Below are 141,723 nucleotides of genomic sequence, written 5' to 3' on the forward strand. Positions count from 1 at the left end.
TCAACGGAAGAAACGAATTTTTTTTTTGGCCAAACGAGTCGAACGTTAACCTGAATAGGAAGTTGCATACTTCGTGAGCTATTTGCATTCACGACTCACGAGCGCAAAATAATTGAAATTTAACTGATATTTAATATTAATTACATAAGAAATCTTTTTTTTTTCGCGCTTGATTTTTTGCTCGCTAACGAACTAGACGTAGTTGCCTAAATAAGAATAGAGGGGAGAAAAGGAAAAAACAGTTTTCGAAAAAAAGATTTTTACAAATATTATATCCTGTTTTTTATACAAAATATGAAGCACCGACAATTTTAGAAGTCACTCGTCTTTGACACTAGACCCTAAAGCAATACATTGTAATACATTGTAACAAACATTAACACTGGTGTCTAAACTATGCGCAAATACTGTGCCTATATCAGCACGTGTGTACACTATATCAATTGCCTATAAAATACGTACGGAAAACTCATTCCCGGCTAAAGTACGTGTTAATTGACATGCCAAATCTATAAAGTTATAAATATCACGGCCTTTCTATTAATACCGTGTCAGGTCACATACCTAACCATTCTCCGGCTACATGGCCAATATGTGTCTATCACAATAACGAAATTATAAAGCACCTATAAGCAGAGAGCGTTTTTAGTACGTGAAGTGGCGTAAGCGAATTGTCCTTTCGACCCTTTGCCGGCCTAAAATATACGTACGGTGAAACTCCGAAAACTAGCCCATGGCCTTTTATATTTTCTCAAAGTCGGCTTTGCCTTCAGGATGGCTTTTTATTTTGGGGAGGGAAGCGCGGGGTTCCTTTATATTTTGGATAGAAATTTGAGTTTCAAAAATATTGCATTGGGGTTCTTAACAACGAGATACTGTGTCTCCAATTTTTTTGGGGCATACAAAAATTAAGTAGTCAATTCTCTAATGTTAAGACATAACGATATGAAACTGAAAACAAGTTTGAAAATTGTCAGAACGTCTTCGGTAAACTAGGTAATACAGATATAAAATAAACAAAATTACAACGTACTATGTCTATATATGGAAAAAGGAATGAAAACAAAGCCATTGGGTTCTGACTTGGTAGCACCAGTGCCCATTTTTTTGCGGTGTCAAGTAAAAGCCTGCAAATTAGCTTTACTTTTAAAAAACGACGTAAAATCTTACCTTAATGCCTACTTGTTCCCTCATTTCTGTTTCAGATTTAATTTGTCGAATACAGCCTTCGACGTTCATCGTTTTTCTGCGTTTTAGATCGATTTTTGACGATTCCTTTATAGAAAGAGAGCCGCGACTGAAGCAGATTAGTTGTGCAGCCGCGTTTTTTGGCGCGAAACTCTGAGCGATCAACGAGAGATTATTGAAACGATACAACCATATTTGGGAACGACCAGGGGAACGACGTTTTTACGGAGAAATTGTTCTTAGGGACGGACCATTATTTTCTTGGAGGGGGGGGGGGGATGAAAAATTTTCCTCTGCAAACTTTTTTTTAGGTTATGTTTTCGAAATTCTTACTATTTTTTGTTATACAAATCGTGTTTGCAAACAATTTATTTTGTCTTTCCAGGGCCTGCAAACAATTTTTTTCAATATTTTTCATCCCCCCCCCCCTCCAAAAAAATAATGGTCCGTCCCTTACGTCAAGGAATCAGACACGAGTATTCAGTATGTACGGGAGCAGTATTAGGCCAAGTAAAAAAAAATAGAAATGTTTCTCGTCCCCTCCCGCCTCATTTTTTGGGGCCCGCATCTCTCTTTTTATAATTTGTTATTGGGAAAGTTGGAAAGAAAAAAACTAGACTATCAGGCGTTACGTTACTTCCGGCAGTTGAAAATTATGTAAGACATGTAGTTTTTGTCTGCGTCGGTTTCAACACGAACTCAGGCCAAATTTTAAAGCCTTGCTACGCTATGTTCGTACTGGATAGGTCAATTACCTTTTAGCATTTATTTTGCAACTTCGCTTCTGAAAAATTTGACGATAGAGGAAGAAACATCGATATTCAAACAAAACAGGTAAGGAATGCAACGAAATAATTAATGAAAAATAAAAAAATCTCGATGATTTGGTAAGTGCAGAATGCAATATGGAACAATTGAAAGTATGATGTTTTATATATGTTCGTGTTTATTTGCTTTATTTTACTTTCGGAAAAACTGTTCACAGGCTACTTGTATTCTTTCCCAGGTGTTCCTTACGCTAATCTTTGCAAACGTAACACGGCACTTTTGTTCGTTTGTAACAAAATACTTTTGTCTTCCTTGAAAATGCGATAACATGAAACTTTTGTTTTTTGTTTGTTTTACGGCGGCATCGACGACATTTGTTTAATTTAATTAAGTTACGGTTTAGACTGCACGAAAGACGATTCTCAAAAACTAAAGAAACAAATCTAATCAAAAAACATATTTTTCGACAGGTTTTTTAAAACGCAGTACAGCTAGGATATTTGTTTCCTGGTTATCAGGTGTTCACGCCGAAAACCCCGGTGCAAGTTTTTGCATACCTAATTACGAAAGCGCTGTGAAAGTCTCAAAATCTAATTTAATTAATTTGCGGTTTTTACTTGGCGCCAAGAAGTCTGCAGGAAGCCTACCGCAAACACGCAATACAAGCGATGTTCATGATAGTTCCAGAAAACAACGTAGACTAATCTGCGCATGCGTTTGGTGTAAATTACGTTGAGTAGTACCACAAGGAGAGCAAAGGTTTTACTGAAACAAATATATACCTTTGAGATCCCCATATGAAAGTAACGTAGATGTGCTCCACGTTTTACTTGGGGGGTATGGTCAGGTGCTCCCACCCCAACCCCCTCCACAGGAATAATTAATTAATTGATATTAATTAATTAATTGACTATTAAAGTTTACACGTTAGCGCACTAGCGGGTTAGCGGACGACAGCCCCAACAAACCATCACAATAGTGCATTCTGCACTAAAAAGCGCCTTCCCGCTCTCTTTTTGATATCCGGACGAGAACCCTTTTTTAGTGCAGAATGCACTATTGTGATGGTTTGTTGGGGCTGTCGTCCGCTAACCCGCTAGTGCGCTAACGTGTAAACTTTAATAGTCAATTAATTAATTAATATCAATTAATTAATTATTCCTGTGGAGGGGGTTGGGGTGGGAGCACCTGACCATACCCCCCAAGTAAAACGTGAAGCACATCTACGTAACTTTTATATGAGGATCTTTAAGGTATATATTTGTTTCAGTAAAACCTTTGCTCTCCATGTGGTACTACTCAACGTAATTTACACCAAACGCATGCGCAGATTAGTCTACGTTGTTTTCTGGAACTAATATGAACATCGCTTGTACTGCGTGTTTGCGGTAGGCTGCAGACTTCTTGGCGCCAAGTAAAAACCGCAAATTAATTAAATTAGATTTTGAGACTTTCACAGCGCTTTCGTAATTAGGTATGCAAAAACTTGCACCGGGATTTTCGGCGTGAACACCTGACAACCAGGAAACAAATATCCTAGCTGTAATGCGTTTTAAAAAACCTGTCGAAAAATATGTTTTTTGATTAGATTTGTTTCTTTAGTTTTTGAGAATCGTCTTTCGTGCAGTCTAAACCGTAACTTAATTAAATTAAACAAATGTCATCGATGCCGCCGTAAAACAAACAAAAAACAAAAGTTTCATGTTATCGCATTTTCAAGGAAGGCAGAATAGTCCGGCAATATGGTGAAATGATTGTGCGATTTTTGTTAAAAGCACCAAATTTGGCACAGTGATAGTATTCGACGAGCTGATCAATTTCAGATATAGGCCCATTCGCAATTCTGTCAGGGGGGACATCTTTTGGACCCAGGGGGTGGGGGTGGGTGGCATTTGAGCTTTATGGCAAAATCTACTGTATCCTTTGAGTAAGAAGCACCAAATTTGGCACAGTGATAGTATTTGATGAGCTGATCGATTTCGGATATAGGCCCATCCGCAATTCTGTCAGGGGGGACATCTTTTGGACCCGGGGGGTGGGGGTGGGCGACATTTGGGCTTTATGGCAAAACTTACTGCATCCTTCGAGTAAGAAGCACCAAATTTGGCACAGTGATAGTATTTGATGAGCTGATCCATTTCAGATAAAGGCCAATCCACAATTCTGTCAGGGGGGACATCTTTTGGACTTAGGGGGTGGGGTGTGCAACATTTGGGCTTTATGGCAAATTTACTGCAGCCTTTGAGTAAGAAGCACCAAATTTTTCACAGTGATAGAATTTGATAAGCTGATCGATTTCAGATATAGTCCCATCCAGAATTCTGACAGGGGGGCACCTTTTGGACCCAGGGGGTGGGGGGTAGCATTGGAGCTTTATGGCAAAATTAACTGCATCCTTTTAGTATGAAGTACCAAATTTCGCACAGTGATAGCACTCGATAAGCTGATCGATTTCAGCTGAGGGCTCATTCGACATTTTTCCAGAGGGAGACACTTTTTGACCCAGGGAGAGGTAGTTGGTAGCATTTGCACTTTATGGTAGAATTACTGAACCCTTTTGGTTAAAAAAAAATGACACTATTATAGTCCATGATGAGTTGATCAATTTCAGTTCTGAGTTTCCTATATCCAGAATTCTTTCAGAGTTGTCCTTTTTGAACCAAGGGGGAGGTGGTGGTTTCCGTTTGAGTTTTTACTCTGTCGGGCCATTTGAGTTCGCACCATTTTTGCCACGATTATAGAATTAGTTGAGATGATCATTATACCTATGGGCCAATCCAAAATGCTTTTTCGGGGTATTTTTTCGGCCTATGGGGATCAATGGTATCCTTTTGAGCTTTATGGTGGAATTGTTGCGCCCTTTGAGTTGACAAATTTGACACAACTATAGTATTTGTTGAGCTTGATTGTTCAATTTCAGCAATGGGCATTTCTGGTATGCTTTCAGGGTTACGTATGTTTTGGTCTGAAAAAAGATTTAAGAAGCTGTCTTTCCTGAAAACCACCCACTCAAATTTGGGTCAAAAAATTACCTTAAACTCTGGCAACTAGTACTGAAAGACTTTACCGAGGCTAGAAATAAAACAGATTTGGTTTGATTGAAAATGATTTTCTGGCCACGTTAGGAGCCAATAAATATTTTGCCCCTTCGGGCCCGCCGCAACATCTGGAAAATTAGAAAAATAGGCATTTTTTCGGGTCACTGTCAAATATTTCGTTCGCATCGAACAGTTGACATTTTTTATATTAATATGTTTATAAACATTCTAGTTTTCTAAGAAAGTAGTAAGTTTTCAATTTCTCTTCAAATGCGAAATCAAGGATATAATGACCATTTCTGATCGGTATCGAATAAAGGTTGAAAAATGACCTTGATTTTGAAGCGAATGATTTCAATTTCGGGACCTAGCCGATAACTCCACTCTACACAGCCGAAAAGTGTAGTCCTTTATCGGCTAAAATATGCAAAATCCCATGTAAGTTTTCAGTATTTCAAAAAATTTGACCGTTTGTATCAGCACATGTGTGAGTAAAAACGACGATATTAGCGGAAATGTCGTTATGCTGCGCAGGTAGTGCCTTTGCGCTTCTTCTGGATGCTGAGGTTTACAGCTGGATAATTCAGGGAAGACTCGTGACGTTTCTTTCCCAAGAGTTGTAAGAGTTTTGTGCAATAATATATAGCAAAGAACTGTTTTCTTACTCTGAAGGCAATGCCATCCACTGATCTGAAGTATATAAATCAGAGATATTTGAGTCCATTGTTCTAATCACGAACTTGTTAAAGTTTTGGTTGTCATGATCACAGTCCGGTGCATACAGAAGAAGACTGGTGTCTGTCTTTTCATGACAACACAAGAAGTTTCGTACATATGTGGATGTTAACATCCACATATGTAAGAAATTGGCTAAGCACGCTGCACTTGTTTTGCCTCTTGCGGTTCTGTGCAGAAAGAAGAACTCTCGAAGGTTTCCTTTAATAACATATGATAACCTTGCATAGCCGGTGTGAGTTTCTCTTTCGTTTGGATGGAGAGGGTCTCCGCACCTGGGATCAGAAACAGGGTAAGAATTCCCCGAAGGGTTGAACCTGATGTGAGACTACAAAGCAAGTGGGGTGAGATTTTTTGAAAGCAGTCTAACAAGATGGTGAGAGCTGATAGCGGAAACAGTGAATATGGGTGTCGTTGTGTTAGCTTGTGTTTTACATTAATTCCTCCATTTCATTTTTTGAAGAAACGTTGAATACCCGTTGAAGAAACGTTAAATACCCCTTTTACATTGCTGAAATAGTCAAGCTCTTGGATTCCTATTTGATTCTTTTAGCATAACGTGCCCAATCATTTCACCAATTTGCTTAAAAATATTCATCCTTCTTCAGGGATCAAATAGTTCACCCTGGCTGGAAAAAAACCGAAATGGCTCATGAGCAAGGCTAATCTTATCAATGTGGTGCTCGTAACCAAAATTTAAATGCACAATCAATTTACCATTAGTTGACAACATACCTACCCCTGTATGCTCTCGGAGTTTCCCATAAACTATTTCAGATGAGCCCATTGATACTGAAATTGGTGATCACATTTAATGCTATAAACGAGCCAAAAATAGTGCTTTGAGCACAAAGCTCAAAACGAGACCGCCCCATCCGCGTGGGTAAAAAAGGCAACCCTGAAAGAAACCCAAATAGATCCAAAGATGAAATCAATCAGCCCGTTAATAACTATAATTCTGCCAAATTTAGTGCTTTAACCAAAATGGTTTAGTTATTTCACCATAAAGCTTACATGTTGCCCGCCCCAACCCCTGGGTTAAAAAGGTGCCCCCTGCCAGAATTTCATAAAGGCCTATAACTGAAATCGATCAGCTCATCGAATGCTATCACTGTACCAAATTTGGTACTTCTTACTCAAAGGATACAGTAAATTTTGCCATAAAGCCCAAATGTTGCCACCCGGTACCCCCATCCCCTGGGTCCAAAAGGTGCCCCCCCTGACAGAATTGCGGATGGGCCTATATCTGAAATTGATCAGCTCATCAAATACTATCACTGTGCCAAATTTGGTGGTTGTTACTCAAAGGATGCAGTAAATTTTGCCATAAAGCCCAAATGTTGCCACCCGGTACCCCCACCCCCTGGGTCCAAAAGGTGCCCCCCCTGACAGAATTGCGGATGGGCCTATATCTGAAATTGATCAACTCATCAAATACTATCACTGTGCCAAATTTGGTGGTTGTTACTCAAAGGATGCAGTACATTTTGCCATAAAGCTTAAATGCCACCCACCCCCACCCCCTGGGTCCAAAAAATGCCCCCCCTGAAAGAATTCCGGATGGGCCTATATCTGAAATTGATCAGCTCATCAAATACTATCACTGTGCCAAATTTGGTGCTTTTAACAAAAATCGCACAATTCACCCAAATTTATGCACCATATTGCCGGACTAAAAGTATTTTGTTACAAACGAACAAAAGTGTCGTGTTACGGTTGCAAAGATTAGCGTAAGGAACACCTGAGAAAGTAGCCTGTGAACAGTTTTTTCCGAAAGTAAAATAAAGCAAATAAACACGAACATATATAAAACATCATACTTTCAATTGTTCCATATTGCATTCTGCACTTACCAAATCATCGATATTTTTTTTTTTTTACTGACCGAGGAGGCCGTTTGCGCTGGGAACGAGATTGCAATTTCAAGGCTCGTCCCAGTCCGAGTTGGCCGTCGGGTCTCGCCTTCGACGCCTTTCGCTTTCATATTATCTCTGGGTGAAAAGAAATGGCGCCGAGGACTGAATTCGCAAAAGATGAGCGTGTGCAAGTGGAACCAATGAGTTCCCCGCCATATAAATGGATTTGTTTTCTGACAATCGAAAGCCTCCGGGGTAAGAAGTTTGTAGGAACTGGATTCAAGATCCATCTCCCTGACCTCAATCTTAGTTCTTACTGCTGTTGTCACCAGCGGCCGCTGCACGTTTGTCGATGGAGCGTACGCGGCTAGGATCACCGTGCAGTTTCCAGGACAGATGCTGATTGAAGCTGGGCCTGACGCCTTGTATGCTCCTCCTGAGTACATCAGTTCAAGCAGTGCAGAGCACGACTACGGTCTTATTCTCCTTCCAGGGTGTTCAGGCGATGGCTTTGGTTGGTCAGCGATTGTTAAAGATGAAGAGCTCGACAACCGTCATGTGATGAATTGTGGATTTCCAGTCGACAAACCTCCAGGAAGCATGTGGATAACAGGAGGAACAATCACAAAGTACACCAACAAGACGCTCTACATGCAAGATACGAGTGGTGGACGGCCAATTGGGAGCCCAGTCTATTCGTGGTATAGTGGATTCTGGACTTCATTTGGCGTTCGTAGCTGTGAGGGCTCTGCCGCACGATTCACCGTCGAGATGATATCTCGTTTTCTACAACGTATCCATGGCCTAAAGTTTAAAACACTAAGGTCTGTGGCATTCCCCGATGTCTACGTTCGCTGTGATGGCAAAGGGATAACTGAATCGGTAGCAGCCGGAAGTGGAATTGTCAACTGCCAGTACAAACCACCCCGGAAATGGGAGACGTTTTACATATACCCCGTGGAAATGAATCCTTCCTTGGCCCTCGAAAATATCTGTAAAGTGGTGATCGAAAGTGCAGCGTGGAAAAATGTATTTGTCCGCTTGGACAGCAAGGGGATGAATCACTTTGATGGCAATGGTGGAGGGGAGGTGAATTGCCAGTTTAATGCATATGCTTGGGAAGTGTTTGTGCTTCGAAAAGAATCGAATGGTGGCTATTCATTCCAAAATGCTCATTTCACTAACTGCTACATCCGCCTAGATGGAAGAGGAGTTCAGTCACAGAAAAATGGTGGTAGTGGCACAGTCAACTGTCAGTATTATGAACCAGGTAGTCCACCAAAGGAATGGGAGACTTTTTACATAGAGGAACATTAAACTAAATATTTGTCGATAAGCAATGTAGATATGACATTCTGTGCCTTGCTGCAAACATTTTATAATCATCTACTTCCTGCATTGAAAACATTTAATCATCTATCTCCTGCATTGATTTAATCTACCGTAAAATTCCGGTTATAAGCCCCCCCCCGGTTATAAGCCCATCTACCTGGAAATGAAAAAATACAGCCGATTATAAGCCCCCCGGATATAAGCCCCCCTCTACCGGATGACAGTACTGAACGGGGTTAAATGTTGCTTTATTATGCGTTTTTAACTCAAAAACGTATTTCGATCAACACCCCCGAGGCTCGTTTCGAAACGTTTTTTTCGTTCTACTTATAAGCCCTCCCGGGTATAAGCCCCTCCGCTTATAAGCCCACCCAAAAACCCTTACGAAGTTGTATAAGCCCAGGGCTTATTCTACGGTATACGTTTTGGTTTAATTTTGCTCTTGTTAAAATTTAGTATTTTCCTTTGTTTTAGCATACCGTAGAATTCCGGTTATAAGCCCTGGGCTTATACAACTTCGTAAGGGTTTTTGGGTGGGCTTATAAGCGGAGGGGCTTATATTCGGGAGGGCTTATAAGCGGAAGGAAAAAAACGTTTCGAAACGTGCCTCGGGAGTGTTGATCGAAATACGATTTAAAGTTAAAAACGCACAAAAAAGCTACATTTAGCCCTGTTCAGTACTGTCATCCGAAAGAGGGGGCTTATATCCGGGGGGGCTTATAACCGGATGTAATTTTTTGCTTCCAGGTAGATGGGCCTATAACTGGGGGGGCTTATAAGCGGGGGGGGCTTATAACCGGAATTTTACGGTATGGTACAGTGGCAGATCTAGGGGAGGGGCCCTTGAGGCCCAGGTCCCAACCTTATTTTCAGGCCAAACCAAGGCCTGTAGGGCTGAGAAAAATTATTTTTAAGAGCGGGCCCCCACCTATTCTTGAAGTCTGGATGATAGGGGCCCCCACCTACCTGAAGGTCTGGATCTGCCACTGTGGTAATACTAGTAATACTAGTGAATACAAAGGCCGGCACACATAAGGGACTAGTCACAGGTACTTATTGCAGGGACTAGTCATGCATATTAGTGTGTGACTAGTCGCAGGGATAAGTCTCCTGTAGTATGAATAGGTATATACTCAAACAGTCGATAGCGTTATTGGCGCGCGCTGATTGGTTACTCAAGCTCTGAATATCCTTTGCTATTCACCTACGAGCAACTAGCGCGCAAAAACTACACTCGTTAATGGAATAAACTAGTTAAAAGTCATCCTTTCGGGGTATATTATCTCACTGTTTAAGTATATACTAAAACAACTATTCACCTCAATCGCTTCGCGGCTCGGTAAATATCCACCACTAGCCACCTCCACTTCGGTAAATAGTTGTTAACTATTTACTTGAAAATAATAGTTGCAGGGACCCTTCCGCTTTGGTTTTTGATTGGATGACTTTTTATGTTGGTAGCAGAGACTAATCGCATAAGCAGTACAAATGAGGGGACATAGGCGTACGGACACCTTCGGACCTGGGGGGCGGAGACCTTATTGCCCGAAAAAAAAATGTCATGGATTAAAACCGAATAAGGAGGCATATAAAATGGACGACAAAAACAGCATTTAAATAGTTGTGTACAACCTTAACTAGCCTGCTTGCTTGAAGTCCTTTGATTAATTCCGTGGCGTTGCCCGAAGATTTCAATGCACTGTATCCTTTTCTTCAGAAATATTTTATTTATTCACTCTAGTTCTGCAGCAAAAATTAAAGTATTTTTGGGGAGCCAATTTACATTGTTTTTCCCCCACTTGAAAGTTAAACAAAAGCGTGTGAGACATTCAGGGATGAATGGTTAAAACATTTCGTTGAAAGTTTTGAGCTAGTCTTGAGAACTTAACATTTGAGTCAAAAGCATTAACTTCATTGCATTGTAACAGCTTTGTTTCAAGGTCTTACACTGGATCCACTGCGCGTAAACGCTCAAACTATGGAAAAGCTGACTGCAACTGAATCAAACTGAGGGGTCATGCAAAATTTGCGAGAAAAATCGAAGATGATTATAGCAATTTGCGAGAGGAAACGAAAGCAGATGAATGAGAAATTTGGACTTTTGAACCACAAAGTTCGGTGTATTTCCAATACTTTTTCTGTTGGTGTGATTCGTTTTGAACGTTATGTTGAGATTTTTCGGCTTATTTTCCTTTTTTCTCTGGGCTTGTTGCCCGCATGCTAAGCATTTTGCCCGAAAAATTTCGGCACTGGGGGGGCAGCAGCCCCCCTCGCCCCCCAGCCTCGTACGCCTATGTGAGGGGACAAGCAAAATTTCATATTTCAGTTTGAATTCATGGGACCAGTCACAGGGACCAAAATTTGGTCACTGCAACTAGATTTTTTTTTAGAAAATTGGTAGTTCACACAAAGAGACTTGGTCCCTGGGACTAGCCACAGGAACTACAGTTAACTCCTGCCTTGCAGACACCTTGCTATTACAGACACCCCGTTAATACAGACAGTAGTTTAAGTCACACCCAATAAGAATGACTGAAAATAACTGTTGCTATTATGGACTTTCACTATTGTGGACATCAAATTGTGATCCGAAGGTGTTGGGCATTTAATAGTGAAATAGTGAGAGTTGACTGTAGTCCCCTCATGTGTAATAAAGGACCTTAAAACAGCAATGAACTGCTACAAAAACAGTGAAAAGCCAATGGTAGCTGAAAATTATACAGCCTACATTTTTTTAAAGATTGGAAAATGCCATCCAACAAATGGTTGCAATTTGCACTTGGTTTAAATTAAACGTCGCATTTTACATATGCCGAATCTAGTATGATTCCCCCTGTCGAGACAGCAATATTAATACCACAGATCACTGTATGACCAATCGTTCAAGGCAGTGTATTGTAGCTTGGTGTGGTATTTCTGTAGAGCAAGAACTAAACTGTATGAACTGAGCTTTATGAAGGTTTAGATTAAGTATTGTTGTATTAATATTAAAGCGATATGCGTAAAGATATACAGTCAACTCTCTCTTAACGCACACCTCTTTAAGGGCCCATTACAGTATCTCGTTGCCAAGCTACGCGGTTGCCACGCAAGTGCAATTTTATTTCCGGTTTTCTCGCATTAGCGGCTAAATTTGAGGTGAGTTTAGTTCCCTTTCGGTTGATTCTGAATCATATTCCTATCACGGAAATTTGTTCTGCAGTAAAAGCAAACTGGGTAAATGGAAATAAAAATCGTTTTTCATACTAAATGATTGCAAAACATATACGAAGCTCGAAGCAAGTATCCGAAACCGCCGAAATATTTTTAACAACAGTGCCGATGCATTAGAAAACATGCGAATGTGCAGCTTTACCGTGTTTTCATCGGTTTACCATTCAGCTCACTGAAGAAATCTGTGAAAGCCACCGGCAAAAATTAAAGCATTGTCACTTGAACTAAACCAGGCTCGTAGAAAAAACAGCGATTCATTTCGTCCGCGAAACGAAGATAAGGTAATTTTTACGCAGTTACCGAATAAATATTTAGGAATGAACTCGATTTATCTGCCGTCATTGCTTGCAGAAACTGCTAAAATGATTAGTACAGCAGTCCTACCACATGACAAATTCACAAAGGTACAAAACTGCGAAAACTAAACTATATAAAACACCTGTATAAAAACATTTCAGCTCACAAACGTTAACTATTTATTCAACCGAACTACGAATTGTAGCCTTCTTGCTCAAAGCATATTAAATACTTTACGCTTATTCGCAAATTACGAACCGAAAATAAAAAAACTCACACTAAACTCTTTTTAATACTTACGACCGACTCTGTTTACATTTGTCATTGCCTGTACATGTTAGTTGAGCGACAGTAAACGTCGTTAAATCTTTACGAAAACAAGCAAGAAGTAAAGCTTGCCGTGTCGAAAAATTATAGTTTTTGAAGCGTACGTGAGCGGGTCACGTGAGCGTGGGGAAAGCCAACTTAGTGCGGCAATGTCAATTACGATGATTTCAACCAATCAGTCACCGTAAAATTTTACTTCCGGTACGGACGAAAATGCGTACTTTTCTCGGAACGAAAAAAGCGTACCTTCTGTTTTTTGCAGTAAATCGAAAGAAAATACAATTTTCTTGAAACGTAAGCATGCGTTTTCGGAAAATCAAAACAATGTAAAAGTTGTGTTCAAAAAGGTGGTCAACAGAACACATTTTCCGTCCTTATTTTTCAAGTTTTTGTGCTTACGAAAAACGCATGCTTGCATTTTTTAAGATCAGCGTACGGATTGAAATAATACTAAAAACTATGAATAAAACCGTAAGTTTCTTGCGAAAAACTCAGTTTTTTGTTCTGGGTCACGTGACATTGGACGTGCCCCGATGACGTCATCAACTGGCTTGCACTCGCATTTTAAAACTACAGTCTAAATTTGGTTAAATGAAATCAAAGATATATCAAGTTACAGTCAATTGAATTTTCTCTAGCAACGGCCCCAAAAGATACTGTAATGGGCCCTTAAGACGGACACTAAGTGCTGGTCCCGTTCTTGCCGTTTTTCAGTCGTTTTACTGTAGCTAAACTCCCTATAAGACGGACACCTCTCTAAGATGGACAATTGAAGCCAGTCCCGACGGTGTCCGGTTTTGAGAGAGTTGACTGTACAATCTGCAAGAGTTCCAAACTCGAGGACTAAAGCATAAACTTATAAAAAAATCATGCTTTATAATAACCCTAATCAGACTAAAACAGCTGCAAAGCGATATCTTTAAGAGCGGAATGCAGTGTAAACCTATATGATGTAGGGTGATACCCGTACTAAAGCGTAATTATTTCTTTAGTGCCAGCACACCTTCGGTTTCTTCCGCATTCAAAAGCTTGTTTCATGTTAAAGAGGTCACCAAGAGTACTTTAAGTAATGTATTATTTAGACTATAATCTGTTTACTGGTTTGAGTTCCTTTTCCACCAAGACGTCATTAACCAAAATCCGGACGGTATGAAAGTTACAGCAAGGAATTAAAAACAATGGCCACACCCATCGGGTTCAAGCGTTAGCCTTGACTCTTACTTTGAAGGAAGTATCAGCTAGAGTCGATGGGAAGCCACAGCTAAAACCATTGTTAACTGCTAATTCTCTATCTTGGCTGCCAATGACCTATAAAGATCTTCGATCACAAAATTGGCACAATGCACAACCAAAAGAGGATGAAGTACTCTTGGCACAAGGTAACACAATCTTCATGCAAGTAGCTTGCAAGTGTTCCATTCTCAAGAAGTTAAGTATAAACTTAGTAATCAAGCAATATTTAGCTGTACAACAACTTATTTCAGAATTAAACAGCTAAAACGCGATACCCCTGGAGGTGGAATATATCCATAATCACAGGAAAATACTGATAGTATAGCGTTATAGTTTTATCAGGGAGTTTAAACAAGGGAACGGGTACGCCGCTAAACAAAAGAATTGATGGGTAGAACAATAGCTCTGTGCTTGCCCCCTCCCCCCCCCCCCCCCGCGGAGGTGTACTCAAAAGATTTTATCCGCCCAGAGATCCATGACAGCAAAAGTAACCTCGATAGAAAATGGTATACCTTTCATATATCTAAAGAAGAAAAACTGCATCTCATTTTTACTTTTTTTACTTGAATAAATAAAAGGTTCTTTTAAATTACTAAATGGCAGCTTTCCCCGAGTCCTTTCGTGTACTCCAACTTTAGAAATCCATGCCCTGTTATAAACCTATATCCTGAAAAATGTACCCCTTTCGGGCGGAGCCTACCCGTATAGTACGCTACTGGAGTACCCCTTCCGGAGTGTGCGTGCGTTATAAATCGGGTTCATTGATTTGCCGTCCCCTGCAAAACAACAACGTGAAAGAAAAAAAACTAAATTCTCCATTACGTGAGAACATTCAAGCGCTTGTTTCAGTACGTCTAAGAGGTCGTCCAAGAGCAATTTTAAAAATGTATTCTAAGCCCTTCAAGGGCATGTGAGTTGCAGCAAGGAATGGCCACGCCCATTCTTTCAGGCCCTAATCGGCTTCGACTGTCAGACTAAGAAAAACATCCATTTTGCAACATGCGTACATGATTTCAGTATTAAAGCAAATCACTTCTCCTATCATGTGTTTTAACTTCCGGTGATTTAGAGAAGTCACGGCCGGGATTTCAACTGTTTTTTCGGCAAACTAGATTAGTTTAAATATGTTCCTTTATTAACAAGAATTTTCTGCAAGTTAGATTTTCCATGAGCGTCATAAAACAACAAAGACACTAAACATAAATCAATTTTTTTTATTACATATTACCGTAAGAATAATTCCGGTATTCAGTTCCTCTCTCAGATCCCGTCAGACAACCACTGAAGAAGTGTTCAAAACCACTAAGACATAGGTGACATAACATCCTGTTTTTGCTAAAACGGATCATTTTTTTTTTACTTCCTCAGTCTTAACCCATAAAAACGGGTCATTTAGTCTTCACATCACTGGTTTTGAAAACTCTTGCTCGAGATGATTGTGCCACAGGTATCCCAATCTCCTTGGGAGCCGTGAGTGAACATTGTATGGCATTGCGTAACAACCTAAATTTAAGAATTTGTTTGAGAATGTAAACGATCAATTCAAAATATGGAAAAGAAATTAAATAAAAACGACTTACTTAAGCTTCTGTGTTTTGGTGCAGTTTTAAAGCTACTCCAGCGAGTTTTAGTTTTACAGTTTTTCTCTCCAACTATCCTTCCTCAAGTTTTTTTTGTTTATTTGTTCATTTGCTTTCATTATGTTAACCGGCTCAAAGTCCTTTCTCAAAAGAAGCCCAAAGGGTATGTGACGGTTGCAGCAAGGAATGTAAAGATGATCACACGCTCCCAACGTCCTCTGGTGTTTTAGCTGCGACCATAAACTTTTTAAAGCGATATATTATCTGTTATTAAATAATATTAAAAATATTCAATCTGCAAAATTACTACAAACTTCTACAACGCGCTTAAACACTCCTGTTATCATCTTTTTTGTCTTTCGGTGGCCCGTAATCATAAGCCTATGTGAAATTTGTTGCAGCTTTTAGTGTGCTTTTTTGACTTTCGTCTAACAGGAATTAACTTGAATCGTAGACTGGTTTAAAGTCTTATATAAGTTCATTTTATATAAGAATCTTCCTGTAAGTTCCATTTCCAGGATTTCCATGAAGCGTCGGAAACCAGTGAAGCTTTATTCATCAAATTTTAGTTAGACATTTCATCATAGGTTAACGGGCGTTTAAGCGCCATTCAGGTATTCAGTTCCTTTTTGATCCGGCCAGACGACCACTGAGGAAGTGTCTCAAAACAACTTAGACAAAGATAACATTACATCCCGTTTTTGTTCCAATGGTATCATTTTCTGCTACTTCCCGTGTCTTAACCCATAAAAGCAATCAGAGCTTTTAGTTTTCACATCATTAGATCGTCGGTTGACTCGCGATCTCGTCCTTAACCGACACGGCTCAACATGAAACTCTGCACACTGGTTGTCGTAACTCTTGCAGTCATCCTAACATTGGATGTGCTTGGCACATGCGAAGGATGGTGGGGTAGTTCTCGAAGCTCCAGCTCAAAGAGTAGTTCTGGGAGTTCCAGTTCCACCAAAACTGACCGGTAAGATGAACTATTGTTCTTTGCTTCCGTCCTCGTGTTAGCTAAATGATGTTCTTTAGTTAGTGTTCTCACTGCAAAAAGGTCTCTCTCGTGTGTGGAATTTATGTTTCCCTTGAGTATATTTCACTAAGGTTACGCTCAAATTGCCCCACATTTATTTGTTTAGGTAGTCTGCAAATTCGCCAGTTGAATTAAACAATGACTCCATTACAACGTAGCGGCAATTTCACTATTATTATTCCTTTTTTCAGAGGAAAAACAGTCAAGGTTGAAGGAACGACAGTACAGGTTGGAAAAGTCGGTGGTATTCGTGACAGAGATGAAACCGGCCACAGAACAGGTATTAAACAGGTTTTGTGCTTTGTCAGCCTTTCTGCCCGGGCCTTTCTGCTATACGGCTGGCGATTTCAGGAGGTTCTTTAGTGCGAGCCAAGCGCGAGAACCTCGCACGATTCCCTTGCGATGACTTATTGCTAACATCTCATTTGTTTTCTATCATATTCAAGGTTTTGGCACACTCGTTAAAAAGATGATAACGCAACCAAAGAAGACAATAGCGGCAGGAATGGAATTTGTCAAGAGTTATCAAAAGATGCGGAAGGAAAACAAAAAAGGAGGCAATCTTCCGGCGCACGTGGAGGCTAACCGAGAAGCTACTAAAAAGTCCGACGCCGAAACTGCAGCAGCCTTCAGCGCCGCGAGAGAACAGATGAAGAGATTCCGCGTTAAATCGAATCCAGATGGCAGTTTGCAAGTTGGAGACACAAGGACGAAAGAAGAGACAAAAGCAACAATGGACGCAAATAAAAGAGGGCGAGAAAATGCTTTGAAAGGATAAAATCACTCAGAATACCGGCTGTTTCGAAACTTTATTGGCTTGTTGAATTTATCGTAGTTTGTTTTTTGTACGTATTTTTAATTAATTATGCAAAATAATGGCTTTTTTCTGTATACTGTAAGGTTTAACACAGTACAAATGTGACTTGTTTCATAAAATTGTTTTTGTAGCAGCAAAATTTATTTGATCGAAATAAAAAGTTGTAATGACATCATCTTTAGTACCTGTTTATGTGAGCAGTACTATAGGTAAATTTAGTCCAGTCCCCTCCCCTCTCAAATGCAGTTTCCCTGCTATTAAACAACTTCTGTTTGCGCTTTATGAACGATCTTCTCAAAGTATAGAGTAATAGTTCAGAGTAAACAATCAACCAACATTATATTTGGGTTTATTTAATTTCCTCGAATTAGAGCGGTTTTCACTTGAGTGTCGAACAAAATTCCCATTTGCTTTGGTTTTGCATTACTACGCTCAGTAATTGGTTAAAAAAAGCACCGTGGCGTGCCTTTTCCAACCAATCGTGGCTTGCTCGCACACGTTTAACCGCGCTTCGTGCTGGATAGATGTCTGCTTCGAGTTTTGATTGGTTCGCTGGATTGTCTGTGTCCTTTGTGACTGGCCAGAGCTATAACTTTGGTTTTGGTCTTAGGACCCTCAATTGAAAATCGCTGTAACAGCCCTAACTGAAACTGAATTGGTCTTGCATTTTATATTGTTACATGTATGTTCAGCGAGTTTGAATGTTCACAATTTTACCGTTCCGTATTCCTTTTTCGATCCGAAATTTTAAGACACTTATTTCCACCTATAGACAAGTCAACCTTCGTTAAGATACAATATTCTTAAAATAATTTAAAAAGCGGGTAAAAAAGCGAGAAGAAAACTTCAGTAGAAAAGATATTTTCATCTAAAATTGATTAATATGACAAGAGCTTCAGCTAGCATCCAGCCATTATACATAAAAAGACCAAAGATTCAGCTCCCACAAGAACTCAAAACCGTTTTTTCAGAGTATCTTGCTGAATGCCCATGTTATACACATTTCCTGAAGTTCGTCATGAGGCCATATTTTAAGGTTTGGATAAAAATGACATCTCAGATAAAATAATAACACCACAATTGCATTTTATATTAAGAATAAATAAGCAGTCACTTTCTCAGTAGTTCTTTAGTTTTTTCTCCTAAGAGTTTATCTGTGTCACTACAGAACTGGTCTGTCAGCCGTTGAACCTTTAAAAAGGGGAGAATAACTCAACTCTTAACAACTTGAACACTTACAGACTTTTTAATCTTGAAAATGATGTTCGTTATTACTAATTTTTTTCTTAATATATAAGAAACCCACAAAATATCAAAATCTTGGAGGCTCGTTTAGACATTCGCTGTAAGGGGACAACTTGGAGAGAGTTCAGACTAAAATTTCCAGCCTGGTTTCACAAACCAAGCTGAAAATTTCAGCCCGGGCAAACAGGCTAAAAAAGACTTCATTTAGTCACATTCACATTTCAGCCTGGGCTGAAAAGGGAGCTTGGTGCGGATGCACCGTGATGGTGTTTCTAACGAAACAAAATGGTGACCAGTAATCGGCTCCTTTTTTAAATCAATTAATTACAAGTCTTAGAGGAGTGACTTATTTCTTACAAGTCCTACTGAAATTTCCAATTATTTTTGCTGAAGTCTTGAGAAGTGCGTTACTTACAAAAACCAAAATATATCCAATACGTGCTGTGCAAACTTTCTACCTTTTGTCATGCTTTGTGACACCTCCTCCCGCCCCAGAAAAGAAGAGGGCCTGATTGCAGGTTGACAAAAGAGGAGAGATTGTGCGTGAAACGATTTACCAACAAAACTAAACTGAAAGCGATTGCGATATTGGCGACCCAAGCGGTTTTGCAGCGGGCCCAGGATATCCCCGTCGTTTTGGGCCGAAAGGGACCCATAAACAACGACATTGACGAAAGGGTAAATTCTTAAGCGGCGCTACGTCCTCTTATTGAGTACGCGGAAAACTTCGCCTAATCGCAGGTTATGCTGTTGAAAGTTTTAAAACGGTTAGCAAACAGAAAACCCAAAACGGAAGAGGTGATAATTATGAGTTTTGTTTGGTTTTGTGTTAGAGCTGGTGAAATAATTCTAACATTTAATTTTGATCACACATTGCTAGAATTTTCCGTTGGCACATGTTGTGCCGAAGGTATCCCAAGCTCCTGAGGAGCCGTGAACATTACACAGTATGACATTGAGCAAAAACCTAAATAGTAGGTTAGAAATCATACAGTGCAGGCCTGATAGACTGCAAAAGTTGTATATGTGTTGTGAGGGATTTGCGTGGACGGAGAGGTTTTCGGCCATGGGAAGTGGTGGTCTTCGAGGACCCTCGAGTGAGTGTGCCCCCTTGAGTTGGACCAGAAGCAGGAGCCAAGCATGTATCTCAATTGCAAACACTAAATTGGCTGAGCTATACGCTTTTAAAAATAATGTCCTTCCCTAATATTGTAAAAACACTGATCACTCCTCGTCGCACACAATAAACATGCTCAGCACACACCGGAAAATGTTCATTATGACCCGAAAGCTTATTCCCGAACAACATTTTAGACATTTTACATGCCGCTTAACTTTCCACAAAATGAACCTTACTTCTTTAATTTTTATTTTATTCTGCTCGATAGCGAAACGTTATTCAAAACGCGGATTCCTTCAAGTACGGCAGTAGTATGTTCCAACGATTTCTTTGCTTTGAGCAGACAATATTTCCTTTTCTTTCGAATCCCGAACATATACCGGTAGCTTTATTTTCCGAATGATCTTCCATTGTGTACAAAATCCAAGGAGAAAAGTTTGCTTCAATTCGAACCAAAATATCCTCCATTTTAACGCGTTGGTTTCATAAACATTGAGGCAAATGATGGGCAATCTTCGTGCAAGCTTCATCGTGATAGAGGCTATTGACAAAGGCAACAGGTAGCAACTTGCTGTGGAGCTTTTGTCTTGAGCAGGTCCAACGGGGCTGGGTGGACTGTGGCCTGTTTGCCAACTGGCCGCTGGAACAACATTTCAGATGTCTCTTTCGAACAAGGAAAAATGCGCGAGCATTTAGTTAAGTGTTTAGAAAGAGGTATCTTTGAACCGACCTTTCCCGAGAAACACCACGATTTAGCAAAAGACAAAACTGTGGTTCTGTTCATGTTTCATGCTTTCAAGACCAGAATGTTAAGACGATATGATTCAATGTGTATGGTGCGACTTATGGTTCCACTTATAACTTGCGAAGGACTCGAGACTGCCCCAGAGAGCGGGTGGCTCTGTCGCGTATGCAGACCACCAGACAATAAACACGTTACTGAGGTTGTCAAATAGGAATAGCACGAAGATCGTTAGTTTCTTATTGCTACTATTGCTGATTGCAATTGTTTTTGTCTCGTAAAATAAGAATAGAACGAATTTCGCGATTTTCTAAGACTTTAAGTTACCGTTAGTTTATAATAGTTGATTGCAATTACAACGAATTTCGCGATTTTCTAAGACTAGCTTCTGATTAGTCTTATTTAGAAGTTGTTTCATATCAACGTTGTTTCGATTTAAAAGAACAAGAAAGGAATTTTTGAAATATCAATTTTAGAGCGATTTCAAAAGCCGCAACTCAAACAAGTTTAACAATTTCATTGCCAACAGGATCCGTTGTTAGACGCTGTATTTAGTCAGGTCTCATTATCGTTAAGCTTGTCAATAAATTATAGTCAATATTTGTAATAATTTAAAGGCTTGCCTTCGGAAAGCAAAATTGCATCGCTACTATATGAAATTATTATATTAACTACAATAATAAACATGGCTGAATGTTAACGAGATATGCATTTGTCTTCATCCTGTTAGTTACGAGTTTTGTGTTGTAAATTAAAGGAACGTTGAAAAAAAGCTTGCAAATGGAAAAATTTACCGAGTGTAAAGGAAACAAAGCTTAAAATAACAATTGTTCAGGGGGGTCCATGCGGATTTGGATCAGGGGGGACCAAATCTGCTGTGACACGGGGTCCACCAGGCTAAGTTTGAAATAAATGCAGTGGGTAAATACGGCATATCAAACACGTGTTACCGAACAGATTTGTACGACTTCTTGCAAGCTTAGGGGGTTGCAGGCAGCAAAGACGTGTCTTAGACCTTGGCACAGCACTGTAATAAAGCACTTCGCCTAGCCGTTGCCGGCTCACAACGGAACTAAATTAGCGAAAACTAACCCTGGGAGCATTATCCATGAACGATATGACCGAATGACATTCTGGGTAGACAGGATTGTTAATTAAGCTGAGAAATTCAATTTATTGATAATTGAGATTTTTTTTTGGTGGGGGGGATCTTAAGAGCATGATTTATGTCACAATTTATATTGTATTGTTTATTCAATCGCAGATGGGGAATAATTTGTTCCGATTTCCCAGTAAACATTTTGGTCGCATCGTTTATGGTTTATGCTTTGCCCGGGTCAACATTTTTTCAATTAGGTGTATCTGTGAAAAGCATAAACCATGAATGATAAGACCGAATGACATTCTGGGTAAACAGCATTGGCAAGCTGAGTGATATTCCGTATGCAAACTGTCGTGCCACAATGTTTATTCTGCCGCAGACGGGGATTATTTTTTCCGACTTCCCAGCAAACATGTATGGGTCACATCGTCCATGGTTTATGGTTTTCACGGGTCAAGGTTTCTTCAATGCAAGTATATACCTACGCAATCACGTACGCACCACAGCTGTGGTTGGGCGGTAATGGTATTTCGGAATTGAGACTAAAAACAAAGAAACAACGGTCTGAACGGTGGCCAAGCACGCGTTTCTAAAAGCAAGGTAAAAGTAATTAAAAAGAGTAAACTCAACCAAAAGTGCTTAAGGATATAGAGGTTCCAAAACCCTGAAAACCCGATCACAGCTTTGGCGTGCCAAAAAGCCTGTAAAACAGGAACGAACGTGATGTTAACTTTATAAAAAACGTAAACACCAAAAGCTTATCAGAAGTTGCGGTAAACATTTTCGGGCTGGGCCAAGGAGGGATAACAAAAATTAACACTTTCGGGCCCGACCAAAGGGATTACACACGCTAAAAACTCAGCACGGTACGGCAAATGTTTGGCACCGTGACCAAACCATTTCGGCACGTAACAAGAAGGTTTTCTCCTGTTAGGCACGGTTCCAGTTTTTATATCGACACCCCCACTTTCCAGCAGTTATCTTTCCGAGAAATGGCAGACACATATATAATCCTGTGAATTTTCATCGTGCTTTCAGTGCAAAACGGGAATTTTATCGGCAAGGAACGAGTTGTCGACAATTCAATAAATTCAACAGTGTTCAAGGGCAAAACAAATCGAAGAGGATAGAAAAATAAATTGCTCCAACCTCGTTCCCAGGGTCTCTCTCTCCCCGCCCCCCCAGGGCGGGGAGAGAGAGACCCTGGGAACGAGGTTGGATGATGGTGGACGTTGCTTTCACACGGCAATTTTTTTTTTTGAGGGCGTGGGCTTTCTCTCTTTTTTTCCTCGGTGGCATTCTCATCTCTCAGAAAATCTCATTTTTAAGTCGTGAATGCAATGAACGACTTATTGCTGTTTGCTGGGTGGTGTAAAACTTCCTTGGTAACCTGGCAATTTTATATTAAGTTTAAATTAAGTTCAAAATGGCGGATGAACGTGGACAAGGGCTGGTTTCCCGAGTTGAAATGCGAACTTGTGGATGTACATCAGAAGAATACGAATATTTTTTCCTTTCTGGAAAGAATTTTCCTAGTAAGGCCAGTGCTCGAATCCACATTTACACACAATGCAACGGAAAGGATGGCCAAGGAAGCAAGAAACTTGCACGCCGATCAATAGCTTATTTTGAAAGTCCGTGGATATGAAATTATCTTTCATTGAAATACAATCAAATAGTTTTTAAGTAATAAATCACCCTAAATAAGGCTGTATTTTCCGCTACAAATTAGTCTCACTCAGCAAGATTAAACTGATGCGTTTCGAAACAATTAGAGATATCTATAGTTGGCTTGCTTTGTCTTTCGGTCGATCATTCATTTGCACGTTCGTCAAGTTTTTGTATCTAGTAATATTTTATATTCGTTGTCACACTCTCGTTAACGAAGTTCCCAAGTACATCTATCTCGTGACTTAAACTTAAATCAAAATTTCCTTTGGCATTCGTAGCTCATTAGGTAGCAAGCCTTATGTGAATGATAAATTTGCTCTGCTTTTAAAGGCAAACCTACATTTGTAAACACAGTATTATGCATCAGTCCCTTACAATTTTTTTCTTCATACGCATGGTCTGTCAAAGAAGGGACATATAATATTAGTTCAACTGTGGTAATTGTAGTTCTCCAGGGGTGTATCATTAACTATCATTGCACTCAGGTAATTTTTTGCTTTGTCAACATCCACTGAGTGCTATGGGGTAGACATTCAAAGAAATACTGAGAGAGTACTATTGTTAGCGGCTATTAATTTAAGCGATTTTTTCTGAGCAAGATTTAGCGACTATTTAATATAGGGATTTTCCAAAAACTTCAAAAAATAGTAATATCGTGTAAACCAGCTTTTACTGGCCGGTGATGAACATATGGCTAAGATGAAAATAAATGTTCAGTAAAAGAAAAAAAGTACCGTATCTTGACATTGAATGAACATAAATAATTGCATTGCCTAAAAGAACAAGTTACCAGTATCCATTTTTGTGTTCCATTTGGGTGGGAAGGGGATACCGGGGAGGTACTTGAAATTTGACCAAGACAAATTTTAGCAAGTACTAAATTTAGCGATTTTCGCCCAACTCACTAAAATCGCTAAAATGTAATAGCCACTAATATAACAATAGTAACCTTAACGTTGATTTCTGTACATGTCCTATGCCCCCCCCCCCCCCCCCCAAAAAAAAAAAAAAATAAATGCATGCAGTCATCTCAGCCGAAAAGGAACCTGGTTGCATGCCATGTTGATAAATAACAAATTGCTAACACTTAGATGGTTTGTTGTACGTGTTGTCCTACAGATTTATTTTAACAAGGCACATAGAATTTTGAATTAATTTACAGATTCGCCAAAACAATATCCTGCAATACAGCGCATCACTGAACTTTGCATGGGACTAGGCTGTCAAGAGGTGTGGGCTGGAATGAACATCCTGCAGTAACTTGTATGAAACACATGATCAGAAAAATAATTTTATTTCAAATTTACTCTCATTTAACAAACAGTGAATACTGCTCTCTATAAATTGACTTTTAGCAGACTGTACAGCTTGAAAAATAAAATATTTGGAAGTTATTGTTATTGACTGCTGAAAACAAAGAGTAAAAGATAAACAAGCTTTAAGGTTCAGATCCTTTAATCCAACATGGCCACCAAATCTATGCAGGATGACTGGCAATTTATAGAGATTATTTAAAAACGAATTAATAAGGCTGATTAAAATGCATTGATGATTTTCGTGGCATGTAAAGGGGTAAAGTAAACTTTTTGGTTGCAAGTTAAGGTATCAGAAAAGGAAATAAGCAGCAGTTTTCATTTGTTACATGTATCAGGCCTCTAAATTGATAATAAATTATATATGTTGACTTTACTGTTTCCTGCCAATTTCAATTCTTAGAAGTCACATGTATGAGGCATCTGTGAGTTTCTTTTAATTATTTGCCTTCTGTCACAGTGTCTGCCATTCTTTAACAGAGAAAAATGTATGTCGAATAACACCACTGTCCTGTATAAAATGGCTGAGTTACCTGGTTATTAACTAAAGAACCCTTTAGCAAATATGAAACAGTTTGGTGAAAAAAAAAATTCCCTAGCTTCTTTCCATTACCAGCTTCGCAGCATCTTAAGGTACCTCATATCTTGTTACCACTATACGTGTCTCTCTCAGCATTAATTATTTTAAGCTCTGAAATAATCTTCACTTCTTAGCTGCTTAGCTAGAAGGCCTCGATGGACTACTGGATGGTTTGTTTTCAGTTAGAATATGGGGTTATTTATCACTTACCAGCTAGAATTTTAAACATGACTCAACTATGATGTACGTTTAACAGATTTCATAGACAATTACAAAAATTGCGTTTGTCAGCAGACATTTAAAATTTATTTTGGCTAATTCTGGGCTATCAGTTTATAATATATCACATTCACGACTTTGCTAATAGAGCCTTTGATTTACTTCTTTCGGCGACCTCGCGATCAAAAGAAACAAGGGTTCTTGGGGCGAGAATGCCGCAGTGGCCGCCATTCTGGAGGTAGTCTCGGCACCCTCAAGACATTGGGCACTAGTGACACATTACAATTGGGACCGGAACGTTTACGTGTCGATAGTTGGGAGTGCCCTGCCCAAAATTGTCAGCACGGTGCCAAAAATTTGCCGTGCCGTGCCGTTTTTTTTTTGCGCGTGTAAATGGGGTTTGAAAGATTACTTCATTTATCGTGGAAGCGCAGGTTTCCGCAATTCCTAAACGATACGAGCACGTACTGACTCTGTAAAACCTACACTGCTAATTAACTAAAATCAATAATCACAGCAAATATTCTTTATGTTTTTCATAAATTTGTATTAAACCTTAACAAGTTAACCCACGAGTAAGTCGCCGTGAGGCCTTCCTTGATTAACTTGGCTACATGGATTGGATGTTTAGTAAAATTACCTTAAGGCTAACCTCTTTTATCAGAACAAAATTGTGGGTTCTAGAAAGGAAATAGTTATTCTCGCTGCCAACGTAGCGCTAACCATGCAAAAGAAAAACTATCTGTAAATTAAGAGCAACTTTCCCGTGGGAAGATGCTAAGACTACGTGATTTGTTTGTTTTCCTATCTGTAACTACTAATTCGCTCATATTTCGTAAAATAAAAACTAGTAAAAATCTATGCTAATTAAGACCGAGTATCCAAGTTCATTTCATACAAGAATCTTCCTGGAAGTTCCATTCCCATAAAGCGTCGGAAAAAGTGAAGCCTGATACATCAAATTTAAGTTAGACATTTTAACAAAGGTTACCGGGATAGGTTAACGGGTCGCCATTCAGATATCCAGTTCCTTTAAGCCGGGTTTTAGATCCTGCCAGACGCCCACTGAGGACGCCCACTGTTTTTGCTAACATGAAACGGGATCATTTTCTGCTACTTCCTGGGCCTTAACCCATAAAAGCAGTCAGAGCTTTTAGTTTTCACATCACTGGGTCGTTAGTTGACTCGCGATCACGTCCAGAACCGCCGCGGCTCAACATGAAACTCTGCACACTGGTTGTCGTAACTCTTGCAGTCATCTTAACACTGGATGTGCTTGGGACATGCGAAGGGTGGTGGGGCAGTTCTCGAAGCTCCAGCTCAAAGAGTAGTTCGTCGGGAAGTTCGGGTTCCAGTTCCGAGTATAGTTCCACTCAAACTGACCGGTTAGATGAACTGTTGTTCTTTGCTTTAGCCCTCGTCGGAGTGTTAAATGATGTCGTTAGTTCTTCCACTACAAAGAGGTCTGTCGTGTGTGGAATTTATTTCCTTTGAGTATTTCACTAAGGTTACGCTCAAATTGTCCCACATTTAGTTTTGTAGGTAGTCTGCAAATTCGCCAGTTGAATTGAACAATGACCCCATTACACTAACGTAGCGGCAATTTCACGGATTATTAACAACTCTATTATTCTACCTTTTTTCAGAGGAAAAACAGTCAAGGTTAAAGGCAACACTGTGAATGTTGGAAAAGGCGGTATTCGCGAAAGAGATGAAACCGGCCACAGAACAGGTATTAAACAGGTTTGCGCCTTCTGCTATACGAAGGTCTGAATAGGGTTTAGTGTTATTTGCCCATAATTTTTAGTGTTTGCTGTTAAATGGTCAATTTTTTAATGTTTACTGTTTCCGGAGAAAATGCTGTTAATTGTTTGGAGGGTTTTTCGTGAAAAACTCAGTCTTTTAGCATTGTAAAAATTCTTATCTGCTCTTCGAAAATCGGTAATAAAATCACTCATGAACTTTGAGCCTGTGCTGTGTGTTCTCCTCGGAAATCTTCGGTAGTCTAAGGAAATCTTCGGCAGTCTTCGGAAATCTTCGGTAGTATTCGGAAATCCTCCAAAATGATGGGGAATCGTCGGGAAATGGCCGAAAACTTCTTGATATACTAAACTAAATAATATTGCCAATTTTTGGAGCCCTTTTTATTTGTTTCTGGATAAAATTAACTGTTACAATGAATTTTTTACTGTTGGTTAAAAATGCCTAAAATTTAACCGTTTGATGTAACAGAGCCAAAAAATTAAGTGTTATCGAAGTACCCCCATTCATACCCTCCAATACGGCTGGCGATTTCAAGAGTTTTTCTAGTGCGAGCCAAGCGCAAGAACCTCGCACGATTCCCTTGCGATGGCTTATTTCTAATATCTCATTTGTTTTTCATTAAATTCAAGGTCTTGGCACACTCGCTAAAAAAATGGGAACGCAATCAAAGAAGACAATAGCGGCAGGAAAAGAATTTGTCAAGAGTTATCAAAAGATGCGCAAAGCAAACAAAAAAGGAGGCAATCTTCCGGCGCACGAGGAGGCTAACCGAGAAGCTATTTTCATTGATATGTTTGCGCCGAAATGGCCTCGCGCGCTACATAAATTAGCACCTTTTGCCCTTGGAGGCTCCCGTAATACCCTTGGGTATTGAGCATAGTATTTATACGCCCTTTCGACTTCAGGGCTTTCTCAAATGCGTTCATGCCACGAGAGTTCGGTTTAGGCTACTTTTTTGTTCTGCCTTTCTCGTTTCCGTCGCTGAGCACCTTCCTTTCTTCATGGCTTACGACCCTGTGGATATCCCGTCAAGAGATTTGTCGCCGCTTGCTTGGTTTAGCCGAAAACGTTTTTTCTGTTTGCTTGCGTTAATTCCGCTCCGTCCGCTAGGAATGAGGTAAGCCGGTTTCCTTCGTTATATATGTTGTCATTGTTATCGCTGCTCGTTTTGTTGTTTTACCTCGTGTCAGGCAAGTTTCGGTTTGGCGTGTAGCTGCCGTTAGTCTTGGTGTTAGCCTTGCACATCAGTTTTTACGGCGTGTGTCGCCTATGCTACTAACTATATTATGGCGTGTGGCTTTACCAGTTTGTTTATTTGCCCTGTGTTGCCTTCAAGTTAGTTTGTATGCCGTGTGTCGCCTTCGAGTTTGTTCTTATGGCGTGTGTTGCCTTCAAGTTTGTTTTCACGGCGTGTGTCGCCTTCGAGTTAGTTTTTATGGCGTGTGTTGCCTTCAAGTTAGTTTTTATGGCGTGTGTCGCCTTCGAGTTAGTTTTTATGTCATGTGTCGCCTCCAAGTTTGTTTATGGCGTGTGTCGCCTTCCAGTTAGATTTTATGGCGTGTGTCGCCTTCAAGTTTGTTTATGGCGTGTGTCGCCTTCGAGTTAGTTTTATGGCGTGTGTCGCCTCCAAGTTAATTTTAATGGCGTGTGTCGCCTTCAAGTTTGTTTATGGCGTGTGTCGCCTTCGAGTAAGTTTTATGGCGTGTGTCGCCTTCAAGTTAGTTTTTATGGCGTGTGTCGCCTTCAAGTTTATTTATGGCGTGTGTCGCCTGCGAGTTAGTTTTCATGGCGTGTTCGCCTTCAAGTTTGTTTATGGCGCGTGTCGCCTTCAAGATAGTTTTTTATGGCGTGTGTTGCCTTCAAGATTGTTTCACGGCGTGGGTTGCCTTTAAGTTTGTTTTCAACCATAGCGTTACGCCAAGTTAGTCTGTTGGTGTGTGTCGCCTTCAATTTAGTTTTATGGCGTGAGTCTCCTTCAAGTTACTGTTCATGGGGCGAGTCGCCTGCAATTAAGTCATGGCGTGTGTCGCCTTCATACAGATAATTGCGAAGGCGTGTCGCCTTAGGTCTAGTTTTGGTGGAATGTGCCGCCGTATTACATATAATTTTTATGGCGTGTTTCTCCTTCAAGTTACTTTTCCGTACTTTTCACTACGCATGTGGTTTTCTACTTAGTTCCCATGGCGTCTGTCGCCTTACCAGTTTGTTTTCATGACATTTCCATGGTGTGTACCGCCCTTCATGTTAGATTTAATAGTGTGTTCCGCGCGCTTTTCGAGTTTGTATCATTTATGGCGTGCCTGGCCTTGTTCGGTTCTGCATGGTGTTGTTGGATTGTGCGATTCGGCCGCCCTTGATGTTTGTTTTCGTCCGTATTTTATTTCTCGGAGTGTGTTTCGAAAGTGAAAGAGATCTAGTTGTTTCGTTTTCAATTTTTGTTTTGTATTTTAGAACACTTGTTTGTTTTCTTTTCAGTTTAATTTCTTAGCAATTAACGCTGTTGACGTTGTAATTTATGCAACGTGAAATCATCAAGTTAGACTTATCTTTCGCTTTACTTTTTCGCTACGAGTTGTCACATTCACTCTGTGGAGTTAATTTATAAGAATAGCCGTGCATGGGAATGTGATGGGACTCTGACTTCTTAGAATTTTCCCTGCAGTCTTGTACGACTTTCATTCCTAACTTTTTTAGCAACTCTTTGGCCTTTGTCACTGTAAACGCAAATGTCGTTATTATCAGCAAAGTACAATGGTTGATTTTCAAAGCTTTGCCTCTGCATGTAAAATGCAAATGTTGTTTTTCCCCATCATAGAAAAGTACACTGATAGCCTTAATGCAAAACGTTGTTATCAGTTTGCAGTCATCAGGTGTTTCGGTGTGTGATTCACGTAGACAACCGTGTTTGTTCTTACCTACATCAGAAAGCCGCTTTTGTTTCATTACTGTAATTTTGCCGAGATGTGTCAAGGAAATTTCTATGGGCTACACGTGCAGAGCGGGCTTTTGACATGAGTGCGACTTCTTTGTAGTTCTATAAATTGTATTTTAAGTTGCTCGGTGTGAGTTTTGGTTGGACTTTTGCTACGCGCCTTATACGGTCTATTTTCCTGGTGATGTTCTCTCGCCAGCCTTAGTATAACACGATATTTTCGTCAGGCTGAGGTTACCATTGAAGCGCTCTTGCCTCTAGTGTTCTTGCTGGGTTCTGTAATAGAAATTCACCAAGCCCAGCCCTTTACTCATTGGTAGGTTTGGCCCGGGACAAGGCGGATGCCCAAATCAAGCGTTGCATGACTGCTTTCCGTTAATGTGGCCTTCTCCTGAGGGAGGGTTGCAGTGTCAAGAACTAACCAGAAGCCCTCGCATCCGTCTACTTCGTTAGGCAGGAATTTTTTCCGCTTTGTCAAAACCTACAGCTTTACCTGTTTCGTGCAGCTCAGTCGCCGGTGGGGTCTTAGTGCCAGATCTCGCCCCAGAGAAGGTGAAATTTGTCAGAGGTTTTGATCTGCCAAACAAATGTTTTCCTATACTTTGGCTTCATTATATTATACTGTGTATTTTTAATTTGCACTAGGTATGTATAGAGGTGTTCTGGTTAATACAATCAGGTTTTTTCGCTATCAATTTGGTCGATCTGGGACGGGTCTTCTTAACAATACCCGATACTCTGTCTATGACGGGGTCCCTGGATTGGCCCAGTTGGTGGCTCCCCTTTTCCTTGTTTATTTGTCTTTGCGTTTGTTTGTTTCTCCCTTTTTGTTTATTTCTACATCAAAGCGTTATAAAATCCGTTTTACCTTTAGTCGCAATGTGCTTAAGAATAAGATAGGTCTGCACCCATTTGGTGCAACTGGAAAGGGGAGCCCGCCGACTGGGCCGGTCCTCTCCCATCTATCCAGATGGTAGCCTCAGGAAAGGTCCATGCTTGCGAATCTCCCTTTTTTTACCCCAGGTTACATCCACTATAGCCTCACTATGTGGCTTCTGATTCTTCGTGGCTATACCCACCATTGGGCATTTCTCCGTTACCTAGAATTCCATGTGGACCGATGTTAAGGTGTTCTTTCGTTATGTTTAAGGGTACTTGTAAAAGTCAAGGCTGTACAGTCCTACACCTACTTGTGCTCATCTTTCTAAAAGTAAAGTTATTTAAGCCTTTTCTTGGCGGCCATTGTAGCCTGGCCAGCTTGCGGGAAAGGTATTTAAGTGCCCCCGTTGAAGCATTTTTACCTCGCATGCGCTATCAGTAGTGGTCAGTTCCCATCTGTGGATCAAAAAGCATCCTTTTTTCAGTATTCGGCTTTTGTTTCTTGCCTCCCTCGTTTTGTTCCCAGGAGCATTTGTTTACCCACCTGCGATAACATCAGAGGATGCAACAGGTTAGCGTGTCTGTTCGACTTTTGGCGGACAGAAAGACTTTCACTTTATCGCAGCCAGCTGTATTCACTGTCTTATTCTATCACGGCAATTTATCCGCCCTAAGAGTCGATCTTTGTCTCTGCGCAAACACTGAATTTTGTTGGGTATTTTGCAATTGTTTAATCTGTGTTCATGATACCCGTCGATAGATAAGAAGTTCAGGTTTGCTTCGATCCCAAGAGAGGATTTCTATAGTCCCCAGTGTTACAATTGGTTATTCCTTTGCACTTGCCATCCCTGCCGCTAGGCTATATCTCGGTTGGCCTGTCTTAAATTTTAACGTTGGCGTTTCTTCGATTTGTGGCCCGCTATCTGCCTATCGCTGATTGTCCAGGGCTTCTCTTATTGTTGTTAGGGTGTCCCGTTTAGTTTCTCAATTTTAGACGGTAGAGTTTATTCGGCTTTCGATAGGTCACCCTTAAACTTGCTGATGCATGGTTCATTCTTGGAATGCCAGTATCAAACAACGTCCTTAAAATTCTCGATTTTACTTTTACTTCTCCGCTAATTTTGCTACTACCTGAATATCTCACAACTTTTGACGGAATTCTCGTAATGCGGGAGTGCGTTCTTTCGTGTGACGCTATGCCATTTTTTGCCATTTGACAAAGGGTTACCAATGCACGATTGCTAGCCGTCCTATAGTCACGTGCACGTCAGTGTCATGCAAATGTGAAAACATTAGGATTGTTTCCCCGTTTATATTAAAGCACATTCGTCGCGTTTGAATGTAAACTGTTTATAAATGATATTTTCAGCCGTAAATCCTGGGGGTTTTGCGAAAATGCACTGCGTTTAACAGTTAAGAAAGTATTCCGAAGTAAAGGCGCTTGAACAAAGTATATCTCAGTTTCCAAGCCGCTCACAGTACACGCCTCAGTTCATTTTTAGCAGTACCGGCCGTACGACTTTTTCGTTTCATCTTTTTGTCTTTGGCCATTGGTTAGAATTTCGAACAAGCTATCAGCATGTTGTTAGCTCATCTACAACGACAACAACCATTTTTAAACAAGGCAAGAGGCGCATAGTGATAATGATAGATCAGTTATGGTTAGGTAATATGCTTCATTGAAAAGTTTTGGTGATTTTCACTCATTGCTTTTGTTTTGATCTCAAAGAAACCCCTCCTTTTAAAGTCTTTGATTTTGAAGACATTTATTTTCAAACAATGTAGATAATTTGTTCAATTTAAAGTGCCTCGTTCGTGGGAGGTGAGGCGTTAACAACAAGCGCTTCCATTTGCCTCGTATATTAAAAAGGAAATCACTGATTCGAATTTGCGTGATATATAAATTCCTTTTAACTATTAACACAATAAAGGATGTCAAAACAAAAGAAGTCGCTGTGTGAAGGCAAATAGAACCCGCGCCGCGAACCCAGTCCTCGGTTGATAACGTTGACAAGTATAGATGTTTTACATTTTGTAGCGTTCTATGGTAACGTTGAGTCGAATCTGTGCGTTTTTCAGGAATATTTCAGTGCAACGCGCGATTTGAATGCTTTCAACTTTAGTGGATTGCAATAACACTCTATGAAGTGAAATAAAATCAACATTTACGCCTTACGTCTCTTTCTGTGTTTCGTAATTTAATTACCTGACTCGTCCCCAGTCGTCTCTTATGCGAAAATTGCAAGACGCGAAGGATGATGGGAAGGAGGAAAGGCGAGAGACGACTGGCAGATCCTGTTTTCAAGATGGCGGACGGATTAATGGCGGTGTTGAGATAAAAATAGGCACTATTAATTAGAACGCTTTCGGGCGCTTTAAAACGCCACAAACTGCTCTTCCACGATACATCTAACAATCGGAGATTTAGTATTCGCCCATCACACAACTCGACCCGTACGATTGCCCAACTACAGATCACTACAGTGTAATTAATCTTTCCCGCCGGGGAAATGTAGAAACCTCAATTTAACTAAAACGCTTTCAGTCCGGTTGAAATACCGGTAAGCGTCAACAGACTTGTCTACATTTCTTTTTATGGTGAGAAAGTCAAACTCAAACTGAAAAATATTAATGTCTGACGGTTTCCTGTTGAAAGTGTTATAATTTGGGTCAAGGGGTCACGGCTAAACAATTCAAGTGCCGCCGTCAGATTATTCATTTATAAAGCTCGGACTGATCAAAGACGCACTTCTGGCTCTTTTCATATCCCTACAATCATGTTGCAACATATCGTTTAAAGCTTTATTATTAATTTACTCTGAAAACAAGCTACTCGGTTTTTACATGGAATAAAACACGGGAATAAATGGTCACGGCATTCGCAGCATGATTATGTTCAGTTATGTTGTAATTTTTTAAACTCATGCAGAGAGAATTTTATTGCCTCACAAACGATAACACATTGTAATCCAGAATTATAGGGATCCATACCTTGCAATGATTACAAAATGATACTTGTGATTTTTCCTCTCTTCGAATTCGAATATTCGAATGTTTCCAATGTTTCTGCTGGTATACCATCCAGTAGATGTCAACATAGCGACAATTAGAGCGGTTCAAATCAGCGACAGCGGCAAACGCGTACAAGCCGATAAGCACTAAAAGCTACAACTGTTGAACAAAACTCAGTGATGTTTGAGCCATACAATATATTTCTTCTCGTTAATCAATTGAAGCCGCCTTCTACCGTCCTGAAAACTCCTTGGCCTTTGTTGTGACGGACGCTTGACGCGATCTCAGTGCGATAAAGAAACGCCGTTAAAAGTAGCATTCTAGCCGCCAAATAACTCTGAAATTTCGCCTGGTACGACAATTAGGGACCCTAAATGTATCTAGCCAAAAATATATCCGAAAAACGGCCAGTGCACACTTTTCGACTTTTCAACACACTTTTCGACTCACGATCTGCCAGTCGTCTCCTTCGCTTCTTCTCTTCCTTCCCATGATTCCCTCCGTGTTCAGCAGTCGACTCAAGACGGACTCAAAAGACGACTGGGGACGAGTCAGATTTAATTACGGCTTTTAACAGTAGTACACAAAACCACCCCGGCTTTCTTTGTGATATTTACTGTAATTCCGAGTCATTAGCGGCATTTCATTGGCCTGACTTCCTTCCCTGCGCGATGGGTGCTTCCATTGTATTACACAACTCGTACTCTCTACCTAATGGTTCTTTTCTTAGCTTTTGCCTAAGATTCAACCTTTTCTCGAGAACAGCAATCGAAACTCTGAATGGTCAGGTTGTTACTTTCTCTTCTCATGTTAGTAAACAGCACCTACGGTTTTTAAATTTGATCTGCTTTTTTCGATGCGGGCATCCATTCCGAAGAAAAAAGCATTGATCCTTCTCCCCGCAGTATCTTATTACAGGTCTACCTCTTTAGCCCTCTGTCTGGGCGAACCGTTCAGCGGACACTTTGATCCTCATGCCTTCAACCTAGTGACTTCCTCTGAGTGTAAAGATCGATTATGTAGTGCACTTTCTTGCCTTGCCCACGTCCGTCCCGTCATGCATTTCTCTAGTTTTGTCAAATTGGCCAATCAAGTCATTACTTTTTAATGTTTATTTGAAATTAAGGGCCACGTACTTACAAACTTTTCTGTGCATTTTATTGTCGCAATCCACCCTCGCCGTTATCTCCCGACCATAAATATTTTCCAAGGAGAAGCTGGGCACAGCTTTTGAAAAAAGTTTTGAATGCTTCAATAAAAGACTCCCGCTTCGGAATTGAGCTTCTGAGAATGGGAGGAAAATTGGCAAAATGTGAGCTTTTACTTGGTAAAAGCCCAAAATGTGGGCCTTTACTTGGTATTTTGGTTGATTCGCGGCAGTTTGTGCTTGGGCAAGAAATTATTTTCGCCCCATATCTTAGTATCTCCGCGTGTGCCATAGAGGTGCAGCATAACAATGAAAATTCTTCTACTATTTTCATTGATATGTTTGCGCCGAAATGGCCTCGCGCGCTACATAAATTAGCACCTTTTGCCCTTGGAGGCTCCCGTAATACCCTTGGGTATTGAGCATAGTATTTATACGCCCTCTCGACTTCAGGGCTTTCTCAAATGCGTTCATGCCCCGAGAGTTCGGTTTAGGCTACTTTTTTGTCCCTCCCTCCTCCCCTCAGCGACGGAAACCTCCAGCATGCTGCACTTCTTCGCATGCGTGGAAATTATTTTCGCCCCATATCTTAGTATCTCCGCGTGTGCCATAGAGGTGCAGCATAACAATGAAAATTCTTCTACTACTAAAGTGTCTGACGCCGAAACTGCAGGAGCCTTCAGCGCCCTGAGAGAACAGTTCAAGAGAACCCGAGTTAAACAGAATCCAGATGGCAGCTGGCACGTTGGAGACACAAGAACGAAGGAGGAGACAAAAGCAACAATGGACGCAAATAAAAGAGGGCGAGAAAATGCTTTGAAAGGATAAAATCACTCAAAATACCAGCTGTTTCGAAAATTTATTGGCTTGTTGTAGTTTGGTTTTTGTACGCATCTTTAAATAATTATGCAAAATGATGGCTTTTTTCTATAAACTGTAAGGTTTAACACATATCAAAAGTGACGTTTTTTTTTTCATAAAAATGTTGTTGTAGCAGCAAAATTTATTTGATCGAAATAAACAGTTGTAATGACATCATCTCTAGTATCTGTTTATGCGAGCAGTATTAATTGGTAGTTTTAGTCCAGTCCCCTCCCCTCTTGAATGCAGTTCAACTTCGCGCCATAATTCCCTGCTATTAAACAACTTGTGTTTTCGCTTCAAGCACGATCTTCTCAAAGTATAAAGTAATAGTTCAGAGTAAACAGTCAACCAACATTATATTTTGGTTTATTTAACTTCTTCGAATTAGAGCGGTTTTCACTTGAGTGTCAAACGAAGTTCCCACTTGCTTTGGTTTTGCATTACTACGCTTAGTGATTGGTTAAAAAAGCTCGTGCTTCTTCCAGCCAATCATGGCTCGCTCCCACACGTTTACCCGCGCTTCGTGCCGGATAGATGTACTAGCTTCGCCGGAGTTTTGATTGGTTTACTGGATTGTCTGTGTCCTTTGTGACTGGTCAGAGTTATAACTTTGGTCTTAGTCAAATGCCCGAACTGTAACTGGAATGGTCTTGCATTTCATATTGTATGTTCAGCGAGTTTGGATGTTCACAATTTTACTGTGCATTATTCCTTTTTACGATCCGAAATTTTAAGACACTTATTGCCATTTATAGACAGGTCAATCTTCGTTAAAACACAATATTCTTAAAAATAATTTAAAAAGCGGGCAAAAAACTTGCTGTAGAAGAGATATTTTCATCTAAAATAAATTATTGATTACAAAGAGAAAGGCCAAAAGCTCGTACAAGGAGAATCCCAATCCGTCTTTCAGATTATCTTGCTGAATGTCCCTGTTATACACATTTCCTGAAGTTCATCATGAAGCCATCTTTTTACAGTTGGGATAAAAATGACATCTCAAATAAAATAATTACATGACCATTATATTTTATATTAAAAATTGATAAGCAGTCACTTTCTCAATAGTTCTTTAGTTTTTTCTTCTAAGAGTATATCTGTGTCGTTACAGAACTGGTCTGTGAGCTGGTGAACCTGTAATAAGGGGAGAATTAATGAGAAACCACAAATTTGTGATTGATACAATAGGCCTTATTCGTATTCTCGGTATTGGACTGGATAGTGAATGCGGGTAATCTTTTCAAATGCAAATGACATGAAGCTGTTTTTAATGATATTCCCCCGCATGAGCCTCCATTGCAAGCTACAATGGGCGCCAAAAGTGTTGAGACACTCGGCACTTTTTGAGTACCTTGGACAAATTTTACCCCTCACCCCTTCAATATTACCCCCTCCCCCGAAACAATGTTGGATTTGCTATCAGCAAGACTTGCCTCGTTAGTGTACAACATTGAAAAGGGGGAGGGGGAGCGGTTCAAAAGCGGCAGCAGATTAAATGTGGAAAAACGGGAATTTTAAATTAATATTAATTTCATCGAACTGTCTCAAGAACTTTTGACGCCCATTGTAGTTCCAGTCCAATACCGAGAATACGAATATGGTCTATTAAATGAACTCCTCTAGAAGAGACTGCCCTTCATTAGTGAATGTACCAGTATCCCATGCGGATCTGGCAACCAGCATCCTTTATCAATAGCACTGGTATAAAAGTTTGTTAAAATGTGACTATTTAAACTCAACTACGGAAATGATAAACAGAAAATGTGTTGTTACCATTTTCTCCACCATTTTGGCATTATCTTCTGATTTTCCCTTCTTATTCTTCCTAATATCAGCCATGCCTTTCTGCCTTATTCTTCGCAGGCTTTGTTTGTATTGTTCACATGTCGATTTTGCCGCCTTTATCAAGTTCTCGCGATATTCCTGAGTTACCCTGTGCAAGAAAAGTGAACTTTTTTGGCATGTTCCATTTAGAGTTTAACTTGAGAGAAGGGACGATTAGTAGAAGGGCGACAGGCAATGGACGGACCATTATTTTCTTGGAGAGGGGGGGGGGGAGATGAAAAATTTTCCTCTGCAAACTTTTTTTTTTTAGTTTATGCAACTCTGCAAACATTTTTTTCGAAATTCTTACTATTTTTTGTTATACATATCGTGTTTGCAAACAATTTATTTTGTCTTTCCAGGCCCTGAAAACAATTTTTTTCAATATTTTTCACCCCCCCCCCCTCCAAAAAAATAATGGTCCGTCCCTTAAGTAGTGGGGAAGTGTAGACAGATGGGAGGGCAAAAGGTATTGTAAAAATGGGAAAGGTGTGGCAGGAAAGGGGAAGGCAGTGAAAAAAGGGAGGGCATTGTAGGAAGGGGCTCTTGAATGGGAGGGTTAAAAATCCCATTTCCCAGCCCAAATTTCACCCACATCCCATTTCCTAGCCTATTGTTTTCTCAAATTTTCTAGATCACAGCCCCAGTTCCATTGTTTTTTTGTTTGTGATTCCCAGTCCCAGTGACTCAAACCCCATTTTTCCAGAGAAAATTTGCCCAAATCCCAGTTCCCATTTTAACCCTTCAGGTCCCTCTAGGAAGGAAAGTAAAGTAAGTAAGGAAGTGAGAAAGATGTGGGTGAGTGTAGGGAGAGAGGGTTGAAAGGAGGGTGGAAGGAAAGACATGGGAGGAAAAGTCGGCCTATGAAAGAAGGTAAAAGAGAGTTTGAAAGGGAAGAGGGAGGGAAGAAACAGGAGGTGTGGAGGTTGGAGGAAGACCTGTATCAACAAGTGGTGAAATTATGGAAGAAATTAAAGGAAAGCCAAGGAAGGGGGAAGGGAGGAGGTATGAAAGGTGTGGGGGAAACACATGGAAAGGAACAGTTGCAGAAAGAAGAAAAGGCATGGAAGATGGAGGTAAAAATTTGGAGAAGACCAGGATGTAAGACGATCAGGTAGGGGGCATCAAAGGAATAGTTGGTCCCTGTATAAAGAAGTAAGCTGTAGAGCAAGCCTTACTTTGGAATCGGTATAGATATCACATGACCATCCATGGTTGGTTCAAAGTTGGAGTTCCAGCCTTTAATTGCCTGAGCAGCTTGAGATACCAACTGAAACAAAATGACAAAATGAAAATAATCAATACCGTAAAATTTCGGTTATAAGCCCTGGGCTTATACAACTTCATAAGGGTTTTTGGGTGGGCTTATAAGTAGAGGGGCTTATATCCGTTCTGAAACAGGTCACGGAAATGTTGATGTACTGTCATCCGTCAGAGGGGGGCTTACATGTATATCCGGGGGAGGGGGGGGCTTATAATCGGATGTATTTTTTTGTTTCCAGGTAGATGGGCCTATAACCGGGGAGGGGGGGGGGGGCTTATAAGCAGGGGGGCTTATAACCAAAATTTTACGGTATTAATTATAATGACTATTGTTTACAAGAAAGTAATTTTGTATTTGCTTTGGTTTGCATTTGCTAAGCTCCAGACACAGTACGTATGCTGTCCAGCTAGAAACCCAAAGATATTTGATATGCAAATTTCTACCTGAAAATAAGCCCCCCCCCCCCATATATATAAGTGCTCCACAAACAATACGCCCACCTGAAGAGGGAAGTTTTGCAAATATAAGTTGCCCAGGGCTTATATTCTGTATTTTGCAGTATTTTTGAGGGACCTGCCCCCTCTCCCATTTATGACAAATTAATTGATCTGAAGGACCGATTTGTTTGTCTACCCTCTCCCATTATTGCAACAAAAGAAGGCCCAAATAAACTATGCCCCTCCCACTTTCCTCTCCCCCCCCCAAAAAAAAATATCCATAAAAAACACATTTAATATGGTTCAAATTATTGGGAAGTTTAAGAAATGGAGGGTTTGAGGTTTTTTTTTGATAATGTTTTAATATTGCAAGGAGAAATAATTAGAAGTTGGTCACTAAAGCATTTGAAATGTTGAGAAATAAATATTGATGCACCTCTGGTGAACTACTCATGTCCACAACAAACATGCTGTTATTTAGTTTGATTTGTGCCACTTGACTCAGTGGAAATGCTTCTTTGCCATTCTGTGATTGCACCTTGAGCTTGTCTAATACGTCTGGAAAAGAAAGATTTTCTAGAAATTAACATGTACTCACTTTTATGCAAAGAGAAAGGTAAGCTAGAAAAATCAACACAAAATTCGCAATTTAATTTCTTTCTTTCCTAATTACCTTATTTCTCCTTGTTGCAAAAATTGGTGCACTGGGAAAACAATGTCTGGAGACAAGAGTCTTGCCTTACGAGATGAGAATCTCATCTCAGGAGAGGGTGGAAACTTACTTTTGAGCAAAACTGTGGGATGCTACAGTACTGAAATGGGGCTGAGAGAGGGGGGAGGGAGTGTGAGGGAGGGGGGAGGGGGAGTCAGGAAATACCTGAAGTGACTATGCTGTTTGACTAATGCATTACAAGCACCACCTACTGAGAAGTCTGTATTATTTCACGGAAAGAGAAAAAGACTTTTTTTCTGTCTCACAAAACAAAAGGATACACAGTATACCCAAGACACTCAGCTGGTGGTCTTTATCTTGCTTAAAGAAAGTAAAGTCATATAATAGTACATAAAGGGAAGTTAGACCTTATACTCACTTGGTTGAATTTTGACAGATAGTTTGTCCTTGAACTCAAGCTGGAGGCTGCCTACTGTACTCTGCATGGTAGTTTTTAATTTCTCCAGATCTACCAGCCCATCTGCTAAATCATGGTCAATTGAAACAGTTGGGGATTTAGCCTTTTTCCCTGCAAGAAAAGAACAGGATTAATATTTTTGACAGTGCAACCAGACTGGGATCTGAAAATTGAAAATTTATAAATACAAATTGTCTCAGGCAATTATTTCAGTCCTGGTATGTGATCTACTCTAATCAATGGTGGACCTCGAATGTTGTTGAAATTACCATATTGTTGTATGGGTGAAATGGTTTTGGGTCAATGGGCATTCGCGGTAAACAACTGCAATTCTTGTGATATACATGAAGTAGTATGATGAACAAATATTGCAAGAGTCCCGTGTGATGCCTAAACAGTTCTACAAACTTAAAGGGAACCTCCACTCTTACAACTAGAAATAGTTGACACTAGCTTGCCCCTGCTGTTAATCAGTTTTTCTTTTCTGTACATCCGTTTCTACAGGTAATTCTTTCGCTTGATATCTTAGCTCTTCTGTCTATTTAATTGATTGGAAAATAATTTTCTGTTTAGGATGTTTATGAAGAAAACACTCCCTGATGGCTCATGTTTTGGCTTGTGATTCGCGATCCCTGTGGAAAGAGGACATACTCAAAGCTGTGGTGAGTGATCTCGGCTAGACTCAAGCTAGACTTTAGACAAAGTTCTTTGTCTTAATTTGACATGCCGGGACGAAGGTCGAACTCTCGCGACTCCTTCGCTCACTGAGTGGGCTGCTTTGCAGACTCGAACTCGCTTCACTGTGGCAATAGATCTTAGTGAGGATAAACTTTAGAAAAAGCAAAACATTTAACTATTTGACTTTGAGCCTAACTGCTTTTTTTTATATATTTGGGCTGAGAGCCCAAGCATGAAGAATGACATGAGAATGATCAACTTAAAAGAATGAAAGGATGCCGAAAGAATTTCTCACCTCTGTCAATACAAATGCCTGCCGCGAGTCTTAAATAATTATCTCGAGATCGCTTTTGAATGCCGCATATCATCTAGTAAATCTCCTCCGGAAGTGGACTGATAAAGACTTTTCCCCGTTCAAGCAGTTTGTGCCTGGTAAATCGCGGTATCAGTGCCGGACCAAGGCTTGCTTATCGTAAATCGCGGAAAAATTTGTAGATATATTCGTACGAGTTCCTAAACAAATTTGTCTTTTTGTGAAATGACAGCACCACTAAGGAAGTCCAATATTTCACGTGAAAATGTGGATTTTCTTACTTCTCTGCGAGTTAATTATCGCGATCTCTTTTCAATAATTGCATAGCTTTCAGGCTTCAGACCTTGTGTAATGAATAGGTCTCAAATTATCTTTCCCCTACTCCAAGCTGGAAATCAAATTTTATCAACGTTTGCAATAATTAGTTAAAGTGTTGTTGTCGAGTGCGCACGTGTTTACGCTGATGGGTTGTCATCATCACGCAATCACCACGCAGAGATTCGTTCATCTTGTGTCATCATTGACCAATCACCTTACAGGCATTTATCACACCTGCCGATACCCACTTGCGGGCTTTCAACCTCGTCAGCACTGCACAACTCCCGATACTATTTGCACGCCTACTTTGGTCAAATCGAGATTTTTCCTGTATACTACTAGAAATAGCTGACACTAGGTTGCCCCCGAAGTTTCAACGATGTTTATCGGTTTTTCTTTGCTGTTCATCCTTTTCTACAATTCAGACATTTGATTGGAAATTAATTTTCTATTTTGGATGATTATTAATTATGATACGGTAAATCATTTAATTATAAGAACGCAACAGCATCTTGACATCTTTGTCATGTTTTGCTGTGGTGGGGGATCTCAGCTAGACTCAAGCTAGACTTAAGAAAAAGTCCGTCGTCTTTATTAATTTAACACGCCGGGCCGGTCGACCTATCGCGACTTGCGTGGCTCGTTTTCGCGACTTCGTCGCTTTGAATGGGCCGCTTTGCGGGCTCAAATCGAACTCACTTCACTGTGGTAAAGTCTTGATCTCAGCGAGGATAAACTTTAGAAACAGCAAAACGTTTTAAAATTAAAATTTCGTCCGGAAGTGGACCGATCAAGACTGTTGAAGTTTTCTCCATTCAAGTAGTTTGTGCCTGGTAAATCACGGTCAGTTGGACAAAGGCTTTCTTATCGTAAATCACGCTTCATGACAACGGTAACTTTTTAAAAGGAAAGGATACCGAAAGAATTTCTCACCTTTGACAATGAAACGCTTGACTTTCTAAAAGTCGCTCGCTTCTTGTTTCCGGTTTCGCCTGCCGCGAGTCTTAAACAATTATCTCGAGATCTTTTTTTAAATTTCTTGTAAATCTCGTCCGGAGATAGACTGATCAAGGCTTTTCTCCGTTCAAGTAGTTTGCGCTTGGTAAATCGCGGTTTTGGACTAAGGCATGCTTATCGTAAATCGCAGACAAATTTGAAGATATGGCTTGATATGTTCGTACGTGTTTCTTACTTCTCTGCGAGTTACTTAGTTAATTATCGCAAAGTCTTTTCAACAATTGCATTGCGTTTGGCTTTTAGACATTGTGAAATAAATAGGCCTCGAATAAAACCTCAAATTATCTTTTTCAAAATTCTGCCCAACTGCAATCAACCTTTACAAGCTTCGTTTGTTTACTTGTTGTCATTTGTGCACGTGCTCACGTTTTGGGTTGTCATCATCACCCAGTCATCGTTTACTTGCGTCATCATTGACCAATCACCGTATGTCGGCATTTTACAACTCCCGATACCTACTTGCAGGCTTTCAGCTTGTCAGCATTTTACAACTCCCGAGACTATTTGCGGGCAAAAATTGATCAAATCAAGATTTTTCTTGGTATATACTATATATAGACTCTATATATGCGCGGATTACAATGATGCCTCCTCGGGTTTTGGCCTCTGGGCCAAAACCATGCGGCGCAATAAGTTGATGTTGTTTGAAATAATGCCTAAATGAAAAATTTTACAGGACAAGGGGAAAATAACATTTAATAGTAACAAAAAGTGAAAAAAAAAAGATTTGCTTTTAAATTTTTAAATTTCCTGCACTTGCCATTTTGGATTTTATGACGTATAATGGTTTCACACAATAGATCCTCTGCTTTCTAACAATAGAAGCAACCATTACATGTCAAAAAATCCAAAATGGCAGCATGCGGGAAATTTAACAGCCATGATCTTTTCCGTGCTATTAAATGTTTTTTCTCCCTTGTCCCGAAAAAGTTGGCATTTAGGCATTATTTCAAAACATCAAAAAAAACTTGTTGTAAGAGTGGAGGTTTCCTTTAGGGCATATACTAAAACCCGAAACAACGAAACGAAACCACCGAAACGAAACGACCGAAACCACCGAAACGAGCGAAACGAAACCGCCGAAACAACCGAAACGGCCGAAACGAGCGAAACGAAACGAAATCACCGAAACAAGCAAAACTTCAAGATTTTCGCCACTTAGCGTACTATACACCCCGTTTAGCCTACTATACACTCTGATTAGCCTACTATAAACCCCGGTTAGCCTACTATACACTCCTGTTAGCCTACTACACACTCCGGTTAGCCTACGTTTCACTTAGGTTAGCCTACTATGTACTCCGGTTAGCCTGTTTACGGTTAGCTCTCAATAATTGTAATGGGTTTTGCTTGTTTCGGTGATTTCGTCTCGTTTCGCTCGTTTCGGCCGTTTCGGTTGTTTCGGCGGTTTCGTTTCGGTGGTTTCGGTGGTTTCGCTCGTTTCGGTCGTTTCGTTTCGGTGGTTTCGTTTCGTTGTTTCGGGTTTTAGTACATGCCTTCCTTTAGTGATGATGATGATGATGAAATATTTACTGTGGCAACATTGTGTATGCTGCACCGTAGGCTGCAGGTGGGAGATGAAAAGCAGACAGAAGCATAAAACCCAGCCTTTAACTCCCAAGATCAGCAAAGACACCAACAACTTTCATCTGTTTCCCATTTTAAAACTCCTTACGTAATGTAAGTGTTCTTGTTGCACGTGACATTACGTGCGTGTTTTCAACTAGCCCTTACCTTTCTTTGCAGCATAAAATCGAGCTAAAGTAAGTCTCGCATACGTTGTCCTTGTTGTGCTCACACCAAGTGTCGCTGAAATTCGCGAAAGAACTGAAGAATTCATTGATTTCTAATTAAAATAAGATGAAATTTACTATGAAATTTACGATAACACAGAGACTGAGCCGCAACGATGGTCAGTGGTAAATAACTTTGCAGTTGCGTATTTCATGTATTGTTCCTCTATTGTTCCACCTGGTTCCACCGCTCATGCCACTTTTGGACTTTGTTCAATTCGCCATTTTGAATTTAATTTATAGCAGGACATGCTGGGCGTTGTGTAATACTTTTTCAGCCACTGTAATTTATTTTCTGTCAAATGCGCCGTTCTTAGAATGGCACCGTCTCAGGATGCTATAGAGGATGTGGATCAGGGTCATACTGACCATTCTGAAGCGAAAAAATTGCCTGACAGGCCATCTGGAAAAGCAAAAGAGATTTTGGCTGGAGGCTACACTGAAGGTTTGTTTAGATCTCATTTGGCTCTTGCATAAGTCCCGGGCCATACGCAGATGAGAGTTGACTTTCATTAGAGTTTTCATCAACTCTCATCGACTTTCATCAACTCGGGCGAAACGAAAGAAACTCTCAACCACTCTCATGGAATTTTGTGCACGTTCAAAGTCGACGAGAGTGCATGAGAGTCGATTAGAGTGCATGGGAGTTTGAACTCTCATCAACTTTCGTCCTCGTTTGGCCCGGGCTTAAGTCGTTCTAGAGTCGAAGAGTTTTCCAGCGATTGACAGAACCTTGTCGATTAGAGGTTTAATCAGTGGTTGTAATTTCGTTAAATGACTAGCTTTTTAGGGAATCCCCATGTCTGGCATCCCGCACCGATCAGATGCATTTCATATTTTTAACCTGTATTAAATAATGTACATGTACATGATGCAAATGATAATTTAGCGTCAAACCAACTGCGTTGCTGTCAGTGAGATTGTTAATGTCCTCAGTGGTTCTTAAAGCTCTCAGCTAAGTTTTTACTTTTAGTTGTAAGGACTAGGGTGAGAATTCAACATAAAACAATTTTTTAAAAGTTCATCAACAATAATTATACCAGGCAAAGTATTTTCAATCTCATTTGAGATGTCAAGGTGCCGGCACTGGGAATAAAGCTGTGCTGTTAACAGTTTTTTCATGCATTTGCCACTGTGCATTTTAACATTTATATGGGCAACCCTACAGATCTTTGGTATGGTTTTCCATGGGTTTTGTACTAGAATGGTAGTCTTGGGTACGTAGAGGCCCTGCCAGGGTAAATTCCGACAAGCGACATGGCCCAAAAAGAAGGGACAGCACATGAAATAAAAACTTAAATTCCGACAAAGACAAGTAATTTTCCTTCAATTTTGCTACTGTCAGCGATGCGAAGTTTGATAAAACAGCGACATGGCACATTTTTAAATTTAGGCAAGCAACATGGGAACCCCCCCCCCCTGGCAGGGCCTCTATGTACATCTGCAGGCATTTATATGTGATCAAAGTAGTGAGAGGGAAGTTGTCATAAGTTAGCAAGCCAATGATCTTCTTGTTTGGATTGGATTGGATTTTGAATACCTTGGATATTTTCTATGTGGGATGTACACTGTACATAGAATTGATGCTTTTATTTTATAAGAATATGGAGATGGATTTGTGAAATTTTAAAAATATTTTAAGAATAAACCCGAGGCTGAGATTTTGAAAAGAATATAATTTTGTCTGTTGAAAATTTGTAAATGCAATCCCAGATAACGGGAGGTATCTGGGACTGAGGCCATGGGTTCAATTCCTCTAAGGGACTCAGAATTTTTTTCTTTGTCCCATGCTTGTGTCATTGTTGAAAAATTCATCTTCATCATTTATCATTTATCACAGACAACTCATCTTTTTTCTTAATCTTTGTCAGTAAAAAAGAACAACTGTGTAATCAATTTTGCTATTGGCTTTCTGGACCTGCAAAAACTTTTCAGGTTCTTCAAGAAATGGGCCCCTGGACTCTTTTTTGTTGTCATGTGGTGAAATAGACAAATGTTTGATTATCTGATTGCTTGATACATTTATTTCTTGTGTTATTTTAGGTAAAAGACGTCTAGAGACCTTTAGTGTAACATCGTATGTCATTCTGTCAAGCATAGTTCTGTTTTTCCTGTACAAAAATTTCAAGCTCGATGACATCAAAACAATCATATTTGCTGCTGGTGAGTACGGTTAGACTAGCCTGATTACATATTTACTTGAAAAATTTTTTGGACATTTTATTTTGGATGTTTAAATATTAAAAAATTTTTTTAAGAAAAACGACAATTTTTTTAAGTTTCAAAGACATGTTTCGACAGAGCATCTGTCATCTTCAGTTGAATGGTTTACAAAGCACAGTGAGTTGAATAATAAGTAGAAAAAATGCTAATTAAGACAAGTAGTAACAACAGAACGTGAAAATGTGTGAATTAGAAGGATAATTTTAGATTTACATGGTGTAATTGCTGATTGGGGCAAGGTAGTTCCCTTTGAATATGGATAGCCTCCAGCCTCGTCCCCAGTCGTCCCCGGCGAATTTGGATGTGACGTCACCCGCCAAGCTTGTCGGGAAAGTTCGCCTAGGATGCCTGGCAATAAACGGCAAATCCAATATGGCGGAGCCTGTCCAACGATTGAACTTCAGTCAACTTCTTGAAGAACTTAAAAACGCGTCAGAATTAGGCTGGGATTCCTTCATCCATGTCTGCCAGCAAACTCGTGAAGTAATTGGAGATTTTTTATTTAAGGTAGAAAAATTAAATGTAGATTTTTATGCACAGCAAATTGTACCATCTAAAGAGCTTAAAGAATATGTTCCACTAACTGTAACTGGCGATGGGAGCTGTCTCTATCGATCGATTTCTCTGTTGGTGTCTTGGTGAACGGAGATAGAATAGTGGTCGTTCGTGGAAAGTTGTATGATGAGTATTTTTGCTTCTCGCTAACACAACAACAACAGCGGTGAAAAGATAAAAGGCTCAAAGCTGATATCCATCAGTACTTTCAACTGTGCTTTCGTGTGTGCTTTGTTTGTACCTTTGCCTTAATTTTGCTTTTTTCGAATATTTTTCGCAGTTTTATCCAAGGTAAGTGAAGCTGTAACTATTTATTCGAAGTATCAGTAGCGAAATATGACTAAAGCTACTTATCAGAAAATTAGAAAGCTGTGTAGTGGTTTGTTTTCTGGGAAACAAACGCTGCAATTCGCCTACTGTTGGTGACGATACCGAGTTGTAATGTGTCAACTCAGCTGCTTAACAGATTCAACTTCTCTCTTGTGAACTTCAGACTTGTGAGACTATAACATACCAAATTCCCTTCGGCCACTAAGCATTGACAAGATTATGATTGTAAGGAAACAAAAAACTGTTCCGAATGGACTGGTATCAAAATGTTTAGAATGGCTTCATTTCAGTTTAAAAGTCGTTTGTTACTGTTAGTTAATGTTATATTTATATTGTTGCTATTGTTACTATACAAACATTATCCAGAGTATCTTCTAGATATACAATGTACTCTATTTGGATTCATTAAAGACCTTTAGCCACTTAGCTTGGCACAAATAATCAATCAAAAGGCTTTATTCTTCTCTTATGCTTTAGAAAGATGGGTTGGTACAAGCAGATCAGGTTTCATCAGCTGGCAATGTCATACATTTTCTATGGGCAGACCTCAAATATCAAGAGAATATGAAAACATAATATAACACTTTCCACTGCCTCCAGCTTTCCCTGCCTCCTCCCCAAATCTCCCCACCCTACCAAATGCACTCCCCCAAATTCCAATAACTACTAGTTTTAGTATATATTGCAAGAGTTGAATACATGTAAATACTTTTGTATACTGTACTGTGTTTATGTGTGTGTGTGTGTGTGTCAGTCAAGCTCAGTTTAATATCTCTGCAAGTAGGAGTTAAAAAGGTGGTAGTTTAAGGAATGGGAAAAATAGCCAGTGTACCCATGTGAGGAAAAATACAAATATTTTTGGGCTATCAAAAATGCAGAATGGGGCTCACAAATTAAAAGGAAACTGGTCCAAAAGCCCCAGTAACCAGCTTTTCTGGAGCGGTTCAAACAATATTTAAACATTATATATTTTGATATTTTAATTTATTTGCAAATAAACATATAAACACAGTATATATATATTGTGTTTATGTGTTTCTTTGCAAGTAAATGTCAGAGAGAATAGCAGAAGAATCATACTTTGTTAAACGAGCTATGTCTACAATGATGCAGTATGTACCTTGTCTAAAGGGGAAAGCAGTGCACTTCTGTTTCTTTTTGAACATCTCAGCAGGTAAATTTGTCAAAACTACACGAAAATTGGCAGCAAAATATATAAACTTCAGCTGAAATGCTAACTCTGCAACTGAGGGAAAATGAAATAAATTTCCACACCTTTTGGGCTGACAAGAACTGTTGGCTATTTAGTGGTGCTACACAATGGAAATGTTATCAATTCACACTTGGAATCTGCAATAAGTCATGACTGTTTCATTCATGACGGGGGGAGGATTGTTCGGATTTTCGGATCAATAGATCAAACACGCCACGCCATGTTTTCACTTCGAGGAACAACAACATCCGGGACTTTATTGACGTCAGATCTTATACATATTAATGAGATCATCCTAACACCCCCACTTGATCTCTTCCTATGTATGTTCTAAAATCACATGAACACGGTCATATTGCTAAAATATAAACATACAGCTTACTATCAGTTGACAAATGAGTAAAACTATAACAAAATATAGAACTCTTGTACATTACTTCTATATTAAAACTCAAATGTCTTAAGAACCAAAAATATAACTCTTGAATTTTTGCAACTTAATCTTCGTAACTGGTTTGGTCATGACATCAGCAACCATATCGGCGGTGGGACAATACTTAATGATTACTTTGCCTGCATTCTGCACATTGCGAATAAAATGGTATCGCACATCAATATGTTTGGATCTCTGTCGATTGACTGGATTCATGGACAAGGCAATTGTCCCCTGATTATCCTCAAAGATCAAAACAGGATCATTTACCTCACCAACATCATTCACTATCTGAATGAGATACATGCCCTCCTGAACTGCCGCTGCCAGGGCAATGTACTCAGCTTCACAAGATGAAAGAGCTACTGTTGGCTGCTTTCTCGACTTCCAAGAGATAAGTGGACCAGCTTTATTCAAACTGAAGCAGTACCCACTGATGCTGCGTCTGTCATCTGTAGATGATGCCCAATCAGCATCACTATAGCCTATCAGTGTAAGACCATTGTCACATTTCCTATAGCACAGTTCAAAGTCAAGGGTCCCCTTTAAGTACCGCAGTACATGTTTCACTGCTACCCAGTGTTCCTTTGTGGGATTAGTTAGAAACTGAGACAGTTTAGTAACAACCCAGCATATGTCTGGTCTGGTGCATGTCATAGCATATACCAAGCTACCCACTGCTTCACGGTATCGCTTTGGATCAACAGGGTTTTCACTGCCAAACTCAAACTTCTGCTCAGAAGGTGTAGGTTTTGGTTTACAATCAGACATCTCAAATCTCTCAAGCACCTTACTGATATACCTCTTCTGGTCCATTTTTACAAAGCCATCACCTTGCTCAAAGTGAATACCCAAGAAATATGAAAGTCTACCCAGATCTTTCATATGAAACCTCTTGTTCAACATCTCTTTAGTTTTAGACAATAACACCATGTCGCTTGCTGCTATAATTATGTCATCCACCCAGACAAGCATAGCAACAAGTCCACTTCCAACCTGTTTGGTGTACACACAATTGTCAACAGGGCTTTGTACAAAATCATTCTCTTGCAAGAAACAGTGTAGTACATGGTTCCAATTCCTACCCGACTGCTTCAATCCATACAGAGATTTGTTCAACTTATACACAAGTTTCCCTTCACTCCCTTCACTCCCCGGGGGAACTTCAAAGCCCTCAGCTTGATCCATATAGATCTCACAATCAATAGGGGCATTGAGATATGCCGTCTTCACATCCATCTGATGCAAAATCAAATCGTGTTGTGCTGCCATTTGCATTAGCACACGCACTGATGTGAGATTAGCTGTTGGTGCAAACGTCTCCTGATAATCAACACCTCTCACTTGACTGTAACCCTTAGCAACATACCTTGCTTTGTAAGTTTTAGCACCATTGGAACTTTCTTTGATAGTGTACACCCAACGGCCCCCCACTGAATTTTTGCCCTCTGGCAAAGGAGACAAAGTAAATGTGTTATTCTCAGTTAGAGAATTCATCTCTTCCTTCATTGCTGCCTCCCAGTTACTAGACTCAGGTGATTCCATAGCCTCTTGGTAAGTTTGAGGGAAAGCAGAAAATTTGTAACAGTAATCTACACTCGTCAGTACCTGATCACTATCCTTCATGTTTGTGACATAATCTCTCAGGTAAGCTGGGGGTCTTCTCTCCCTCGTGGAGCGTCTCACACTTTCATCACGAGGCTGTGAAGTAGGACTAGGTTCATTCTCAGCCTTAGGTCCTTCAGCAAGTTCATCCAGACCCTCTCCGGATCTGTCAACATCAGATTCACTACAAGTATCAGGGTTAGTATTGTGTCGTGATGGCATGAAATCATCATCACCCAGTGGAATTTCAGTTTGGGTCTGTCGTTCAACATGTACCCCTCTCCTAGGGAACTTCACCACCCTGTACTTCATAATCTTGCCCGTCTCTGGGATTAACACCAGATAGGCAGGACTCTCTTTATCATACCCAAGGAAAATCCCTTTGGTGCACCTGGGATCCAATTTCTTCTTATTCTGCTTATATGCATAGCATTCAGATCCAAAAACTCTCATGTTTGACAAATTTGGCTTCTTGCCAGTGATAGCAAAGTATGCAGTTTGCTTAAGGCGGTTGTTAAAGCACCGATTGCGAATGTACGCAGCTGCCATTACCGCATAGGGCCAAAACCCTTTGCCCAGATTGGCTTGTAGGAGTAAACACCTTCCCATCTCAAACAAGGTTCTCCAGTGTCGCTCTGCCGTCCCATTTTGGTGGGGAGAATGGGGTGCAGACATTTCATGCTTTATCTTATTTTTCTCCAGCAGAGATTTAAATTCCTGAGAAATAAATTCACCACCATTATCCGATCTAATACATTTGACCTCTCCGTATGGTGCTGTGTCTGCTAAAAACTTCTTTGTTGCAGCTACAGTGTCACTCTTACGTTTCAGAAAATATACAAAAATTGCTCCTGAATAGTCATCTGTAAAAGCTATGGAATATCTGAAACCCTCTCTAGAAGCTGGATCGATAGGTCCAGCCAAATCTGTATGAACTAATTCTAATGGTGCAGTAGCACGAGCATCAGGATTCCTATTCCTACTTTGGGTCATCTTTCCTTCAATACAAACATTACAATCTTGGGGTTTACTAGAACTACTATTACTTATTTTCATACCTTCCACTACACCTTTTAGTTTCAAGATGTCCTCATAATTACAGTGTCCTAGTATTTCATGCCAACCCTTCAGGTCACAAGTATAATTAACAGAGTCAGTGTCATTCTTGTCGAAGGTACTAAGATAGTACAGTCTACAATGCTTCTCGATGTTAAACTTGGTACCATCCTTGTAAACTAATTCAGCAGAGTCAGGATTGAAAGTCACTGAAGCACCTCTTTCAGTCGCAGCTTGCACTGAAAATATGTTCTGCGGGTATGCAGGAATGTATAACGCATTCTTCAGTGTTGCACTGACATACTTTCCAGTGGTATCCATGATGGTTATCTCAACATCCCCTCTCTTGAGTGCCACGTTGTTGGATCGTGTCCCATCTGCTAGCTCGATGTAGTGCTTTTCTGGTGTGAACTTGTCATCAAATTTGCTGAATTTGGACTCGTCATTGATGATGTGAGTGGTCGCACCGCAATCCACCAGTAGGGCATTTGGCTTCCCAGTAGTGTTCCCATTTACATAGGCATTGGTCTCAAATGCAAATGAATGCTCCACTTCCTCATCAGAATCCTCCAAAGTCTCAGAAGCCTGACTGACTTTGTCGGTCTTGTTCTTTCTTTTGCGTCGACATGTTCTGTCACTGTGTGATGAATTATGGCACGTGTTGCACCAGTGCCCCCGTCCGTTCCTGCCTTTGTCTTTATTACCACAGAAGCGAGCAATGTGCCCTGGCTGGCCACATTGAAAACAGGTGATATTCGGCTGGGATTCTTGCTTGTGTTCAGTTTTCATAACTGAGTGATTTCCCGTCGCTATACTCGCTCGCTCTGTGTCTTCGAAGCTTCGTAAGGCCACTTTAAATTCGCCAAATGTTTGTTCTTTCTCGCTCTGAGTAATAACGACAACAAACGGCTTGTATTCTTCTGGTAGGCCTTTCAGTACCATCGCTATGAGAAGGCTATCCGTCACGGTTTCACCGGCATTTTTAAGAGCTGTTGCCGCGGTCTCTGCTCGTATGACATAGTCTGTCACTGTCTCGTGTGCTGACTTCACAAGCGAGGTCAGTTCCGTGTACTACGAGATCACTCTCGGCTTGCCTGTACCAGCGTAGTGTGCTCTTAAAATCTTTAATGCTTTCCTCCCGTCATCCTGTGCATCTCTCATTACAAGGGAAAGGCTTTTGTCGTCTAGAAATTGTATTAACTCCGCGAAAGCTTCTTCATTCTTGGCTGCATTAACGTCCTCAAATTCAGCCGTAGTGATCGTATCCTTCAACTTTTGCAATCGCATGTATCCGAGAAACTTGACTTCCCATTGCTCATATTTCCGTTCATCCCCATCGAAGAGTAGTCTCCCGTACCTTGACCTGGGCCCATAACCTGTTTCGTTCATGACGGGGGGAGGATTGTTCGGATTTTCGGATCAATAGATCAAACACGCCACGCCATGTTTTCACTTCGAGGAACAACAACATCCGGGACTTTATTGACGTCAGATCTTATACATATTAATGAGATCATCCTAACAATGACCAGCTGTAATTTTTATTTAATAAGCTCATTGAATTGACGAAAATGATTAAAGCATACTTGTTATATATAACCTGAACATGGCCTAGGATTTGGATTAACATCTCCTGCTAATGAAATGAGCCAGAGTATACAAGAAAAAGACAGGCTACATCAAGATCAAATAAAGTTTTGGTTTACGAGAGTTAGATTATTTTTTTTCTTTCTCTAAAAAGCTAAATAAAAAATTACAGGTAATCAATGACAAGCTTTAATACATGCATCGGGGGATTAGCCCTCTTCTCTCAAGTAAGCTGAATTGTTTCTTTGTTTTCGCACATAAATTTGTAAACAACAAAGGTCGAAAATCCCGACCCTAGCTCTATAAACATTGAGATCGACGCCTTTCAGGTTTAAATAAAACTAACACAGTTACTAGTACCTGGCGAACGTAATTTGCTTACCACAAAGAACTTCTAGATACATGTAGACCCATGTATCACTACGAGTAGTGAACGAAAACAATGATAACAGAATAATTTTCTTAACTCTATTAAATACGACCAATACCATTCTGCAAGGCAGGAAAAAAACGGCATTACAGTTCGTCTCCGCCATCTAAAATAGTCCACAAATGTTCAAAAGGGATGCAGTTTCCTCATGAACCAGAAATATTTTCTTTTCCTCGCAGAAAAACGTATATTTTCGTCGAGCTATATCTGGGACTTTTTCTCGCTAAACTGGGACTTTTTTGCCATTTTGTGCCAGGCCTCGCGCTATCGCGCTCGGTTCCAGTCCTCCTCCGCTCACTCGCATAGCGCGGTATGGCCTGGGGACGAGGCTGGATAGCCTCCTTTATCTTAAGTTGAAAGCTGGTAGAGGCGTGATCTAAAATATGAAAGCAATCTATTGAACACAAGGAGCGACAGCGTTCAGAATTCTGAAGGTGTTTGAAAATGTGGGAGGCCTTATCACTGGCATGTGCGGGCTGTAATGCCTGTTATGTCGGCGAAACCACCCGACATTTTGCCACACGAGTGCGTGAGCACTTAGCCAGTGATAAGGCCTCCCACATTTTCAAACACCTTCAGAATTCTGAACGCTGTCGCTCCTTGTGTTCAATAGATTGCTTTCATATTTTAGATCACGCCTCTACCAGCTTTCAACTTAAGATAAAGGAGGCTATCCATATTCAAAGGGAACCACCATGCCTCAATCAGCAATTACACCATGTAAATCTAAAATTATCCTTCTAATTCACACATTTTCACGTTCTGTTGTTACTACTTGTCTTAATTAGCATTTTTTCTACTTATTATTCAACTCACTGTGCTTTGTAAACCATTCAACTGAAGATGACAGATGCTCTGTCGAAACATGTCTTTGAAACTTAAAAAAAATTGTCGTTTTTCTTAAAATCTTTACGTGTCTGCTGTTCTCAAAACTATTAAAAAAAAAACTTTGTCTCATTTTGGACAAAAATTTCGGACACTTTGCTGAAACTTTGCCAAAAATAGTATTGTTAGACTGAAAAATTCATTAAAAAATAGCAACATATTAATGTGTGTATTGTCTGAATTTATCTTTTTTCTTAGTTGCTGGTGCAGTAACTGCAGACTTTTGCTCAGGCCTGGTTCACTGGGGAGCCGACACATGGGGATCGGTGGACATCCCTATTTTTGGCAAGGCCTTTATCCGTCCTTTTAGAGAACACCACGTCGACCCCACAGCCATAACAAGACATGACCTGATCGAAACAAACGGAGACAACTGCATGTTAACCCTGCCTGCGTTATCTTACATGGCCTACAGATACTTCACTCTTGACCAAGCTGCAATAGAAGCATCTTACAAAATGGACTGTTATGTGTTTTCTTTGGCAGTCTTTGTCACCCTCACCAACCAAATCCATAAATGGTCTCACACATACTTTGGGTTGCCATTGTGGGTACAAAAGCTTCAGGATTGGCACATAATCTTACCGAGAAAGCATCACCGTATTCATCACGTTTCTCCACATGAGACATACTTTTGTATTACTACTGGTTGGTTGAATTATCCACTGGAAGTGATCAGATTCTGGCCGACTTTAGAGTGGCTGATTGAGAAAACAACAGGGGCTAAACCTAGATCGGACGACCTCAAATGGGCAGGGAAATCCGAGTAGTTCTGATAAGAGTTTAGTATTTATTGCTGCAAAGAAGGCTGCTTCATTTTCTTTCACTGGACACAAGAAATTGACTTACTCTTGTACAAACGAAAACATGCATTTACAAGTGAAGTCCATATACAACTTCATTTCATGTACATGAAAAGTTGAAACAAGTAGCAAGACTCTGTTTCTTTTCCTGCTGAAATTTAATAACAACGGCAAAATTAGGAAAACAATAGTAATATAAATCATGACTCACATGTTCATGCACTAATGATATTTTGTGAATGAAAATTATGTATGCAATTCATAGATCTGAAATTTTAGTGTAGTCTGTAGTTCTGTATTGGGCAGTGTTCTTAAGCATGCTATCTGTCCATTAGAGAATGTAGATCATTGCTTGAGAAACATAACTAGATCTTGAGAAGCACGACCTTGAAATGTGATTGTGACGTTAAAATTAGGTCACAATTTGATAAGAGATCTAAGAACACTTGATTGAACAAGTACAAGTACACATATACATGTAATTGCACAATTAAGTAATCCAGGGTCTACAACATATTTAGATGTTAATATATAAATTTTTTTTCCGGATATTCCTGTATTTGAGATGAACATGTTTTTTGCCTGTTGTAACAACATGCTTATATTTATGTGCAAGGCTAGGTTAAATTTACATGGTACAAATGTTGTGTCAGGACTAGTACTTTGATATGTGCACTGAAGGGTAGTGATGAGTTATTTAATTCTGTTCGGTATGATATGCTGTGCATTAAAAATGACATAAATTATTGTAATGTCTGTGGGGATAAAGAAAAAGGCAAGATTTCCACAGAGCACCATATGTAAATTATGCATACAATTTTGTAAGGATTGTATGGAATATTTGTATGTGATAATTAATGTATAGTTCTCTGTCTGTGGAAATCTTTCCAAGAAAAGTAGCAAAGGGAAATATTGGGAGAGAAATAAACTTTGAAATAATAAATACATGGTTTACATTGTTTTGGATGGACATTATGATGTGTGACATACAATGCCTCATTTTTTTCTCGCTCGCCCGGCGTTTTCGCTCTCCCCCACAAACCGAGAGCTCGCCTTCGTTTCGCCTCATTTTTTTTTCTTGCTCGCCCCGCGTTTTCGCTCTCCCCCACAAACCGAGAGCCTGGAACAGGCTAAAACTCATGTCATTTAGAGTGCTAATTTAAAATATTCAAAAAAAAAATGTTTGTTTAAAATTATTTAAGTACATCAATCCACCCATGTTTAGGGTTTAACTTAGTTAAATTTCTTATTTTGTACATAACTTGAGAAGAAATTTTTGAAAACTGGTTTTTATGTTGCGTGACAACAACGTGACACGATTTTGATGCAACTGCGTTACAGAGCTCCCAAGTGACAGCTGTTTTCCTGTAACTGTTATGTGAAGTTCAATTCAGAAAATCGATTTTAATGGAACCATACTACAAAAAAATTGTACACTATTTTAACTTTATATGAAAGGAATGGAAAAATCCTTGAATTTGCGAAGTTCTTGTGACCACTTGTTTCAGTTCCCCCGATTGGAATATTCTATTCAGCATACACGACGTGCCTTCTAGGACGAGGGAAAACCAAAGCTTGAAGCTCGACATCAAAGGTAAAAGAAAGCAAAGCTTTTTGTATCGTTCTTTATTAACCTATTTAAATGTCGTATTCCTTGTCATTTTCATGAATCTCCGTTACGAACTTCTGTGATTTGCTAATTTCTAGTAAGCAATCCCATAACACCCCCTTGTCAATGAATGAGTCATTTATGTGATCGGCTCATGATCAGAGTCCATGTTAGACAAGATAAGTAAACTCGCTTTCCTCCAATTCGAAGGAAACTTAGTTCTATTTTGAACGAATTTAACTGGCATTCTTAAGACTAGGCGTCTGTTAACATACCGGTATATGTAGTCTGTAGAATGCACAAGAATGTCTTGATGTTTTCGCTCACTAGCCCCACTCTTGTTGATCATTCAGTGACATGTCAGTGGTATACTTCAGGTACCACAGTGGCGCTTTATTATGCATTATTCATGAACGGTATTTTGCCTTTTCAACCTTCAAGCTCAAACTGATACATATAAAAAAATCTAGACATTTTTTATGCCAGAATAGAGTACTCCACATAGTTTACCCGTCACACTCCAAACAACTATCTTCTCCCCTCTCCCTTCCCCCCCCCCAAAAAAAAAAGTGAAGCAAAACAAAAAAAAACTCTCTTGTTTTTGAGATCACCCGACTTTCCAAGATGGTGGTAATGTCAATGTATAAAATATTCCGAATGAAATACATTGTTCTATACGTTTATAACAACCAGTTTGCTTGTTGCTCTTTGCTCTTCTTTTTAAATGCTTGAATTTGATACATGAACTCCAGAATACTTGTATTTTTTTTTAATGTCAATTTTTAATATGTATATATATAAATCTTCTACAATTTTAAGAATAGATGTATTTTATACTTAATGCTGATCGCCAGTTTATACCAGTGATCTAATGATCACTGATTGGCCCTTCAGGATAAATAAAGGTTTTTTATTTTTTATTTTTAAATAACTTATCATTTTCTACTTGCTGACGTGATGGTTAGAAATGGAACCCATACTAATAGCTTAGAGGTTGCTGAGTCAGCAGAAGAGGAAGGATGTGGCAACTTGGTGCCTTGAGGTTGCGTAGCAGTTTACTGCGAGAAATTCTTCCCAAACCATCAATCTTAACAAGGTGACTTGATTGATCTCAGACATTCAGAGGCCGCTGTTCAAGGAATGGATAGTGCCCTAGCTCACTGATAAATAGTTTTCCAGTGAACAAGTGTTGACAAAACAAACTATATCTTGTGGATACAGTGTTATCCATCCTTTGAACAGGCCAGACCTGTTAATAGGCTAGTTTCAAATTACACTCCACTGATCACAAACAAAGGAATTAAGTCGAGGTTCAGGGGAATAATTTAAATCTTCTTTTGTTTTATTCTCCTCAACCTTTACTTCATTCCTGTGTTTAGGATCAGTAGAGTGTTTTTTAATCAAAACTAGCCTATTAGTTATCCACTGTTCAGCCAAGATCTCTTTAGTCGTTTTAAAGGGGGATGATGTGTTTCACTCCTCCCCACAAACACCTGCTTAACCGAGGCCAACATTCCTTTCTGCCACGCAAGACAATCACACTCTTAGTGGGACAAGACCAAAACAATATTGATCACAGCTGTTAGCACTGCGTGCTTCCAACAGCTCCAAGCTTAGGATGTTTTGCTTAAATTCATTCAGATGAAAGCAATTTACTTAACAAATATTAAAAATATGGTTGGATCTGACCTTTAAAATGTTAATAAAAATTTAATTTTTGGCAACTTTTCTGTTGCCTTTCTCAGAATAAAATGACTAAATTATTCTATTCTTTTAGCCATTTTATTTTGAGGAAGGCAACAGAAAGGTTGCTGAAAATTAAATTTTAAAATTTTAAAGGTCAGATTTAACCATATTTTAAATTTTTATTATCACCACTGACCGTGGCCCAAACAGCAATTTACCTAACCTTACCTTCTTTCTTTCTGGAATCAGAACAGCAAAGCTATTGTTTCCCTCCAGTCTCAAAGTAAACAGCCAATCCAGTCCCGAAAGCCACCACCTCAGGCACCTATCTACTGACTCGGCATTACCTACAGAGGCTCAGGTAGTAGTTTGTGGAGGGGGAATTGTTGGATGTTCAGTAGCATACCACCTCGCCAAACTAGGATGGAAAGATGTGTTACTCTTGGAACAAGGAAGGTAAGTGATATTCCATATCATGATTGGGGCAATTTTAGACTACAAGTGGTCTGTGATAGTAGACCACAAGTTCTCTATAACATATATTACAGTCAAAACAGCTGATATGATTAATGAATTCATTAATGAGGAAGAGACTTATGATTACTATACTGTGTAAGACAAGTAGGAATCCATTGTCCTTAGTGCGAGGGTTACCCTTCCCCCAAGCTAATTCTTTTACAGAGCATTTGGATGAAAAGGTTAATTGTGCTGGTCTTTGGTCGATCTGTGGCCTGTAACTGATCTGGACAAATATTGGCTGTCTTGGGGTAGTGCATGTTCTACGTCTTTTTAGGAAATAATAGCCAAAGTGATGAAATTAAAAAATTCAGGTGGGGTGAGGTGTCACTAGGTATTACATGTGATACTGGTTAAAAGCAGGGGGATCTTTTTATAATGTCTCGAAATCACAAACTTGTTATAACTTGTTTTACCAGTTTGACCTGTGGAACAACCTGGCATGCTGCTGGTTTACTGGGAAAGCTCCGTTCTTCCGCAGCTGAAACTAAGCTGTCAAGTTACTCTGTGGAATTATACAGCACTCTGGAGGAGGAGACTGGTTTAGGGACTGGTAAGATAATTAATAGCTGGACCAATGTAGATGGTACAGTTTTTGTTTACCATTGTTGCAATGTGACATCCTTAAAACAAAATTTGGGTCCAGGCAAGTTGTAGGTTTGTTTTGGATGAAATAATTCATGTTCTAAGCATGGCACTCGGAATACAACATTATTACAGTTAGAAAAAATGCACTGTCATAACTGGCTCATTTATTATAGTCAGAATTGAGGACGCTGTGAGCCCTATCATCAGGAGACTCCTTTATGTAAGATATAATTGATAGGTATAGGTATGTCCTGCTGGACTGGGCAAAGTTCTAGAGTATGGGACAGCAGTGTATTTGAGTCTTTCCAGTTTGGCCTAAAGTGGGGTATTGATTTTTTTTGGAATCAATACAAATTAAGGGCTATGGTATTAATTCTGACGTAGGTTATTATTAGCAGCTGATATACTGGTTTTGCTACTCCTTTAATATTTAACTTCTAGGTTTTAAAAGGTGCGGTGGGTTGGTTATTGCACAAAGCAAGGAACGCATGACTTTCTTGAAAAGAAGGGCAGCCATAGGCAGGTATGACTTATAGGTGAAATATAAATATATAAATATTTTACAAATTAATTTGTCTTATATCTGGGTGATAAGTTCATAAGTGACAGAATCCATCAAACACTTTGATAATAACGTTGCACAAATTTTGAAAATATTGAATAAAAAGAGTGATCTATTTATTTAAGTGAGTAATCAGAGAATTTCATTGGAAACTTTCTAGAGTAGTACTTCTACCTACTATGATTTTGTGGCAGCGAAAATTTAAAAAAAAGTTGAAAGATAAGAAAGTTAAGAATTTTAACTGCTGCCATGGGAGAGGGGTATTTACGACCTTTTTTATATCGGGAGGCTATGCCCCAATGCCCAAACCCTTCACCCTTTTATATACCACTTTTGACGGTCAGAAAAGGTGTCTTTTTTGTATATAGATCGCTGTTAGAAAATGGTATCCTGCATCTCTTTTTTTAATTCTTCACTTGAATAACACTTTAAAATACTTACAATAGATGAAATGATGATTGGTGGGTCTGTTTGAGATATTTTTGAAGTCCCTTTTAAATACCTAAATGACAGTTTCCCTTACCCTTTCCTGTACTCCAAATTGTGAAATACCTACCCTTATATGACGCTCAAACCAGGAGTTTTGGGAACAAGGGAATTTGGCCATTTGGGAACATGGGAACAAAAGGAAAATAAAACTGGAAACACGGGAACAAATTAAAGCATAATTTAAGGATCACAGGAACACAAGGAAAATTTTGTTGGAAACAGGGGAACATGCCCCCCCCCCCCCTTCCTTCTCTCTTTTTTATATCTACAGCCTGAAAAAGGTACCCTTTTTGGGTGCAGCCTCCCTGTATAGAGAGTATGCCCCCCCCCCCCGTCCTTCTCTCTTTTTTATACGTACAGCCTGAAAAAAGGTACCCTTTTTGGGTTTAGCCTCCCTGTATAGGGAGTATGCCCCCCCCCCCCGTCCTTCTCTCTTTTTTATACCTACAGCCTGAAAAAAGGTACCCTTTTTGGGTGCAGCCTCCCTGTATAGAGAGTATGCCCCCCCCCCCCCCCGTCCTTCTCTCTTTTTTATACGTACAGCCTGAAAAAAGGTACCCTTTTTGGGTGTAGCCTCCCCGTATAGGGAGTATGCCCCTCCCCCACCCTTCCATCTCTCTTTTTTATACCTACAGCCTGAAAAAAGGTACCCTTTTTGGGTGTAGCCTCCCCATATAGGGGGAACTGCTGTTTAATTTTGTTGTTGCTGCTTCAGAGCCTTCAACATTGATACTGAAATGTTATCAGTCAAAGAAATACAGAAGCTCATCCCACTTGATATGAGAACTGATGACATATTGGTGAGTTGCTGCCATAGAAAATAACTACAATGCATTGCAATGCAGAAACTCATTAGAGTGCTTATTTATTACAGCATCTCTAAGTGCTTTACAATTTTAAAGCCAAGTTACACCTTCTTCAAAAGGTTTTATTTGAATGGTCTTGTACTTGGTTTTGACAGAAAGGGTGATGTTCAGCATAACAGAAGCACTTACAAGTCAGTTTAGGTTGATCCAACCCTAACTTGTGATCCAAGTTGATCTGATCTGCCGTTTTGTAACTGCTTCTGCTCCAAAGCTTTCCTATGAATGGTCACACACTAGGGTTTTATCCACAGACGTAAATGTTAGAACCACCTTGTACAGCATAACAAATACCTAGTACCACATGAAAGTATACTGCTCAACAGCTTTCATCTGAATGGTCACACACTAGGGTTTCATCCACAGACTTGAAAAGTGAGAACTTCGTAGATAATGTACAGAACAACAGTACATCTTGAAAGCAATGCTAAATAACTTTCATGTGAATGGTCACGTAATTGGGTTTGATACAAAGACTTATGAGTTAAAAGGGTTTTATACTGGAAGTAAAGAGTTTTTCAAAATAAGTTGTGTAATAGCAAGATTTGAGTGGCCTTAAAATTAATTTACCGTGGGTTATATCTTAGAGATAAAATTTTAACTTATTTATAGGGTGGCCTTTGGATCCCCAGTGAAGGCGTGGCAACATCCAGTGATGTCTGTCAGTCGCTGGCCAAAGGAGCAACTTTAAATGGTACTGGAAATATTTACACTATTATTCATTTGCATCTACAAGAATTTGTTCATTATCAACCAAAAAGGTCAAGATAAGCATTATCAACATCTATGGTTTTCGTTTTTGTAAATGATCAAGGTATCGATCAATCAAGCGCTTCAAACTGTAGCCACCCTTTTTGAAATCTTTTTGACAAGTTCTTAATTAGTTTGATGAGTTTTTTGGCTTTCAGCTACTGATGCATTGGAAAATAGAAGGCGGGTACCAACTGTTGCATCATTCAACATGAAACGTCAGAGTATGAAAGGGTTTCCAACAGTGTTTCGCACAAGCGTTTATGCCAAGTTCAACTGGCAACAAATATGGTCAATTTTATGCCGACAAAACTTTGGTCAAAGTTAACTTTTTTGAACAGGAAATGTGTTTTAAAGATTTTTGTAAGACTTAAAATCAAATACATTAGTTTTTTTTCATTATTTATGATTTATCAGGTCTTCTGTGTTTGCAAAACTGGTTGAAACGGAACGTTTTTACAGATCCATTATGCAACCAGAAGCTATCAAACTAATACAAAACTTGTCAAAAAGATGTCAAAAAGTTTGTTGGGTGGCTGCGGTTGAGCCGCTAATGACTGTACATATAGCAGGACGGAGCATACTTTAATTTACGATTGTGTTATTCATCAGGTGTTAAAATTTTTGAAAAAGTTGCTGTAGAGTCCATTATCACAGATGGAAAATCTATCACAGCAGTAGAAACAAACAAAGGGAATATCAAGTGTGAGATATTGGTCAACTGTGGTGGTCAGGTAAATGTTCAGAATTACAGTTTCATCAAAAAGGGAAAAACACAAAGTCACCTTCAGGGTTGTAATGATTTTCTAACCCTGATGACTTCGTCTAAGTCAAAAATGTTTTAGTTTTTTTTTCCTTTTAAAGATTTTTTAAGCCTTGTCAATAGTTTTTTTTACCAAAAGTGCACATTATGGACATAACATATACCTGCCAACTCTTATGCCTTAGGCGTGAGTCTCACGCTTGTTAGCTGAAAACTTCGATCTCACACCAACTCACGCTTACGAACCAATTCCTCACGCCTAGTCGAAAAATGTGAGTTATTACAACCATAAATGGTACACTTTCCAAAAATATGTGAACTCAAACGAATGTGAGAAACGAAAACTCCATGTTAACTGAGTTTATGACGATACTTTCCCCGAAATCTCAGAGTTTTGATAAGAAAAGCTTTGAGAGAATGTGGTCGTGTTTAGCAAAACAAGTCTTGGGATTGTGTTCGGGATATGTTCGGAAGGTCTTCGGAATACTTCGGACATCTTCGGGAATCTTCGGAGATGGTCGTGTCATCTCCGGAAATCCTAGCACTCTTAGGATAAAAAACTCACGCCTTTAACCCAGAAAAAGTTGGCAAGTATAATAACAGTTTTACTGTTTTTCATGTTTGTTTAACCATTACAGGCAAACCGGATATGTTTTTTTCATACAACTTTGCAACATGCATCTTTGCAGAATGATGTTTAACATTGATCAGTTTATTTGAGAAGCAATTTCAATTCAAATTTGCTTGAGCAAGTTTACAAGTTCTGTTTGAGTTTTGACAAATTCCCCAGTTTTCATTAATTTGTTTGCATATAAATTGAAATAAAACATTAAGTCTGAGTCAGGGAGGGAAAAAGCATTTGCCTTAAATTGTCAAGTGTTTGTCAAAAAATTATGTTTTGTGAATATTAATTATTTTATACTGTCAATATTAAAGTAAATTTGATATTTTTTTATTTTTGTTTCCTTTGCATGTTTTAGTGGGCATGGGAGATTGGTCAGGTAAGAGAAAAGTTTTAAAATTTATTACATGTATCTGATCAACTGGCTTATAGTGTGATGGCTTGCACAGTAAGCCTCACAACTGTGCATAATGCATACTTTATTTTGATGATCAGTGAATTTTTATAAGGTTAATTTTGTGTCACAATATAGTAATGTTCATTTCTTGCAATAATTCTTTGGAACTCTGGCTGAAGTATTTTGAATGTATTACAATCACTGACAAGATCCCCTTGAAATGAATCTGTATCTGTGACCTCTTTGATAAGAACCGCTCTCTAATCGAGGCTTAGTTGGCTGACTGTATCAAGATTGTGTTATGTCAGAGGCATTTTGTCTTTGGAGCGTCTTGACCGGTTACCCCTCATGCATTTCTTAAAATTCTTTGGCTTTTGAAACCCCCAGTATGGAGTATGGATGTTATCTGGAACTGCGCATAAGTTTTTGGTTCTTTGTGTTAATTTAGGAAGGAGGAATGTCTTGACTTGGATTGGTAAAACCATGGCATGCAAGTGTCCTAACCCGATGAATTTTAATTTGTTCAAAACTGCTAGGCTGTGTACAGCCGTCCGGCTCCGCTCAAAAGGTTTTTTTGAGGGAAGCGGGATGGCTGTACACAGGCTAAAAACTGCAAAATAATATTATTAAGATGCAAGATGACTTCTCTCAATTTTGGTCTTGTTACAGTTTTGACGAGTTTCTCAAATTTTCGCTTAAAATTTTTGGTGCTTTCAACTTAAAACTTTTTCTTCTCTTACCTTCAGAAAAGCGATCCCAAAGTATCCTTTCCTCTTCATTCCACGGAGCACTTTTACATTGTAACGAAGCCAATAGACGGTGTACCCTCCATGCTGCCAGTGATACGAGATCATGACGGGCAGATTTATTTCCGTGAGTGGAGCGGCGGACTGATGAGTGGAGGCTTTGAAAAAGAAGCCATTCCTATCTTCCATGAAGGAATTCCTAAAGGATTTGAATACCAGCTACTCCCAGAAAACTTGGATCACTTTGGTGGGTGTTTACTGATGAAGAAATCACATTATCACATTCATAAAATATATCTTGTTGTATAGTTTAGTGTGCAGCATAGCTCCAGAGCGCTTTTTTGGGGTAATATTATTTTTCACAGTTGCATATATTAAAATTGCATAAAATCTCTCATTTCGTTTCTGCAGACGAGTTATTGAGCAAGATGCACCATCGCTTGCCTTTGATGGAGAAGGCAGAGATTCGTCACATGACCAATGGACCAGAGAGTTTCACTCCCGACTCACGGTACTTGCTGGGGGAGGCGCCTGAGGTAGGTTTTTTTTAATTTTCAAGCCTGTTAGACTGTTGATAGTTTCCCTTCTTGTGGACAAAAATTAAAAACTGCAAGTTTCATGAGAAAGATGTAAGTTTCTGTTATGACGAGCGCGGGTCAAAGTAAAAATCTGGGTCCCCAATAAAGGGAATCGAACCCATGACCTTATGCATACCGGTCGGACGCTCTAGCCACTGAACTTCAGGGAGACTCGTGGGGAACTATGCCATATACAGCTAATTCGAGAAAGGTTTTCGAAAAAAAAAAACACGAAATTCAAAGTGCACGCGACAAGGCCGAACCATAGTATGGCTACAGGTGGAGAGGTACTGCACGTTCTGAATACTAATTAGATAGCGACATGACGAACGCGAATTTGCACGTTTTCTTTCTCTTCAGACAAATGGAAATGAGGTTTCTTTTAGCTCCCTAGTGTGAGAAGAATTTTTTTCAAAACTCAGAGACGTGGGACAGTAAAAGTAAAGCTACAGAAAAAGGACTCCTGTGAGGAAAAAAACATTCTTCACGTGCAAAAGTACAAACTTGTACACCAATATGCAAAATTCAAGTGAATACCCAGCCCACCTTTCGATCTTGTCGTATGGACTTTTGTACTTTTTTCCGACAACTTTTCTCGAAATTAGCTGAATTCACGGTTCATATGTGACCCGCGTTCAGTATGCCGCTGGAAATCCTGAGATAGAGAAATAAAGATTGGACTTGTGGGCTCAGCCCCGCGAGGCTGGGTAAATGAAATGAAAACTTGACACAAATCATCATTTTTTTCAAGGTGCGTAATTTCTATGTAGCCGCTGGCTTCAATTCTGGCGGTATCGCCAATGCAGGAGGCGCCGGGATGGCCCTTGCAGAATGGATCACAGCTGGGGAGCCTACAATGGACCTCTCGTCTGTGGACATACGTCGCTTTGCCCCTCATCACAACAACAAACGTTACTTACAAGAGTGCGTGAAAGAGACCCTCAGCTGGCATTACCTGTTGCGGTTCCCATACTCAGAGAGAAACCGTGCGCGCGGGCTCAGGTGCTCGCCGTTATTCTCCGATCTGAATGCCGCCGGTGCATCATGGGGTGATAAGATGGGATGGGAAGTTGCTAAGTGGTTTTCACTTCCGGGAGAAGGTATTGTTGAAGTTTTTTTAAGTTACGGTCACTGTAGTCATAGTAAAGAGATGTCTCCCTTTGCGCACTCATTTCTCACGCTAAAGAAACGCCTGAGTTTTTTAATTTCGGCCAAAAAAATTTCATACTGATGTCGTAGCTCAAGAGAGATCTGCGAGGTCTCTGGTTGCTAAATTAAAAAAAAAAAATTTAACGACCAGACGTTGTTGATACGCTTTAGTCAAGTTGTCTTTGAGACACAGTCTTCATCATCAACTATTCTGTGTTTGGGGCATCTTTTCCAGTAGCTTTTTTGAGCAATTTTTTGTGTTCTACCTTTTTTCTTTAAGTGCTGAAATGTAAAATTTGATACGCGTAGTGACTCGGATTGGTTCCTACGTGCGCGCGAAAATTTAAATCTAAGCAGTAACTAATCAAATTCACACAATGGATATCTGTAGTTTTACGTCAACAGTATGCAATGTTTCGGGGTTTAATCACGGGCGACTCATGGGAATGAATCACTAAGAGAGACATTTTTACTCAGGTTGCATTTAACGCTCTTTGTTCTGTGTTGTGTATGTACATGTTAATTCTGAGTTATATTGAAATGCTATTTTTTTTAATATTTAACAAGACCACCCCCGTGAGAACGGTTTTGGCAAACCCAGCTGGCTAAGAAGTACAGAGGTGGAATACAAAGCGTGTACTGAGGGGGTAGCTGTGGTAGACTTGACCTCTCTTGGGTTATTTGAAATTGAGGTATGACACATACATTGGAGCAAAGCTGTTTCATTTTTTGTCCTGAATATGATGTGACATTTCCAAGATATGTAGCGAAACTGTCATGCTGCCATATTCACTCCCAGCGGTTAAACGCAAAAATCCAACGCCACTTCCGGTTTTCAACGTCGCGAACTTTGTAAGAGTTTGAATCCAGAGTGTGCAAATCTTTTGTGAGAAAACAATATGAGTGACTGTCTTAACTTTTGGCTTGAAAGCGAAGGGTGTCAAAAATAAGCGACAGCTTTGGCGGAAACTACGCGCACAGTGTGTTTTACCGCCGTATGTCAGCAGGGTGACTAACTGACAATAATCTCAAATCTTTGACATAATTTGTTGAAATTAAGATTCTGTCAACGGCTATTCGAGATTGCATGTATCGAACTGTTCTTCACGTCTGGTATATTAATCAGTGATATTTTGTCAAAATTCGCCAAAATTCTCAAAACTATGACTAACATTGCAGTTTATATTTGCTTGCTTTTCGAACTTCAAGACGAAAGTTTGAAGTGCGGTACAGTGCATATTATTGTAACCTTTTTTGTCTTTCCATAGTCCACTAAAGATGGAGAGGTTGAGAAGTTTCTTCAGTACTTGTGTTCTAATGATGTTGCCACTCCCGTGGGATGCTCTGCGCGTACTTTGGTACTGAACAAACGCGGTGGAGTAGAGTTGAGCTGTACCGTGATAAGAAATACACAAAACAGGTATTATTGGAGAACAACTTGTCAAGTCATCAGGTTTAGCTGTTAACAAACTGACAATGTATTTTCTTTTATTTTGTGTCTAACAGGTTTACAATCTTGCTAGATGATTCAGAGCGCGTAACCGTGGCTCAGTCACTGATTTCACGCAACATCCCATCAGACTCCACGGTCACATTCCGTAACATCCAATCAGGATACGTTATTTTGGGTGTACTGGGCCCGAATTCGCGCAAGTTGCTTCAACCTCTGACCCAGACCTCCTTGGATGATAGTCAATTCCCGGTGAACACAGCAAAGGTAAAATACATTTGTTCATGATTTCACCAAAATACGAGAACATTCGAGTTATGTTTTTTGTGGTACATCTGGTGCATTTTGAAAGGAACGCAAACACGCAAAGACTAGAAGCTTTAGCAATGTTTTTTTGCACAACGGGTCAGTCAGTCAGTCAGTCAGTCAGCTAGACAGTCAGTCAATCAGTCAGCTAGACAGTCAGTCAGTCAGTCAGTCAGTCAGTCAGTCAGTCAGCCAGTCATTCAGCTAGACAGTCAGTCAGTCAGTCAGTCAGTCGTATCTTTTGCGAACGCGCTCGGTCTTCGAACGAGAGCGAGAGGTCTGGAGCCAATGTCAAAACTGTGAGTGAGACTGGGGAGAGACGCTAAACTGTAAGAATAATTACGTTATTTGCAGAACATTGACTTGGGCTATGCTATGGGCGTCATGACCTTCAGAACCAGTTGTTTTGGTGACCAGGAAAACGACTGGAAGCTTTTGGTTCCCTCTGAGGTAAGCCCCTGCACCGAATAGACAATTTAATACGCGCATTAGATTTGAACGTGTAATTATGTTAAAAATAACTTCTGGTTTTGGAGTAGTGCCTGATTCTCGGTTTGTTTGTTATTCATTATCCAACTTCACTTTACTAAGAGAAGGGTTGTTTTCAAGACTTCTCTTAATTAATTTCTCTTCGCCTGAGGAAGCGTTGCGAACCTTCTCTTCATATCACTTTTATCAAATTCCTTGTGTAAGATGGAATTTCTCTCGTTGTAAGAAAACAATTTCTGAACTTTGCCCCATGCCCTTTTCGCCATACAGTTTGCAGTTTGTTTGTACCGTGATCTGATGAGGGCCGGAAGAGGTCTGCATGTCAGGAACGCGGGTCGGTCAGCGGTTGATTGTTTACGGATTGAGAGAGCCATTCCTCAGATGGGAAGTGAGCTGACGCCATTTGTAACTCCATGGGAGGCAGGAATTAAGGATAGAGTTCAACTGAATAAGGTATCGTGCAAACATTACTAATCAGTAGCCGTTGTCAGGCATTATGAAACTTATGGGGCGAGTTAAACGGTACGATTATGCCTATGATTATCGCACGCGACACGCTTACGCCATGACGGACTACAACACGATTCGAGTCGTGTAAATCAACCTACCAAATCCTTACGACAGACGCGCGCCTGTGTAAATGGTCCTAAGTCAGTCGTAGGCCTGTCGTAAACTTGTCTTAGGCGAGAAAGTCGAACCGTGTAAATCGGCCCTAAGATATAGACGTTTTTCGTGGCGGCAATGACGTGACAATCTGGATGGACTGGATCTGATAGTTAAAAATTTTACAGTCGGCCTTGGCGACTTCGTCGAATCATTAGTCAGTTTAGTTGTAATTTCTATATACTCAAGCAAATCCCAATTGGTCTTCACGTCACCGTCGCCTCGGAAACGTCTGTAAATTAAGCACGCTAATTGTTGGACAGTTAAAGAGGATTCAATTCTGTGAGTCAAAAGTTCGTTCTAGGTACAAGCAAACTTTGAATTTATATCATTCACATCTGTGTCACGCAACGATACTTTTCAAAGAGCGTCAAAGTGCGCGCGAGTAATCTGTAGCCGCTAAAAGTGGACAAAATAGGTGAAACTCTACAGCTACAAAAAGTAGCACATTGTGCACAGCCAGTTGAGCTGTATCGTCTTTTTAATCCTGGTCATTGTGGCATCATGTAGCTATCATTTCTTCCGAAAGAAATGTCAACCTGTTAGTTAACTCATGCAGAGTGAGAGAAAGTCGGATCGGGTTGAATGAAGCCAGAAAACGACGGAACGCCAGAAATAAACGTACAAACGGCGAATGTCCCATAACTTGACTTGTAACTTCTTTTTTAGGGCCACTGCACTATGATCTTTGCGGCATAAGGGCGTTTTGCACTTTCGTCTCACCTCTGATTTATTATTATCTTTGTTATCACACCCTCAACCTAACCAACACCCCCTCCTCCTCCTCATCGTCATCATTATCGTTACCTCTTCCTCATCGCCATCGTCATCATCATCATCATTATGATTGTTACCGTACCCTTTCTAATTGCTTTAGAGTTCTGCAAAACCACAATAATCCGCTTTTCTCATTTCGCTCAACAAACCGTTCCCTTTTTCTCACCGTTTTTTTCTCAGAATTGTGATTTTATCGGAAAACAAGCTCTTCTTGATGGCCAAGACCAACAACAAAAGAAACGTCTTGTGCAAATTACTCTTCAAGAACACGACGACAACAACTACCCGTGGGGAGGGGAGCCGATCCTTAGAAATGGCTCGTTAGCGGGATCAACGACAAGTGCGTGTCACAGCTTCAAACTCGGACGGCCTGTGTGTCTAGGATACTTAGAGGGGGTGGGAGAGGACTCTGTCGTTCAAGATGGACAGTTCGAGATTGACATAGCCGGGAGTTTGTTTCCTGTTTCGGTTTCTTTGCATAAGTAAAATTAACACCTTAAAGTTAGTTTCTATCGAAGATAGATCCGAATTTCATAACTTAAGTAGTTTAGTATTTTAATTCCATTTTTTACATAGTAATGGTCTTAGTTAGGAATTTCCCAAGGTAGGAGTTAGTGTATTTTTATATTGTTAATTACAAAAGGGTTTGGGTATTTGTGGATGGGGCTTTTAACTGTAAATATGCTGCACAGAAATTATAATTATTTTGAATGAAATATATCTCTCTGGCAAAAATAAATAAATAAAAAATAAAAACCGTATCCTCTAAGGCAATGTAAGAAAAAGTAAGAATAAATTAGGAAATCGTTTGAATTAATGGAATTTATAATTTTTTTTTAATAATGACATGTTTTTATTGAAATCAACAATTACAAACATTAACAATATTAACATAAAAACAAAACATACAAATAGTTACATCATCAACGAGGACGAAAAATAATAATAATAAAAAAATACACGGTAACATAGAAAGTAGAAATACAAATTACAATAACTCTGTTTTTATGACTTATTTAATTCAATGTGCAAGCAATTCCAAATAAATATTATCTTTTTTAGTAATTCTCAAATAAAATGTTCTTCAAAGAAGGAGCCATACGCAACTTTGTAACGTGTTTTTACGCCGTTTTTTCAAATAAACAGCTAATAAATAGTTTGACACAGCCGTGTTTTCTGTTTCTTTTTGTTTTCGTCATTTCCACATTTAGCTCGGCAGAAGCTTATCGCCCTAATTTCCTCTGTTCGTTTCTCACCTGATGCTCGCGCGTATCGGAAGCCCACGCGTGGGAACAAAACCATATAAAGAAGTTAATTTTCATTGGTTGGAAATAATCGGAAGCATGGAACAGAGATGTATGCTTCTAGGGTGAAAAGCTTCTTGCTCGGAAACTGATCATAATCTTATTTCCCCTTGTACATGACAAGAGAATCGAGATATTGATCAGATTGATCAAAAAGTGGGAGGTTCTTTTGATTTATAATCCATGCTGGTGGGAAACTCTTAAGAGAATTAATGGTGAGAAACACTTGAGAGAATTCATGTTAACGTGGCTTTTACTTTTACTTATGTGGATGTAACGCTACTGTGTGATAAAATGAAAGCTATTAATCGATATTAAACAGCGATACCATGTTGTATTGTTTATTATGCTGTGCGAGGTACATCTAACGTTTAAGTCTATGGATGAAACCCTAGTGTGCGACCAGTCAAATGAAAGCTATTATGCAGTACTTCCATGTGGGTAATGTTTGTTATGCTGTTCAAGGTGGTCCACATGAGCAGCACTTTCATGTCGTATTGTTTAGTATAGTTTTTTTTTCACGCGAATGTGAATTAACTATCAAGCAGTTTGTTCATATAGTGCTCTTTTTATGCTGTACAAGGTGGTTCTAACTTTTAAGACTGTCAGTGTGGATAGTGTGTGGCTATTCAAATTAAAGCTATTGAGCAGTACTTTCATGTGGTGTTGTTTATTGTGCTGTACAAGGTGGTTCTAACTTTTATGTCTGTGGATAGTACCCTAGTGTGTGACCATTCAAATTAAAGCTACTGAGCAATACTTTCATGTGATTTTTAAAGGTACAAGGTGTTTGAAACCCTGGTGTGTGACTTTTCGTCTGAAACCGGCTAATTTGAGCAGTACTTTCAAGTGATATTACAGATACTGTTTGCTTTCAAAATTACAAAACGAAAGTTTTACTTTCAGTTTTGATTTTCAGGGCCCTTGATAGAAAAGAGTTATATCTATTGAGGAACTAAATTAAATTAAACCATCAAATTTCAAGTCTCTGGTTGATGAACCTTATATGCGACCATTGAAAGAAAAGGCTATTGGGCAGGATTTTTATATTGTACTGTTTATGATATAGTACAGGATGGTTCTAACTTGTAAGTCAGTAAATAAAACTTTCGTGTCTGACTATTCATACAAAAGCTACTGAGCAGAACTTTCATGTTGTCCTTTTTATTATATTGTACAAGGTGCTTTAAACTTTCAATTTTAAGTCTGGATAACACCCTAGTGTGTGACCACTGAAATGAAATCCATTGAGAAGAACTTACATACGGTGCAAGTTTTCCCCGTTTTGAACTTTGTAACTCTTGCGTGTTTTAGGGTTAAAACATGTTGAATAGTTTTTTCTTATACCACGCTCGTTGCATTTTTTCATCTCTTTTCTGCTGTGTTTCTGTAAATTTAGCAGCCGCTTCTTGCCTCAGTCGATCCTCTCGGGCCAAGGCTTCCTCGTCCTTAGCTCGTAGCCACTCCTGGTATTTCCTTATGGCTTCGGCCTTTCTCTCCTCGCTTTGCTCGAGTTTCCCCCGGCTCATCTCCTGATTTCTAAAGTCTCCCTTCTCTTCAAGCCATAATTGGTGTGTCTTTCCAGTTAAGTACCGCCAGTTATCCTCTTTCTGTTTTTCAATGGCGTACTTTTTCGCTTTTCCCGCCAATTCTGTCTGTTTTCTGGCCGTTTCCGCCTCTTTGTCTGTTAACCACATCTCGAATGTTTTCCGACGATTTGCCTTTGATGTCTGCAAAAAGCGCGCGAGTTTTTCGTTTTCATCCTCGGATGACGAGTCGTCATCGTCAGATTCGTCAAACTGGTTTTTCTTGACTGTCCTCCATACGTTCCAAGGCTTGCTTTCGCGGGATTCGTACTGTGACATTAGGAATTCTTTCTCCTGATCGCTCATTTGCCTGAAATAAAAAATAATAATACTTACTTGGTTAGTCTTCACGGGCCTAATGGTTTCCGTAACAGTTCGGCGGTACCCACTTTTATACCATGCCATAGAAAATACAGCCAATCAGAATACAGGAAAGCCGTTGTATGTTCGACGGTATTCAACCCAACCTTCCCATAGTGCGCTGCGACTGTATTCTCGACGAAATTTCAGTTTAGTAAGCGTATTTTCTATGACATGGTATAAAATAGTTACACAACACTTTCTCGTGGTAAACTATGGAATATCCCACTTGTCACTTGTATTTTCTTGGCATACACACTCGCCTAAAGGCTCGTGTGTATACCGAGAAAATACAAGTGACTCGTGGGATATTCCATAGTATACCACTCGAAAGCGTTGCATAACTAGTATGTATGTACTCTTGAGTGAAAAAGTGAACACCTCAACTCTCTCTAAAACGGACACCGTCAAGACCGGCTCCAACTGTCCGTCGTAGAAGGGTATCCGTCTTATAGGGAGTTTAATTACAGTAAAAAACGAGACGGGACCAACACCAGCTGGTGTCCGTATTATAAAGGTATCCGTTATCTGTTAAGACCAAGTTGACTGTATACTCAAGGGCAATAATTGCTGTATTAGTTATGCGTAAAACTGTGAATTTTCTCTTGTAAAACTGTAAATGAAAAATAATATGTAAATGATATATTTGCCCACTAAACGCACAACAGCTCTTAAGAACTCGTCCAGATCGAATTAAAATTCTCAGTGTTGGTTTTTGTAGAGGGGGAAACAACTCCAACGAGAAACAACAACAAACTCAACCCACATATGACGCCGGGTTCAGGATTCAAACCCAGGCTACATTGGTAAGAGGCGTGAGCTCTCCCCTCTGCACCATCCTTCCTCCCCACCGTGCAGTTTCCGTGTCTACTTGCTGCAAGGCCCTCTTTTTATTCCCCTTCCCCTCCCCCATCGTTATAATACATACCTTTCGCTGCCATTCTCTCCTGCGCTGAAAGTCATGGCTCTTCGTCTGGGTTCAGGTGAGTTCACTGGCGAGCCCGCTGGCGAGCTGCACGTACGGATCACATTTGTTCTCATCATTGGAGACGTTGGGTACCTCGGACGAGGTACCATTGGAGACCTGGGGCGGGGAGCCGATGGAGACCTGGGGCGAAGAATGGGACTTCCCGGTCTCTCTGGGTTGAGAAGCGACGGAACAAGTTTACGGCCCATGCGCGGAGAATTCATCGGTGATGACGTTGGCGTGTTTACTCTCGGCAGTCTCTCCTCAATCTGTTTGACTCCTGGGACAGGTCTGCCGCTCAGTGGTCTTATTTGTTCAACACACGTGCGCGCAGAACTGGCAGAGGAGGGCCTGTCATGGTTGTTGAGTGACCTCATGGCTCTTAATGGCATGTGCATCTTGGGCTGCGAGTTCGCGCCTCTATTTAACATCCTTTGGGGTACAGCACGCCTGGGAAAAGATCCCTCGCTAAGCTCTTCTTTATTTTCTCTTCGTTGATTGACTTCTCTCGGTTGACTTTGGTTGACTTCTCTCGTCAGTTCGTCCCTCACTTTGCTGAGGATGTCGCCAACTGTTGATTTGGCTGGTTTCTGTTTTAATTCGTCTTGGCAGATGGTATCTTGTTTAGATTCCTCGACTTGACCGATCTCCTTGCCGTTTACCTCGTGTTTCTCGTCATGAGCACGCGACTCGTCTTCTTTAAGCCCGTTTGAATCAGCTTTCAAGGTTTTGCCAATGTCCGACTGGTCTTCTAAAACGTCACGAGACTGTAATTCCATGTACTGGTTCAGTAGCTCAACCAGATCTTGCTGATTGGTATTTTTAGCCATATCCATAGGCGTGACTCCCTGACGATCAACTTTAGACAACAGCGCCGAGCCACCGTTCATGAAGATTGCCGCGGCGCAAGAGAAGTTCCCTCCAGCTACCGCAGCATGCAGAAGTGAGCGGCCACTGCATTTCACGGTCTGCCAGACGCCCACCTTTACATCGCCGCTGAGCAAGCCGTTTAACAGTTCGTCGTCGCCTTTTTGCGCTGCGATAAAAGCTGCAACAAAAGCTCTCTCTTCACTGGAAATCTGATTCATCTTGATGCAAATTCGCTTCAAAATCTGCCGATTGTCCCGCTTCATACAACGATCCACAAAGCGCTGCCACCAGGGAGGGATGCTCAGCTCAAACGTCATTGATTCCCCACCGGACCCCCCACCGAACGCGTCGGCACGCTGCGTCTCGATGTCCGCCATTTTTGTCTCGTCATTCAGTTCAAAAGCACTGTCGTTACCTGGTTGTACAAGTGTAAACAAATCTGACGGCACACCGCTGTTGACCTCGACCATCATTTTCAAATCACGCACATTCGACGAGCGCTTTGCTTGGAAACTTAAAGTTTCTCCTGTTGGCAATTGAACATGGACTTGAAAAGCGTCAGGAGCTTCTTTTGTTAATTCTGTTTCGCTGCTTTGTCCTTGTTCTTTCATTATCTCCATACTCATGATTTTTTTCTACAGAGTTTCTCTCCTGTCGGTAAACAATGTTCTTCTTCCGTGTTGACTCGGTAGATTACATTTCTAAGTTTGTCGATAACAACTCTTTGCGTTGCCGTTCAAAAGCGTCCCTTCGAAAATGACGTCTTGATTTGTTACCAGCGTGAGTGAGATTATGTCTTCGTGGAAGCGATTACAATTGCCAGAGAAGCATTAGATATATTGCACCGTCACCATGAAACAGATGCTTTTTTGAAGTCGGCGGCATACATACAGTTTAAAGTGTGCAGTATCCACGTTTGAAATAAATATACTTAAGTTTTGTGTTTACGTGTCACTATAAGCGCTTTTACTGAGCATACCAGTTGTAGTTTTTTTGTTGAAAAACTCTAAAGAATAAAAAGTTATTAATGCAAGACTGGTAAACCCCAAGGGGCCTTAAGATGGCTTTATATTTGTTGTTTAACTTGTGGTACTTATCTAACGGTGTATGATTTATTAAGCGATCATTAAGACAAACAAAGCTGGTCTGCATAGCTATTGTTATGTAAAACATATAACTTTTATTGCACTTACAAACAAACTACCAATATACTAGCTTTTTGTTTTTTTGTCGGTTCAGTTTGTCAAGCTAAATAGAAGAATCAAACTTAACCTAGAAGAGGTTAAAAGTAGATTTTCGTGTTGCGAGTTGCTGGGGGTTCACTTTCTTCTCTCGGCTACTGTATTCGCTGCCTAATAAAAACAACTTTTTTAACAAGAACCTAGGAGTTTACGTTATTTAAAACGCGAAACAAACCGACCTTATTGTCAGTGTCTGTTAGACAGAAAACAAAAGATATCAAGAGTAATGAAGCGAATGATTGATAATGAATGTCCTTATATTATTTTCATGATTTGAACCTGTAACATTCCTTTATGAATGTTTTGTTCTAAACAGATGTTTTTTAGTTCTAAAACTTTTTGAAGTTGTTTTAATCATGTTTGCTATTTTAAAACAAGAACTGAATATTTTTGCAAAGAACTTTTTTACTCAATTGGAGCTCTTTATTTAGAGCTCGATGCAAAAACGAGTGCATAACATAAAAATGTTCTCAGCTAAGTCTCAGTCGATTTGGGTACATCCTTAGCATGTTCTTAACATTTTAGTCAATCTCATGGAAACGGTTCCTATAATAAAAAAAGAGACTGAGTGAAGTTGTTTATCGATCGCAGTTTGACTGGGTAAGAAAGAGCGTTCCTGTGAAAACTTAACTTGATTAGCTTTTTAGTTGAAATCTCAACCAAAATTTGTTTTAAAAAAGTTTGTTATGCATGTAAATTAGGCCTGTGCAAGCTGTTACTCTACCAACTGACTTAATAACTAACGGACTGAATTTACATTTCTGCCATCTCGATTGCATTATGGTACAAATTCCGGTTATGGTCCTCCCTCCTCCCCCCGGTAATAAGCCTATCTGGTTTTAGCATAACCCAGCTGCCGTCTATTGGCAAAACGCGCAATCTGATTGGCTACACAGGTGCCTTCTGTCGATCGCTAGACGGCTCTCGGAGCGCGCGCTCAGGTTTTAGCGTTATTCTGTGTTTAAGAACGTTCGCGCCAAAATTTTCTACTCGATAGATTTCTTTAATTTTTTGCTGCTGTCAGATAATGAGTTACTTGTGTCAGAAATGCAAAAAAAAAGTTGGGGTCACCGACTTCGTTTCAGAGAAAAAGCGTGTGGAAAACTACCTTAATTTTGGAAAATTGGCGCACGGTAATTCAGCATGGTTTACGGGGTTTTCAGCATGGTTCTCAAGACTTCGCCCCTCGCCAACTATCAGCCGATAGGAACCTCCAGCTTGCCGTCTAATTGTTAAGTAGACACCTGTGTGCTAACGGCAACATAACGGTCATACCCCCCCCCCCCCCCTCCCACGGTGCTGCCCTTTTTTCCATTAATTGTTTTTTTTTTAACTTACCAAATCTGGGCCAAGGCGTACTGTTAACGTCCTTACAGAACGTTGCACTTCAAGTAGTAGCTGATGAATAACATCCAAGTAAATTTCATTAAAATGTTAAATCACGTTGACTTTCTCTTTTTAGTTCACCCAAACCCCTTACGATAAGTCCAATGATTTTATGCATTATACATATGATTAAAGAATCGTTGGCCATGAAATGAACGATGCGATCCAAATGTTTACTGGGAAATCAGAAAAGATAATCCGCGTCTGTGACAAAATAAACATGATAATAAGACAGGTTGCATAAATTATTCTCTAAAAGCTCACAAAGGAACATTACTATGCTTAATAAGGCTGTCTACCCAAAATATCATTTGGTCATATCTTTCATGCTTTACGCTTTTCACAGGGTCAACGTTTCTTCAATTAGGTGTATTCATTATTTGTGAAGACATATAATGGACGATAATCTTTTTTAAAACCATATAATATTTTATTTCAATCAACGATAAAGCGAATATTTGTACATTAAATACTTTGCATCTGTATGAGATTTCATAAAGTAATACATATATTAATTTTTGTCAATTTGCGGCGTTTATAAAGCATACTTTTAATTTGTTTGTAAACTTAATCGATAATACAATAATCACTCATTTCATAAAATAATGACAACAATAATCATCAATCGATCAATCGATCATCAATCGATCGATCCTTCGATCAATTTATCAGCAATCATTTAATCAATCAATCAATCAATCAATCAATGCTAACTTGCCTTCGTATTGGCCCTCTTAGTTTTTGTTAACTACACCTGGGAATAACATTACTTGGAGACTGACCTTGCAGTCGGGTAACAACAGTAAAAACTTTTTCAGTCGAAGTACTGTATTTAGAAACCTATTTAAACCCGTTGTTTGCATTTGATTAGTTGCTAGGCAGCGTGCAATGTGTCCGTCACGCGAACTGATGTGACAACTGCATGTCTTTGTTTTGAGATCTCGCGCAATTTGTTGCTAAGTATTGGAAACGCTTAGGTACGTCACATAATTTTTCCTCCCAACCAGCGTTTGTTGGAGGGAAAAAAGATTGGGTGACGGGTCAAAATAATCTTGGCGTCAGGAGAATTCAACAAAACTAACAAAACTAACCTCAAAAGGTGTTTGGTGACTGTTTGGTATCCTTTAAAAGAATCTTAACTCGTTTTGCTAAGAAAGAGCTGAACGGTTAAAATGATCACAGGTATACCAGCCTATGTCAGGGCGTGGTAAGCCTGTTACTTAAACCTCGTGTGTCTCCCAGGCCGTACGATCGATCCCAACCCCACTCAGTCATTTCTTTTTGTATGTCCTGTGAAATTTTCTCATCGCTTTCTTCCGAAGCATCTCCTCCTGCTCCAAAGCTTCTTGATCCTTCTTTCGCAGCCATTCCTCGTACTTCCTAGCAGTCTGCAACTGTCGCGCATGGTCGTTGTCATCTCTATGTTGTTCGCTCCTTGCTGCATGTGCAGACATCGGCCTTGTCCTTTCCATGGTTTCTTTTTGGTCAAGCCACTCGGTGAAGGTCATCCGGGCATTTCTGTGCCAAGCAGACTGCGTATGCGTGCTCTTCTTCTCGTTCCACGCAACGCGTGTATCGACACGCGTGTCGACCCCCGTTTCCACGCACGTATCTTTGTTGTCGAGTTTTCCATGATTTATGCTTTCCCCTCTTTCAGTTTCTTCCTCGCTACCGTCAGGAATGGAGCCAGACCGCCTTTTTGTTCTCCATTCGTTCCAAGGTAAGTTTTCACGAGGCTGCCCGCGCAGTTTTAATCTTGCGCGAAGTTGCGGACTTATCTGGAAGCTGTGAAAATTACACGGGAAAATAATGTCAGTGACATGTTTGGTTAAACATAATGATTCAGCATTTGGAAGTATGACAAATAAAAGCATGAATACAACGATTCTATGGGAATCCCAGTCAAATAAGACTACAACCCTGGTCAATACCATTGGGACGCTAATTGAATGCAATAGCTTGTCAAAATGACGCATCCCACCCCCTCTCCCCTGGTACAATGTTGACGTAAGGCATACAAATCGTTTTATCACAATCAACATTGCTTGGCAGAAAGGTGGGGGGCGGGTGGACAACTGAAATAGTCTGTTTAAACAAGATAGTCAAGCTTGCTCTCAGAACTAGGTTAGGACTATATTAGCGAAGTGTGTTTTTGCGCCAGGTTTTATTAACATGTGTTGCAAGACGTTTTGCTACTTGGTTAAAGACTTAACGATCAAATGCAATGACTTACAGAGAAATATCTTCCTTATTTTCAGTTTGTGATAATGAATTTCACACCGGACACATATTTTAAGAGTAACTCACATCGAAGAACAAACAATTTTGTTAGAACACAAAGTCCTCGCTACTTCCTGTCGTTGAGCAATAGAGGTGGAGGCTCTGGGAACGATGTTGAGTGACACGTGATAGTCTTGCGTGCGACACGTGCACTTGATCTAAAGTTCGCTATCAGCTATTTATCGGGTACTATTGTCTGTTATAGTTCACCACTAAATTTTCTCCGATTCTGATTGGTTTAAATTGAACACGTGACGCGATAGTGCCCTTCCGCCGGAGGGCACTATCAGCCCATAGTGCCCTCCCGAGAAAAATGCCCGGATCGATAGTGCCCGCCCGTGACTTTTTTTTTGTAAACAAGCGTGCCTGCAGACAAAAAACCCCAACCAAATTCACTGCATTTCGTGGGTTTCTTGTCTGGTTTTGTTTCGTTTGTTAAATTTCGGCTTTCAATTGAGTTTTTTATTCTGAAAAGTAAAAATAATTCACGATGCTCGCTTTTGTACGTGCGCGCGGAAGAAAATTTAGTGGTGAACAATAAAGACAATAGAGTGTTTCTGTCTCGGAACTATCGGTCTGATAGTTCCCCTTGGAAATTTGATGTTCTTAAAACTAGCATATTAGCCCTCGAAGCTTCGCTTCTCGGGCTACTATTTGTTTTAAGAACATCAAATTTCCGCGGGGCAACTATCAGCCGATAGTTCCTCGACAGAAACACTCTATTGTTAAAGTAGAATGCAGCGACTTACCCCTGTTCGTCCAATTCATCCACTTGTATGGAGGATCTCCTCGTTCGTGTTATTGCATTATTCTGTGTCGGGCTAAACGTGTTGTTTGGAACACTTTTTCTTCTCTGTCTCATTGGGACACTTTTAGCGCGGGCTGCTGCGGGATGAGGACTATTGCTTTCTTCTTCACTCCGTGCCCTATTAAAAAAGAATTCGAGGTAAAACAGGATCTTTATAAGAAGATCTTGTGGAAAATAATTATCGACAATTCAAACTAGTTTAGCTCTGTGTCACTTTTCATCCTTTGAATCTACCTGGAAATCTAGACAGATGTATAAGATAACAGATTTAACTGATTCTAAAGCCAACCTTAAGAGCAGTGAAATAACTGAAACCTTAACTCGATTAATGCTTTTCAAACTTAAACGTCTGTGAATGAAAACTCCTTGTTTGTGACCACTCGAACGAAAGCCAAGTGTATGACAATTCAAATGAAAGCTGTTGAAAGGTACTTTTCAGAACTGTTTATTGTGCTGTACAAAGTGGTCCTAACCTTTAAGCCTGTGAATGAGACCCTAGTGTATGACCATTCAAATGAAAGCACTCTTTTACGTGGCTGTGTTTTGATTTCGATGGTTTAAATTTGGCAACCAGATTGGGGAGATGAATGCCCTTTACCCTTACCTTGGTCTCGCTGAGAACATCTCTCCAGATGACACTGAATCCTCACTGCACATTGATCCAGAACGAGACCTGCCAACCGGAGGATGAGGAGCGATTCCCGGTGATTTCATTTCGCCACTCACAGCTCCAGCAGCGGGCACGTGATTAGGCACGTGGGAATCGCGTGAATCTGAGCTCACGAAAGTACCGCTGTCCTCTATTTTGATGAGTGGCAATTTTATCGTTTTGTCTGGTAAAACAGGTAGGCGTCTTCTCCTCTGTGTTTTTGCCATGCGGCTGATGGGCGCGACTGTCTCTTGGATCACGTTTTGCTCGTTGTCGCTAACGTCCGATTCATCTCCACTCAAATACGACCGGTTATTTCGTTGGTCTCTCTTTGCACGGGCCTCCAGTAAAGGGCCAGTATTGGAACATTTCTGCGAGGTCCTAATGGAGACCCTTTCTTTTGATTGCTCTGCTACTGGTGAATGCGAAAGTGGTTCAGGCGTTTCCTTATCTTCTGTATAATGTTCTTTCATTGAAACATCGCTACTAGGCGTAACAGCTGAGATGCCATACGAAACACTTTTATGGCCGACAGAAACAGCAATAACATCGTTTACACCGTCTGAAGGCGGCTCTTCCGCTCGTTTTTCTTGGCTTGCGGTTTCTAGGCCAGCGTTTTCACCTTCGTCCTCATTCTCTTTCCTGTTCGCTGCCATTAGTTTGAAAATGTTCGGTCTTTCAGTTGCAGAACGCCTCCTTCTCTGTTCCACGAAGACCTGTTTTCTGAGCAAAGCCCTCCTTTGAATCTTCGGAGAATGACCCGTGTCTGATTCATCTCCCGACAAAGCAGCTGCCGCGGTCTCCTGGGCTTGATCCTGCCACAGTTGTAGCACATATCTTGCCGAAATGGGAGACTCTTCTTCATTGCAATTCTTAGCGGATGACCCCCTTCCCTTGGATTCCACTGCAATCGTCCCTCCTTCTCTAGGTTCCACAGCGGACAGCCATTCTTCCTTAGATTCCAAAGCGGTCGTCCCTCCTTTCCTAGGTTCTATAGCACTCGACCCTTCTTCCTTGGGCTCCGCAGCATTCGACCCTTCTTCCTTGGGCTCCGCAGCATTCGACCCTTCTTCCTTGGGCTCCGCAGCATTCGACCCTTCTTTTTTGGATTCCACAGCACTCGACCCTTCATTTGATTCCACAGGGGTTGCTTCCTCGTCCCTTTCTTCACGGTTAGCTAAAAGTTCCTCGACGTTTGGTCTTGCTGCAATCGATCTTCGCCTCCTTTGCTCTACAATCGACTTCTTCCTTAGCTGAGCTCTTCGAAGAGGTTTCGGAGAATGACACTGGGTGTCGGCGTTGGGATCTGATGAAGAGGTGGCTGTTGGCAAGACAGCTTGATCTTTCCATACATCCAGGACATCATTCGCCGTGATTGCACTGCACTGTTTCTCGGGTGACTCGTTGGCGAGTCCCTCGCGAGTTTGTTCGTTATCACGTGACTCATTCGCGAGTCCTTCGCTATGTCGCGACTGGTTCGCCAACCCTTCACTATCACGTGACTCGTCCCCAAGCCCTTCACTACTCTGTCTGCTGAGCGCATCCGAACTCATCGCCAAAAGCTGTTCTAAATTCGGCCTTTCCGTTGTAGACTTCTTTCGCCGATGTTCCATAATACTCTGCTTTCGAAGCTGGGCTCGCCTCGGTGGTTTTGGCGAGCGGCTGGACTCTGCATCGCGGTCCTCAGATCGGTCAGCGGACGGTATTGACACATTAGTGACGTCATCCGGCTCGTTCGCGTGTTGATTTGACTCCTGTTTTGTTGTTGTTTCTATCGGAGGCGTTTTCTCTTGTGTAAACAAATCCTCATTCCAAAGTATTTCCTTGACGTGATTCGCATCTTTTCTAATGCTTTGATTATTACTGCTGTAATAACCGGTGTCACTTTTTTGTGCACACCCTTGTTCGGCGGAGCTTAAGTTGTTAACATTTGCATTGATCCCTCGCTCATCTGGCTTAGAAGAATTGTCCAAACTGACACCCAACGAGTTTTGACCCGTTGCGGCGTCGTAGTCCTCGATGTTTACTTTCGTAACCGAAGTAAAACATTTAGCAGACTTCTCCGCATTAAAAAAATTGGTTTCTGTATAGTTCGTTCTCGTCTTTTCCCCTGGCCGTTCATCTGAATCGAGATCCAGCTCTCGGAATTGGGTATTAATGTTTTCATCCGGTTGAAAGCGGCTCTCATCGCCATTGTTGGAGTCATTATCCGCGCTAACCGCATCTGAATTGTTATTGTTTCTCTCGAGGTCGTCCCAGTAACGATTAGAAGAGCCGGAATTTTTAGTTTCGCGCCGGTGGAGCTCGAGATAAACGTTCAAGAACTTCACAATATCTCCCGCTTCACCATACAGTTTTATGGCCATTTTTACCGGAGTTTCACCCGTGTTATCGGGAGCTTCTAACAAAGCGTTGCCCCCATTCATCAGAATATTTGCCACGCAGCTTGTACTCCCACCAGAAACTGCAGCGTGAAGCAAATTTCTTCCACTCAGCTTAGTCTTACTGTGTAGGTTCATGTTTCTTCCCGCAAACGCCGCGAACATAAGGTTGTGATTTCCCTTCACTGCCCCGATGAACGCCGCTGTGAAGCTTCGTTCTTCGCGCGAAACCTGGCTCATTTTGACGTAGATTCTCTTTCGCACTTGTTGCGTGTCGCCTTTGTAACACGTGGATACAAATTTTTGCCACCATTGAGGGACTGTTACTCTTAATGTGCAACCGTCTGATATCTCGAGACTTGAAACTGTGTCATCATTACACAGATCTCTACTTTGGAGTTTTATAACCTGTAGGTCGGACGGAATGCCACAAAAGAGCTCGCAGTCAATTTTGATACTCTTTATCATTGTATTGTCTCCCACGCTTATCTGAAACGTCTTTCCCTCTGGCGTTAAAATGTCAATAGTTCTGTTTCTACAAGCGTTCTCGTCGGCTTTGTTGCCTGTATCACCGTCCATAATGTTTATCTGCTCACTTTTATCTACTTTGGAACAAACCATTGATGTGGTCTAGAAGAAAACTTCACCGATCATTAACCGCAGTAGTGTCTTTGAAGAGTTTGTGGTGAGTTTAATCTATCGAGGCTTCAATCCTCGTGGCATGCCCATGTTTTGTGGATGTCTAAGCCGCTATTCTTGTACCAAAGGCATCAAAAAGTTCCTGCTTCAATGCAACCAGACGAAAACTGAGATGCTGTCTGAACTCTAGATCTTTGTTCCCCCCAGGTGTCGCTAAATAGCAGTTTAACAACTTGCTAATAACTTTAACACTGTCGGTGCGAAGCAGCGATCGATTAGGCGATAAGAAAATTAGTTCCTGTACACTGTGAACGATGCCTTGAAATATTGTCTTGTAATGGTTTCAGAGATGTACTTCCTTTGCACGGTTACGTTGTTAAGAATGTTTCTCGTCTTTAAATATTTCTAGACGATTCGCAGAGGCAGGTCTTGCCCTGTAGTCTTGATCCTCTGATAAACAAATCGACTTGTAGATGTTCGTTAAACGGCACGCACTAATGTTATTAATCGTGATTGATTCTGGATTGCTTCACCAATTAAATATAAGTTTTACGTATAGACTCACTCTGATATTGCTTCGGTACGGTTGCGTGATTCGGTATGCAGAGCATTCACCAAGAATCGTGTGAAATACTTGTGAACTATTCATTAGAGATAATTTCACTGATCCGCGACATTTATTCAAAAGCCAAAACAGTTTTCGAAGCTAATATACAATCTATTGTTCGTCGTGACAATGAGTGACAACAAAGCTGCCCTAAGTGACACGCGCATTGTGCTAAACACACTACGCATCGCTAAAATAGATCGAATAAGAGTGAACATTACGCACCAACGGCGAAAACAAGATTGTTCAAAGAAAAAACAGTGCAAACATTGCGTTTGCTTTCTTCAACGGAAACGTAGGTGGGCAGTTTATAAACAGCTTAAAAACCAAAATCACTTATAACACACCGCAGTAGACTTTTTATTATTGTTTTTCTTTACATTTCCGTAGGATTATTTTTGTTTCTCAATTAGAATTCATTACGCCATTTCCGACAAGTTTTCATGTACGTCAGCAAAATATTATTCCACTCTTTTTGATTAAAAAGAAAGCAGTTTTCTTCTCTCACGTTTTTCATCAACAACGCTCAGTGAAAAATACTTCAGTCTTTTTGCTTGCATAAGAATGCGGAGGAAATTAATAAAGAATAGTGCGCTGCCATTTCTAGTTTATTTTTTCTGAGTAAAATTCTCCCTGCTTTCTTTCAAGAAGAAGGATAAATACAGTTTTTGACGAACAGTTCATTACCATCAAAAAATTTGTTTGAGTTGTTGCTGGCAATTTTATGATTTTAAATGGATATTAGGGAGTACTTTTTCGTAGACTTCATCGAATGGACGACGCCAAAGTCCTTAAACAATGTCAAAACACCGGTTTGCCTTTTTACACGAAGAGAAACGAAAAATTCTGGTCACGTTGCAAACTGTTATTTTTACTTCTCAGGAATTCACGTCAGAACCGTCTTCAAATAGACTGTCACAAAGTTGACGTGTTGAAGGTCACGACATTCAGTACACCCTGTTACAGCTTAAATGAGGCGTGAAGTGTCGCGTGAAGTCTTTGCCTTCACTTTAACAATTTCGTGCTCTAATTAATTTCGTGAATTTCATAAATTTCATAAATTTGGAGGATAGAAAAATGTTTTCAACCTTTAAATTTTATGAGTAATCAATGGAAACATGTCACTGCTCGACACTAGTATGGTCGCCCAAGCGTGTAAAGCTAACATCGCTCACTTCTGCTCGAAACAGAAGAACGCTGACATTAGCGCACGCAGGATGACAACTGAAAAAAAATCTCCCCCTGTCCGTACCTAATTTCATTAAGTTATCATGTTTTTTGATCGAACATTAGGCGTTTTGCCAATGTTTTGATTTGGAGCATTTGTTTTGGATCAGAACTGTCATCCCTCCAAGACAGCTAAAGCTACAGCTGTTAATAAACCACATGATGTCTTGGTCCCTAACGAATGCACAATCACGTTCGATCTACGCTCCATTGCCCGCGAAACAAAGGCCTAAAATGTGTAGCTTTTTGTTCCTGAACGATAAGCGTGACTTAAATCAGCTGTTCGTGGGCATAAAAGCATATATCCATCGTGATCCATTTTGAAGCGCAGATCTCAACAATATTTTCATCTTTTTAAAGGCTTTTTATATCCGGGGTAAAACCTTGCTGAACCTTTTGACAAGGCCCCGTCCCGTCCCTCCCCTCCCCTCCCCTCCCTGCGCTTAAAGGCTTAAAGCGCGGGAAAAGTCGCGTGAGTGGTACGATGTTGGTTTGACGTGTGGCCGTCTAAGCGGTCTAGTGCAAATGGCTTAAATGGAAAGGCAAATACACTGTTCAAAGCCTTTCCATTTTCTCAACAGTAAAAGAACACGCGGTTTCAACGATTTGAGAAAATAGAGAGACTAAAAAAATTTCTAAACCAAAGGAAGGCAGTAGCCAAAAACAAAGTTAGCAAAAGACGGTTCTCTTGATTTGAAACATCAGTTTATTCAAGTCTGTCTGAATCTAACCTTGTCATTTCCAAATTACATTGCTGATTCAGCCGAGAGCGTGCAGAATATACTTCTAGCTAGTACTGAAACCATGAAATATTTTACATAGTAAGTCTACCTACATTAATGTATTTTTGGAGCAATCTTTTTATGTACAACTGATTTCGAAAACGTGTTGTGTGATTAGAATAAATAAGCTAACTAGAAATACAATCACACTATTCTAGTAAGTAATTTCTACTTTCTTGGAAATAATATAGCTTTTCAATTTGATTCGTTTTTTCTAAATTAAGCGTACGCTATCTACAAGCTCAAAATACAGGCTAGGCTACGTTGGACTATTCCAGGTGACTATCTCTATTTATACCATGCCATAGAAAATACAGCCAATCAGAATACAGGAAAGCCGTTGTATATTCGACGGTATTCAACCCAACCTTCCCATCGTGCGCTGCGATCTTATTCTCGCTGAAATTTAGTAAGCGTATTTTCTATGGCATGGTATAAAATAGTTACACAACACTTTCTCGTGGTATACTATGGAATATCCCACTTGTCACTTGTATTTTCTTCGTATACACACTCGCCTAAAGGCTCGTGTGTATACCGAGAAAATACAGTGATCGTGGATATTCCATAGTATACCACTCGAAAGCGTTGCATAACTAGTATGTATCAACAGTATGTCATGGCATATCTTGCTCTGTAAAACTTGCTTTTTAAGCTAAGGGAAACACAAAACAATAGTTACTTATGGAAGTGAAAAAACAAAAAGTTTAGGCTAAATTATTAAAGCTTGCAATTTCATAAAGAAATCAAAAAAGTTTTATCTTCGCATTTCATGGCCTAACCTTGGAGTGGTTGTCTGTGACTCCTGAAAGTATTAGTTCGGGGGTTCTACAATATTTCCTAATTTTGTATCCATCTAGATTTAATACGAAGTAATTTCAGCCAAAAATATAAAACACAGTAACGATAAATAAAGTTATATTAATCGCCGCACGAAAAGGCTATGCAACCGAGTCTAGCAACCGTACGAATCAGTGGTCATTTCTATAACAGTTTGGTCATTTCTGAATATCAGAAAGCTTGTGGTTTTAATTTACTATAGGTCGTAGAATTTTCGTGTTCTTGTTGCACTTACCCCTTCTCACACGACATTAACTAAACGTACTAAAATACTTAAAACGAAGACGAAGCCTCAGAGCTGTTTTTAACCGACTGGTGCTAAACTAGAACATTCAGAACGCGACGTAAACTGACACATACATTTCAACCTCGATTTAACTAACCTCTATATAACGAAGTCTTCGGTATAACGAACGATATTCTTCATCCCAGTAAAATGTATGGAAAAGTCCCTTGGCCCTTTGTTATATCGAGGTTCCACTGTATGTAACCCGCGGTTGTAAGCGCGGGAAAAAGTCACGTGCGCCAAACTTTTGTTTTAATCTGATTGGCTGAAATATACCTTCTTCACTGTGATTGGTAGACACGCGTTGCACGAGTGTTTTATAAAGCCAATTAGAGAACAAGGCACAAAGCCAAGACCTTGCAAATACATAATTTCTTTAGAAAAAATCACAAGACGACCACTCTGTTTTACATTTCAGTAAACGCAACCTAACCTATACCTACAGCGGAAGTTACTTTAAACTTGTAAATCTATGTTTGTTTATTCCTGCTGGTCGTTGCTCCACAGGCAAGCTTTGCGTTCGACCCAGCAAATGTTTATTGTTTTTCTTCATCTCGTCTTGCTCCTCCCACTTCTTTTTCATAAGTTCATGTTGTTGTTTAGCGAGTTGTTCCCTTTTCTCTTCCATTACCAAAGCGTCCCGTTCTTTCTGCATCAGCCATTTGTTGTACTCTGCTTGGGACATTCTCCTTCGCTGGTGCTTCTTGTCCTGCTGTTGTTTTTGTTGGTCTTCTATTCCTTTTTCCCTTTCTTTCTCTCTTTCGATTTCTCGTTGCTTATCTTCCATCCACTCCTCGAATGACTTCCCCTTGAGTTGCTTAGCTTGTTTTTCGTTCGTCTTCGCGGCTTCCTGCGCCTTTGCAAAGAGACTTCTCAAGTGATTGAGCTCTTTTTCGGAGACCCATTGTTGAAACGACATCCTCCGCGAGTTGTTGGCGTCCAGCGCGGGCTCTTGGTTCAAAGGTTGCAGTGATTCCTTTCTGACTGCAATCCACGCATTCCAGGGCCGGTCTAGTCGTTCCTCTTCGTCCATGTCTTTGAAACCGCTTTGATTTCTGAGGGATTCTGCAAGGCTTGCCTCACAAATCGATCTGCAAGACAAAAAACAAAATAGGAATTAAAGGTCGCGGATTTTAGCCAAATTTAGGCATGGCAAATAGCCATCAAATACGGTAAGTATAAAAATAACCGCTTAAAACGGTCCAGGAACTCTTTAATAACACAGCAAATACAAAAAAAAGGAACGGATGGCCAAAAGTGAGGAATCATGAAACGGATTGCGAAATGGGTTTTTGAAATACTGTTGGGCTGAACCGACAGTTTTCAAAGTTAATCTCGTTTGCTTGTAACTTTAAATTATCACGCCCGGGAGACACATTTGGTTGTAATGAAAGTATGGTTTTGCGTTTTAGATCCATAAAAGTAGAAAGAAAAGCGAGGGGAAACCAAATAAAATAAACTTAACTCCGCAGCCGTGACACAGTCCCTTTAACGTTTCAGTATAGGAAATGTTTTTGCTTCGTCGGTTGTCACGCAAGTAAATCACTTGTAAAATGATGGCAAACCAAGTACAGAAAAATACACATTTCGATTCATTTTTAAATTCAAAATAAAAAGCATTTTTTACAGGTGAAGGCTGCAAACTAAAAGAACATCAGGGGCCCCTCTCTAAGACATACCTAATAAAACAGGAAGGCTTCTTTTCGAGTCAGAATTCAAGGTCTTGCTATTTCCAAGTTGAAAGAAATGCGCTTGATTCGGGGAGCGTATACTGTATAACATATTCACTGAAACTATTTGACAAGCATCCAGGTGTACTACTAGAATCATGGGATTGGACAAGTGGCTAAAGTGGCATGTCCTTTGTGTAAAGCAGATTAAGGTGTTGTCGTGAAACTCGATCGCAATGATCTGTTGAAATCTCAGAGATGAAAGGTTTAATTCTACATGGACCCGCTGCGCGAGAACTTTACCACCGTGTGAACATCTTTCCAATTAGCAGACACATCCTAAGGTCAATTGTTTTTAATCGTGAGATAAAATCACTTTTAATTTTCTTGGGCGGTTTTGCCAGCGATGACCTCGCGAATGTTTTACTGGTTAAATTAAAACGCACCTAGCCTCCAAAGCAACATAGATTTAAGATATAGTCATCAAGCTGAAATGAAATGAACCTTTCAAATTCCATATTCTGTAATGAAAAAACTGCACTAACTTTAGTTGACTGGCCCTCTTTGGGTTGTTTACCAATCTATCAGAATTATGACGGTTGGAATCCACGGCAGATAACTAAATTAAAGCCGGTAAACTGAATTGGCTACATTAAGATTAGAGTTATTAAATTAGCGGCACAATACACATAGGAAATCTATGAATAAGACGGTGGTAATTAGATAAACGATCACCGTTTCAAAAACACTACAGATACCGTATCACGTTGTTGCATGGACCGCCACAAATAGCCAACAATTAAAAACTACTTTATAAACAATCAATCAAAAACGAAGTTATCAATAAATATTTACTACATTAAATGGCTCTCACATTTTGAAAAGCATTTTCACGCAGAATCTTTCGTTGTGGGACACGTTCAAAGAAGCCCAACAAAACAGACTTTACTAAATGACAAGTTATCTCTTCGACTTATGCATTACTTTTCCACTATTCATATCCGTTTCCTTATCATTGTTGAGGCGTACACAACTCATTTATGCATTTACAAATTACTGATCAATCAGTTTACATTTTCACGATTGTTCCGTTAGTTTGTGACGTCATTTGGCACCCATCCTTCCCGCTAAAGGTCGCTTGTTCTTTAGCGTAATTCCATCGTGTCAAACATTCCAGAATCGTTTAATATTCTCGAGTGTTTTTAGCCGCACACAGTCAAAAAACCAGGCGAATTTTCAGCAAAAAACATTTGGGGGGCATTGATTGAAAAACAAGTTTGATTTGAACAGAAGTGACAAGTATTCAAAACCGTAATGGGCAACAAATGTTCAATAAAATTGCTCAGTCAAAACTGCCGATGGCATTACTGTACTGAAGAAACCCCTGATCGCTGTATTATTGTAATGACATGAGATTGCCAAACGATTCATGGCTTTAATATCAAGAATACCATCGTTGTTTGCTTGCATATTTTCGTTTAAGATGATTCGGCCTTGCAAAAGTTATTAAACTACAGAAATGTAGTACAGAGTCATTCATTTTCGTTATCTTGACGTTTTGCCTTGAAAAAACTGATAGCCGAGAATCAGCTGTTTTTATCTAGGCACTTCAAGACTTACCAATGATTATAATTATCTCGAGGTCATGTCGTGAGAGTGTTTGCTAATCGGAGTTAAGTACGTTTACTTCAATCGTGGAACACGCTATTAAGGAAAACTCTGTTAAATTTTCTTAGGTACCGTGATGTCTTTACAAAGAGGAAATTGATATCAATTTATAAGAAGTTGCGTCGTGTTAACAACAGCGAGAACAAAACTAACGCGCTTTCGACATCAACCCAAACTGATCAATAATGTTTTTCGTTCTTTTTTTGTTCTCAGTATAACTCAAACGATCGTGTCAAAATCGACCAATTTTTCAGGCTTCGGGTACTAGAAAAGGCATAGCGATAAAATTCTGTCGAATACTTCACTTTCAGTCCAAAAACTCCCATCTACGTTGTGTTTTAAGTCCCAAAGAAGAACTATTTGTCACGCTTTCTTTCTTGTTTGAGGAATGTTATGCCTATTCTCGTCGTTAAATCCTACACTCAGTTATCGCAAAATCTCATTAACTCACAGTTATATCGTTTTCTCACAGCGTCACGTTTTCAAGGCTCTAGACCACCTGTACAAGATCCCCCGGAAAGCCTTACCTTATTTTAACCGGGTTTGCGGTAGAAGATCCGTTTACCCGGTGAATGCTGATCGACCTCCACTGAACACAAGCGCAAATGATTAACTACACACTGTATTCAAACTAATAAAACTGACGCTTTTAAATTGCATTCATGTGCAAGCAAAGCTAATCTTTAACTACACAGAGGTATTACATGTGAAAATTTTAATTTGTGTTATGTGGATTCAGACCTTTGGCGCCGTCATTCAATTTTACACTACTTGTGACATGCAGTTAAAAGCCTTGAAAAACAATGTTTGCTGTTTCTTTTGCCAGTACTGTTTTGAGTGGAGTGGAACGCTTTTAGATAAACTATTGTAGAATTTCTAGCGTTTTCGACAAAAGTTTACGTTTGTTTTGATAACATTACCGCAATGTGTAGAATTAGACGCCCATTCGGTCAAGAGAAAGACTTGAAAACAAAGAATGGTTTTTGAAATCCGGATGTTGTGGAAGATTTCTTATAGAATTATTCCGACCGCGCAAGAAATTACAAAGAAAAACAAAATTATTCCACTCACGCTCTCTGATTGGCCCGGTTCCTGTTTTCATCACGGGAGCGGAAACACCGCTTAGTCTTCTTATTAACTCAAATGACGGAAGAAAAAAGAAAACTACAGTCCTTATTTGAACTAAGGCTGTAAAACTGCTAAACTTGGAAGTTTCCAATTGTTTTTCAGCTCAATTCTCGAGAGTTTAAGTACGTTTTCACTGCAAGTGGCAACACAAGAATTAAGTTGACACAACAATTATGTCAGAGTGACTTTTCGTGAAAGTTTGATTACAAATTACTTTAATTTTTAATGACATACTATTACGTAAACAGGGTTGGAATGCGAGCAGTGCAAACGTACTGTAGTTCATACCATTTTCATCAAAGTACTAGCAAAGCAACTATTTGTAATGTTTTTTAGCTTAAATGTACGTTTAAGAAGTAGTGTTCTTCAGTGTACGTGATTCAAAATCGAGAGAAAAAAGAACTTTTGACATTTAGTTTGAACAAGTCGACAGGTCGAGGAAATTACAACAGCTTATAGTACAATGCCGCAGAACTTGTCCCCTCCCCTCCTCCCCCAGGTTTGTTCTGTAGACTGAAGTTGAAAACAACTAGAGAGGAGGTCAAAGATATTTTTTCTTGTAAAAAGAGAAAAAAAAAACACTCACAAAAGACACAAGACAATAGTATTCCAAAGTCAACAAGGAAAACACATTGTGAGTGCATGGGTAACTTCAGTAGTCGTCACTAATCTCTGCGGTAATGTATTCACACTTTAATTTGCGTAAAATTTCAATTTGTTCGGCTAGTCGTAGGTGGATTGACTCAACAGCCGGACTCTACGAAATGGCGGTCGACAAACAAGGTGTGATCGCAGGCTATCACTTGAATTAAAAAGAACTTTTGTTATCGATTGAATGAATTAGCATCCCGTGTAGCCAAAATAACATAAACAATCTTTGATTAATTCTCTTCGAGTTATTAAAAAGTTCTTTCAAGCGGAAACGTGCTAGGATGTTTTTGTTTTGCGATTGGTAAAGGTTTACATCTTTTCAAGACGAATGTTTTACAAAACTTTGTCATGTTACTGTAATTTTGTGATGAAATCGATACCACTCATTTTTAAGGGCTGGACAAAGTTCGCAGAAGAATGCTTTGAAAGAACATAAGATGTAATTAAATTCACATGTCCAAACAAATAATCTCGCACTCGTGTACACATTACAAAAATTACACTGAAAACACGATCTTGTGTAAAAAGACAACTCGCCAGGTTTTGGTCGCGGGAAATAACAACAAGAACCTGATACAAGTATTTCCCTGCTTACGTTAATGCTGTTTAATATAAGCATTAAACAGGAGAAAATATTCAAAAATTGACTTTGATGAGTTGTTCCAACCGTCTGAATATTGAAGAGGGTTGTAGGTCAGGTTATTTTAGGTTTAAAACTCATGTCAAAATCATCCAAATGAAAAATCAAAATGATTGTTCTGTGTGATAGAAAAACACAAAACGAAAATTGTTAGCCAAAACTGGCCAGTAAGAAAAAAGATTCCAAAATTCTTATCAAACAGCTTAACTTCTGTTAGTGCACAGTTTTAGTTTTGGAAACGGAAAAAGGTACACACACAAAATCAAAACAATGTAAATGTGGTCTTAAATTACCCATAGTCGAAAAACCCTTTTTGTTCTCATGCGGCTGAAATGTAATTGAATTACTATTTTTTTTGTAGCTCGTATTTTCAAAGAAATGACACAATTGGCACAAACATTGTGTGACTGAGAGTACAAGGTTTATGAAACCAGATTGAGCTGGTACAGCGACAATAGGGCAAAATTTATTGGCCAATATTTCAAATAGCAGAGCTAGTCTTCTTCAGGGCCAGTAAGGTTTATGTTATAACGAGCTATCCTTAAAGATATCATGTAGGACAACCGTCTCATTTCGCAGCTTACTTAAACGCGAGAATTTCGCAACTGCTTAAACTTTGTTACAGTGTCATTTTATAACTCGACTTAGTTCCGTATCTTAAGTAGATCATGATTATTACAGATTAATCGGTTACTTTCTCTGTTCTGTATCTCAACTATTCTAATTTCGCAATCGGGAATATAATCTTTAGCGTGCTCTAATCGTGTAAACACTATAGCCTGTTTACTCCGTCAACTTCGTATTGTTTACAAAGCGACTCTAACTCGAGAGAACTTGACAAATGCTTTGAGAGCGGATGGAAGCACGCAACTGTAACAAAAGCAAACCTAAGGTGTTTACGAGTCACCGAAGGTCCGTTTGATGAAGTTATGTAGGTTTTTTCACTCTAGATGGCTGGCAAATTGAATTCCTGGCATACTACTCAGTATAGCAAGAACTTGCCAGTTCCCGTTTGTAGCTAAGGGTCAATAAAGAAAGGCAGGGGCCACGCATACGAACCTAATACTGATAGCTTAACATGTACATACCTTGCTTTGCTTCTTCTGTATATTATGGGAGAGCTTGTTGGTGCTTTGCTATCGCCATGAAGATCAGCTGTAAGAACAGCGTCCCTCCTTCCTGTTCGCGGGAATCTCACGCCATTCGTCCTACTTAGAGCTGCGACCGGTTCGGAGCCGCGTCTTCGATCCAGCGCAAATTGAGCTCGCGCAAATTGAGGTGACACCGGCGAGATGCCGCCAGCAGCAGGCTTCGCTGAAGGCTTGAACAACAATCTTGGGCTTTGTGGAGAACCAGGCGCGCTCTTCGTGACCAATTCATCGGGTGTTTCGTCTGACGGACTCGTCCGCAATCGCTGCTTCAACGCGGGAGAGTTTGGCGTGCTGTTTGTTCGGACAACCGCTTGTTTCATTCTTCTCAGCTGTAAAGTAGACGCGGACGAACTCAGTGCGTTTCCTCCCCGCGTTTGGACTTCTAACGGAGGAAGGTGATTTTCATTTTCGTCTACTTCCTCCTCCTCAAGGTAGATCCTTGGGCAGTGCGCTGTGCGCGCGCTCTTTGGCCTTCGCGGATCAGCTTCCTTAAATCTTCGTTGAAGCAAGTGTTGATTGGATTGCACATTGAGAGTTTGCGGTCTGCTCAGCCTCGGAGAAACCCTGCATGATTCGTCCGAGCTTTCCGAGGAGCTCGGGCTAGTTTTGCGCACTTGTTGAGGGCTGTGGTTTTTACCCTTAGCTAAGCCATTTTGTTGATTTACACCAATTTGCGATTTTGACGGATTTGGGGGCGGCTCCTGCTGGGATCTCGAGTCTCCAACAAAACTCAAGCCCTCGTCACACTCTGTGATCACTAATTCTCCGTCCTCGAAGCCAACATTTTCCGTCTCACTTTCGCTCTTGCGCTGTGCTTCGCTGGCGGAAATGTTCTCTTTTGAAGGGTTTGTCTCCTCCGCGGAGTCATCTGACTCCGCTGACTCGCACTCTTCGCTCAGATCGATCCCAGATTCGGTGGAATTGCGCTCCTCTCGTTCACCCTTCTCATTGTACATAAATTTATAAAGCAATCTTTCCGCCTCGTGATGATTTAATCGCCGCGCAATATCAATCGGAGTCTCTCTATTGGTGTCAAGCATTGTTAAGATTTCTTTCGATGGTTTGATCAAATGTTTGGCCACGAACTCCACGCAGTTTGCGCTCCCACTTGCCGCCGCAGCGTGAAAAAGATTTCTACCCGCCTCAGTTGCAGCGTGGTGGTCAAACTGAATGTCTAGAGTTTTGAGTCTCTCGAGCAATTTTTCATGGCCTCGGCAGCATGCGATGAAAAAGCCGACGAACATTCTCTCCTCTTTGCTGATCTGTTGCATAGGTAGCTTAGCCCTTATGCAAACGTTCTCGATTTCATTATTCAAGGAAACGCAAATAAACTTGTTCCACCACACGGGTACTTGAACAACTATCACAACATCTCCGGCGATCGATTTAATAGTGTCTTTTAGTGGCGACCAGTCGTTTAACTCCTCGGCTGGATTTTCCAACGCGTTGAGTTGTTGAAGATTACAGGGGATCCCGAACTGCAGCTCGAAGCTCACCTTCAGATCGCGCACAGTTGAGTCGAGTTTATCGCCAACCGCAATCTTTTCCGTTGAGCCATTTGGCAACTCAATTATAACCGCTTGGTTATCGCTCTCTGAAGACTGCGCAGCAAGATGATTTGTCATTTTTGCTTCAAAATGATGTGCCTTTTTCCGTCGTTAACTCTTGAAGAAATATTGCTCAACTGACTCCTATGTTGTGTGTGATTACATTGGGTCAGAACGGCACGTACTGGTAAAAACTTGTGTAAGGCACACCGCCTTTGTATACACTCGCGTATTTATGCCCTGTTGACAGTTCAACCTTCTTTATATAAGACCGCGCGAGTAACGTCACTATGAAGTGTGACAATGATATAATATTCCGCTCTGGTTTCCGGTGGTTACTTAGGTCAATCCCTGACACAAAATTGTTTATAATGAGCATGCACTCCCCACTTCCGAACCAGATAGTGAGGTTTTGTCTAGGCCGGTCACTTTGTCAGTCTTGAACTGTGTATCGCCAACAAAATTCTGCTTTTGGTGGATTGACTAAATTCAAGCGCAGCTTGGGCACTTGGGCTGGGTTTGATTAAAAAATTATCTACGTGAGTAATTAGCGATTACGGTTCACTAAAGACGTCAGATATTTATTGTTTCCTCTTATTTTTATTGGAAACCCCGCAGTGATCAGATATCAAAACATATCAGACTTGGAGGTCACGAATACCAACAACTGGACAGAGTTCAGATATCTTCAAGTGCCAAGGTTTCTTGTTCTGACATGGTATTTATTTTACGCTCGTGCTGTCTTATCAACTTCGGTCTGGTTTTTAATTCTTAGAAGTTTGTGGCAATAGATTCTGTTCCCTCTGAAAAGTAAAAAAATATTGAGCCCTACACTGAATACATTGTTTATTTCACGTCATCCTCAACGTTCGTGCTTTAGCACGGATGACAAGATCTTTTCATTCATTCTGTTCTTTAAAAAAACGCCAATTAAAGAAGCTTAAAAAAGCGGGATTTAATCCGGGTCTTAAGTGATTCTCCAATTATCTTTTTAACGTGATACAAACGATTTGACCTTAACTCTGTCACGAATTTAGTTCTTTCAAAGTTTAAAATCCATCGTTTTCACACTTTCATGATTTCTTTATCCATAACATCCATAACTATGCTTTATCTTATCTCAGTTTGTTTAGCAATGGGATTTAGCAGATTCCGTCAGCTTGTCTTGTTTGAAAAGGGATGACGTCAACCCGTTATGGAAGTATCAATATAAGTAATCCAAGAAAATTATAGGTGGGCATGCAAGAGTTTATTAGCCACAACTTGGTTAATCCTTCTTTTATAAAAAAAATCTTTTGAATGAACCGTTTCTCTAGAACGTGTATTGACTTGACTAATTGACCAGTTTTAATAGCACGTAGCAGACCTCAACAGCATCAAACTCACGCTAAAAACACGTTGTGCGGTCCTATATAAAACGGAACACAGTTCTTTGCTGTCCAAACGAATGCACGCACGTTTCACACGAGAAATCCAACACGAATACTTTCACGGTTATCAACTTAAAGGAATAATTTTTCTTTATTTTAAACAAACAATAATTTTATTATTTCGACGGTATGACGTCGAAGTGGAATTCTTTTTGGCACAGACGAAATGTAACAGAATAATACAAAGACCATTTTTCAGTGTTACTGAAGGTAGCTAGGGCGTACCTTTACAACGAAGACTGGTCGGAAATAGCAAGTAGACAGTCTTGTCATTGAACTTGTTTTTCACACTATCTCGGTTTGCTTTATCGTTTTGAGATAACAAGAATATTTACAGAAAGTATGCTACACGTTTTGACCACAGAGAGAAAATCTGATATGACATACAACACGGCAATATCTCTACAGTTGACAATTTTTATCGTGTTCCGGTCACTTATGCCTTGTGTTGTAATATATGTTGATATTGTATGGGAAATATCAGATTAAAATCATTCTTAGCAATTAATAAAAGCTTAAAAGTCGGTCTTTGCAATTTGGAGAATGTTTCCCGAGTTCTTGAGTTCTTATTGTTGCTGCTTAAAAACTACGACAAATTGTTACCATTTCTTTTTCTTTTTTAACAACAACAACTACAACGTTCACTCCAGATCTGATATTGACTGCATAACTTGTTTAATGAACGATTATTAATAAAATAAGTGACATGAACCAGAATTAAAACCAATCAATGGGCGTTTTATAATCAGGAACACTTGTAAAAAGTTGCTTAAAATCGACTACAACAGTGTTTAATTGCAGGATATTAAGGGAATTAAAGAGGCAGCATTGAACTTTACTTTCTAATGGCTTCCTAGTAGAAAAGGCAAAATACGTGACTAATAGTTTAAAAACTATAAATGGCAGTCATATAAATAACTAGTACTACCAAGGTCAAAACAACAATGAATAATAAAAATATTGACATTTAGGATATAAGACAGTGTATTTAGCCCCCATTTCCCAACGGACTTGGCACGATTATGACATGAATTAAACCAGGAGGCTTTAAAAAGGAAACACAAACGAAGGGGCCATATTGCGACTCCTCAGTGGTTCGTTCGGTCTTCAAGAGACATTTACTCTAGACAAATTAGCTTTTAAAATATGCGAAGTCAGTAAATGTGATCCCGAAGGCACTGGAAGTGCAAGATTTACTTTCTAGCTGAAGCCGGTAATTCCTGTCAGAAAAACAATCCCAGTTGTAACGGAAAACTGACGGGAAAGGTACACACGATTTGATCTGTATTTTATCAAAAGCGCGTGCAATTAAGACACATTATTAAACACGAAAAAAAGACTTTTTTTGTTTACTTAATATCGATTTGCATCCGTTGACAACAAAAGTCGACAGGATAGATTAAAGTGAGACGAAGTGGAACAAATCTCTTCGTGTTGTTGTTTTGCAAACCTAAAACTATTCTGATCAGATACTTTCTGGCAAACCCCTAACCCTGCTCCAGAATTATTTACTGTTCATTTTAGTATCGTCTTTCCAGTCTTCTTTATACGATTCACATACTTTGAAACTGTACGCGCGATACTTATTTACCTATCAGTTGATATCAATCAATATTGCCTCGGGGCTTGTTACGGCCCATGACCGTACGTGACAAAGAGAAACTAACTGAAGACGTGCACTCGGACACATCTACCAAGGAATATTTTTATTGTAAATGTTTTTCAGTTTATCATCGTCTAGTCTTAACGTTAATATTGCTATATTTCTACGTCGAAACCTCGTCAGAGGTCTGCATGTTCCCGCAAAACACCCCATTTACAGCTTCTCATTTTAGACACCGGACCTCGTTTTACAACCACTTCAGTGTAGTCTGTACAAGGCTGCGTGGGTTTATCATACGTAAACAAATGATAGTCGCAGGGGGGAGAGGGTTCTTATTTGCGACTGCACGTGGGTGTTTTCCAGGGGGGTTTACCCCGTTAGTCTGTAATCATGGTATCTTGCCCTTTTTTGTACTTTTTAAGAGCGGTTAGCAATATTTCATTCTCTGTTTGGTTGTCCAAAATGAGGCAAACACATCAAAGTTATGCGGGGCTTAGGATGGACAAGGACTTTTTATACTCCAAAGGTCCCCCTTCCACATAATTTCACTGTTAATTGATAACAGATGACAAATGAGCCAAAACTCTTATTAATTGACACATCATGCCGCAACCTCCCCGCCAACAAAACCAGCTACTGTTTTAATTAAATGGTCGAAAATTTGACCAAGAAACCTGATAAGAAACGTGAGCTGGCATTTATAAATCGAGCTCCCCGTCGACACCCTTGACAATGTATCACACTTTACTGCGAAGTATCTCTCTTACCCTTACCAGCCTTATGTTAGCCTTACTGTCTCTTATGCTAGCCTACGAGCAGGCTCCCGATGGACGAGCGAAGCGAGCCGAGAAGGACCTGGGGGAGGAAGAAAAGAGGCGGAATGGTGACTTCTATTCTTTCTCAACAAGCTCTTCCTCCCGTCCCACCCTTCCCTCGAGCTCCTTTTTCTTCCCGCTTTTTTTCGCCCCATCCTAGACCGGAGAGCCTGCTCACAGGCTACTTTTATGCTCACCGTCACAAAACCATGACGTCATTAGTGGAAAGAGTCCACCAGGGTACTATGCAGGACTCCTACTCTTTGTTGGTCGGATTCGAAGGAGCATAAACTTTTCACGGCCTCAAATTTATAATATCCGATTTTAATTTTATTTTAACACCAGCCAACAAATAATTATGAACGTAATATGAGGTAATTCCCTCAAAGCAGGGCCTCGAAGGGATAATCCGTAACGACTTACTGGATAAAAATAATTCTCCCCTCCAACAAAATGCTAGTTTTTGGACTTGTCGAACGAGAAGTTTACTTACTTCATTCCATCCCCTTCCCCCTAAGTAGTTTTACATACCCCGCCGTTGGCAGCAAATACACCGTAATGACGTCATATATCTAGACTCGTCACCTGCGAAGATTTGTGGGTCTCGATCAAAAACCATTCCAAACATCAACTTATGGTAGCCGCTATATAGTTACTGTTGATCTTCATTGGAGAGAGAGAGAGTCTATCAGAGCATGGTTTAATTTAGACATTGTCATTTTCAATCGGGGTAAGTATACAAAGTGTTCCATAATAGTTTTGTTTCTAAATTTGATATATTTGAATCGTGGTTTTCATTAACGGTCACAGAAGCGTTTAAAGCGCCTCCAAGGAAAACTAGCAAAGATCATTCTTTGTCAATAGTTTCAAGTTGAGCAAAGTCACCTATCTAAGGTTGTTTAGGTTGTGAAAATTGAGTCTACCATCGATTTAATTTTCAGTAAACCTTTAAGAGAACATCACGTCCCAGCGCTACGTTCTTGAGTGGTGCTAACTGGACTTTTCAACTAACCAATCTAAGCTAAAGTTATTTAAACCTAAATGGTTGCAGGAAAAACCTAACATAACTGAAAGCTGATCTATTGAAAACTGTGATTCTATACATTTATTTCAAATGTTTTTATCTTGCTTTCGCAGATCAAACCACCATGGAATATTTCAGGGTGATTTTGTTTTTGCAACTGGTTGCTGGTGTTAAGGTTAGTTAAACAAATGTGTTTTAAAATTTCTCTCGGCTGTTGTATCAGGCATTGGCTACAGATTAAAATAGCTCTGAGAACGAAATCATTGAATTTTACAAATCCAGATTTACAAAATGACTGAATTTGAAAATACACTCATGTTGCTTTTTGCTATGGCATTTAAATTTAAGTACCTGCTACAGGTAATCTGTGCCGCCTCATAATGGATACATATCAAAGATAAAACTTATGAAAACAGGACACAATTTAACCATACAACGTCTTTTTTTTTTTTTTAATTTAAGATACGGTAAAATTTGTTGAAAGAAGAAATTCTTTCTCGGTGAAATTTTGTTAAGGTTATCGCCATCTACTCTTTTATTTACTACAGTTGAACTCGGAACCTGTTCGTACCTGCTTTAGTACCCGCCTCTCATAAAGCGCGCGCGTTACGCGAGAGACACGCTCGCCTGGATCGCTTGTTGTAGCCACGCGCGACGAGAGGTGGCTAAATTCGCTTGTACATTCAGTTTTTCTTTTACAAAACGAGACTCACCATATTTAAATAACCTTGCTTAACATCAATTCAAATGCACTGATTTTAAAAAGTGTTTTTTTTTTTTTAAACATATCGGTCAGAGAACTGTTTAGACAATTGATTTGGTTTCTGTAACGGGCGCTCGAGATCCCAGGTCATTTTATACATGCTCCTTGCCTTTTTATTTTAGCTTGTTCATATTCCAAGAGAACAATGGCCCAGACTTGGCGACGAAATAACCCAGGACATTCTGAATTCAATACAAACGTTTGACCTTCTCAACCAAGAACTTTCCATGGGATTTTTCATCAAGGGTGTCGCGGGTCCCCCGGGACCTCCCGGACCAAAAGGCCCTGTGGGGAGCATTGGACTTACAGGATCCACTGGCATGCCGGGATGGCCTGGCCCCCCTGGGAAGTTTGGTCAGGCTGGACCACGGGGACCCCCTGGACCTCCGGGGCCCCCTGGACCCCCAGGGCTAAAAGGAGGAGCGGGATTCGGAGGTCTTCCAGGACAGGTTGGACTGCCAGGAACCCCCGGATATCCAACGTGGAAGATTACAACGGATATATACACACCTTATTATACTATACAGACGGTAGGTTGAACTGATGATTCAATCATTTTACCTGAAATACTACCAGAAAGTGTCTTAAGTTGAAGATGCGGTGAACCACTCAACGCTTTTGTAAATTTCGTGGTAATTTTCTTTCCAGATCTCCCGGAGACTGCATGTACTAGATGTCACTCAAAGGGTAGAACAAACAATTTAGATTGCAAGGCTACCCGGGAAGGCTAGTACGACAAAAAAATGAAGATAGCCGGGAAGATGATATTTTTACTCTAGCCCAGTATAAGTAGAAGACTTGTACTTAGTGCAATGTACCTCTCTTCCTTACCCTGCAGTCCCGACATACATAGGAGGCAAACGGCGGAGTGGACGAAGGGGGTGAACGGAGACGATGGGGAGACGAGAACAAGGGGGGCGGACGAGACGCCAGACGGACGGGGGACCGCCGAGCCGAGTGGTTGCTACGACGATAAGCTACTGGCAGTTTTCGGTACTAATATCTCAAAACAAGTGACGGCTAACTTCTTTTACAACATTTGCCTCATAAAAACCCCTAAAGTAAAGTGTTAACCACAATTAGCTCTTAAATTTACAACAGAACCTAAGGGTTCCTAAAGATGACTTCTTATTTCTTTCTAATTTCCGCAGAACGTGACAGTGGTGTGCGCTGGTAAACGTGCATTACTACAATGCAACTCTGGCAAACGAGTTAAAGTAACGCAAGCTAGGTGGGGAGGAGGCAACTCCGTGACATGCACTAACGCCACTTCTGTCGATTCATCTTTTTATCCGCTGATAGCAGACTCAAGTCAAGCTACCGACCAAATAAGGAAACGTTGTGCGAAACAGCAGAATTGCGAAGTGGAAGCAGGAAGTCCTTTCTTTGAAAGTGTTCCAAGTGCGTCCAAGTACCTTAAAGTATGGCACGAGTGCATTCCTGATGTCTCTGGGGTCATTTTACCATCGCGCAGGAAAAGAGACACAAAAATACAGCAGAGAGAATTAAGCACGAAAAGCACTGGACCCGAATCTTTCAAGTCGTACAGCGGAGGCTTGGAAACTAGTGCTACTCGCAATTCAAGCAGCAAAGATGTTGAAAAGAACGTCTTTGGGGGCAAAAGCAACGAGCAAATTTCATCTAATAAAAATGAATCTACAGAAAGAAAAGAAAAACGGAATGAAGCAAGTTTCGAGAGCTCTCACTTGGCCCGGGTGCTGGACGATATGTTGGGGCCATCTTCTCTTTATAAATAAGTAAATCCCAGTTAAGAAATATATTATCCTGTCTTTAACCCAGGACAACACCAAATCCTTAAGATTTTAATTTGTAAAGTAAATGACAAGCAGGCATAGCAGATATAAAATGTAAGATAAAATACGATATATAAAAAAACTCTATTCATGTGTCAAAAATGAGGGAAGATCCTTCTACTAACAGGGGACAGATTAGTCTTAAGTCTTACATAAAAATACAGAATACAAACGTCCTTACTCTAACTAAGCTTATTATAAACTAACAAGATAAAAAAAGATCATTCAGATGTCACTCCTGCGTTATGCGTCCCTTGAAACAAGCGAGTGGTCTACGTGATTTATCATCTTTGGACAGTTTATTCCACAGTCTTGGCCCATGATATTTGAGGGAGTGTTTTTCATAAGTTACGGTATTAAACCTTAGTAAAAGGAAGTAAAAAAAAACCAGACGTTTCGGGCAATAGCCCTTCTTCGGTGGTAAACGTCGCAAAAGAAAATGCCTTTCTTTGGCTTTCTTTCGCCTTTTCTTTGGCGACGTTTACCACCGAAGAAGGGCTATTGCCCGAAACGTCTGGTTTTTAAAAAAATCTTTGTTGGCACTTTATTACCCATTTTAATACACCTTTATTTTTTAGTGCCACGCAGTAACTTTGGAACTTTTGTTCTTATTATCAATGTAAAAGGAAGTCAGCTCGTCTTAGGTGATATGATGTTTCGTGTATATTAAACATGTTACATATAATCTTGGAACACAGGTATTTACTCGAATAAGCACCGCAGCGCTTATTAAATTTTCCGCGCCTTAAGTGCGGGGCTTATTCGAGGGCGGCGCTTATTTGAGGACGGCGCTTATTTATAATTGGGACGCCACAAAGAACAACTCTTTTACAGCAATTTAAAATAGCGCCTTTTCATTGTCAGTATTCGTGTCTTGCTGAAGAGAGAATTGGCGCTAGCTGTCCTGGCAAAGTTTGCAGCCTTCTCACCATTTACAGAACTACGTATTGTAAGAATGTTGGGTATAAAAACTAATGGGTGAGCGGCAAAAGAATCCCTTTGAACTGCACAACAACGCTTTTGATGGAAAGAACTGTCCAAGTTTGTTTTGGAGTTGCGCTATAGTGCTGTTTTTAGTTAAACGGAATTCCTCGAATAAGCGCCGCATCGGGACTGCGGCGCTTATTCGAGGGCGGCGCTTATTCGGGGCGGCGCTTATTCGAGTAAATACGGTACGGATGACAGCTTTCAAAAATTACAACTCTTGTAACCGGATTCTACTGAAGTCCTTTTCCATTTTCCCTAAACGCTTACTCAAAATAAGAAAAAAGCTATAATTGCTTTGCTTAAAAACAAAAGAAAACGAAATTATGAATACCTAGAAAAAATTGAAGTTTTAAAAATATGAATTTTGAAGTGCTAAGATTTCAGTTCATTGAGTCCACCGCTGACACATTTGACTAATTTTACACTGTTTAATTTGCGTGTTTGGACTTCGGAAAAGATTTATGCGATCGAGTGTCAACCTGGTCCCGTCCCCAGTAACCTGAAATCATACCCTCCCTCTTTTTGGGGGGGGGGGGGGGGGTTTTCTCTCCTTAAAAAAAAAAACGTCCCCAGGGCCTTCTCGGCGACGAGTTTTCAAAATGGCGGCTCGAGTGTGAGCGCGTTCGACGGGTTTCGGCGAGTTTCGAAGACCTTATCGCAACTATGGAATTAACAACAAGTTTAAACAGAAGAAAATATCAACAACGGCAGGAAATGCTTCACACAATGAATTCATTTCGAAAGTCTCAAGCATTTTGCGATGTGTATCTTGTTGTGAACGACAGCCGACTGCCCGCTCACAAAGTTGTGCTAGCAGCTAGCAGCCCTGTTTTCAAAGCAAAGTTCACGAGTGAATTGATTGGAGAAAAATCAGGCAATGATTTTCAAGTGGATCTTCCGGAGTTTCATCCAGATTCTAAAACTATTGAAGAGCTATTGAACTATGTTTACACCGGGGATATTGGAATTTCCGAAGAGAACGCAGAGGAACTGTTAGTAATTGCCGATTATTTTGATATCCCGAGCTTAAAAGAAACTTGTGCCGCGTTTCTGATAAACAGCTTAAAGCCGTCGAACTGCTTGGCGATTCAACTTTTCGCCGAGAGATACCGCCACGATTTGCTACACGAAGCCGCTACAGAATACATTTGCAATCATCTTGCAGCCATTTGGAAAACAGAGGAGTTTTTGTCTTCGGATTTCTCTGACGTGAAAGAACTCATTTGCGGTGAGAGGCTTGTTATCAAAAGGCAAAAAGGCGAAGAAGAGGTTTTTGATGGAATAAGGGCGTGGGTAAACCATGACACGGAAACAAGAGAGCGTTTCTTTGCTCAACTTTTCCGCCATGTTCGCTTGTCGGCCATGTCTTTTCAATTCATCGCCGAGGTCATCGACCATGACGAGTTCGTGACGCGCAGTAACGACTGCAAAAATTTGGTCACGGCAGCGCTCATGTTCCCGGATGACGAGCGTGACGACCCACGAGGTGCCACGGAGGGTATAGTGTTACTGAGCAAAAATGGTTGTGCTTCATGTTATATTCCCGCGACAGAAACCTGGTTCGACTTGGCTAGATTGAAGAGCTTCAATGAGGTACGGACAGTGACTATCTGTAAAGGCACGGTGTATGCCATTGGCTGGGGAAACAATTGCTTAACGGTTGAGAAATTTGACCCGCAGAAAAACATTTGGTCGGAGAAATTATCATTTCGCTCCAGACTTCCGATGGCGGCCGTGACAGTTGAAGACAACATATACCTAATTAAGGAGCATTACGTGACGCGTTTCAAGCCAGCAGAGAATTCGTGGCAAGATGTGGCCCCGATGGATGATTGGCGAAGGGGCTTATGCGCGGTAGTGTTAAACGGGCTCGTTTACGCGATCGGGGGCTACGATGGACGTAGACAGCTAGCACTCAGTAGCGTGGAGCGATACGACCCTACTATCGACAAATGGGAATATGTTAATCATTTCATGAAAGAGAAACGAGGCTTTGCCAGTGCCACAGTTATGGGCAATAAAATCCTTGTGGTGGGAGGCATGGGAGATTTTTGTCGCCCACTTCAAAATTGTGAGCTGTATGACCCCACAACAGATGTATGGAGCTTGCTTGGCGCAGAATTGTACGTCCCTCACTCAAACGCTGCCATCGGTAAAGCAAAGAATAAAATTTCCGTGTTCGGAGGAACTCACAGTAATGGGATAGTGGAATGCTACGACAGAGATCAAGAGGAGTGGTCGAAGGTTGAAAAGATTCCATCTGCGACAACTTTTAACCACGCCTGTGTAACATGGCTTCCGAAAGCGCTGTTTAAGTCCTTGAAAGGCATTAAGCTTCACTGTGACCAACAAAACGACTAATTAATGGACAGTTAAATGAATGTTGCCCTCTTAACTGTAAAGAACTATCTATGGGTCAATGTAAGTGTTACACAAGAGGTTACACTGACTTACTATCCTCCACCCCCGCCTTTGTTTGTAGAATGTTAAATGAATGTTGCCCACTTAACTGTAAAGAACTATCTATGGGTCAATGTAAGTGTTACACAAGAGGTTTTACACTAACTTACTATCCTCCACCCCCGCCTTTGTTTGTAAGACTGCTCACAGCCTCTGTATTCTTTAACGCAAAGGAACAGCGAGCCAAGCAAGCATCAATGGGAAGAATGAGGCGTGGGGCCGGCCGGGTAACCTGAGATCAGGCATTTCTCTTTTTTCTTTTTTGGAAAATTTATTACTTCCCCGAAGTGATAAATAGGGAGGGTGGGCATGAATTCAGGTTAGGGGGCGAGGGGCCCCGAGGCCTGCCCCTCACTTCCTAGCGCCAACTGATTTTCACTGTCGTCCAGTTTTTGCGTGATTTGTTTCGCACATTCAAAGATCGAAGAAAACTCAAAAAAATTGAAGGCTGTGGCAGTCTAGTGTTTGCTTGTATGCTATGCCTGTGAATAGGGTGCCCCAAACCAGCATGAAAAAATGTATTTTTTTGTACTGGAGTGAGAAAACCCAGTAACAATAATCTTTCTCCTTTTTCTATAAGAATATTGTTTTCTGTCCTGCTCAGGCTGGATGTTCTTATTTTTCTGTCGATTAAAGGTGAAAATAATCTTGCGAATATTCTTAGATTAAAGCGTCTGACTTTTCCATTTTAGAATGTACTGGGGTATCAATTACAAGTGTTAGGTGTATAACGTCTTGCAGAGATGTTATTCAGTTAGCATCAAACATACGGCTGGTGTTGCTTGTTGTTGTTGTTTCTTTTTTTTACCAGTTTTGCCGTTTAGAGAGAGGAATTTTGTACGTTTTAGTTGAAAACAAATAATTGTATTGTATTTACAAATTTTCAACACACAAAATTTATTTTCAACATCTCATCCTCGGATTTATTCTTAGGGAAATTTCGTAAATTTTAGCCTCGATATTCTTATAAAGTATATTCTTATAGAAAGAAAGAAGTGTGGTTTGATTTGTTGAACAGTACTCGATAAATTAATTGACAGTTTAGTAGTGAGGAGAACTAACTATCGCAATATACTGAGCTGTATAGCGAAGGGCCAAGGGACTGGCAAAATATGTTACCTACATGTATATCGAGCTTTTGTTGTATCGAGGCTCTTTTCCATATATTTCACTATTACTAAGGCAAAAGACATCGTTCGTTATACCGAGGACCTCGTTTTATGAAGAGGTTCGTTAAATCGAGGTTCCACTGGAACAGGGTACAACTTTTCTTGTTCTCCTTGCATACGGTGTCAATACATGTATAAAGTAGGAAAAACGTTAAAACTGAAAGACTGTTTCTTGTTTTTAATTCTTGTGCTGAAAAAAAATCATTTTACTTTAAAAGCTTTAGTTAGACTTATTCCATAAACTTGAAATTACGAGATAAGAGTTTGAATAGCCTGCAGATATCCAATTCAACTGATCATAGAATTGAGGCCCTGTTAGGGTAGGTATACATGTCTCCCGTTTCAATTTCAAAGCTTGTCATGTTGCAACTTGGAAAGGTTCGCATGTCGCTGTCGGAATTTTGTCATTTCGTCTATAAACCCTGATTTTCATTAGCGACGCAAACACAAGCGCAAGCACGAGCACAAGGATCAAAATACAATGCGCTTGTGCTTATGCTTGCGTCGAAGCCGTTTTCACGGTGAAATAAGAGCTGTTATGCTTGCGCTTGTGTTTGCGCTGGTGCTTGTTTCCCCTTCTGAAAACCAGGCTCAAAGGCGGACGCGAGTAACAACAGAAGTTTCTCCGATATGCTAATTTGACTAATTTCTCAACCAATTAAAAAAGACGCAAGTAACCTACGTACACAAAGCAGAACACACTTGCAATATGAGGGTTTTGGCGCAAATCCAAAAAAATGCGTTCGGGGCTTCGCCTGGCTCGCCTGCCGGCTTCGCCATTCTCGCCCCTCACTGTTTTTTTGGATTTGCGTCCAAAACCCTCATATTGCAAGTGTGTCGGGGTTAGATGACAGCCTTTCAACCCATGCACATGTATCTAGGCAAAGACACCCTTTTAACACTTGTTGAGGACTGTCCTAAAACAAGTGGCCCCCGCCAAGCCCCAAAGAACAGGCGCGCCAGAATTATTTTTCAATTGAACAAATGCTCTTATTGAGTAAACGAAGATGGGAAGAGGGAGAACTGGAGAAATTAACTTAAGTGTAAAGAAAAACTTGAAAAGATCTCGTGGAAAAGCGTTTACAACCTACAAAAAAACTAAAGAAAATGAAAAACAAATAACAATCTTTTTAACAGACGAGCTGATTGAAAAATTAAAAAAACTAGACAGCAGTGTTGTCGCAAACGTTTTGACAAGCTAAACAAAACTTGCACGCTCTGGTGAGTGCATAAATTATCGAGTAACACAGGAAGTCATTGTTTACCCTGTGCCAATTGCGTGGGAAACCCCCTTGACGTAATCTAATTCTTTTTTTTTTCATTTTGAATATTTTTAGCCGGAAAACAACTCAAACTCTTTGTATGTGTGTTGTAAGAGCTATGATTTATTCAACAACAATATTTAATTTGACAAACATGTAAATATACCGTGAAATATTGAGCTAAGAACTTTCTAGCACATAAAAGAACAATATAAGATCACGGTATTTTTATTCACCAGGCGTCATTACTATTTTTAGTTAATAGGTTATTTCCCGATGTAATGACGTCTTTTGTGACCAATCACAGTTAAAATTATAACTTTATATTATTCACATAAGCTTTTTTGTATTACACAAGCAAGTATGGCCGATGTATAAAGACGTTTATCAAACCTTCATTGAAAAAGAAGCAAAGACACAGCTTACGGACATGAATCATTTGGAAACGACAAACGAGGATCCGATTTTAATATTTCATATCAGCTATTCGTGCCGAAGCAATAATTACGGACAAAAATCAGATGCTTGGTCGTGAAGTTTGATCGCAAGGTTAAGTATATCGGATGCTTGAAGACGTTTATCAAACCTTTCTAGATCAAAAATTAAGAAGTTTTAACTCAGTTTATCGACATAAATCATTTGTAGATGTCTAACGATGGGATGATACAACTTTAGCGTTTGCTAAACTTGACCAAAATTATCTTAGTCACAGGCAACATCACATGCCAAATGGGTTACGGCGTAACCCGAATTGACAAAATTATCTTAGTCACAGGCAACATCACATGCCAAATGGGTTACGGCGTAACCCGAATTGACAAAATTATCTTAGTCACAGGCCTTAAAAACGTCATCACATTGGAATGCCAATGGGTTACGGCGTAACCCGAATTGACAAAAACTTGCAAGTTTACAAGCTTAAAATATTCTGACGTTGTCAAGGAACAATTTACCTTTGTTACCGCGGCCATGAGATGTCCGCCGTTGTCAAGGAACAATTTACCTTAGTTACCGCGGCCATGAGATGTCCGCCGTTGTCAAGAAACATTTAACTTAGCAACTGAATAAAATTATTTTTACTTAACACACTTGTAATGTTTATTGATTGCTTATATTAATAGATACAATATTGTTTCACGGCTCCCAAGAAAAAAAATAAATAAAAGTGAAATAACCCCTTGCTTCACACCTATTTTTTTGGTCAAAACAAATAAATACGTGCGGCCCATCTTTTGCTGGCGGTCGCTAAATTATTTTGTCGCAGTCAGAGCGTGACGTGCAGGTCGAGGGGGCTTGGGTCTTTTGGAAAAGAAGGATCGTGGATCGTGGATCGTGGAAAAAGGAACGACAGCCTCAAATGTTGTTCAGACAATCAACAACCTCTTTAGTGATGACTCGAATATTTTTTTGCCACTCTGGGGTGAAATATTCAATCACAAAGTAAACGACAAGATGAGCGCAGACAATCATTCTTTTATAAAATGAAAAAATGTTTTATTGGACTGAAATTTTATTTCGAAATGTCGGTGGCGCTTTCGAGAAGTTTTTTTTCCAATCTTTTGCGTTCTTCTCTCTTGATTTCTTCCCGAATTTTTCCGATGTCTGGCTGGAGTGAATTTGTTTGTTTTTGTGCAAAGTTTGAGCGTAAAGTATCTTTAAGTTGGCGATATTTCTGCATTTCTCGTGTGATCAGTTGAAACTCTTTGTCAGAAACAAGATTATCATTCAGAGCTTGTGAGACAGAGCTGTTTATCGAGTCATGTTTTGCAACAGCCAGAGCGAGGATTCTTGAGTGCTTATTAACTTTACGTTCAAGCTTTTTGTTGATAACTGACAGGCCAGTGGAAGCTGCGCCAGATATACCTGCTACTGCTGCAACAGGCACGCCGATAACAATTCCAACACCAGTAAGTGAAGTCGCAACAGCTCCAGAAGACAGAGCTGCCGTCACGGCGCCAAGACAGACCACGGAATAGTGAATAACTTTCCGGACTTTTTTATATTTTTTTAACACAAGCCTGTAATGCTCAGCTTCAGCGGATATTTCTTTTTCAATTTTACTTATTTCAGTCAGCCGAAAATTCTCGGCATTTGTTGGGAGGCTTGGATAAAGTTGTGTTTCTTCGCGATCACCATAAGCAGGGGCACTCGGGAGAACATTAGCAGATGACATGGTCTCGTATACATAAAAGTTAATTTTGTATTTAATTTAATTCAATTCCAACTCATATGTAAGATTTGAGTCGTTAAAATCGAATGGCTTTCCATTCTCATCTCTAATCGAAAGAGTCAGAGATGATACATTTTCTTCAGCAGAAACGTCGCGCAAGACGTTAAAATGTGTATTTTGGTAATAAACTTTTTCATACGGTTTTCCACGTATGTCAAAAAACGCTAAAAGGCTTGATGGCTTACCATTTAGCAAGCTTTGTTGCTTGTCGATAAGGTCACAGTTGATGAAGTAATTTTTAGGATTTGAAACATTATTTACCTCAATTGTTTCAAAAAATTCCTTTTCAATACTTGCGTAATTCTCAAACCCAGGCAAATTAAAGAACTTAATAAGACTTTCATTCAGTCCAAAAGTTTTTAAATTGGGCTCTTTTGCTTTTATTATCAATGAACGGCCTGCAATGCCTTTTGTTACAGAAAACATGTTTTTCTCTGGAAATCCTTTTTCAAAAATACTCCCAATGTCATCGAGTGAGAAGTTTCCTTGCCGTATATAACGCGCCTTCTCTTCCTTGTTCACTTGTTTATAAAAAACTATTCCATCCTTTTCCAAACTATTCCAGCTGTTGTAAAGAGAACAACTTAAAAGCCGGATATAGCTTGGTTTTGGAATAGGCTGGTCAAAATAAACAGTGTTCGGATTTTCTTTTGTGGTAACAGTCAGCACAACCATTTTTATATTAAATAAAAATAAAAAATGTTTAATATAAAAGAGGACCATGGATGCAAAAACAAGAGGTTTTATGAAGTGGATGAAAACCCCAGAAGCAACTACAATTTCTAAAGCGGCAAAAGACAATGCATGGAAACCTTTTCTTGCAAAATATCCAAACTCTGACCGAACAAAATTTGTTGCACAGGTTGAGTTCGCGTACAACCACACAGCAACGTCAGACATTTATTACAAGGCAGGGCAAGGCCATTTGATAAATGTTTTTGGCTCTGACAGCAAATATTGGAGCCCAGAGATGAAAAAAGCACTGGGGGTGAATCAAATTTCAGGCGGTTTTCCACAACAGCTGTCACCAAGCGGCGCAAAAGGCTCATCTTTGCCAATTCCCGCGGTTGGATTTCACGAAGCCGCACCGAGTTTGAAAAAAATATTTAACAGCCAAATCAACATCTACGTCACACCAGACCAATATTTCACAACGAAATTAAGAGAGATTTTTCAAAAAACAAAACTGAAGCATACATCAGGAAAAGAGTCAAAAAGGTGGCTTGCTAGCCAAAATATGGGCTATTGGCCACAGCAACTTAACTTTGCGGTATGGTGCGCGACAACAGGCTGCGGTATAAGTCGAGATATTTTCGATGAAGAGCACTCAGCTCTTAGCTTGCCACCGATTGTGCGTAATTTTTATCTTTTTCACGTTTATTTCACGATAAGGCGAATATTGTTTCAGATGGGGGGAATTCAGAGCGTAAGCGCCTTGCCAGGCGACCCCACTTTTAGCCAGTTCGACAACAAGTACGACGTGGCTTCTTACAAAAGAATATGCGCTGAGTTCGGTGTCGACCCGTCAAGCGATTTCCGTTTCACAACAGGCGCAAACCACGGACTTGGTAACGTTTATATCTGGATTACTAACATTGGACCAAACAAAACTGGAGCAAAATACCCCGATTACGATAAATTTTCGGATGAAGGTGGAACTGCAAGCAAAGGTAACTTGATTCAATACATCGAGCCAGACGACGCTGCATATGCACAGGCAGACTGGTTTTGTCCTAACGGCACTGAAGGGCTTACTCAGGCAGGTTTGTCGAGAGTAAACCAGTCGATAGAGGCTTTTGTCTACTGTATTCTCGGTTCGCAGGTCAACGTTCGAAGTAGCATACTTGGAACAGGCGGCCGTGCAAAGGAAGCGCAAAGTGAGTTCCTCGTGTTGGTTGAAGACGCTATAAGGCAACCTGATCTGGCAAAGTCGGTCCAAAGATACCAATTAGCCATCGACGAAGCTAAGGTTCGGCTTAACCTTGCAGTCTGCCCAGGTGCCTGGCTGATGCCCGCTCGAATGGTGATAAACACAGAAAGCGTTGTTGGCTACAATAACCAGCTTAAGCAGGCTGTTGTTGGGATGAAATTAGGAGTGAATGATGAGGTTTATAAAGCTACAAAAAAAGCAGCTCTTAAACTGATGGCGGGAGGAAAATCAAAAATCAACCCACCAAACAGCCACCCTTCAAATCCTATACACAAGAGCGCCACAGCAAAAAAAAATTGGACACCCGCCGCAAGCGCTGCTGAAACACCAGCTAGGGACCTTTACGGTCCCCGTCCAAAGGACGGCAACGCGCAAAGCGCTAAACCTACGAAGGCCGTAGCCAATGATTCACACGAAATAAACAAAGCAACTGTCGCTGTTGGCGCGGTTGGAGCAGCAGCTTTGCTCTACACCCTTATGCGCTAACGTCTCTTTTTGATGTATTTTTCAACAAGAAAAGCAACCACAGCAAGGATAAGCAGCCAGGTGTGCTCTGCAAGAAATCCAATTACTTGACCAGCGGTTTTGAAAAGAAATTTCGCAATCGAGCCAATGAGACCAGGCAGAGCTGATGCTACCTTTGAGCCAATATCACTTAGGCCTTTCCCCAACGCTTTGCCGGTTGCCTTCAACGCGTTTGTAATTGTTCCAATAACAGAACCAATCGTGACACCAGCAGCAAGAAGTATTGCTGTTACTGTCACGCCATATTTTTTGAAGATCTCTTTGATCCTCTCACGAAGTGGAAGCGCCCTTTCTCTTTCTGCAATCTGCGTTTGCAAACGCCCGAGCTCCTCGGTTCTTTCTGCGACTCTGTCTTCCGCTGCTTGTTTTTCAGATGGCGAGGCATTATCATCTTCAATAATTTTTTTGTCTTCCTCGTTTTGTTGTTTTATCTCGGCTTCTTTTTCTTTTAAATCATCCAACCCTTTTGTGTTGTTGAGATTTTCTTCCAAAGTGTTTCTTTTGCTCTCTTGGGCAGCGAGGACTGCCCTTAGTTGGTCGCCTTTTTTTTGTTCTTTTGCCTTATCTTTTGCCAGTTTTTCAAGAGCAGCAACTTCTTTTTCTGAGTTTTTTACATCAGCTTCAAGATTTTTATTTAATAGCTTAAGTCTTTCTACTTCTGATTTATTTTCAACAGCTGACCCAAGTTGATCAATAATGGCGTTATTTCGCTCGATTTTTATTCTTTTTTTTTCTACTTCTTCGATGGCTTTTTCTTTTTCTGATGCGATTTTTTGGGACTCTTGAACTTGGATTTCAGATTCTCTTAATCTTCTATTGGTTTCTCGTATTTCTTCATTTTCTTTCTCAATAAGTTCTTGTGCCATTGGTCCAAGTTCTTTCCTGATTTCTTTTGTAAGACTTGGATTTAGCTGTTGTTTACCACCTGTACCCCTTTTGGTGGTGAAAAGGTCATATAATTTTTTACCAGCTCCGGCCATTTTTACTTGTAATCTGCCCTTTAGACTGTAAGAAGCTTCAAGATTTGTTGATGAGCTTTCTGGAAACACCCCTTTTAGAGACTTCCATGCTTTTTCGCTCATTGATTGCGCACTGTCAAGCAAAGGTGTTTCTTCGTAGGATGTGTCTGGCAGCCCGCTCTGTTCGTGCTGCATCGTTTGCATTTCATGTTGTTCACCCCCATGGTAGGGTGTGGATGCCTCCCCGGGCTGAAATGGTCGGGTTGTGTCGACCTCTTGTTCCTCTTCATCATCGTTATCACTGTTGTGGTCAAGATCTCGGTCCAAATCATGGTCCTCGTATCCAAACTCACCACCACCTTCCGCCATCGCTTAATTTATATATATATATATTTTTAAATTAAACTTTTCAATTTAACAATAAAACCAATCGAGAGATGGCTGCTGTTCAAGAAAACCTTCGACCGGGACGCACAGAGAAAATACTCGGCGCACTGAAAGCCGAGCGCGCGGTAAAACGAATCACTTTTGACCGCACAGAAGCCAATCCAGAGGAAACGTTGTATGTTTCAGTGCCCAAGCTGAACGAAAACGAGGTCATTGTGCCCGGCTCGCTGGCGCTGCGCTTCAACATCGACTTGAGCGGAGGCCATGCCAACAACTTTCTGGTTGACAACGTCAGCCGAGCTCTGGTCGACAAGTTTGTTGTAAAGTACGAAGGCACCGTCGTGCAGGACACGGTTGGCTATGACATCTACAAAATATTTGAGGATTTTTTCCTTTCGCAGGAGGAGCGCGACGACAGGGTGCCAGAGGGCATTCAGAGCGAGGAACTTAACAAAATTCGCTCAAATGCTGGCGATAAGAAAACTTCAGGTGTGGACGCAGAAAAAAAGCTGAATGAGATATATGGAAATAAATACCGCATCCGCCTGGATCACCAGATTTTAACTGACCATGGGGCATTTTATCCTCAGGCACTATACAACGATCTTGTGTTCGAACTGAAGCTCGCGGCAGCCGAACATGTGGTCAGAGGCTCAGATACAACAAAACTAAAATACAAGTTGACAAACATCCAGCTGGAGTACGAGATGATAAGAAGCAAGGAAATTGCAGATGAAGCGTTCAGCGCTTATTCGGGCGGCAAAGAGTTCGCTTACGACCACATCCAGCGTGATAAAGTGACGACTTTTGCAAAAGGCTCCGACACTCGTCTGAATCTAAGGGTCAACCCGCAGAGGAGGTCCATGAAAGGTATCTTGCTCCTATTTATTGAGCAATATAACAAAGGTGCAAGGAGCTCGGAAAAGTACATTAACCCGGACCTTACAAAAGTAAGCATCACTGTCAACGGCTCGCCAAACATGCTGTACAACAACGGCATCGAAGGAATGGACATTTGGGGAGAAGTTAAAAGATTCTACATGAAAGAAAAAAATAAAACGCAGCACATGACTATGCAAAAGTTTTACACAGAAGACAAGTTTGGCCTTCTTATTGATCTGCGTTCCATGGCTGACCACTCGATGCACGGAAGCGGCACGCGCCTTGTGAACACAAAGGACGGTGTCCAGCTTGAGCTAGAGAGGAAAGCAAGCGGCTCAGGTAATTTGAACTGCCACATTTACGTAATCAGCGACGCCCAAATGAATATAATTGGCAGGCAGTTAGAATCTGTGCTTTTATAATTTTTTCTTTGAAAAAGTGTACCTTAGGTACATATACGAACGAAGATGGATCCTGCCAATATACCCTTCAACGCCCTCATTGTGGGACCAACGAACTCAGGAAAAACAAGATACGTGGTCAATCAGCTTTGTGGCCCTTTCCGAGGCAAGTTTGACTACATCGTGCTCATCTGCCCGACGTTCGCGCACAACAAGACTTATTATCGCTTTGCTGAGGAAGATCTTCGATTTTTTGTTTTAATTTGTGAGCAGCACGAGGTGGAATCTTGGTTAAGGCTTTCAAGATTTCTTTTTGAGGGTACGAACACGCTTATCATCCTCGACGACTGTGCTGCTTCGAAAGATGTAAAAGGAAGAACAGGGGAGTTGGTGAATCTTGCTTTCTCTGCTCGCCACGCAGGCTTGAGCATATGGGTGTTAACTCAAAAATTGACAAGCATAACATCCTCATTCCGCGAAAATGTTGCGGCAATCGTTTTCTTTTACACCCCCTCTGCCAAGACCACGAAGGCAATCTTTGAGGATTACGCTGGCGAACTTGCCCATGAGGATTACAAAGAAATCATTTTAAAGCTAAAAAAAAATAAGTTTTCGCATCTTGTCATTTCTCATCGCCACCCTTACGGCACAAAATTTTCTTATTGAACATATTTTTTAGAGTAATAAATGGCTGACCCGTTCGCAACTTCTCCTCCCGAGAGCGTCAAGGGCGCTGCAAGTGAACAAGAATTAGCTTCCGTAATGGAACTGCTTGGAGCTGAACCAGAAAGTACAGAAAGCGCTATGGCACTCATTCAAGGCCCTGACATTCCTGCTTTGCGTGAACAGCTTGCAATCCTTGTTTCAACAGGAAAAGCCAAAGAAGCAATCGGTGTGCAACTGACACACGAGCAGGTGAAGCGCTTGACAGATAAAGAAGTTGAAAAGTACTTAAAGAGATATGAGGCATACGTTGGATCCAAAACAACCGACAGCTTGATTGACAGCTTTATTTTTCTTGTTACTAAAGTCGTTGGTATGGCCGTAAATATCAAGGACGTCAATGATTATCAGAAGGAACTCAAAAACGACTACATCATCAGCAAAGAGCTGTCCACTTTGGCAGGCGGTCTGGCTTTGAAATGCGGCCGCTTTCTTGCCGTTGCAAATGCTGCGCTCATCACAACAAAGCACATTGATTTAAACGAAGCTACAAAGTCGCACACTTCGCTGTGCGAAACCAAAGGTGCTTCCAAAGATGCGGACACAAACACTACTGAAGATTTTTCTGAGCAATGCTAAGAAAATGCTAAGTAATTACTGAACAATGCTTAGCAATTGCTTAGCAAAAAATCTTGCTGAGCAATTTTCTATTTAAATATTATTTTTTTTTATTATAAATGGCCGAGCTCGAACCAACTCCGATCGCTCAAGAAGAACAGAAACAAGTTACTTCAACAACTCCAGCAACAAAGCCTGCCAAAAATCCAAAGCGAGTTGCTGCTGGCAAGCTTGCAGCTGAAAAAACAAAACAGGCTCGTGAAGCACAGAAAAAAGCTGCTGTCGAGGCTGCTGCAATAATTGCAAAAGAAAAGGAAAAGAAATCTGCTGCTGCAAAGCGAAATGTAACACCACCGGCCGTAACGGAACCAGCTCCGCCCGAGGCTCAGCCGCAATCAAGCGGTCTCACCACAAATCAATGGATATCTTTGCTTGGTATCGGCGTTGCAATCGTTACAACTTATGTGAAACGCGAAGACATAAAAGCCTTTATAAACGAAAAAAGAAGTCCAACATTTAAAGCTCCGCCAACTCTTATAACTGATGACACACCAGGGGTCCCAGAGGAACCCCGCGCTTTGCGCGTTACAGCAGAAAGTATTGGAAGGGTTGCAACGCGTTCTTCAGACACGCCTTCGACAATCCAAAATGCCATTAGACCTCGCAAACAAAGAGGAATCCGTCCGATGGATTAAAAAATTTCTTTTGAACATTTCTTTTTCATTTATTATACCGACAATGTCCCTTGGTTTTATTCTTGACAGCCTTGTTAAAGGTGCAGCTATGGCTGGTATTGCATTACTTTGGTTTGAATTTTCCAAAACTTGCGTTAAAACCGCTATTCGGGTGCAAAAGGATGAGGATACAATTTTTAAAAGAGGTATAAAAAAAACAAAAGAAGTTGAATCTGGTGAAGAAGTTGCAAACTTTGCTTCGCAAAACGGTGAAGAATAAACAAAAAAATTTTTCAATTGAATATTTTTTATTATTTTATACTGAACCGCCATGTCTGACAACAAACTCGTAAAAACACTCATGGATGCCGCGACTCTCACTGGCCTTGCCGCCGGAATCGGCTGGGCTGCCAAAAAAGTTGTAAAAGAAAACTTCACATCCGACCCAAGCAGCAGTTTTATGAACTATGTAAAGTTCACAGCCGTCATGGCTGGCAGCGTTGCACTTAAACAGTATCTCGAGGACCAGAAAATTCTCCCAACCAATTAAAAAAAAATTAGAATAGTATAATAACAAAATGGCAAGCGTCGCGATTATGGCTGGCGGAGCTATCTTGAACGCTGCTGCTTTCATTGGCGGCAACTATCTTGCTCGAGCTTTGGGTGGCGGAGATGACGCCGCTTTGAAAGAAAAAGAAAGACACGACAAAGCTCTCGAGGCTTACCAGGCAGCTTACGCGAAGTACTCTCGCGACCGCACGAAGCTTCTCGACTGGATCGAAACCAACAATGAGATCAAACAGCAAGCGAAACAAAACTTTACGAACACAGACTACGCTTTCAAACTCTACAACCAGGCACATCCTGACAAACAAATGATTCCTCCGAAAGAACCCAAGTTCTCTGATTTTTATCAGCCAAGCGAGCAGCAGAAACAAGGTGAACTGATGTTTGTTGGCGCAGGCGCTCTTGCTCTTGGGTACGCTGCCTTTCGGTTTCTTTAAACGTTTCTTTTTTTTCTTGTATACGCATGGATGCAAAGATCTCAAAAGTCTACTATAGCCCCCAGGGCTACTGGAAGGGAATTGCTGCGATAAAAAAATTAGCCGAGGCTGCCAAGGTTTCCGAAGATGCCGCAAAAAAGTGGCTAGTTAAGCAGGCCCTTTGGCAGATCTACCTTCCGGCACCACGATACGTTCCTCGCCCAAAATTCGATGTTTCTTCTCCAAACGCGGTCCACCAGGCGGACCTTCTTTTTCTGCCACACGACAAACTGCCGCGAGGGCGAAAAGTTTACAAATACGCGCTGACTGTTGTTGACGTTGCCAGCCGTTTCAAAGAGGCCGAGCCTTTGACCTCCAAAGATTCAACTGAGGTTGCAAAAGGTTTTCAGACAATTTACAGGCGAAGTGCACTAAAATGGCCACAGATGCTTCAAGTTGACCCTGGTCGCGAATTCATGGGAGCTGTTACTAAAGAAATGGAAAATCACAAAACCTATATTAGACGCGGGCGTGTTAACATTCACAGAGATCAAGCCATTGTTGAACGTTTTAATCAAACACTGGCAAAGCGCCTGTTTGGTTATCAGTACGGTGTCGAGATGAACCTGCCATCTGGCCAGCGGTCGACAGCGTGGGTAAAAAGGCTTCCCGAAGTTGTTACCGCTCTGAACAACGAAGTTACCAGTCTTACTGGAAAAAAACCTGCTACTGCAATCAAAGAAAAGGCTATTTCGTCCAAACCGTCCTCAAAATATACAAGGCCTGTTGGCTTGAAAGAAAAAAAACTCCCCTCTCTCGTTAATGTGCGCTATCTCTACCAACCTGGCGAGCTGGAAGGCGGCGTAAAAAGGGCAACAGATCCGATTTGGTCATTAAAAGTCTACAGCATTGAAAGGTCTGTTACTAAACCTAATCAGCCAGTTCTTTATTACTTGCACGATGGTCCAAAGCGCGGCTTCGTGCGTGAAGAATTGCTTGTTATTCCTCCAAATACACAGTTACCACCAAGCCCTTAGTGCTTGAGCCCCTTGGGCACTCCTGAGTGGCTTTTTATTTATTAAAGCACTCTAGAGAGACCTTTGCTTGGCGGCTAGTTAGTTTTTTCACTCCCTTTTATGGGGCGGTGGGCTCTTTTTTTTGCCCCTTCTCTGCAAGAGCTTCGCTCTCGTGCTCCGCACCCATCCGATAGTGCCCATATGCCAAAGTGTTTATCCCATCTTCATTTATCCATCTCTTTGTGTCAAATGGCGACAGCGATTTTTTGTTTACCACTATTGAATGCATCTCGTGGGCATAGCTTCTTAGCATGTGCATTTCGTGAAAGCTTTCCTTGTTTTGAAAAAGTGCATCTTTGAAGTCTTTATGATTTATCTCATTTTTCGTCACGCACTCTTTCACCCCCTTTGCCTTTTTTATATTTTTTTCGTCCACTTTCAGCGTGTTACAACATTTTGACTCACTTGCTTTCGGATGTTTCTCTTTTATTTTTTTGACCAATTCTTCGTCGTTTGCCATTATTACCTGCATTTTTTCCCCTTCGCAAGTGCACTCTTTTATTTTTGCCTCAGGAAAGTTTTTCTTTATTTTTTCGATTTCATTTTCGCTTTCACCTTCTGTCATTATTGAATACATTTTCGGCCTCAAACAAACACACTCTGAAATCAGTTTTCCTGCGCATTCGTCTTTCATTTTCCCCAACACCTTTTTGTTTTCTTTCGAATAAAGTGAATGCTCTTCGGGGTAGTCGCTTGTGTCGTACTCGCCGATGTTTTTTGCCATGTCCGCGTAAACGTCTTCTGTTTCTATCACAAGCAAAAGGCTGTCTGTGTCTGTATACAAAAGCTCGCAACGCTCCTCGTACTCCTTTTTCAGATGGTTGTAAAAGAAGTCATACATGCATAGCTTGCTTACGTCAAGGATAGTCATGCCTGTGTAGACCGGTTTATTGAGAAACAGCTTACTTTTTCGCATGTCTATTCCGACAAGATCGTTTGAAAACATCACGTGCCTTGAATACAATGGACTTGCGACCAATTTTCTTATTTTATTTGTCTCGTCGCTTCTTACTATTCTTATGTCTACACGGTTTCTCAGGTTTTCCATTGTTTTTCCAAAAACCGAGTTGTTCATTAGCTTGTAAAAGGTCTTTTCAAAGTTGTTTTTTGCTTTTTTTCGGAATTCTGTGTTCATCCGGATGTAGGGCTCCATCCAGCATTCCTGTTCAAACTCTAAAACCCTGTGCACTTTTTTGAGTTTCATTCCCTGTTTTAAATAAAACTGCAAGTTTCGGTAATGCACGACGTAATTGGTTTTGTCTTCAAGCGTTAAAACAAGCTTTTCAGTGTTTGGGGGGTTTAATTCAAGATCATTCATTAATTTCTTTTGGTAAGGCGAATACATTTCTTTGTCTATTTTCTTTTTCTCTGGCGCTAATGGGTAACTGTCGTGAGCGTCATGCAGCTCTTTCGGATATTCTAACTCCACCTCCATAATCCATCCAGTTTTTGCATGCTCTTTTTTTGTCATTATTTCTTTTTCTGTTGGCATAACCTTTTTCCATCTAAAACCACTTTTCGGAAGCGGCTTGCTCATTGCCCACCCGTAAAGGTTATTCGCATCGAGATACATTATGTATTTTTTTGGTTGACTCGGATCAAATCCCTTAACATATGGGTTGTTCGCCTTTGCATATCTCTTGCTTACCGACGAAATCCCGCCTCTTATTCCCCTTTCGACGAAGAGGTGCATTTCGTAGTCTGTGAGTAACTCAAGCTCCACACCTGTCTTTTTCAAAAGCGCATCCCAAGAAAGACCTGGCGACGTGTAATAATTTGCGGGATCCAGATTGTACTTCTCAAGGCATAATTTTCGAAAGTTTTCAAAAACGTCCGCTAACAGGGTAACGTCCGTTTTGATATACAAATCGTGGTAGTCTCCAAGATTTTGGCAGCCAAAGGTTTCCCACACTTTTTGCGCGTGTGCATACTCTTTGTCTGTTATGTGCTCGCCTGTAAGTTTACTGTAGAACTTTTCTTTTTTCGGCAAAGTTGTTTCTTTAAATCTTTCCCATGAGTCCATGTATTCATAGGGATAAATCCCCTTTTGTGTTAACAAGCCAAATTTTTCTATAAAAATGGTTTTTGCTTCTTTGTATCCTTCATCTGTTATGTGGATGTTATTGACAATTTGCCATTTTTCTTTAGTTTCGTCCCCACCTTTAAAAAAACTTTCACTCAAGTTGTTATAATTAAATTCCTCCCACACTTCAACGTATTCGCTTGGATATTTTCCGTTGTCTAACAACAGTTCACTTTTTTCAAAGAAAACCTTTTTCGTCATATTTAATGCATCCTTCGGCGTATCTTCTACAAGTTTTTCAAGCTTTCCAAGTAAAAAGTTCAAAGTGTCAATAAACCTTAAACCCCCCAGTGAAAATGTAATGTATTTTTCCATGTTGTTTGCAACACACTTTACCTCTTTCTGTGCCTCTTTTGAAATCTTCGAAATTGACTGCATCAAATGGTGAGCATCGTAGCCACTCAGGTTATGAAATGCAACTGGTATTTGAATATTTTTTGGATTTATTTTCATCATTAAGTTACACACGTTGTGCGCGGCTCCTCGAAAATTGCCTGTTATGTGACAATGATCCCTCACCGCATCCTTGTAGTTCGGCTGGATAAGCGGCTCTTTGCACGCTAGGCAGTTTTTTTGGTTTTCAGCGGCTAATTTGTGTGATTTTTTTTCAAGCTTTTTTAGCTTATAATGGTTCCCGCTATTAAGAGTATTCGCCAATTCTATTCTTTCGTAATAGCATTTTTTGTGTAACTGTCCTAAGTAACCAAACTCCTTTTTATTAGATTTAAGCCAAACCGGCAAAGAGTCTAAAAAGTTTTGTTTCACCAACGATTTTTCGCAGATGTGGCAGTTTTCGGCTTTTTTAAAGTTTGCCCAGTCTTTTTGCGTCATAAGGAGAGGTTTTGGCTTTGACAATTCATATCTTATTTTCTTTTCTTCAATTAAAAGACAGTTCAAAATACTTCAACGGCGTTTTCTCCTCTGTAAACGAATGGTTTTTCGTGTTCACCATCACTTCTTACACGCGTGTAAGCGAATCCGCATGCCTCGTGCTTTTCTGTTTTGTACGTGTAACTTTTCTGGCGGTTCTCGGGCGTTTCTCGGCGCTCTTTTTTTAACAATGCCTCGCCGTCGGCGTAAATCGTATAAGGCGCTTTCATTTGTTTTTGGTAGTTTTTAAAAGAAAGGGTGTTTTTCTCCTCATCTGGCATTTCGATTCTTGTTGGCTTGCCTTTGACCCCATTGCAATACTTTTTGTGCTTTTCAAGCAAGTCTTCTCTTGTAAAATTTGTCAAACACATCATGCAAAAGTGTTTTTTGTTACTGTGTTTGGTTTGGTCGTGTAACAAAGCGCTAATTCTTTTTATAAAACAGTAGTGCTGTTTCAATCCTGACTCAATCAACATAAGGTTTATACGGGGTATTTTGTTTTCTTTTTCGCTTTGTCTGAGAGGTATCACACACCCGTCTTTCAAGTGCCACCCAAAAACATTTATTGCAAGGTTTCTGTTTTGCGCCTCAAGCCTGTCAATCTGCTTTAGGGGTGTCGGAAAATCGATTCCGTTGTAGTTTATGCCGTCATCAACGGGATATTTACTTGTTCTTTGAGGATCTTTTCCGTTCGCAGGCGGGAATAAAGCAGCTCTCAAAGCCCATTTTAAACACTGGTTGTCACTGTTTTGCACGTTAATAATTGCTTTTTTGTTTGCCAGTTTGGGAGGCAAAGGCAAGTAAGTTCCTCCGCGCAATGGCCGATAACGCGCAACATAGGTGTACGCCCTTGTTATTCTTTCAACAACCCACCCCGAGCCCTTCTCCGACCAAGCCTCGATTTCTCCCTTTGCTTTGTCAATAAATTCGTCAAACTCTTTTTTTATTCGGTCTTTGGTGTTTTTTGTAAAAAGACGCGGTTCTCTTTCTCTGAAATAGTGCTCCATGTGTTGCGTAACTCCGTTTCTTTTCATCGAAAATTTTACTTTAAGCCCGAAGCTTGCTTTTATGTCATTCAATTCTTCAATTTCACTTTCCAAAAGATCATAAAACTTTTTTTTGTGTTTTTTTGCAAAAATTAAAAGATCTTTGTTGTTTTTTTCGGTTTCGGGTATGTCCATTTTCCATACTCGGAGCCAATCGTTAAAATCGGTGTTGGCCAGTAAAAAAGACAAATTTCTTTGCGGGTTTCTTTGAAATTCACGGAGGTTTTCCTCCATCATAGCTTGCAAAACTTCTGACGAATATCTTGCAGCAGCCATTTGGTGCATATACAAAGTAAAAAATATTTGTTCAATTGAAAAATAATTCTGGCGCGCCTGTTCTTTGGGGCTTGGCGGGGGCCACTTGTTTTAGGACAGTCCTCAACAAGTGTTAAAAGGGTGTCTTTGCCTAGATACATGTGCATGGGTTGAAAGGCTGTCATCTAACCCCGACACACTTGCAATATGAGGGTTTTGGACGCAAATCCAAAAAAACAGTGAGGGGCGAGAATGGCGAAGCCGGCAGGCGAGCCAGGCGAAGCCCCGAACGCATTTTTTTGGATTTGCGCCAAAACCCTCATATTGCAAGTGTGTGCAGAAGTTTCTCAAATGTCTCGACCAGTTATAAAAGACGTGACTAGGTATACTATGTAGGAGTTTCTCAGGCACTATTAATTTGGCAGTAAAAACGGTGTTTTTTAATTTTTCGACCAATTACAAAACGACGGGACTCTGAACTAACTACACAGAGCAGAAGTTTTTCGTGCAATATTAATCTTTGACAGATTAATTTAAAACGACGTGTCTAACTTTAGCACACAGGAGCAGGAGTTTCTCGTGTATTTCTTGACCGATGAAAATTTCTCGGCAGACAAAATTAGTTTGCAACTGATCAAAAATTCTCGATCGCCAAAAATGTCTTCACCGATTTCTCGACCTCGACGCGCGATTATTTTTGGACTGCTGTCCGCTGTTTTAAGCGTTCACTATCAATTTTTCAAAGGTGGGTTTAATCTCGCTCGGCTGGAATGACATCTGGGCTTTTTTGTCTTATTTGCTTATACTTTTCTATGTTTATAATCAGGATGTAGTACGTTAGTTGGTTGCCAGATTAGAGCAGCAACATTCCCGCTCTTGCTGGGATACCGTAGAATTCCGGTTTACCCCCCCCCCGCTTATAAGCCCCCCCCCCGGTTATAGGCCCATCATCCTGGAAACAAAAAAATACATCCGGTTATAAGCCCCCCCCCCCCGCTTATAAGCCCCCCCCGGATATAGGCCCATCATCCTGGAAACAAAAAAATACATCCGGTTATAAGCCCCCCCCGGATATAAGCCCCCCTCTACCAGATGACAGTACTGAACAGGGCTAAATGTTGGTTTATTATGTGTTTTTAACTTAAAAACGTATTTCCATCAACACTCCCGTGGCTCGTTTTGAAACGTTTTTTTCATTCCACTTATAAGCCCTCCCGGATATAAGCCCCTCCGCTTATAAGCCCACCCAAAACCCCTTACGAAGTTGTATAAGCCCAGGGCTTATAATCGGAATTCTACGGTAGATAGACTATATTTCTACCCTCATTAGTTTGGTTTGTTCCTTTTAAAGGGGCACTGTCACGAGCTTCACTTCAAAAATTCAAGAGGCTAAAGACGTATGAAAACCCATTAATAGTGGTCCATTTTTGTTACAAATTACTATGCCAGTGTACTGAAGTTATAAACAAGTGATATTATTGTGATACCATCAGGAACTTTAGATCTCAACGTGAAAAAGTAAGGCTGATTTTTTCAAGTTCTGTCCTTGTGACATGAAAAAACAGGTAAAAACTAATAACGGCTCCCCTCCTCCTTCAACAACAATTTACTTTATATCTTCATCTTGATTTTCTGGGCGCATTTCGTGTACGAGTGAGAGTAATTCGCCAATTATAGTATTTTTATTCTGAAAAGCAGAAGAATCCCCGTGACAGTGCCTCTATAACCTTTTTTATTGAAGTTAGAACGTCTTGATCATTCACAGCCATAACGAATAAGGATCTATCACCTTGTGCCCTTTAGAGCAAAATAGTGGGTAGGACAAGCAACGAAAGTTTTTGACTGATTCTATTTATCCACTGTCGAATTGATAGCTTTCTGCCTGTTAAATTTGCGGGACCTAAAAGCAAATTGCAAGCCCTGCATGCTGATGACGCAGTAGACTGGTGACTACATCAGTTCGCCGTCGAAAATTTAAGAAACCGAGAGATTCATCAAAGATGCCTCAGTTTCCTCTCACTTTCAGATCCTTTTTCTTGGATTTGGCACCTTGTGACTTAAGAATTTTCATATTCCTTAGAATATTATAAACTTCTGTTGATACTTGTCTTAAAAGTCTGTAAATTTTGCCGCAGTTACTCACCAAAAAGCCGAGAACAAAAGCAACAACAAAGAGGTCTGGCACTAGTACCCAGGATTCGGACGCGTCTACTTGGCGGGAAGGTTGTAAATATGGCGGACATATTTTTCTAACGGCTAAACAGAACAAAATAGTCGACGCTACATACCGTTCAAAGCGAACATGATTGGAACAAGTAAGTAAAACGATTAATTGCCTAATTATCAAACAAACAAAATACTCTAAATACTCAGCAGGAAAGAGGATCCTGAGGAGCTTCTCTGTCAGCCAGGTGTTATGCATAAAAATTATAATTCCCTGTCATATTTTACGAAACGGCTTTCATACAATTATAGAAGCCATGAAAGAGCTGTCCACTCTCAAACGAGAGCTGAAATGCTGGGAAAACATGTTTGAACGAACGCATGGCCGTAAACCTAACAAGGTATGTTCGTTCAGAATAATTTGACTTTTATTTCTTATCTAGTGGAGTCTTTTTAATTCTTATGACCTGTGTGTGAGCTAACTTGAATTTTTTGGTTAAAGACAAGTAAAGAATTATTTTGTTAAGAAGCTTTTGCTTTATAACGAGCCATTTTACTAGTAGTGGAAATACTAAACTAAACATTAATTTTCTGAGGACCGTGAGTGACTAACAACATGATTAATGCTCAGTCAGTCCACTTGGGGGAAATTATACCCGAAGGTAGGGGAAGGGGTAGGCAAGGAGAGCCTGCACAATTTTCCTAAAATTTTGAATGCCACTTTAATGGTCCCTGCTGGATATGTTGTCATCAATGTAAGCAACCAACATTTTTTAGTTGAGCATTACATGTAATTTATTTGCTCTGTTTTCAGGTTTATACAGTGTAGTTCCTTGTAATGAATGGTGTAAACCTCATAAAGAATGGAATACCTAGCTTGGATCAACCAGACATCATCCAATTAAATGCCCACCAATCAGTATTTTGGATGCGAATTCTAAAGAGGTATGCCAGCCTGATGGGCCACAATACTCAAACGCTTTTCATTCTTTTTTACAGGATGACATCAATAGTGGTCCAGATGAAATAAGAGGTCTGTAACTTTACAAATTATATTTGAGATGTAATAAATTTAAGATCTGAGCTTATTAACTGAATGAGAGGGCCATACAGAAACATATTTGGCTCAATGTCATGTAGGATAGACCCAGCACAGCAAGAAAGGCCTTTGCAAAATATTCACATCCAGCTTGTCGACTTTATAATAACTGCGCAGTGATGTATTTCAGTTAAATTTTAGGTTTTTTGGGAAGCACTTCTAAATTGTGTTTTTCTCTCTTACTGTTTACAGAATCTTATCGAAAATATAGGGTACTGAAAGATTCAATATCCAAGACAGATAAAGAAGGATCCAAACAGGTAATTAGTTACCAGTATTTATGTTTAAGGTTGCAAACCACAAACATGTACAGTTTTGTACCGGTACATTGTGCTCATTGGGCAAAACGCATCACGTGGTACAAAAATCGGACGACGGGTATCAGCGAATATACCCCGTCCGATTTGATATCCGTCGCCCGATTTTGTAGGCAAGCACAAAACAAACAAATTAAGTCACCTTATTCAATTCTAACTCTTAAAGAAATCACAGAGTTTAAAAAAAGTCACATAAACCAATCAACTTACATTTGTTTTTACGACAGTTACGCCGGGTTTATTACGTAGGTTCTATAAATTTACTGGCGATAAAGCGCGTTGTAGAAATTAATCGGAGGGTTATAAAACAAATAAACCCCTTTCTGGCTTGCTGGTATATTGGAAGATAATGCCCTTGGCTGAAAGATTGTCCTCAAAATTTCACAGTTGCCCTCGAAGCTTCGCTTCTCGGCCAACTGTTCATTTTTCGACAATTTTTCAGCCTCGGGCATTATCCTCCAATATACCAGCCGCCTGAAGGGGTTTATTTACTAATTACCGGTATATTTGGAATGTTATTCGCACTGCCTATAGACAGAAAAATTCAATCATCTTGTCTCTTCTAGTTACACGTATTGTTACTTGTACATGTATATAGAACTTATTTTTTTCAATTTTTTTTTTTTGAATTTTGTGTACCATTTCTAAAAACATTGCAGGCAGGTGATGATGAAGTTTTTGGCAAGAACTTGAATAAGAAAGTGGAAGATTTAAAGCTTTCAACACTACCTTTTCGGGCAAAGGAATGGGCTGATATCACACCTGTAAGATTGTGCCATGGGCAAAGGCCTAAAAAACGAGATGAAACACCAGCAAAGAAGGAGGACACTACAGAGGGAGATTTTTATAAGGCTTGTTAAAGTTTTGGATAATTTGTAATTATAGTAATTGAACTGAGTGGAGTAAAATTCAGGGAATAATTAGGCAAGTAATTTCAAAATCGGTCAAGCGTGCAGCACAAGGCAGATTTGAAATAATGAGCATGATTACCGTATTTACTCGAATAAGCGCCGCCCCCGAATAAGCGCCGCCCTCGAATAAGCGCCGCATCTGGGACAATAAAGTTAATAAGCGCCGCCCCCGAATAAGCGCCGCAGTCCCGATGCGGCGCTTATTTGAGAAATTCCGTTTAACTAAAAACAGCACTACATAGCAACTCTAAAACAAACTTGAAGATTTCTTTTCATCAAAAGCGATGTTTTGTAGTTCGAAGTAATTGTTTTACCGCTCGCACATTAGTTTTTCTATCAAACATTCTTACAAAACGCAGTTCTGTAAATATGTGAAGGCCGCGAACTTTGCCAGAACAGCTAGCGCCTCTTCTCTCTTCAGCAAGAGACGAATACTGACAATCAAAAGATGCTATTTTCGATAACTACAAAATATAAGATTCTTTATGGCGTCCAAATTTTAAATAAGCGCCGCCCTCAAATAAGCGCCGCCCTCGATTAAGCGCCGCGCTTGAGGCGCGAAAAATTTAATAAGCGCCGCGGCGCTTATTCGAGTAAATACGGTACTCTCTGAATCGTACAACACGAGGTCTAATTACTAATCAATTGTATTTATAACAAATTTCAAGGTTAGGAAGACTTCAAGTTTTACAAACAGTAAGAAAGCAGCAAGAAAGAACCCAAATAAGGGCACATGACTGATGCATGCACAAATATTGTAGGTGTCCAATTACAGGTATCCAATTTGAAGTGGTTCAAATTGGATACCTGTAATTGGACACCCACGTGGTTGAGCACCAATTACACATATACGCAAAAATAGGTGCGCACAGAGCCAATCAAAATCGAGAATTATAGTACAAAACTTGAAACCTGTTTTAATTATTACATGTACTCTTTGATGATCAAAAGAGAACAAGATCTTTGCAGCACAACACTAACTTATCCAGTTCCTAGCAGGATTCACTTTTGTTTGGCTCAGCTCAGGCTAAACAGCTTTTCTTGCTTGTCCAAAGTGCAAGATCTAACAAGCTCATCTTCCTTGCACTCTGTACATACGTGTATTATATTTAACACTTAATGACTGGTTTTAAGAGAAACAGTTAATTCTGTTTCCTGAGAATCTCATTGATTCCTAAAGAACCAAGAGAAACAAAATTAACTGGTTTCCTAGGAGACCAGTCATTAAGTGATTTGTTATAAATTATAGCGCAACAAAGACATTAGAACTTTGCATGCAATGGTGGCTGGGGGTCAACATTTATATGTAACAGGGCACTGCTGCCCTCTGACATAATGGATTTTGCAATGTTGCCCACTTTGATACTTTTGGCGGGAAACAGTTAAATTGTTATGACGTCAGGTGGCCTTAAAGAAAGACGCGAGGGAGTGTGCTGTTGGGGGGGGGGGGGGGGGGAATTACAGCTATAGAATAATTTCAATTGTTTTTATCTTTGATTTTCTTTTTCTGACTTCTTTCAACAGAATGATGCAAAAATCAACCCAAGTGGAAACAACGAGAATGAGCCAGCTATAAGCATTGATCATAACTTTCAAGATGTTAAAGTAATTGATACCTCTGAACACAAAATAACATCAACTAACAAGAAGATCGGGTAAAACAATATTTTTTGTGTGCATGAAAAATATTGTAACATAGACTGCATATGCCCTAACATTGCTCAATACGCTGTAACTGTCCCTGTACAACCTTGATCTTTGGGGAAGAGATATAATCTTACTTTTGGCCCAGATATACAAAGAAGAAGGTTATAGTTCAGAGTCAGGAACCATTGGACTTTGATTGTCTAATTTTGCTTTGACATTGGATTTGAATTACAGTGAACATACATGTAATAATATTACCGGCACTAAAGAACTGTAAATTTGAAAAAAAAACCTTAAAAAATTAAACTACATTTTACATGAAAATAATTATTATAGATCTAAAATCTGGATTTTGTATTTTCTCCTCTATTCACATTGACTGATGTGTATAACATCTTATTTGTAATCTGCAGTTCAAGTTTACTATGCTCCAGTCATCAATCAAGAAATGTCAGGGTCAAGAAGAGGGGAGCAATTTCATCAGCTTGGCTGGAAAAATACAAACCAGAGTTACCAGAGGATACAGACAAGAACAAGTTACATTCAGCTAGATTGGTAGAAAATAAATCTGACTCAGTTAACATTTCCCCTGATGAGCAAATGTCCACTGCTGAGGAAAAGAGCTTGGATAGAGAAAATAATACTTTGTCAACAACTGGGCAAAGTGTGGTTCCTTGCATTTCTGAGAATGGAAAGGAAACCTCTGGGAATTCCATTGTAGAGGAGAGGAATAGCAAAAAGAAGGATCCTGAAATTAATTTTAAGACAAACAATCTGGGAAGTGCTAAGGAGGAGATTTGCAAAATGGTTGATAAAACCAAAACCGATGTAACATCCAAATCCAAAGAAAGAGAAGAGAAGATTAACCAGAATAAAGACCTTCATCTTAAGGTTAGTAATAGATGTGAGGCACAAAGAAAAAGCTGTACAAGTGATCCAGATCTTTTTGCTACCCCTATTGTGTCAAATGAGTCAGAGAAAGATATTGAACTGACTCCTTTTGAAGACTCAGGAGATTTTCCCCAAGAAGTTACCAGAAATAAAAGAAAGGCTGACAACGAAACCACAGGACAGGAGAAGCCTCACAAGAAATTCCGTTGTGAAAGTGATAATGAAGATGAAATCTGTGAAGAAAGCAAAGTGTAAGTTACTTAATATAGTTAACAGCTTGAATTAATCTGACTAATAATCTCATTTGCCACACTTCTGCATGCCACATTCTGCCTTGTTTTACAGAAACTTTACCATACAAGCCAACCTGACTTATAGCTGTGTATCAAAATCATATTTTATATTTCTTGACCATGAGTATTTTCCAACTTCTTTTTCAATTCATGCTTATAGGCCATTTCCGAGTTACCCTTTGCCTCTGTTTCAAAACAAGTCTACGTGCAAAACTATTCAAATGGAAATGAGTTTCTCCTACAGGTCCATTTTTATGCAAATCAAACTCATTTTCATATGAATGGTTTTGCACATAAACTCGTTTTAAAACAGAGGCAAAGGTAACTCGGAAATGGCCTATTAAATATTATCACATATGAGGGTATTTGCTCACTGTTTCAACACTGCTCTGAACAAGGAGAGTAAAGGTTTGCTGAACCAATGCGACAAATGTTTTCCCTTTCAAATGATTACATGTATAAGATTAAAACACAGGAAACACAGTTAATAATAAAGATTAGTGAAAATACTGAACAAAAGCGTTTCAGTTTCATCCTGGCACCATTTTCAAGTTAAAAAACGTGTGCAAAGAGAAAATAATGTTGCTAAAAGTAGAGGTGGAAAATTGAATAAATTAGGTTAAGATTAAAATAACTGGTACATTAATGTATAAAAGGTACATTATACATTAATGTACCAGTTATTTTAGAAGGTATAAAAGATACTTTTAACAAAAAATAATAATAAAAAAATTAAATGAAAGGTACATTATGTATTTTTACTTACAGGGAGAATAGTGCAGATGAGGATGATGATGGAGAGGATCTGCCCCCCAAAACTTCTAAACAAGAGGCACCAAACAGGACTAGTAAAGCAAAGTAGGTTCTTCCGTCCATATCCTTGATTATTTGATTTAATAACTATAAGAAACCCGAGTGTGAGTTTCAGCAGCACGTTGGACATTCTAAAGCTGTCTGTCCCCACTGGAGCTTTATTTGACACTCTATTTTCTAAAGGATTGTATCAGTTTGATTGTAAGGTGTTCCATTGAAGTGTAAGGAAATGTAAATGTTTTTTTGTTACTTTATTATCCCTCAGGGTATCATCAGGCCTTGTCAGTGACAACTTTCAGAGACTTAACATGAAGCACAAATCTTATCGCCGGCGTGGGGGTGGTATAAGTGGATCTGCACACAAAAGGAAAGCCTGGAAACAGATCATGAAATCACGAGGTGAATTTGTTCCACAGAAGAGCTGGAACAGCAAAGGTTCAAGAGGTGGAGGAGGAGGAAGGTCTGGAGCTTGTTTTAAGTGTGGACAAGAGGGTCACTGGGCCAAGAACTGCCGAGGACCTAAAAGGCAGGGCAGCAGCTTCGGCAGTGGTTTAAAAAGCTGGTATGTTTGTCAAGTTGCATGTATTATAAGTCCTCCAGTAGTTGTGTGCGGTGTGCTTCTGTAACCAAGTAAGAATTTCTGCATTTCCTTTCGCCAGTCACGCCCTTCGCTGTGTGCAACTCGCATAGCTTTCAGCAGACTTCTATTTTGTCTCTCCACCTCACCATTGGCTTGTGGCCACAAGGGGGTGGATGTTCTGTGTTCGATGTTGTTGTCCTTGAGGTAAGCTTCAAATTCCTCTGACACAAATTGTGCACCATTGTCAGTTTTAATGGACAACGGTAGTCCGTGAGTAGCAAACATTGCTTCCAGACAGTTAATTAGTTTGCCGGAAGTCACTGATTTAGTAATGGCTACTTCAAAATATCGACTAAAATAGTCAACCACTACCAGCAGATGTTCACCCGTAGGAAGGGGTCCGAGCAGATCTGCCGCAAGGTCTTGCCATGGTTGTGTAGGTAGTTCCGTTCTCTTCATTGGTTCTGGGGGCAACGGTTTCTCAACGAGCTGGCAACCATGACATGATCTACACTTCTGTTCTGCTTCACGGTCTATGCCAGGCCACCATACCTTTGTGCGGAGTCGTTGCTTAGTCTTAACGATCCCTTGATGGCCTTCGTGTGCGAGATCTAACACTTGCTTGCGAAGCTTTCTTGGAATGACTTATCTTGTCCCTCTCAACACTAACTTTCCTAGGACAGTTAACTCATTTCTCACAGCTTTAAAGGCTGGTTCAGCAACACTCCAATCATTGGTCTGAACACACTTTCTCAACAACGTAATCTCATCATCTTTAGCAGACGCTTCTTCAATTTCCTGGATAGGTATGGCTCTGGGGGCTGCATTCTCTGCAACGTAACGAATGTATTCGGCCACATTTTGTTCTCCATTTGAGACTACTCTGGTTAGACGAGACAAAGCATCAGCAATGTTCTGTGGGCCTGGACGATATGTCACTGTGAACTCATATGGCTGGAGTCGCAAAACCCATCGTTCAATTCTTGCAGATGGTTGAGATTTACTTGATTAAATCACTTCAAGCGGTTTGTGATCAGTTTCCAATTCAAAATGTTTTCCGTACAGATAAACATGAAACCTTTCACAAGCCCAAACCAAGGCCAAAGATTCTCGTTCTGTTTGGGAATACCTTCTTTCAACTGCAGTTAGACTTCTGCTGGCATAGTAAACTGGTCTCCATTGGCCATTTTGTTCTTGAGCAAGAACAGCGCCCAGTCCTACCGGACTTGCATCAGCAATGACTCTTGTTTTGGCATCCTTGTCATAGTAAGCTAATGTTTCAGCACTTGCCAGTGTTTCCTTCAGTGTTTTAAATGCTTCTCGCTGGTCTTTGTCCCATTTGAATGCAACGCCTTTTCGTGTCAGCTGTCGAAGTGGTTCTGCAACTGTGGCCAGATTCGGTATGAATTTCGCGCTGAAATTCACAAGTCCCATAAAACTTCTTACTTCTGCCACAGTCTCGGGCTCTCTCGCATTGAGTACTGCTTCAACTTTGGATTCTGTTGGTCCAATACCACATGTAGACAATAAGTATCCCATGAATTCTAACTGGGCCATCTTGAACTTGCACTTCTCACGATTCAAGGTCAAACCTCATTCTTGCAATCTTTCTAACAGCTTCTCAAGCCTCTCGTCATGTTGCTGGTCATCTTTAGCATGAAGAATTATGTCATCAGTTATGTTACGCACGCCTTCACATCCATGCAGAGCTTGCTGTATAGCATGCTGATAGATCTCAGGGGCAGATGTTATTCCAAACATCAATCGTTTGTAACGATACAGTCCAGCGTGTGTCGTGAAATAATAATAATGTTGTGATGTCACGTGATTCTTCACTCAGTTCTAGTTGATGATAGCCCCACTTTAGGTCTAACTTTGTGAACACACTGCTTTGGGTCATGTCTTGGAGGACTTCATCAACAGTGGGATTGGATGCCTTTCCCTAACAACTGCTTCATTAGCTCTGCGCCTGTCAACGCACAATCGAATTTCACCAGAAGGTTTTGGAACTACTACAATAGGGCTAACCCAAGGTGTAGGTCCTTGTACTTTCTTAATAATGTCCATTTGCTCTAGCTCATGCAACTTGCTCTCTACTTTCTCTCTGAGACTAAATGGCACTCGTCTAGGATGCTGAGCCACTGGATTAACTTCTTTGTTCACATGGATTTTAACTTGATAATCAGTTAGCTTGCCTACTCCTTCAAAACATGATTTGTATTTATCAACAAATTATGTCTGGTGTACTTACAGCATTGACTTGTGGTCCCAGTCTAAGTACATCCAATTCCATGGCTGTCTTCCTGCCCATTATTGGTCTGCCTTCACTGCCAATTACAATAAATTCGGCTGTAACTTCCTTTCCAGCAAAGTTTACTGAGGCCTCAAACTTTCCCAGAGTGTTCAATGGTTCTAAAGTTCCATAAGGATACAATTTCTGATTTGTCTTCTCTGATTTGCACTTTACACCTTTCAGCTTTAATTGTTCCCATGTATTCTGGTCAATAATATTGCACGATGACCCTGAGTCAATGAGAACTCCACTTAGAATCACACCTCCCACTTGTAAATTAACAGTCTCTGATCCACTCCTGTAACACGAGTCACCAGATCCTACAGCAAAAGCATAATCATCATCTTCACCATCCTCCACGCAGTTAACTTTCCCCCGACCATCTTGTTTTCTCTTGTTCTTTTTCTTCCGCTCTTGATTTGTTTTGCAAACTGAGGCAAAATGTCCTGTCATGTGACACTTTGAACACGTTTGAGATCTTGCCGGGCAATGCTTGTCACGTGCGACATGACCACTTCGTCCACATCAGTAACATTTCAGACTCTTCGTTTGATCACTTCTGTCACTCCTTTTGGGTTTGTTGTCTTCTTTTATGGCACTAACAGTTGCACTTGCATCGCCTTCGATCTGTTTCGCTTGGGTCTGCGACACCTCCAGAGATCGAGCAATTTTCTGCGTTTCTGTTAATGTCAAATCTTGTCCTTTTGCCAGAAGTTTTCGCCGAAGCTCTGTGGACTTGCATTTATCGATAATTTGATCACGTATTTGCTCATTCTTCGAAGTGCCAAATTCACAATTCGCAGCTTGATTACTCAGCCTTACAACAAATTGATCGACCGTTTCATTTTCTTCTTGCTTCATTTGGCGAAACATGTGTTGCTCGTACAGCACATTCACTTGTGGCGTAAAATATGCATCGAGTGTTCGAATTGCAGCCAGGTAAACTTTGTCATCTTCCCCTTCCGGTGCGCCCGGATCCGTTAAGGTTTCGAAGATATCTTGAACTTCCATTCCTGCACAGTGTAAGAGTAACGCCTTTTTTCAAGCGGCTACTGTGATCCCATGACCATCGACATAAAATTGAAATGCCTTTCTCCATTGCCGCCATCTTGGCCCCACACTCGTGCTATCTCCTCGACAATCAAATGGCTGTATTCCGCGAGGTTCGTTGTTTGTCGCCATAACTTTCATTCAAACAGACGTGTCCTCTACCAGTTTATCCTCGTCGCCAATTGTAGTGTTTCACGAGCAGTGAACATTTGGATTAAACCATAGTTAGTAGAGTAAACACGCAGAAACCAGATTTAACTCAAAACCATGTGCTCGCTCTATTCTCCCACAATGCACTTTGGTCATACAATACCACATACAGTAACTGCCCTTCCCAACATACCCCCTGCATGCATTGTGTCCTTATAATGCCTAATGGTTATTAAATTGTGCAATTTTTGTTTTTGATATCTACATGTACGTGTAAAATGTACTAACGTAGGAAGTTAGAAGAAGGTTTTAGTATTAGAAACAAGGTAAAACTAGGTACCATTTGTTACTGTTAATGCACATGCAATAAGTTAAAATTGGAGGAATGCAAAGTGAAGATGCTAGCCCTCAGTGGGGGATGATCATTGATGGTGGTGTGAGCTACATCAAAACATGTTTTACAGATTAAAGATTGTCATCGTCTGTCTTAACTTGCGACTCATTTGTTGCTATTCCAAATAGGAGAAGTCAGATATCATGGGGAAAGATTAGGAATTAGAAAAACTGCTGAAATCTCATCTGTCATTGAAGTCTTCACTTTCAACTTATTGCACCAAGATGTATCCCAGTTAATGGAGGTCATTTATGTGGAGTAATTTGAGACTGGAACAATTCAAAGTGGAATAAGTGAACAACAAAAATTATTCAGTGCTAAAATTAATGTCAATAAGTTACTCAAATAACTTTGTGTGGAGAAGAAGTTTTTTCATTGAGCTCTTAAACACATTTTCATTTTTCCTTTTTTATACATGTAAGTTGTGTTTACTGTTCTGTAACAAGATCTTTTTTCTGTTACATGTGGGGAATTAATAAATATATATAGTTTTTTATTGAGCTCTTATACACGTAGGAGGTACCAATTAGAATATGGAGGGTGATGTAACTTAGGAAAAGTGTAGGAATTCGACTAATTGCTAAAATCTTTGTTATTGAAGTCTCCAATTTCAACTTACTGCACCAAGATGTATCCCAGTTATTAGAGGTCATTTATGTGCAGTAATTTGAGATTGAAACAGCGCAAAGCGGAACAAGTGAACGAGTGGATGCTTAAAATTAATAGCGTACTGCTTGTTAGTACTAAATAACTCTGTGGAGAAGTAGACATTTTTCATTGCCCTCTCAATGTCAGGGGTGCCAATATCTTGGGAAAGTTTTGGAATTAGAAGTTGTGCTGAAATCCTATCAACTTCTTCCATTTCAACTGGCTACAAGAACATGTCCTTCATTTAATGGGGTACATGTTCCTGTAGAAACTTGAAATTGGAGGAGAGTAAACTGGATCTAGTGAACGTGCTGTGCGAACCATCTACAGGTTACTGCTTTTTACTGAGTAATTCTAAAGAAGTATTGATGATGATGAAATGTTATTTAACCAGGGTGACCTCATCAGCCCAAAAGTGCTGTTATCAATAAAGGCCCTGGAAAATTAAAAATAAACCTCTAAACTAAATTACAACAATTAAAAAGTGTTAAAAATACAAGTTGGATAACAGTTTTTCACTGTGGTCTGAATGTAGAAGGTACATGTACCAATGTGGAAGGTCAGTTGTCTATAGGAGGGTTTTGTAATCTGAAAATTTGTGTAAATTCTCTCTGTCATTAAAATCCTCAATTTGAACTTCCTGCACCAGTAATTATGTATGCCATAGGGGACATGTATGTGCAGCGAGGTGAAACTGGAACTGAAAGTGGATTAAGTGCTGTATTTAAAACAGTTAAATGGAATTTAACTGTCAGTAGCGTTTTTTGGGAATTGATAATGGCAGCCTTCCTTTAGCATTTTAGTGCATTAGCCTCCGTGGTGTTCTTATGATGCTTGCGTTTCTGTTCACTGTTCTGTCAGTGTGTTGTCATGTTTAGTTTAAAGTAGCATTCTCAGCTTTCCCTCCCTCGTCTTCCCTACGGAGGGGTCATTAATCTGGGACGTCATATTAAACAGTTTTCTTCCTGCAAGCCATGGGCTTGGCATAAACTACATTGTACCTATTGTAGCTTTTTGTTAAGCTCTTTTAACACATTTTCTTTGTAAATTTTTAAAAGTTATTTCAATTTTCCTGTAACATGACCTTTGCTTGTTACTGTCAGTGAACAAGAGACAGATGATGTTGAGATGGAGGAGTTTGAACCTCTTCCTTCAATAGAGGAAGCTGCGCTGATGGCTGCAGGAATCCAACAGAATGACACCGAACAAATTGAAGAACTGGTGATTTTACCACACCAGCTTCCAAGGCCTGTGTACACACTCCCCAGCCCTCCACCGGCAGTGGAGCCTTTGTATCAACCAGTAAATGGCAAGCCTGTCGGTAAGTGACGCAAACATTTTAAAATAAAATTGTAATACTGTAACAACTATTATTTTATCAATGTTATTATAAAAATTATCAAATGAATAATTATATTTTTATGTACAAGTAGAAGGAGATGAAGAGTATATTATGGAATACATCCCATGAGTCACTTGTATTTTCTTGGTGTACACACTCGCCTTTAGCAATGGTATATTTAAAACCTGAGTTTTGATTGGTTAACAGCAGGCCCGTAACCAGGATTTTGCATGGGGGGGGGGGGGTGCATATGAGCGCCTCCGGCGCAAAATCTTGACACCGCAGTTGTGATAACGTAGGGGGGTCTGGGGGGTGTCCTCCCCCATGAAATTTTGAAAAAATAGGTTATGTGAGACAGCATTTCGTTTGTTTTGAAGACAATTTGTTAGGAAAAAGGCAGGCAAAAGTGAAGGTAACAACGACAATAATTCTGGTACATTTTTAAATTCAAATTATATTTATCGAAACAGAACCTTGAAAACGTAATTTACAGTTTAATTAGCTAACAATGACAGCAGTACATAGAAGGAAGACAGGGAAAAGATAGGTTTCTTCATTTCCGTGTCAAATGGTAATTACATCAATCAGCCAGAGTCAGGTTGTTGATCTGTTAGCACTGTGGCAAGCTCCAACCTTCTTGAGTGCTTC

The 141,723-nt window shown here is 40.2% G+C and overlaps 11 protein-coding genes across 12 annotated transcripts in view; 7 read left to right on the forward strand and 4 right to left on the reverse strand.

Moving 5' to 3' along the window:
* Positions 1-15,992: 15,992 nt before the first annotated feature.
* Positions 15,993-28,050, forward strand: LOC144648238 (uncharacterized). Its single transcript, XM_078507855.1, has 3 exons — positions 15,993-16,543; positions 27,059-27,144; positions 27,806-28,050. The coding sequence occupies exons 1-3, from the start codon at positions 16,398-16,400 to the stop codon at positions 28,048-28,050; spliced, it is 477 nt and encodes a 158-aa protein (XP_078363981.1). The 5' UTR covers positions 15,993-16,397.
* LOC144652033 (uncharacterized) lies at positions 16,742-17,592 on the forward strand. The gene is made up of 2 exons (XM_078512076.1): positions 16,742-16,883; positions 17,050-17,592. Exons 1-2 carry the CDS (start codon positions 16,742-16,744, stop codon positions 17,379-17,381), a joined length of 474 nt encoding a protein of 157 aa, XP_078368202.1. The 3' UTR covers positions 17,382-17,592.
* Positions 28,051-36,636: 8,586 nt separating the features above from the next.
* On the reverse strand, positions 36,637-44,880 carry LOC144651899 (ribosome-recycling factor-like). The gene is made up of 6 exons (XM_078511966.1): positions 44,726-44,880; positions 40,627-40,776; positions 39,972-40,093; positions 39,013-39,104; positions 37,784-37,943; positions 36,637-37,144 (listed from the first exon to the last, which is right to left on the reverse strand). Exons 1-6 carry the CDS (start codon positions 44,829-44,831, stop codon positions 37,064-37,066), a joined length of 711 nt encoding a protein of 236 aa, XP_078368092.1. The 5' UTR covers positions 44,832-44,880; the 3' UTR covers positions 36,637-37,063.
* A 74-nt stretch (positions 44,881-44,954) lies between these two features.
* LOC144651847 (plasmanylethanolamine desaturase 1-like) lies at positions 44,955-56,847 on the forward strand. The gene is made up of 3 exons (XM_078511882.1): positions 44,955-45,229; positions 46,828-46,947; positions 55,300-56,847. The coding sequence occupies exons 1-3, from the start codon at positions 45,103-45,105 to the stop codon at positions 55,869-55,871; spliced, it is 819 nt and encodes a 272-aa protein (XP_078368008.1). The 5' UTR covers positions 44,955-45,102; the 3' UTR covers positions 55,872-56,847.
* A 585-nt stretch (positions 56,848-57,432) lies between these two features.
* LOC144651662 (pyruvate dehydrogenase phosphatase regulatory subunit, mitochondrial-like) lies at positions 57,433-72,073 on the forward strand. The gene is made up of 18 exons (XM_078511612.1): positions 57,433-57,498; positions 58,479-58,609; positions 59,449-59,655; positions 60,135-60,268; positions 60,745-60,826; positions 62,070-62,154; positions 62,830-62,911; positions 63,580-63,701; positions 64,711-64,731; positions 65,496-65,742; positions 65,907-66,031; positions 66,825-67,173; positions 67,790-67,914; positions 68,491-68,642; positions 68,729-68,939; positions 69,333-69,428; positions 69,738-69,920; positions 71,088-72,073. Exons 2-18 carry the CDS (start codon positions 58,533-58,535, stop codon positions 71,391-71,393), a joined length of 2,604 nt encoding a protein of 867 aa, XP_078367738.1. The 5' UTR covers positions 57,433-57,498; positions 58,479-58,532; the 3' UTR covers positions 71,394-72,073.
* A 1,245-nt stretch (positions 72,074-73,318) lies between these two features.
* On the reverse strand, positions 73,319-78,634 carry LOC144652458 (uncharacterized). Its single transcript, XM_078512460.1, has 3 exons — positions 78,574-78,634; positions 75,086-77,000; positions 73,319-74,107 (listed from the first exon to the last, which is right to left on the reverse strand). Exons 2-3 carry the CDS (start codon positions 76,618-76,620, stop codon positions 73,528-73,530), a joined length of 2,115 nt encoding a protein of 704 aa, XP_078368586.1. The 5' UTR covers positions 76,621-77,000; positions 78,574-78,634; the 3' UTR covers positions 73,319-73,527.
* Positions 78,635-79,057: 423 nt separating this feature from the next.
* On the reverse strand, positions 79,058-86,054 carry LOC144649825 (uncharacterized). Its single transcript, XM_078509424.1, has 3 exons — positions 82,314-86,054; positions 81,651-81,827; positions 79,058-80,406 (listed from the first exon to the last, which is right to left on the reverse strand). Exons 1-3 carry the CDS (start codon positions 85,358-85,360, stop codon positions 79,893-79,895), a joined length of 3,738 nt encoding a protein of 1,245 aa, XP_078365550.1. The 5' UTR covers positions 85,361-86,054; the 3' UTR covers positions 79,058-79,892.
* A 1,841-nt stretch (positions 86,055-87,895) lies between these two features.
* On the reverse strand, positions 87,896-98,023 carry LOC144651670 (uncharacterized). 2 transcript variants are annotated; one of them, XR_013570361.1, is made up of 3 exons: positions 95,966-98,023; positions 88,574-90,211; positions 87,896-88,507 (listed from the first exon to the last, which is right to left on the reverse strand). XR_013570361.1 is itself a non-coding variant. In XM_078511621.1 (2 exons), exons 1-2 carry the CDS (start codon positions 97,651-97,653, stop codon positions 89,572-89,574), a joined length of 2,328 nt encoding a protein of 775 aa, XP_078367747.1. In that variant the 5' UTR covers positions 97,654-98,023; the 3' UTR covers positions 87,896-89,571. The 2 variants fall into 2 exon arrangements, 1 of the variants encoding a protein (XP_078367747.1); XM_078511621.1 differs by having other exon boundaries at positions 87,896-90,211.
* Positions 98,024-102,011: 3,988 nt separating this feature from the next.
* LOC144649826 (uncharacterized) lies at positions 102,012-106,340 on the forward strand. The gene is made up of 4 exons (XM_078509425.1): positions 102,012-102,153; positions 102,561-102,622; positions 103,333-103,740; positions 104,362-106,340. Exons 2-4 carry the CDS (start codon positions 102,572-102,574, stop codon positions 104,965-104,967), a joined length of 1,065 nt encoding a protein of 354 aa, XP_078365551.1. The 5' UTR covers positions 102,012-102,153; positions 102,561-102,571; the 3' UTR covers positions 104,968-106,340.
* Positions 106,341-106,622: 282 nt separating this feature from the next.
* LOC144649827 (kelch-like protein 28) lies at positions 106,623-109,799 on the forward strand. The gene is made up of 2 exons (XM_078509426.1): positions 106,623-108,450; positions 108,565-109,799. Exon 1 carries the CDS (start codon positions 106,675-106,677, stop codon positions 108,370-108,372), a length of 1,698 nt encoding a protein of 565 aa, XP_078365552.1. The 5' UTR covers positions 106,623-106,674; the 3' UTR covers positions 108,373-108,450; positions 108,565-109,799.
* Positions 109,800-128,680: 18,881 nt separating this feature from the next.
* LOC144651991 (ATP-dependent DNA helicase Q4-like) overlaps positions 128,681-141,723 on the forward strand; it is a 29,703-nt gene continuing 16,660 nt past the window's right edge. The window contains exons 1-10 of the mRNA XM_078512067.1: positions 128,681-128,799; positions 128,960-129,048; positions 129,647-129,680; positions 129,939-130,006; positions 130,723-130,914; positions 132,499-132,629; positions 133,035-133,763; positions 134,574-134,663; positions 134,884-135,180; positions 140,837-141,054. Coding sequence (XP_078368193.1) covers positions 128,787-128,799; positions 128,960-129,048; positions 129,647-129,680; positions 129,939-130,006; positions 130,723-130,914; positions 132,499-132,629; positions 133,035-133,763; positions 134,574-134,663; positions 134,884-135,180; positions 140,837-141,054 — 1,861 coding nt within the window. The 5' untranslated portion in view covers positions 128,681-128,786. The remainder of the gene's footprint in view (positions 128,800-128,959; positions 129,049-129,646; positions 129,681-129,938; positions 130,007-130,722; positions 130,915-132,498; positions 132,630-133,034; positions 133,764-134,573; positions 134,664-134,883; positions 135,181-140,836; positions 141,055-141,723) is intronic.

The sequence above is a fragment of the Oculina patagonica genome, chromosome 4 (assembly GCF_052425735.1).
Source record: "Oculina patagonica isolate OP01 chromosome 4, crgOcupat, whole genome shotgun sequence".
Taxonomy (NCBI): Eukaryota; Metazoa; Cnidaria; class Anthozoa; order Scleractinia; family Oculinidae; genus Oculina; species Oculina patagonica.

Excerpts from the sequence above, each read along its gene's own strand:
- LOC144649827 (XM_078509426.1), top strand. The coding sequence starts at position 106,675 with ATGGAATTAACAACAAGTTTAAACAGAAGAAAATATCAACAACGGCAG.
- LOC144651899 (XM_078511966.1), bottom strand. The coding sequence starts at position 44,831 with ATGAATTCTTCAGTTCTTTCGCGAATTTCAGCGACACTTGGTGTGAGC. Across the intron at positions 40,777-44,725 it reads ATTTTATGCTGCAAAGAAAG|GGAAAAAGGCTAAATCCCCA; the intron begins GTAAGGGCTAGT and ends CTTTTCTTGCAG. Across the intron at positions 40,094-40,626 it reads ATCTGTCAAAATTCAACCAA|ACGTATTAGACAAGCTCAAG; the intron begins GTGAGTATAAGG and ends TTTCTTTTCCAG.
- LOC144652033 (XM_078512076.1), top strand. The coding sequence starts at position 16,742 with ATGACTCCATTACAACGTAGCGGCAATTTCACTATTATTATTCCTTTT. Across the intron at positions 16,884-17,049 it reads TGAAACCGGCCACAGAACAG|GTTTTGGCACACTCGTTAAA; the intron begins GTATTAAACAGG and ends ATCATATTCAAG.
- LOC144651847 (XM_078511882.1), top strand. The coding sequence starts at position 45,103 with ATGGCACCGTCTCAGGATGCTATAGAGGATGTGGATCAGGGTCATACT. Across the intron at positions 45,230-46,827 it reads GGCTGGAGGCTACACTGAAG|GTAAAAGACGTCTAGAGACC; the intron begins GTTTGTTTAGAT and ends GTGTTATTTTAG. Across the intron at positions 46,948-55,299 it reads AACAATCATATTTGCTGCTG|TTGCTGGTGCAGTAACTGCA; the intron begins GTGAGTACGGTT and ends CTTTTTTCTTAG.
- LOC144652458 (XM_078512460.1), bottom strand. The coding sequence starts at position 76,620 with ATGAGTATGGAGATAATGAAAGAACAAGGACAAAGCAGCGAAACAGAA. Across the intron at positions 74,108-75,085 it reads GGAGAGAATGGCAGCGAAAG|GCAAATGAGCGATCAGGAGA; the intron begins GTATGTATTATA and ends TTTTTATTTCAG.
- LOC144651662 (XM_078511612.1), top strand. The coding sequence starts at position 58,533 with ATGTGGCAACTTGGTGCCTTGAGGTTGCGTAGCAGTTTACTGCGAGAA. Across the intron at positions 60,269-60,744 it reads GGAGACTGGTTTAGGGACTG|GTTTTAAAAGGTGCGGTGGG; the intron begins GTAAGATAATTA and ends TTTAACTTCTAG. Across the intron at positions 67,174-67,789 it reads GTTTTCACTTCCGGGAGAAG|ACCACCCCCGTGAGAACGGT; the intron begins GTATTGTTGAAG and ends ATATTTAACAAG.
- LOC144651670 (XM_078511621.1), bottom strand. The coding sequence starts at position 97,653 with ATGACAAATCATCTTGCTGCGCAGTCTTCAGAGAGCGATAACCAAGCG. Across the intron at positions 90,212-95,965 it reads TACAGAAGAAGCAAAGCAAG|ATCGATTTGTGAGGCAAGCC; the intron begins GTATGTACATGT and ends TTTGTCTTGCAG.
- LOC144649825 (XM_078509424.1), bottom strand. The coding sequence starts at position 85,360 with ATGGTTTGTTCCAAAGTAGATAAAAGTGAGCAGATAAACATTATGGAC. Across the intron at positions 81,828-82,313 it reads ATGTTCTCAGCGAGACCAAG|GGCACGGAGTGAAGAAGAAA; the intron begins GTAAGGGTAAAG and ends CTTTTTTAATAG. Across the intron at positions 80,407-81,650 it reads GATGAATTGGACGAACAGGG|CTTCCAGATAAGTCCGCAAC; the intron begins GTAAGTCGCTGC and ends TAATTTTCACAG.
- LOC144649826 (XM_078509425.1), top strand. The coding sequence starts at position 102,572 with ATGGAATATTTCAGGGTGATTTTGTTTTTGCAACTGGTTGCTGGTGTT. Across the intron at positions 102,623-103,332 it reads AACTGGTTGCTGGTGTTAAG|CTTGTTCATATTCCAAGAGA; the intron begins GTTAGTTAAACA and ends TTTTTATTTTAG. Across the intron at positions 103,741-104,361 it reads CTTATTATACTATACAGACG|AACGTGACAGTGGTGTGCGC; the intron begins GTAGGTTGAACT and ends TAATTTCCGCAG.
- LOC144648238 (XM_078507855.1), top strand. The coding sequence starts at position 16,398 with ATGAAACTCTGCACACTGGTTGTCGTAACTCTTGCAGTCATCCTAACA. Across the intron at positions 16,544-27,058 it reads AGTTCCACCAAAACTGACCG|AGGAAAAACAGTCAAGGTTA; the intron begins GTAAGATGAACT and ends ACCTTTTTTCAG. Across the intron at positions 27,145-27,805 it reads TGAAACCGGCCACAGAACAG|GTCTTGGCACACTCGCTAAA; the intron begins GTATTAAACAGG and ends ATTAAATTCAAG.